The sequence below is a fragment of the Nothobranchius furzeri genome, chromosome 18 (genome assembly GCF_043380555.1).
Source record: "Nothobranchius furzeri strain GRZ-AD chromosome 18, NfurGRZ-RIMD1, whole genome shotgun sequence".
NCBI classification, from domain to species: domain Eukaryota; kingdom Metazoa; phylum Chordata; class Actinopteri; order Cyprinodontiformes; family Nothobranchiidae; genus Nothobranchius; species Nothobranchius furzeri.
Window position 1 is genome coordinate 11786528 of NC_091758.1, and position 108673 is coordinate 11895200.

General features: G+C 44.5%; 4 protein-coding genes and 2 long non-coding RNA genes across 19 annotated transcripts; 3 read left to right on the plus strand and 3 right to left on the minus strand.

Moving 5' to 3' along the window:
* The first annotated feature begins 7110 nt into the window (after positions 1-7110).
* Positions 7111-9049, plus strand: LOC107391589 (uncharacterized). The gene is made up of 2 exons (XR_011517289.1): positions 7111-7303; positions 8431-9049. It is a non-coding gene; the product is annotated as an uncharacterized lncRNA (long non-coding RNA).
* A 409-nt stretch (positions 9050-9458) lies between these two features.
* Positions 9459-24891, plus strand: bcl2l12 (BCL2 like 12). Of its 4 annotated transcripts, none has more exons than XM_015968945.3 (8): positions 9459-9562; positions 15239-15419; positions 17679-17862; positions 19148-19367; positions 19484-19588; positions 20162-20235; positions 20361-20624; positions 20697-24891. In XM_015968945.3, the coding sequence occupies exons 2-8, from the start codon at positions 15241-15243 to the stop codon at positions 20736-20738; spliced, it is 1068 nt and encodes a 355-aa protein (XP_015824431.3). In that variant the 5' UTR covers positions 9459-9562; positions 15239-15240; the 3' UTR covers positions 20739-24891. The 4 variants fall into 4 exon arrangements, with proteins under 4 accessions (XP_015824431.3, XP_015824432.3, XP_015824429.3 ...); XM_015968946.3 differs by having other exon boundaries at positions 9459-9545; XM_015968943.3 differs by lacking the exon at positions 9459-9562 and having other exon boundaries at positions 11502-15419.
* A 1329-nt stretch (positions 24892-26220) lies between these two features.
* LOC129163732 (uncharacterized) lies at positions 26221-29173 on the minus strand. Its single transcript, XM_054742117.2, has 2 exons — positions 27028-29173; positions 26221-26890 (listed from the first exon to the last, which is right to left on the minus strand). The coding sequence occupies exons 1-2, from the start codon at positions 27322-27324 to the stop codon at positions 26477-26479; spliced, it is 711 nt and encodes a 236-aa protein (XP_054598092.2). The 5' UTR covers positions 27325-29173; the 3' UTR covers positions 26221-26476.
* A 153-nt stretch (positions 29174-29326) lies between these two features.
* tspan4b (tetraspanin 4b) lies at positions 29327-63314 on the minus strand. 9 transcript variants are annotated; one of them, XM_070546959.1, is made up of 11 exons: positions 61143-61635; positions 60924-60991; positions 60697-60753; positions 56245-56461; positions 39256-39325; positions 38933-39124; positions 36712-36786; positions 34748-34843; positions 34424-34534; positions 29786-29869; positions 29327-29701 (listed from the first exon to the last, which is right to left on the minus strand). In XM_070546959.1, the coding sequence occupies exons 4-11, from the start codon at positions 56439-56441 to the stop codon at positions 29633-29635; spliced, it is 894 nt and encodes a 297-aa protein (XP_070403060.1). In that variant the 5' UTR covers positions 56442-56461; positions 60697-60753; positions 60924-60991; positions 61143-61635; the 3' UTR covers positions 29327-29632. The 9 variants fall into 9 exon arrangements, 6 of the variants coding, with proteins under 6 accessions (XP_070403060.1, XP_070403058.1, XP_070403059.1 ...); XM_070546957.1 differs by having other exon boundaries at positions 56245-56464; XM_070546958.1 differs by having other exon boundaries at positions 56245-56533.
* LOC139063906 (uncharacterized) lies at positions 50645-56086 on the minus strand. 3 transcript variants are annotated; one of them, XR_011517222.1, is made up of 3 exons: positions 52090-56086; positions 51766-51949; positions 50645-51429 (listed from the first exon to the last, which is right to left on the minus strand). It is a non-coding gene; the product is annotated as an uncharacterized lncRNA (long non-coding RNA). The 3 variants fall into 3 exon arrangements; XR_011517223.1 differs by having other exon boundaries at positions 51526-51949; XR_011517224.1 differs by having other exon boundaries at positions 50645-51386; positions 51490-51949.
* Positions 63315-77586: 14272 nt separating the features above from the next.
* On the plus strand, positions 77587-79810 carry hspb9 (heat shock protein, alpha-crystallin-related, 9). The gene is made up of 2 exons (XM_015942293.3): positions 77587-78250; positions 78362-79810. The coding sequence occupies exons 1-2, from the start codon at positions 78027-78029 to the stop codon at positions 78801-78803; spliced, it is 666 nt and encodes a 221-aa protein (XP_015797779.3). The 5' UTR covers positions 77587-78026; the 3' UTR covers positions 78804-79810.
* Positions 79811-108673: the final 28863 nt, after the last annotated feature.

Genomic DNA, 108673 nt, shown 5'->3' on the forward strand with positions numbered 1-108673 from the left:
TTGTTTCAATATTAAATGTGGGTGCAAAAGGACATTGATTCAATGTTTTAATGTAGTTAATGAAAATTAAATGTGGATTCTACATTGTTTCAATGCAAGCTTGCTATCTTGGAAGCCACTTAAAACTTCAAAATGACACCATTTTCAAAAATAGTCGCCATTTCTGGCATAAAAAACACATATTTTACCACAGAATTGGACTCCCTGGACCGATTTGGATAGTATATGAATCCTATGTTTCTGACCACAAGGAAGTCCAATTTATAGCTTTGTTCATTTTCAGACCAGAAAAGTAAAAACAATAAATAAAAAATACCTAAAACACAGAATAATTACAGCCAAACATATATAGCAGGTTAATGTCCACAGCACAGGTGTCACCAGTCCAACATCACAAGATGTTTAACAAATGTGCTATTACCAGTCTACTATAAGGCATTTGTCCCCACACAACAGTTGCATAGTCCAGTACAGGTCAGGCCAAAAACGGTAGCATTTGCGTCGTCCCTGGCATTCTGACTTTTTTCCACACGTGGACCGTTGCTGACGGCTCTCTGCAATAGGAGGAAGCTCAGTCCAGAAGATCGGCCTCAGATCACCTTTCTTGGTCCAGCCTCAGTTGGCAGGGCTCTGTGTTTCGAGCTGGTATACCACTGACTGACTCCATATGCAGCCTGCCTGGTAGGCAGCATGCTTCACATGCTGCAATAGAGCAGCTCGAGTAGGAGGAATGGCCTCATATGGTGTCTGCTTCTGAGCAAACATGTCTAGCCTGGCATCAGCAACACCATCAGCTGGACTGCACCTGTCATACAACATGACCACAAACTTCTCCAAGAATTCCTCTGGTCTTCTCCAAGAATTCCTCTGGTCTTCTCCAAGAATTCCTCTGGTCTTCTCCAGTGCAAGCTGTAGACCTCCCAGGTAATACATCACTGGGATAGAGTACAAGAAAGCTTCTGAGTAGTTTTAGAGTTCAAAATCCAGCTTCTACATTGTCACAAATGTCAAATTTGATACCAAGAATATTAATGCGGGACAAGTATCTACAATTTCATTGCAAATAATGAATTTTTGATAGCAGAAATGGTGGCCATCTTGAATTTGAAGTGGCTTACATAAATTTGTTGCTGCTTTCCAGAAAGATTTCTGTCAAATATTCAGTTATCTGCTGCTCTGCTGGGGGACTAATAAAGTCTGTTCATCTTTGATTCATCAAGAAGTCGGTTTTCCCCCAGCCTTCCCTTTATCTGCCGTGACCAGAGCTAAACGCTGGTCTTGGCCATTTGTGGAATGATTAGTTTCTGCTTAAAATGACCCGAATAGCTCATGAACTGACTGGATAAAGACGAGTTTAAAAGGTGCTGTTGTAATATTATCGCCTGACCAGCAAGCCCCACGCTTGCTCTCGGTATAGAGTTAAACAGAGGACGAGTCTGGCAGGCCAGGCTAGTAATATTACCTCCTGATGGCTGCACAGGTGAAGACACATTATATAAGATTAGTCATCTTTTCCATATTTCTCATTTTTACCCTTGTGTTTAGTACTTGTGTGGAGGAGTCAGGATGACATAAAGATAGGTTTATGTATCTAAACACTGAGCTTTTCTCCTCTCTGTTGGCCCTTAAATGCAGTCTCAACTCATTTACATACAAGCCTGCTTGGCTCAGCGGACAGCCAGGCGTCGGCCATATTTACATACACACAGAACAGTAAAGGTCCTGCCTGGCGCAGGAAGCCATGTGGAGATGTCAACAGTATTTACATACAGTCAAAAGACCTGAGTGTGTGTGTAGCCTCTTTGTGCCCCCCCCCCCCCCCCCCCACACACACACACGTAAAATTGTGACTTAGCCTATTTCAGCCTTCAGACCACTTTAAGCTGTAGACCATTAAGAGCTTTCTTCAAAGCGGCGTCTCTACACTTCATCAGAGCTTCTCACCAAACCAACGGAGAGGTTTGGGTCTTTTATTGGCTTTGTGATCAGAGGAGGCGGGTTTAGAAACATAAGGGACGAAAGGAGGGCCAATGATTTTTATTTTCATTGATATTTAGATATTATTGCAGTTTTACAATTGCTTTGAAATGTTTAAGGCTGCAGACCCTGACAGGATCCTGAGAACCTTCGCCAGCCAGCTGTCTCCTGTAAGTCTTCTGGACCACCGGAGCCCGAGTCAGCAGAAAATCCCAACAATGAGGAAGATGTCCTGCCAGGCAGAGGCGGATTTAGCAATTTGGGGGCCCAAGGTGAACACAGACATGGGGCCCCCTTACACAAAATTTTGGACAATCTTATCTTTAACAGGATTTGCGAAACTCTCCTCTCATCTGCCACGAGTTATTTTCACTTTTTATTAGTCCTCCTCTTTTTTCCTGTCTTTCTCTCCCCTTGAGTGCTTTCTTCTTCCTGTCAGTGCTCCTGTGCTTTTGCCTTTCTTTTTTTTCTATTTTCCATTTTGGTTTATGTTTCCCTCCCTTTAAACATTTTCCATTGTCTTTCATTTCTGCTTCATTTTAATGTTTACATAGAAAAACGACGTCACTTTCGGAAGTGAAGATAAAAGCTTTTTTGAAGCAAGCTGCTTCTTGCTCTTAATAGAGCCACTAGGATAACTCCATTTCATGCTTAATGTTTTGACTACCGCTTCGAGTTTGTTTCGAACGCTCGCACCTCTCTTCTTCTTTTTCTGCTTTCTCTTCTTCTTATTTGTGGTCTTATGACACTTGGCAAACAACAATTTGGTGCATTACTGCCACCAACTGGATTGGAGTGGAATGACAACCAATCACTTCCTGTTTCCCAGCATCTTAGTACATTGAGACATTAACAGAGGGGGGCCAGCAGTCAGGGCTAGGGGGTCCCCCAACATAAGGGGGCCCCAGGCGGCTGCCGACCTACGCCTAATGGTAAAACCGCCACTGTTGCCTGGTTCCAGTCCCCCAGAAGTCAATGCCATCAGACCCAACTGACTACGGACCAGTTGCCCTTTAATTCCACGTGATGAAGTCCTGGAGAGACTTGTCTTAGCCCTGTTGAGGCACAATTAGGAGTTGATGATCGATTCATCTATCTATCTATCTATCTATCTATCTATCTATCTATCTATCTATCTATCTATCTATCTATCTATCTATCTATCTATCTATCTATCTATCTATCTATCTATCTATCTATCTATCTATCTATCTATCTATCTATCTATCTATCTATCATCTATCTATCTATCTATCTATCTATCTATCTATCTATCTATCTATCTATCTATCTATCTATCTATCTATCTATCTATCTATCTATCTATCTATCTATCTATCTATCTATCTATCTATCATCTACCTACCTACCTACCTACCCATCCATCCATCCATCTATCATCTATCTATCTATCTATCTATCTATCTATCTATCTATCTATCTATCTATCTATCTATCTATCTATCTATCTATCTATCTATCTATCTATCATCTATCTATCTATCTATCTATCTATCTATCTATCTATCTATCTATCTATCTATCTATCATCTACCTACCTACCTACCTACCCATCCATCCATCCATCCATCCATCCATCCATCCATCCATCCATCTATCTATCTATCTATCTATCTATCTATCTATCTATCTATCTATCTATCTATCTATCTATCTATCTATCTATCTATCTATCTATCTATCTATCTATCTATCTATCTATCTATCTATCTATCTATCTATCTATCTATCTATCTATCTATCTATCTATCTATCTATCTATCTATCTATCTATCTATCTGTCTGTCTGTCTGTCTGTCTGTCTATCTATCTATCTATCTATCTATCTATCTATCTAAGTTTATAACTACAGAGATAACTCTGGATAACCTAGCCTTTTAGATGGAGGAATGTTGGAGGCAGGGCAAGGGAGAGTCGTCTTTACCGACTGTACACTCCACCTCCCTCTACTCATTCACTTGTCCAGATCTGGGGCTAACAGATTTTAACCACAGGCCCTATCAAATAAAAATGTTTTAAGCCTAGTCTTAAAGGTAGACAAGGTGTCTGCCTTACGGACTAACACTAGGAGCTGGTTCCACAAAAGAGGAGCCTGATAGCTAAAAGATCTGCCTCCCATCCTATTTTTAGATATTCTGGGAACCACCAGTAAACCTGCAGTCTGAGAGTGAAGTGCTCGGTTAGGAACGTATGGAACAATCAGTTCACTGATGTATGATGGAGCTTGATTATTAAGAGCTTTATATGTGAGAAGGAGGATCTTAAAATCTATTCTGAATTCAACAGGTAGCCAATGTAGGGAAGCTAAGACAGGAGAGATATGATCTCTCTTTTTAATTCTCATCAGAACTCTAGCTGCAGCATTTTGGACAAGCTGAAGACTTTTAACTACATTCTGTGGACTTTCTGAGAGTAATGAATTACAGTAATCCAGTCTTGATGTAATAAATGCATGAACTAGTTTTTCAGCATAATTCCTGGAAAGGATGCTTCTAATCTTAGCAATATTCCGAAGGTGGAAAAAGGAAATCCTACAAACCTGTTTAACCTGGGATTTGAATGTCATGGTCGAAGATAACACCAAGGTTCCTTACTTTGTTCTCAGAGACTAATGTAATGCCATTCAGGTCAGGTGATTGACTAAGCAGTTTCCTTTTCTGAATTTCTGGTCCAAAGATGAGAACTTCCGTCTTGTCTTGATTTAAAAGCAGAAAGTTTTGAGTCATCCAATTTTTTATGTCCAAGACAAGCCTGTAATCTACCCAACCAATTAGGTTCATCAGGGTTAATGGATAGATATAACTGAGCATCATCCGCTTAACAGTGGAAGTTTATCCCATGCTGTCTAATGATTTTACCAATTGGGAGCATATATATAGTAAAAAGAATTGGTCCAAGCGTTGAACCCTGTGGTACTCCACAAGTAACCCTGGAGTATGAAGAAGATTTGTGATGTACGTTTACAAAATGAAATCTATCAGACAGGTAGGATTTAAACCAGCCTAATGCTGTTCCTTTGATCCCTACAACATGTTCACTGTGTCAAAAGCAGCACTGAGATCTAACAAGACTAGAACAGACACAAGATTCTTATCTGAGGCCTTGAGAATATCATTTGTAACTCTCACTAACGCAGTTTCAGTGCTGTGATACTCTCTAAAACCAGACTGAAATTCCTCAAACAGAGCATTAGTGTTTAAATGCTCACATACTTGGATGGCCACTATTTTATCCAGGACTTTGGATAAAAATGGAATGTTAGATATTGGTCTATAATTCATTGGGTCATCTGGATCCAGAGAAGGCTTCTTAAGTAAAGGTTTGATTTTATTACTATTTGTCTGCCTGTCTGTCTGTCTGTCTGTCTGTCTGTCTGTCTGTCTGTCTGTCTGTCATCCTGGGGAATCATCATGTTTTATCAGAACATTCTAGATCAGCAGCTGCTGATGACAGACTGTTGATTTTGCAGATGTTTAAGGATTTAAAATGTACTAACTATATAAATAATAAAGGTGCATCCAGACTACAGCGAGGTAACAGGAACTCAGGGTTTTCTATGTGCAGCTCTTCGCTGAAGCGTTAGCGCCAGGTTGTTGGTGAGCACAGCAGCGTGCTCTGAGCCCAGTCCTGTTTCATCTGGAGATTGAACACAGGCATTTCCTGCTTGTGGATTTCCTGTTAACAGATTCTTACAGTCATTTAAAAAAAGCTCCAACCAGCTCATTCACACGAAGAAAGATTTCAGGCCCAGAAAACAGAAATTAACCACAAAGGTAGCAGAGAACAACAGGAAAGGGCGGGCTGTTCACTCTCTGCCCTTTTATGGCAACAAAAAGGAAAGATCTAACATCTGGTTCTCCAGGGACATAAACGAAGAAGTTTATCAGTTAGGAAGGAGACAAACAACCTGAATGATAAGCTTCATCAGGAAGAGCCCCATCTTCTTCTTCAGATAAACTCCTCATTAGCCATCGTGGTCCAGGGCATGACCACCATATAAGGGCACACACAGCGTGAGGGCTTGGAGGTAATGATGTGTTAAAAGTAAATGTTACATGATAATAAGTGGAATTAGACTCCTTCATAACCCCCCCCCCCCCCCCTGGAACATGAGAGCGCGTCTCCTCGTCAACACTTCCCTACCTTTGTTTCATCGCATCATTGTTTTGTTCTTTGACCTTTGACCTTACAGTTCATGTGTTTCATGACCTTTGCCACAGACAAAGAGAAGACAAGTTCTGATGTCCTAATGTGGGTGGTAAGGCTGTTGTGTCACAGCAAGAAGGTCACAGGTTTGAATCCCAACTGTGTGAGGTTTGCATGCTCTCCTAGCGTGGGGCTCTGATGTCTGCTGCAGCTTCTGGAGCCAGAAGCTATCAGGCTAGCTCTAGAGGTCAGCAGCACCGCGGCTTTGGTCGCTATGGAAACAAAGACTCAGGGGTGGTAGGGATTTGAACAAACCAGGAAAAGGAACTTTGGGTTAACCTTGTCTAAGCTGTTTAGTTTGGGGGGATCTTAATCCAATCAGTGTCCTCCTCACAGCACCTGATAGCGGCCCTGTCCTTCGAGTGGAAGAGCACCTAGAGGGGCGGAGCTTCACCTTGAGAGGCTGAAGGCTCTGGTTGTCATGGTCGATACAGCTCTCATGGTCCTGGGCATCACCTGTAGAATAGAAGACCAGAGTGGAGATCCTTTCAGAGAGTGACACTCAGGACCACCCATACCTGCATGTTCTTGCAAACTTGGGAGATAATTATTAACAAGCTTGTGAAGAACTTGGGGACCTGCTGTAGAGGTGAATCCATCAGGCTGGAGAAGAAAAACAGCTGAAGATGTGGATAGTGACCCTGGAGGACTCCACCACACCAGTTAGGTTTTATCTGAGCACATCCAGATGTCAGAAGTATTTGTTTTAATAGTTTTATTCAGATCAACTGGAGACTTGATTCTGGCCTATGAGTGAACTCATGAACTTCCCTTGGAGCCATCATATATCAGCATCTCTCCCCCCTCACTTGTGGTCTCTCAATGTTTGTTTTTGGCTTCCTGTCACAAAGGAAGTGCCTCACCCAGCCGCCTGACTCCCCATTGGTCCCACCTTTAATGAACGGCACTTTTTTGGGAGGGGGTGAGACAGATTTACAGAAGCACCAGAGGGTAGAAGAAGGAGCAGAGTCTGGATCTGCAGACATGAGGACATGCTGTGGCTAACAGCAGATCAGTGCAGAGAAGGCTCCACATCCAGACAAGCAGCAGAGAGGCAACATCTGACGGCCCGGCAGGAAATGGCTTTGTGTTGCACGAGGTAAGCAGACACATATCCCGTGTTGAGCTCCTCATTTGTCTGAAATGATTTTCCTATCTTTGCCGTCATGATGAAGCAGGGAATTACCTCCAGAGCTGGAATGTTTCTGACGAATGAAGTCTTGGTCTGGTCACTCCCAATCCTTGTACCAGTGTCTTCATGTCAGTGGCGCTGGACAGGTTTGGGGGGGGCTGTGCCATGAGCTGCAGGGGCCTTACATCTACTAGTTTCATCTGGTAGTGTGTGTGTGTGTGTGTGCAGGCACAAATGTGTGCATGGGTTTGTGTGTGTCAGTGTGTGTGCAGGCGTGTGTGTGTGTGTGTGTGAGTGCATGTGTGTGTCTGTGTGCATGTGTTTGTGTGTGTCTATGTGTGTGCAGGTGTGTGTGTGTGTGTGTGCAGGCGTGTGTGTCTGTGTGCATGTGTGTGTGCAGGTGTGTATGTACGTGAGTGTGAGAGTGCATGTGCGTGTGTGAGAGAGAGCGAGAGAGAGAGAGAGAGAGAGAGAGAGTGAGAGTGAGAGAGAGCATGTGTGTCTGTGTGTGTGTGTGTGTGTGTGTGTGTGTCTGTATGATGTGTATGTGTGTGAGTGTGTGTGTCTATGTGCATGTGCAGGCACAAATGTGTGCATGTGTTTGTGTGTGTCAATGCGTGTGCAGGTGTGTGTGTGTGTGTGCAGGTGTGTGTGTCTGTGTGCATGTGTGTGTGCAGGTGTGTATGTACGTGAGTGTGAGAGTGCATGTGTGTGTGTGAGAGAGAAAGAGAGAGAGAGAGAGAGAGCATGTGTGTCTGTGCAGGTGTGTGTGTGTGTCTGTATGTTAGTGTGAGAGTGTATGTGTGTGTGTGTGTGTGTGTGTGTGTGAGTGCATGTGCGTGTGCAAGTGTGCATGTACGTGAGTGTGAGAGTACATGTGTGTGTGTGTGTGTCTGTATGATGTGTATGTGTGTGAGTGTGTGTGCATGTGAGTGTGTGTGTTTTGATTTTATCCACGACTTTGTAAGGAACCTTTGAGTGATGCTTGCAGCAAACATCTGCATGAGGATGAGAGGAGCAAACCTTCCTTCATAACTGACCAGAGACTCAAACAAAACCAGTGAAGCTATGTTCCTGTGCCCGTCTCACCACAGGGCCAGGATCGTCTCACCACAGGGCCAGGATCGTCTCACCACAGGGCCAGGATCGTCTCACCACAGGGCCAGGATCGTCTCACCACAGGGCCAGGATCGTCTCACCACAGGGCCAGGATGGGTCAGAGCTGGCCGGGATGCTCCTGAAACTCCTTTAGCTAATGGTGGGATTCCAGAATGCGGTTAAAGCTAATTTTAGTCTTCTTGAAGCATTAAATTTAACTGAAAATGTCTATTTAACATCCCAAATGCCAGCAAGCATGGAAATTAATTATTTATGTTTGACCCTAAGATGAATCCATATTCCTACCCGAGTCAGCACCGTGCTCCAGCCGGGCCTTGGGCCTACAGCAACACCCCCACAGCCAGCAGCCTCACTATTAAACCCGGTGATCACTATTATCACCTTTGTGTGGGTTTATTGCTGCAAGATCTCATGTTTTATTTTGCTTTTATGTCCTCTACTTTATGTCGTGTTTTATTCAGATTGTGAAACATTCATTATCCTGAAGATTGCTGCTTAAATAAAGTTTACTTACTTGTTAATTCAGGTTGCAGCAGAACTCTTTGTACCCGAAATGGAAATAACTCAAAAATAAAAATCACGTTTGCCTTGGAAGGTGTGTTGTTTCATTCCAGATAGACCCATGTTAGCCTCGCCTCTGTCAGTGTGCCCCAGGGCAGCTGTGGCTACATCGTAGCTCATCACCATCAGTGTGTGAATGTGTGTGTGAATGGATGAATGATACACTGTAGTGTAAAGCGCTTTGGAGTCCTTACTCTGAGAGGCGCTATACAAGTGCAGGTCATTTATCATTTAGTGCACACATGAACGATCAGCTGTTGGTGTCTGCTTCTGTCTCCTTTCTCCGTGGACAGGTTTGGTGTGATGAATGCATGAATTAAACTTTATTCCCGAGAGGATAGAGATGGATGACTCTGAGATCACCCCCACCCCCCCGCGCGCTCTTCCTCCTCCCACCCCTCGCGCTCCGCCCCCCCCCCCCCCCCCCCCCCGCCACCACACATACACACACACACACACACGCGCGCGGTAGAACAAATCTCGGGTCCGAGTCCGACTCTCGACACCAAGCCGAAGCCTCCGTAACCAGGTAGGGAGACGTTCCAGGTGAGTTCACCTTCGCTTACCTGAGAGGAATCGTCTGATCGTCTCTGTGACGTCAGCCACTAACTTTAGTGAGTGTGGGAAAGTTTTATTTGCCGGTGTCCCGGGTCCAAGTTGGGTCCAGTTCCTCCTCCCAGATGTTCAGCTGCCCTGGTCTCTAACAGACTGCGCATGTTCCGCTTTTATCAGACGTTTGTAAAAAAACAGAAGCGCCACTTCTGTGAAGTTGGCTTCAGATTCCTCCTGAAGGCTTTCTGATCAGTCACAATCTTTCCACCACGGCTAGAGCCACAGTTTTATTATCTGGTTAATGAGCTGCGGCATATGACTGGCTAAATTAAAAGCGTCTCAGCTTAAATGTTAATAAAAATGGTGGAAATCAGGTCAACCCTAGCTTTGGTTTGCTGCTTTACAAAACGAAAGTAAAACTTCTTTAAAAGTTTCGCTCAGAGACAGCAGCTAGCTTGAGCTGTGCGTCTTCCTGGTAGCAGCAGACTCGGTTCGGTGGGAACCCAGAACCAGACCAGATCAACAGAAGAACCTCTTTGATCAAATCCCAATCAGAAGCTGGCTTCGAGCAGAATTTCTGTGGTTTAACAGGTGTTGTGCCATAAATCGACTCGCTGCCAAAAACTGATCAGCCACCGCGGGATCGCGCACGGTTAGGGCAATTGCATTTCTAGACGAAATTCCCCAGGATTTCGCCCTAAAACTCAGCATATCTAGCAATATGGACATTCAGAAAGCAGAGATAACCTCTTCCGGTACTTAAACAGATGTTTATCGTGGATGTTAGTTTTTCCAGTTCGGAAGTTGTTTTAAGTGTTGCTATTTTTCTTAAACGTTCACAATGAGGATATATTAATCCTTTTTGCAATATTTGCGATTGAAAGACGGATTGTGGTAAGAACTGGCTTTCTTTATGCTACAGCCTTGATACAAAAAATGAATAAACAATGTAAAATGGCACCCTGTATTGAATGTAAACGTCGTATAAATGTAAATAAACAATTCTCCAGTGATTTGATTTTTCCCCTTCCTTTCTTTCTTTAGTCCACTTGACATGGAGCCACAGTTAGTTTGGGGTACATTTTTACTTGAAAAATAGTATTTAAACTGATCAAGCTTTGGGTTTAATGACACTGTGTAGGTTACTATCTATACATTACGTTGCTCTATTTAAAAGTAACAAGATAAAAGCACATCAGCACATAAAATTAAGATTGTCACTTGCCAAATAGACTACACCCTCCTGTTTACCTATAAGAAACGCCTCAAAATATCTTTAAATTCTTTATTGATGATTTAATTGTAGACAACTAAAATGGCGTTTTACTTGCCAAAAAGTGATTGAATCGCTCAGATTTTCATGGAGGCTAAAATTGACCAAATAAGGGTTTTATGTATTATCTGTTGATGTTACTGTACTCATACTGTCTACTGTATCATCAAAAACACCCCAAAAATGGCAAAAAAAGAAGATAATTTCCCTTGCCAAAAATTGATTACAGTGTCCTGGTCACGTGTAAAGGGTTAAATTTACCTAAATATTACTTTATTTATTATCTCTTGATGTTATTAGTGCCATCACAGGATGCTGGGTCTCTTCCACATTCATAAACACCCCAAAAATGGCAAAAAAAAAAAAGATAATTTCCCTTGCCAAAAATTGATTACAGTGTCCTGGTCACGTGTAAAGGGTTAAATTTACCTAAATATTACTTTATTTACTATCTCTTGATGTTATTAGTGCCATCACAGGATGCTGGGTCTCTTCCACATTCATAAACACCTAAAAATGGCAAAAACTATCTAACTAAATAAATAAATAAAAATGACAGTTTCACTTTTTTGAGCTTATATATATATATATATATATATATATATATATATATATATATATATATATATATATATATATATATACACATGCTAATGGCTAGCCTCTCCGACGCTAACGCCAGCCTATCCATGCTAAAGGTCCGTCGAGGGATAGGAAATCCGGCTAGTGGCCAGCCTAGGCACGCTAAAGGCTAGCCTCTCCAATGCTAGCACCAGCCCGTCCAGGCTAACGTTAGCCCATCCATGCTAATAGACAGCAGAGGGAGTGTTTGAACCAGTCAATGACCAGCCGAGTATGTGTCTGTCGCGAACGAACCGGCTCTAAGAGCCGGCTCTTTGAAGTGAACGACGGGAGCCGGCTCGTCATTGGGAGCCGTCCCCTCCCCCCTCCCCTCTTGCTTTGGTGAAAGCTACAGGTGATTGGTCAACATGTGTAACTGTGTGTCCAGACTGTGCACTCACAGAGCAGTAGGGGCGGGGAAAAGGGAGGATCAGACTCAGACAGACACACAGCAGAGCACATGTGGGAGGAGGGAGACAAGAGGGAATGAGGAGGAGGGAAAAGGCGAGAGAGAGGGAGGAGAGTGCGACGAAGACAGTGAGAAAATGAGCGCCAGCCGTCGGAAAGTGGAGATTTCTTAAAGTGTTCCAATCAATTTTTGGCAAGGGAAATTATCTTCTTTTTTTGTCATTTTTGGGGTGTTTATGATGATACAGTAGACAGTATGAGTACAGTAACATCAACAGATAATACATAAATCCATAGAAATGATAAATATTTGATATATTGCTTTTTTTACATTACTGCATTATTTTGGTTATAAATGTATTCTACGCAACATAAAATCTGAGGAGCCACTTGGGAGCCGAAAGAGCCGGCTGTTTTTGGTGAGCTGAGCCAAAAGAACCGGCTCTCTAAAAAGAGCCGGAATTCCCATCACTACAACCGAGGGCTGCTAGTCCCTAGCGTATCTATTAGTAACGCCGGTAAAGGTGCTATTTCTCAGTAATCAGCGCCAGCCTCTCAGTTACCGGCGCCAGCTTATCATTAATCAGATTGGTAGTTTGCTTCGGAACTTATATAGCCTTCTGCTGCTGGGCAGTAGTCTTAATTTTGGCCCCCATGCCGTGCCATAATGAAGCACTTTGAGGGGCATTGATCGCCTAGAGATGCAGATATAATGTAAGCATCAAAAATATGATACAGCATACATCATGGACTGGGGATTATTTAGGTTTACTTTACAAATTTCTAAAGAAAAATACAACAACTGGCATGTGCAACATAAGGGCTTTCTGTTTAATAATTCAGAAAACATTCCTTCAAGTTAAAGGGCCAAACTCTGATAAATTTTAATGGAGACATGTTTCCTGACTTGTGAAACTTGGCAGACAGCAGAGCAAGAATTATACGTGCAGGCGGGGTGCTGTGCCATACGGTCCAGAATGCTGCACGCATAGAACTGCATCCTACAATGGCACAGCTTAATCAAATCATAAATCACGTAACCCCCCAGTACAGCGTTATTTATTGTGTTTACCTGCAAGGGTTTCGCCATGGTTTTCACTTGGATCATCCATCACTGGCTCCGGCGGATGTGGAACAACAGGCTGTTGTTTTGATCTGGCTCCCCGTCTAAACCGGTCAAATCAGGTGGTGGTTGTCGCTTTCTCCTCCGTATGACCCATGTGGAGGGACGGAGCCCAGTCCGGATCGCATTCCAGCATGCTGTAGGCCGGTTTGCCTGCATACGACACTAATAGCAGCCCGCAAAGCTAATGAAAACAAAGCACTCCAGCTAGTGATGTGACGTTCACGAACGAAACAAATCTTTTGAACGAGTTTTCAAAGTGAATGATGAGAGCCGAGCCCCTGCAGAGAGCGTTCATCTTAATAAACCTCCCCGGAAGTCGGTCCAACTCACCCGCTCAAACCCCACCCGCTGCTGTGACGGACGTAGGAGGAACCACAGATATGTGTATAAACACGCTAACCAACCCCGTGCACCCTCACAAACACCGCAGGAAGACGCTGCTCTTGCTTTTGGCTTCATTTCATTCTAAGGAGCCAGTCTTTTGTACGGATTTTTGAGGTAAACGGCCGACTAATGAACGGCTCCCATGAAAGAGCCATAAATCCCATCACTAATTCCAGCGAAACAAATGGGCCAGCAGCGGTCTTATTTGTGAGCTGTATCTACAAATTCGCTATGATAAATCACTTCACTGCAATGCATAAACTTACCTTTACGGAAAGGTCTATAGCAGACCAACATGTGACCTGGGGTGTCCTCAAATGTTAAGTTAGGTCTTCTGATAGCAGCAATCCATGCCATCCTTTGCCTCTTTGTAGCTTCAGACACATCGCTGGAACAACCTCTCTTCCACACAGGAATCCGAAATAAACGTGTGCCTTTGGCTACTAGCCTTCCCTGGTGGTCTTGCGACCTAGTATGGAAATCAACAACACAACAAGCTCTGACCATGTTAGGGGACAACTGTCCGGAAAAAAATAGAATGGAATGAGCGCGCTTAGAGTGGTTTGGGGGGGAGGGCTGTCCCTCATACCTACAATCCTTTGCGGTTTGAAGCCGGAAATGACGACACGTTTTCATTCTCAATTGGGGATTGGGACACTCTACGCACTCGCACCCCCTGGTCGGGATTGCACATTTGAAGGGCGCAAGGGTGGAAGTGCGAGTATTGAGGCTGGGCCCAAGTCAGTGGGGCAAAAATGCTATTTTCTAATTCTGCTTGTTACGTGCCATGGATTTCACATATGACGTCCGTGAATTTTAAAGAAGCGCTTATTTTTGCCCGGGGGAAACACTATTTTAGGTTTGGTGTGAAAATATGTCCAGGACTACAAATGTGCTTCACGAAAGTGATGTCATCAAACCAGAGCAAAAAAGAGGGAAATGGCTGTAAGTTAAGCAAACTTCCAATCCTTCTTTCAGGAGTAAAGATCCACCATGAATCTGGTCATGTGGTAAGTAGCAGCTACGCTAGCGGGGAGGAGATTATGTGGTGACATCATATATGCGATGTGCTGACCTAGGCTCCCTATAGATGTCAGTGGGTTTTTCCTACTATTTTCTGCTCTGTTCTTGTGTGTTTTTATTGGTGACTGTTCTGTTTGTGCTTTTATGTTTCGATGTTTTGTCTCTGAGCAGAACTTTGTTCTGAATCCATTCTGTTTTTAACTGTGCTAAATACATTTGGGTTTGCATCAAATTAACTAAATGCTCGTGAGTTAGTATTGATCAGTGGAACAACCTTCATCAGCAGCAGTCCCAGTTGGGTCACGAGCAGACATTCCCTTCTCACTCGTGGTTCACCCAACTACCCCCCATATGCCGCTACGCATCCCTGGGTAACAGGAAGTAAACCTACTCTAGTAACTGCTACAATATGTCTATGGTTTACGTCCACGCGTCTGCCATATTGCCTATGCCATAGATTCTACGGCACGATTGTCATGGAAACTATTATAACAGCATCTCTAAACTGAGTTATCTGAATCAAAAGGACTAAAGGACAAGTTTAATCATTGTCGATGAATCGTTTTTGTGTCTTTGAATTCATAACAATGATCAGTGAGACCAAAAACGTGTAAATAAGCATAGAACCTTAATGGTCCCTCAGGATGGACAACAGCAAATACTCACATGATGGTTGGATGGATGGATCCCTGGATTGTCACGCCTAAGGAATCATTTATCCTAGCTTATGAATGAATGAATGTCTTTAGATATCCAGTCTTTCTGTTTATGTGTATTAAGGAGCTTATTGGTGTGTGGTCTTCTACTTATTTGTTTCTGTCTGGTTTCATGTTAGCCATGTCGGAGTCTCCTGGACGAAGGTCCTCTGTCTCCTCTGTTTACTCCGTCTCTCTGGTGGAGATCAAGGCAGAGACTCATCTAGTCCTCAAGGCTTTCCTTGAACGGACTCTGTCCACCCCTCAGAAAGACAGGCCAGGTAGAGTGGGAGGAGCCTATAAAGATCACAGCAAATACAGGTAATGCTACTTACCTCCACAGGCTTCTTGTGAGCTAGTTGTTATGTTCTGTTCTCAAAAACAAGATTGTTCCTCTGAACCACAGACTTGCTGGTATGTAACTACTGTTCTCTGAAGGAGAGGTCCTACACATGCAGTATGGGATGTCCCACCCTGTGTGATCTGACTGAAGACACCTTTAATCAGGCCTTTAGGCCACCAGACTCCGCCTGCAGATAAATACAGCTGCTTGCATGTTCGATGATCGCTCTGCACCGAGCCCGGCTGAACAGCAGAGCAACAATGGTCTTGTACCTTGTTCCTCTCCTTCAGGGAACAGTAGATTCATGCATAATGTAACATTTCCATTCAGTCCATTCACTTGCTACAACACGTATGGGACAAGCCCCGCAGAGCAGCCATCAGGAACTGAGCCCTAAAGGCCACCCGTTAACGTGAGTCCTGAGATCCAGCACACAGGACAGAGTGAGCCACCGAAGGAGCCGTCACATCCAGACAACAGGCGTTGAGAAAAGTGTAGTGAAGACCAGCTGGCGGCAGCACGGATGCGGTAGCCTGGCAAGCCAGACTAAATAAATGTATTATTTAGTCTGGCCATGCTCCATTGACGGCTCTCGGTTGTGGGGCGGGTTCTACCGTTGTCTTTCAAATGATCTCCGCATTCCACTGGACAATGAATGTGACATACTCTTGTTTCACTCTTTTGCATCATCCCACCCACCAGGCATGTAGAGTGCCCTGATTGGCCCACAAAGCGGATAAAGCTCTGTGATTTGTTCACTAAGCAGATAGAGCACTATGATTGGCCCAACATTATGGACCAATCACAACTCTTTATGTGTTTGAAACCCCTCTAGAGAGCTGTGATTGGCTAGCCAGAATGCTGTTGGGGCTGCAGAGGTTCCAGTGGAGCATGCCTAGACCAAACTTTGCAAAGCAAGAATTTGGTCTAGCTCACTAGGCTACGGATGCGGCTCACTGGAGCTCCTCTGAGAAGAGCCCGCGATAAAGCAACACCTCTGGCAGAATGCGCTCTCACTCCCTGAGGTAACGGGAGGCCCCTGCTGCTGTAAGCAGGAGAAATGGCCTCCACCACCCAATCTCCTGTAAACAAGTAAAAGTCCTGATGAAGCACAGATGGAAGTAAAGACTCTGTAGGTGTGATCAGAGCCTCCTGACCTCTTTGGCTCAGGTCCATCACCATGTGGGATCAGTGAGTGTGTTTACATGCAGCCAGTAACCCTTTTAAAATCCGGATATTCACAATAACCCGGTTCCGCACGGCCATGTAAACACCGCCAAAAACCCGGATATGCTCATAACCGGGTTTTTAAAAACCCGGTTACTACACCTGGGGTAACCCTTTTCTAACCCGAATGTTTGGTCGTGTAAACGCACACCGGGATATTCCCATCAAAGCGTGTGTTCTGCGCATGCTCTGTTCGCAAGGAATCTTGGTCTTTTGAGTAGCGAGACGTCTTGTATGCGCCAGAACACCGGAAGTAAACAACAAGTTGGGAGCAACATGGCGAGTCGCGGCACAGCACCACACTTTTGGAGTGACGAGGAAACTAAAGCGCAAACAAACGCGGTCGCTATCTCTTCTGAACTGGGAAACATGTTGTTGTTTTCACGGATACCGGAACAAGAAGAACTGGAAATGACGCATATTGCGTCTTGACGTAGTCCACATGTCCTGACGCTACCCCAACGTCTGCATTTAAATCGGGTTATGCAAGTTAGAGGTAACTCTTTCTATTTATGCTTGTAAACGGGTTATTCTGATCAACTCAGAAACCCGAATACCGACCTTAACCCGATCATAACCCGGATATTGGCTGCATGTAAACGCAGTGAGTGAGACGACCCCTGTCTGATGTTGGCATCAGAAACTTGCATGTTTCTGTTCTGATCTCGGTGATCATCTGAGCAGCTTGGATCACGTCATCAGATGTTAGAGAGCAGTTGCCTTTTTCCACATCAGAATTTAAGTCATTCAGAAGTTGTCAGGCTGCAGAGGGAACTCGTCTCTTGATTGGGTTCAGAGACTGACTCATCATCAGAGAGGAACAGGTGCTGGGCGTGTCTCCGTGCATTCTGGGATCTGTAGTTTTAGTGGTTTTGGTGCTGGACACCCACGTGCTGCTGGGATGCAGACGGTTTTGTAGGCCATGTAACACAACCGCAAGCCCGTTCAGTTCTGAACCGAGAGGCGAACACCCCGTTTGTCTTGTTGTTCATCATGTTTTCTCTGTTAAGCTCCAGACCTCAGTCCAAATCTAAGGATGGATATGAGTCTGAGGGTGAAGATGAAGGGCAGAGGAAGACTAGTTTCAAAGAATTCATAAAGCAGCTGCCTTATCGGAACTCAATACTTCGCTCAAAAGATTCCAAAGGCTCCCTGGGCAGGAGCAGCAAGGCCAAACCGTCACACCAAACAGAGGTGAGTCTCCGTGAAGCTGTGGGGTAATCAGACTCAAATATAACCTGCTGGTTCCTCTAAGATCAGCAGGAACGAAGAACACAGACTGGAAAATATAGCACCTTCTAGTCCTAGAACCCCCCAATAGGGCTGCTCGATTATGGCAAAAATAATAATCACGATTATTGTGACTGAAATTGAGATCACGATTATTTAGGACGATTTTTCAATTTATGTTGATTTTTTTTTGTTTTTATTCAGTCATAAAATTGCTCAGGGCACAATCAGGACAAAAATCAGAAACAAGATGATCACTAAAAGAACTCCTGATTCCCAGTATAAAAAGAACAATATACTTATAGCTCATAGTTTATGACCCAAGGGCTATAGACCTTGGTTTAACTCATTTAAGTCTAACCAGTACAGACCCAAATACCAACATCTTGCAAATACTGACAGCAAGAATTATACAGTGGCATTTATAACAAATAAATGCAAATAAATTAATGTTCACAAAATGTTGCATAACATTTATTGAGTCGTGTCAAGGTGCTGTAGGAGAGTGCACTAGCACCGTGTCCTCAGAGAGATTAGTTATTATTTATCAGTGTGAGGAACTTATTTCTACCTTATTTATAAACTATTTATTTACAAGTCCATCAGTTAATGTAATAATTGTCCCAACCACAGCTGCACCCCCCACCCCCCAACCCGGTCTCACAGCAATCGGGGCAAGCTGCACGTGTGTTTAGCACGCCGCATACGCACATTTAGCCGTTTTTAGTGGCTCAGGAGTCCGCAGGTGCGGTGTGTGTGTCACTCACTCTGGTTACTCCAACAGGGAGCCGGCTCCGAGAGCCGTCTTTAGCGACTGACACATCACTACATCATTCCCTTTCCTAATGTCCTGAAGAACGGTCCGGAGCGCAGGCGGAGTGTTTAGCTAACCTGCAGGAAATGTCAACGACAGTTATCCAGAAAGTAGCTAAGGGTTACCAGAGATGTTTCTGAGGTGTTCGCTAGGTACTTTTAAGATTTAAAAAGTCAAGAAGGGGGTCTGAAAAGCTGTTGGAAATAGCGTCAAAGTCGCTAAGTTGGCAACACTGTGGGAGGAGCGCTTCATTTGCAACTCAGGGCAGCGCAAGCGGGAGGAGCAAATAATCGGCTTGTTTTGTTTTTTATAATCGTTCAAAACTCAGATCGTAATCGTGATTAAAATTCGATTAATTGAGCAGCCCTACCCCCCAAGGTGCTTCACAACACATAAATGTGTCTGATTGACTAAACTGTTACTTTAACCAATCAGCAGGATAGCTTATCTCCCTCCTCCTCCGATGAAGATGATGGCGAGAAGAGGAGGAAGCAGAAACAAGTAAAGATCAGGAATAAGCTCGCCAAGTTCTTCAAAAAGAGGCTAAAAGAGAAGAAAGACAGAGAGAAGGAGGACAGCGGAGCATCTCCCCAGAGGCCGTCTGTCCTGCCTTCAGAGGCAGGACGGGATTCTGCTCAGGACCTTGTTTCTCCAAGTACGGTCCTCCACCACATCAGAAAGTCACACAAAAACCATCAAACTACAAACTTCTGCAGGTGTCTGAGTGTTCCTGTAGAGCTCCTGAGATTCCTGTGTTTGGTGTTCAAGCAGGTCACACAGGTGGCTTCTACGAGGAGTTGGCCGGGAAGCTGGAAAAGATAGCCAGGAAATCCTCCAGGATCGTGTCCCCGAGTGTTACACTAGAGTCATCATCAGGTAACACACACACACACACACACGCACGCACGCGCGCACGCACACACACACACACACGCACGCACGCGCGCGCACGCACGCACGCACGCACGCACGCACACACACACACACACACACACACACACACAGATTCTGCTTCTAGATGAGACCAAGTTCATGATATTCAGACATTTTTTGTTTTTCATAATCTTAGATTAATAATCTTAGATTAATAAAGTTTTTTACCAGTCACATCCTAAATTAGACTGCAGGGTCAGAGGTCACGGGTTTGCCCTGTTGTTTTGGGTTTGAGCTGCTTGTAGCCTGCTCTAAAAGAAGAGGACAGAATCATTCCCCAGAATATTTCTTTAGTGGCGTTCCTGACACCTGTTTGTTCAGAACCATCGATAATTATGTCAGCTGGATAATTAGTAATAAAATAGTAATAAGGATCAAACAGTGAGTCGTGCGTGAGGTAAAAGATCTACGGAATTATTGAAACAGGAAACTGACGTATTCGTCTAACTGATTTTATTGATGATGTCATCATGTAGCTGACAGCATCATGAATGTGATGTCATCTCTGTGTGTCAGACTGTAGTAAAGAAGCAGTGGTCCAGAAGCTGGTTGTGCTGCTCTCTTCAGAAGGAGACGCTATGAATGAGAAGGTAAGATGGGTCAAGAAGGTTCTGGGACCTCCCCCTGAGCATGGCTGACCTGCTGTACACAGCTAAAGCACCGTCTGTGATAGGATGAGGTTTACCTGACGTGTAACGCTGACACCTTCCAACAGATCCAGTCCGACCCGTTCCTGCGCTCCAGCCTGGTTCGTCTTTCATACCCGTCATTTGCCAAGCTTCTAGACGTTGTTGGTAGCAGTGTGGGATCAGAGGCTCCACCTGTGCCGCCACCAGGTAGTCCAACTCTACGTCGCATGGCTGTGTCTATGGAGGTGTCACGGCGAATAGTCACAGCAACGGGAACCCAGCGCATGGAGGGCTTCGCTGAGCGCTACATGCAGAGCTTCGTCCCATGGGTCAAAAGTCACGGAGGCTGGGTGAGTGACATGAATGATGATTTCAAACAAAAGCAGTCAAACTGTGAAACATGTTTTGCCTCTTGTCTTTAGGAGAATGTGGCAGATTTGGAGGATTCTGTGGAGTACGACTGACGTTCAAACAAACTGAACTGACTCAGGTTAGCTAACGAGTGATGGACCGACCCTGCCTCGCGTTCCTCCGTGAACAAGCTGAGCCACCTGGACTCGTGTGGATAGTGACACAATAAACTCTGTTAGGGTCCACGTTGACCTGTGAACCTGCGCCGGGTTCTGGTTTCACAGGATCAAGTAGAAACACTTTAGTCAACACAACTACAAGCTTTTACTTTGAAAACATACAGGTGACACTGGAAAAACTAGAATCTGGTGCATTAATGTCAATGATCCAACCTAAAAGGTGAAACTAATCTGAGACAGACTCATTCCAGGCAGATCCAGATGTTTCTGCCCTTATTAGTTCTAACTGAGATGATCATGGTTTACAGATGATAAGAACCCACATTCAACATCTCAATCCGAATGTTGGTTCAGTTCTCTAGTTCAAAAAGGGTCACTCCACTGAAACTGCTCTGTTAGCAGTGACAGAATCCTTAAAAGAAGCTAGAGCGACTGCCAAATCCTCCGTGCTTATCCTGCTCGACTTATCGGCTGCATTTGACAGTCAACCATGGCTTCCTTTTGTCCACACTCCAGCATGGGCATCACAGAGAAAGCACACGCCTGGTTTGAATTGTACCTCACAGGACGATCATACAGTGTATCTTGGCTTGGACAATCCTCTACCGTGCACCATCTTGCCACAGGAGTCCCCCAGGGCTCTGTACTAGGACCTCTTCTCTTTGCCATATACACCACCTCACTGGGTGAGATCATTCGATCACATGGCTTCTCCTACCACTGCTATGCAGACAACACCCAGCTCTATCTGTCATTTCCACCGGCCGACCACACTGTCTCTGCACGAATATCAAACTGTCTCTCTGACACATCAAAATGGATGAAATCCCACCATCTCCAACTCAACCTCTCTAAAACTGAACTACTTGTCATCCCAGCAAAACCATCCATACAGCACAATATCTCAATCCAAAATGACTTCCTATCGCTGGCTCCTTCAAAGGCAGTTCGAAGTCTGGGTGTTGTGATTGATGAACACCTGAGCTTTAAAGATCCTGTTGCCTCTGTTGCTCGTTCCTGCCGCTTTGCGCAGTTTAACATACGAAAGATCAGACCATACCTAACACAAAATGCCACCCAGCTCCTGGTGCAATCTACTGTCATCTCCCACCTCGATTACTGCAATGCCCATCTAACTGGTCTTCCAGCCTGTACTGTGAGACCTCTTCAAATGGTCCAGAACGCAGCGGCGCGTCTGGTCTTCAATCAGCCAAAAAGAGCACACGTCACCCCTCTGTTCATTGAGCTCCACTGGCTACCACTAGCAGCACACATCAAATTCAAATTGCTAACACTAGCATACAAAGTCCGAGATGGTACGGCTTCCATCTACCTGAATCCTCTTGCAAAGGCTTACGTCTCGGTCCGGCCGCTCTGGTCATCACAGGATCGTCGGCTAGCAGTGCCTACACCACGCTCAGGACAATCCAGACTCTTCTCATGCATCGTTCCACAAATGTGGAATGACCTACCAAGCACTACCAGAACAGGAGCTTCCTTTTCAATTTTCAAGAAACTCCTGAAGACCCTGCTCTTCAGAGAGCATCTTCTAAACTAGCACCCTCCCTGCACCCGTCCCCCCTCTCTACTGTCCACTCCTTGTTCCCTCCTCTCCATGATTGATGTCAAGTTGTTGTTGTTATTGTTGTTGTTAGCCTCAAGGGCAACATGCCGATTATCAATTGTAAGTCGCTTTGGACAAAAGCGTCTGCTAAATACATAAACATAAACATACATAAACATACTCTAGACTCAAAGTGTCACACTCTGATCAGCTGATGAATCCAGAGCACCTGCAGAGGGTTCCTGAGCCTTTAGATGGTCTCTCGGTCTGAGCTGGATTACTGACGAATATGGACCTGATTCTAGTTTTCACTGTTCCACCCATAAACCAGCTGCTTAGGGTTTTACCTGTGGTAAGGTTAGGAGACCATTTTCCTTATTTATTTAGAAAACTAAAACCTGGAAGCTGCTACTGTCTACTACCCCCCCCAACTCCGACTACTGGTATTGCAGGTGCTACCTACTACCACGTCTGCTTTGGTTTCCCTGCCAACTGGGCCGTAAACAAACCTGTCTGACACTAGTGGCTCTGGTCTGAGTTGGTTTCTAACAAGTTCGACTGATCCTCCATCTGAAAACTGACGGGGTTAACTGCTGACTTGCTCTTGACTAACGTTTAATGCACCAGTCTGTTCAAATGTATTTGCAGTTAATATTTAAGCTAATGGGAAAGATACATAACTACAGTGGTTAGGGTTAGGTCTAGTTCAGTGTTTGTCAGGTTTAGTACTTTCGAGAGATCAGGCAGTAATAAAGTACTACTATAGTTACTCCAAATAGCCAAAATAGCAGGAGTCGTCCCCTTTATTGTCTCAGAAGTTACCAACATAAATGTAACTTCACATGACTGACTGTTCTGGTGCACGGGTACTATTGTATATTTGATCATTTGGTTTTTGTTTTATCATCTGTAAAATAACTGAAGTTGAACAATCTCTAAATGTTGTTTTATTTTGACACATTTACTGTCACGGCCACCAGGATCAGCCTGGCGTGACGGGAACAGCACGAATGTGATGTTTGCTCTCAAACTCTACGCCGTTTACGGAACTCTGTCGCACCAAGTTGGGAAAACGTCTGGAATCAGGAAGTATTTACATCTTACTGTGTCGATTACAGGCAGAAGTCAACAATGTTTCATCTATTTATTTCTTGCAGATGAAACAGGTGATGTCTAAGAACATGTAGTACTGTGTATTGTAGACTTGTACTGTAGTAGTATTTATTGTAGTACTCAGGCTGAAACAGGCTTTTATATTAAACTCCTTCGTGTCGATGCAGCCACGTGAGAGTTTGATCGAGCTGCAAACACTCCTGATGACTTGACCTACTGCTTTGGTTTTCTTGGCTCACATCGACCCTTTCCAAGCTCCCTCTGCTGTCTAAACTCCTGGAAAAAGATGGCTGTAAACACTGAAAATGCTCCTGGATGAGCATGACATTCCCAAGGTTTTCCAGTCTGTGTTTTAAGAATCTTCACAGCAGGGAGTCTGCATTGCTGAGGGTCGAAATGTCGTCTGACTCTGGACACACTTGGTGCTCTTGGACGTGTCCACAACCGCGGATCATGAAATCCTCGTGTCACCGGTATACGGTCGTTATTCGGACAGTGGCTTTGGAACGTTTTGTCCTAATCAGCTAATCAGGGTTTTTTGTGTCAGAGTTGGTGACTTGGTGTGTCTTTGTGCCACTGTATTGTTTCTTTTCGTTTTTGATGTGCGTTTAACTGTGCAGCACTTTGGTACATCTTGTTTTTTTATCAACAGTTTATAAAAAAAAAAACTGGATTTGATAGCTGTGGATTTATGATCCTAAATCCAACCTTTTATAAATTCTTATTTCTATCTGGGAGTGAAAAATCTGTGGTTAACCTGTTTAACCCTAACACCCCCCCAATCGGGAGCCTCTACACTTTCATGTCCCAAACATCTACAAGTGTCCACATTCTCCAAACACGACTAAAACCACAACCAAACAGCCCAGATGGCAAACAAGGCCGTTTTAAATTGAAATAAATTAAGATGCAATGATGATTGAACTTTATTTTAGAAGACCTTCTCTGGTGTCTGCTGGAAAAAACCCTTGAACAAATGTAGTTGAGGCCCCCTGGAATAAATAAAACAATGGACTAAATTTCCTAAATGGAATTTGAACTCACAGCCTCCATCCTGTCAGCACTTTCACACAGGGCAGCTCTTCTAGAATAAAGTTCAAGTTTTATTTTATCTTAATGTATCAAAAACCAAAATTTTCTTTGTTTACAATCTAAACTGGTTTGATTGTAGCTGTAGCTGTGCTCGGGGAACGCAGACAATCACTGACACTTGGGACATGAAACTCCAAAGGCCTCTGATTGGGAGCCCAAAGAAAAAAGGCCTAGGGCCTAAAGGGACATCACGTTGAAGCATTATGTTATACAGTATGATGAAACCTTATTGTTGGTGTCTATTGGTTGTTGTCGGTGGTGTCAAACGCTACGTTTATGGAAACATATTTTCATGAAAAATAAAAATGTTCCAGTTCAAGTCATTCTCATTTCTACATCATCCTGCAAACAACCCAAAATAAAACATCCGCTCTGCAGTTTAGTCAGACAGACACTGATCCTGGGTCAGTTCTTCAGCCTGCTGCACTCCCAGAATCACGCTGCCTTTCTCTGAAATCGACAGGCTGTGGCAAGCCATTTTAACATTTATTAGGCAGGCTGGATACGCATTACAGATATCTATAACTCTATTGTTCCTAGTAGGAGTTGAATATGGAACCATTTAAAAGCTATATTAAAAAAAATCTTCCACTGGGTGTTTAGAGGTGTGCAGAATGAAGCTACAGTATTTCCTTCAAACGCAAAATTTTAATAAAAAAATAATCCAATAATTATTTTTGACGGGCACGTCACTGGGTTTATGTTTATACCTACCAGCCACTAGAGGGAACCATTGCGGGTTGCCAGGCAGCGAGGATGGCACCGTGGAAAATGGCGGACTCTGTAGTTCAAGCAGCTGCTTCTGAGCCCAGAAGACATTGTCATCCTCAGAAGAGGAGCGATTATAAAAGGATGTCCGGATTTACATTTGTAGTTATTTAGGATATCCTTTATTTATGTTTTAATTAGTTAAAAACACTATTTTAAGATATCCAAAATATTTTCAGGATAACTGGTGACATTTCAGTGGGCGGCCATTTAAACTCAATTTCATTGAGTTTATTTGTTTAGCACCAAGTTGTGTCAAGAGTAGCGTACCCAAAGGTCAAGTTTTTTCATCAGAATGAACAGAAATTTACTTTTTAATTTGCAGACACAAACACTACAAACAAGAAAAGCAAGGATATATGACGTGCTACCGAACAAGGAAGCCATAATATCTTTGCTCAAGGTCTCATGCAGAAGACGAGACTTTCTGCACTTTCACTCTGAATAAAGTTCATCTTCCTTGAATCATAAATGACTTTTCAACTTTATAGGTGGTTATAATCAAATGTGTTGAATGAACAAGACTTGTTAATCCTAAAGTGTGTGAATAATCTGTGCATTTAATCAATGAAGTGTTACAGTTTTTCTCAATTGTTTACACACATTTCCTGAAAGCATGCCTCATATTCTCAGAACTCTACACACAAATCCAAAAATACATACACAATGGGCAAAACCCCTCAATTAACCTGCAAAATGAAACTTCACATTCAAAACAATGTTACTTCTCAAAATGTGATTTTGTTGTCAAATGACACACACACACCATCACATGAACAGACACTTATAAGAACCAGCAGAACACCTATGTGCTCAATGTGAAACACTATGATGAATGGAAACACTTCTTCTCCATTCATCATAATGACTAAAGCCTTTTTGGGTCAGTGTTACACCTACTACAGACAGTATATACATGCACGTGTTATTTCAGAACATTGTTTTTACACTCTGAACACACAAACACATGGTAGAAATGATTTTATTTTTCCCACAAAACATTGTACACAATGTTTATCCCATTCCCAACCAACACAAAGTTGTACACATAAACTACATCCAACAGAAGAATTTACTGTATACAGTTACAGTAAAAAAGAAAACTATGCTGCATCAGGGGCGGCGTTAGGCCCGGCTACTTGGGCTGAAGCCCCGGATGTTTCGTGGAAAGCCCCAGATCTAAATCGCGGAAGTAACATGCAGTACCAAAGTCCAACAGAGAGGGAGCAGCTGGCAGTAGTTTGTATACAGGCTCTTCTGGACCATCGACCTGGTCTGGTGGAATGAGTGTGTTGTGTAGGGTGTCTAGGAATGTGATCAGATGGGCGGAGTTGTAAGGGCCAAGGGTAGCATGGTGATGGATGATGCCATGGTAGCCAAGCGCTGCACACATTGTGATGTTCCCTCCGCGCTGGCCAGGGACTTCAACAATGGCGCACTGGCCAATGATATTCCTTCCCCTCTTTCGTCTTTTTGTGAGGTTGAACCCAACCTCATCAATGAAGATGAGCTGGTGCTCCACTGCAGCTGCCTCTAGCTCAAGGACTCTCTGAAACACACATGACAATATCAGAATAAACATGGAGTGGTCACTATTGTGAAGCACAATCATTATGAGTACAATATTGAAATATGTATAATTTACTGTACACAGTGTTGAGTGTATGCATCAGTTACAGGACTCACTTGCACATAGTTATATCGCAATTCTTTGACTCTTTCTGAGTTGCGTTCAAACGGCACCCTGTAGACCTGCTTCATCCTGAGGTGATATCTGCACATGGTCCAGTGAAACGTGTCGTTGTTTTCTACCATTTTTCTTTGTATTTGCCGTAATGTTATGACATTGTTTTCTTGCACCATGTTGAGGATTTCAGTTTCCTGTTCAGGAGACTGAAGACGTTCCCGACCTCCTCGTGTCGGTAATCTTTCAGTTCTGCCAAACAAATAGTAAAATACTGTGAATACAAAGTAGGTATACATTTCCTAAATCCTGGAAACATACTTTACAGTATTTTTACTGTCCAACAAAACCATTCACAGGCAAAACTACTACTATACTAACTGAATACCGATTGTATTGATATGCAGTACTGCCATTTTCTAGTGAGAGAAGATTTCTTACCTATTCTCATCCGGAAGGCCCGGATGATGGATGCTACAGTGTACCTGCTCTAATTTGGCTGTACTCTCTGCCCAGCCTCCCTCATTGTAAGACCATGGTTGACCACATGATCAACCAAAGTGGCTCGGATCTCATCAGAGATGACGGTCCTTGGTCTTCCTCGTCCTCGTCCTCCCCGTCCTCCGCCTCTTACTCTCACTCCTCTGGCTCTGCCTCTGTTGCCAATGTTGGCATCCATTGCTCCTACACAGAAGAGCTCACCTGTTGCCCTTTTATGCTAAAGCTCTGATTGCTGATTGTAAAACTGTGCGATGGGTGTTTGCCCTTGTGATGAGTCAGTGTGCATATTTGAATACCAGTGTGTTCCTTGTGAAAACAAGATATTTTCTGCCTGAAAATTGTGCCAAAAGCAGTGAATTGTGTGTAGTGTTTTGAAAAAAAAAACGTGTTTTAGATTTGCAATTTGAGTGCAACGCAGGAATTGTGCTTGTAGTTTAGCAGAATTGGTTAAGGGGGTTGGTCAATTGGTTACATGTTGTGGTCACTGCGTTTCAAGTACCAGAAAATGTGTGTAAACAACTGAGAAAAACTGTAATGTTTAACATTTTAGCTTCACATAAGTGTTAAAACGATTTCCACTTCACACTGAGATAAACCTCAGTATCTGAGTGAAGGCATCACTTCTGAGGTGTTTTGGTAATGCCTTTTAAAATGTGTCAAATTCTAACTTGTCCACATCTGTAGACAAGAAGTAATATAAACAGGAATTACTTCCTGATTTAGTCAGTTTCCAGCTGCCTCCTGGTTCGGCCAAACCTGTGAGCAAGCATTTGAGGCCATCCTGTCTTTCGACCCCAAGGTCAAAGCCTCTCTGCAACGCTGCGAGTGATTCAGACACGACGGCTCTTTTAAGAGCCACTCCACACCTCAGACAGACTTCTAACCTGCAGGTCTGGGCTGCATCTCATGGCCATTGAAAGCTAAATAAAAACGGAGCTACGACTCTTTGGGTTCTTGTGGTCTCGACGTCCGGTGACCTCCCCACTCGGGCCGCCTTTCCTTAGGACTGCCGGTAGCAACAGTCACACAAGGGTATCATAGACTCTGCACACTGGCATTGGATGGTTTTATAAATAAAGTTTAGCGTACAGCCAAATAGATTTTACCACCCAGACTCCACAACTCTCTCAGATACTTAAGAAAGGTTTTGCTGAAACATCTAGCCTCCATTCCATCATTTCAACCATTTTCAATCACTTCATCCATTACATTCATACCTTATTTCAAATAGAAATAAACTAATTTTTATTAACGATATTCTTGACTCTGTCTGAATTAATATGAAGTGTGTGTGTTTCCTGAATAGTCAAAGAAACTAAAGGAATATTAAATCAAATATTCAAAGACCAATCAGATTGATATTTCATATTCATATGGAACATCACATCTTATTGATCATTTAATTAAAAAGTAGCCAATCCTTAATGCTACGGAAGGCGTTTTGGTTTCTCCAGAGTTGTGAGTCACTTTGGGAAAAAACTATGCTAAATAAACAAAAACACACTAAAACAATAAAACACAAAGCCAACCTTAGAGAGGGAAAGTGGCTACATCCTGTAATATGAGTTATGACTAGATATATTTTATTTGCATTAAAATGCAACTCCACTGCACCTTAATCATCTGAAAACAAAGCTAGTGATGAATCCAGATGTTCCAAAGCAGCTCTGAGATGCTCCCGTGTGTGAGGACTGTAGTGATGACATCATCTGTAACCGAAACATTTTAGGCAAGCTTTTCCTATTTGTACTATAAGAATGATAAAATAATCACACAAATAAAAACAAAAACAGAAAAATGTATGTCTAAACGTTTTACTCTCGTTTATTCTTCATGGGCTGTTGTACAATATTAACAAAACAAAAATTCTCCAGGAAAAAGTCATCCAAAAGCATGTGTATTTACTGTGTGGGTGAGGCATTTAGTGGTCATAGGCACATGGTAACATTTTTGCAAATAACTAACATAACATGTTTGTAACTTTGTCACTTGAGAGGATTTCAAAGCAAACGATTTCAAATCTAAACTCAGCATCAGCAGCAGCTTTGCTTTCTCTTCACAGGCTAGAGAGAGCCATCATTGTCCACATGAGCAGGAAACCCTCAGTCAGTCGAAGCTTTTCTCAGCATGAAGGATCTGACAGTACATCTGCATGGAAAACACCAGGGCCAGGATCTGCCGGGAGAGCACGTGGGTTAGCGCTACAAGTGCTTATTCTGAAGGTTGAAATAGTTGGTGTGTATTGTATCAAGCCTATACCTGTACGACACCAATGCACACTCCAAACACCAGGACAGAGGGAATGTTATCAAGCAGCCACTGCCTGGCCTTCCTGTAACATGGCTGCAGACAGACACGTGGAAGGGAATGCATAGCTTATTATGGGTTGACAATTAAAATACTTGGGGTGGGGGTGGGGGTGGGGGGGCATGTAGGACAGCATGAAATTCCAATGCAACTAAATGAAGTAAAGAAATTGGTGAAAATGTTTACCCTGCCTTTCAAAATCACAGTTACATATAGTATATATGTAATTATTGTTATTATTTTATATTTCATGTCTATTTGAATTAAACTTCTTTTTTTATTATTATTTTTTCCTGTGTGTCCGGTCTGGCTGTGAAGCAAGCAGAATTGATGTCTGAATACTGGTAACAAGCCTAACAGATTTACTCTCAGGTGGAGCATCAAAGCGTCTGCTTTAATGTCACGCCTGATACTTAAAACTTTATTGTTATTGTTTTTGAATGCTTTGTAATTCCGACCAGACACGGAGTCAGAGGTGAAAGAGAAAGGAAAAGACAAAAGGTGGGGAGAGAGAGAGAGAGAGGGGGGGGTCCCCCACAAAATAAACAATGATGAACAAGAGTCTGCTTCTAGACCTGCAGAAGGAGAGAAGAAAAAAAACCCAAAAAACAAAAACAACAAACAAACAAAAAAATGGGAAACAACAACAATACCACAAGATCAAGCTATCACTGCGTCAACTTGATGAAGAAATATATAATCAACATTGTTTAACTGAACAATCACACGATAATAAATCACAGTGCATTTAGTGCCAACCACAGCCTTAAGACATGTGTTGAACGTGCCCAAGGCCATACTTATGAGAGCGCCATGTGAGCACCTGTGTGTGTACACGCGCTTGTTTATGTAAGGTTTCTCTATAGGAGCGTCCAATAGAGTGTGAGGGGCCACAGATCTGCCCCTAAAGATGTGCAGGAGACGGAGGGAGCTCCAAGTCCCAGAGATCCAGGAGCTGTCCCAGAGCACAGGAAACCCAGGGAGACCGCAACCAGAAAAGCCCCTGCCCCCCTCGAGAGGCACAGAGGATCGCCCCGGGGGGCCACAACCAGCAGCCGGCAGAGTCCCGGGAGATGTTGGCGGCAAGCCCACAGGCCCACACGCAGCCTCCCACCCCCTAGCCGGCCGAGCCCGAGACCCAGCGACCCGGGACCCAGGGGCGACCAGCCGCGTCGGGGACCCAGCAGAGCCCAGGGACCCAGACCCCACCAGGCAGCCACCAGGACTGGTCAGGCAGATGTCAAAAGTCTTAAACTCCCTGACCTGGGAGCCACGACCCAGGGAGACCAAGGCACCACACTCCACACCAGGTGTGGCAGGGGGAGGGGAGACAAAGATCTATATGATCAAAAGAAGTCCCAGGAGAAGGGAGGAGTCAAAGCCCCCACCTGACATATACAGTCATACACAACTACAGTCACACACTCCCTCCCTCATGCTCACACATACACATACAACCAAAGACTTACAAAAAATGCATGCCGGACACCCACTCATGCTCCCCATACACACCCTATTCACTCTGGTCCCGGTACTGCTGCACAAGGGGTACAACCATTACCGGTTCCCAGAGTTCGATCCTTTCTGCTGGGGCGTTGATGAGCAGGCTCCCCCACCCAACGCTGAGCACAGCAACCCACCACCCCAGACCCCAACCAGACGGCCGGATCTCCCTCCTAGCCTCCAGCCCCAGGAAGCCAAGCAACAACAGAGGTGTGCTAAGACCCCTAGTCTCCCTCCGCCTGCTCCAATATGGTGTTAGTGAGTGTTGATGAGGTGTATTCCATGGCTGTGGTGAGCGGGCACTGCGGGCATTGTCTGGCATATGCCAGCTGATGCCACCACACCACCCCACTTGCATCCACAGCCCTCAGTGTCTAAGTGCAGTTAAAAATTGGAAGTGGGCACCGGCACTCGGGATGAGGCTGAAAAATCCCCCTGCCAAATGCCGTTGAATGTGCTCACTCCCAAGGCCCTAAGTGAGTGTTTGCATGGAATGTTGTTGGTGGAAGTGTATAAGGTGCAAATAAAATTGGGGGGCAGGTTGCCACAGAAATGTGGAAATGAGGTCCATACCCGCACTCCCTGACTTGTCCACCCCCCAAGGTCCTGTGTGCATGTTTGTGTGATGATGTGAGGGAGCAAGAGGAGAGAAATGTGTGGGGATGGGGAGGAATGGCTGGTTGGGCTTAGCCCTCCAGGGAGCCAGCTCCCCCACTGGCCCCAATAGGCTACTCTGTTGTCAAATTGCCACCCAGGGCATGGAGAACCCAACCCATCCTGCCAGGGCCCAAAGCAGCAGCATCACAGAGCCTCACAGAGTCCGAGGGCACCAACCCAGCCCCACCCCAGCAGAATATCTGCGCCCATCCCTGCATTTGCACAACTTCCAAATTATAAAAGATATAGCACATCCAGGTAAGGTTGGGTCCTCCCCCTCCTGGACTTCCCCCTCCCCTGTGATGGAACAGCAGAGGAGCCAAGGTCTACCCGAGGGCCCCGAACCCGTGAATTAGCGCCCAGGTTACACACACAGTCACAAAACACACACATCAATAAAAAATATAAACAATACATGAATAAAAATAAAATAAAATAGCCACGCCACACTCAATTCTTATTGAGTAACGTTACTGCCTCAGGAATAAAGCTCATTTTATACCTCTTGGTCCTGCACTTTGGCACAATAAATCTCCATCCAGATGGCAGGAGAGTAAACTGGGCATGCAGTGGGTGGCCCATGTCCCTAACAATAGCTTTGGCAATTCTCTCTACCTGCCCACTATACAGCTGTGCCACACTTTTCACTGGTTTTCTTAGCAGACGACCCGACCACTTTACAATCCTGTTCAATGTTTCCTTTTGTTTAAGATTTGTCTGACCAAACCATGAGGCTAAGGAAAAGGATAAAACACTTTCAATAAAAGAACAATAAAACATGGACATTATAGTCCTGTCCACATGGAATGAGGCCAGTTTTCTAAGGCAGTACAAACGCTGCTGGCTTTTCTTACCCACAGCATCACAGTTTTCCTCTAAATTCAACTCCCTTTCAATAATTGTCCCCAAATATTTATATGATTTCACTTGCTCAATAGTTTGACCTTTGATTATGGAAAGATCATGATGTTGTTGTGGCTTCCTTCTAAAATCAATGATCAAATATTTTGTTTTAATTACATTAAGTTGTAATCAACATCCCATCAACATCAACGTCCCATTGAATAGAATAACCATGCTCTTCCAAATGTTCTTTTTAATTTAGAAATAAAATGGTATTTATTCTAAAATGACAATAAATCTCTAAATAGTTAAGAGATAAATACATCAGTGACTTAATTCTCTGAAAAAAGTCAGATTTTATCTTAGAAGGCTTCTGTTCATCCTCTCAGCATCACTGTAATGTGCTTTAATAGGGTTTAGCTTGACCCAAGCACCTCGTCTGTGTTATAGCATGAACCTGGCTAATTACTGGGAAACCTGCATTTGACCAACATGGATTATATGACTCAGATTGTCTGCACCGTTTCACATCAGACTCCTCACCGTGACATGGAGAAATGACTCAGAGAAACATCACAAAGACTCTATCAGAGCAGAAACAAGTCATTTTCAACAGCATGTTCTCCACCGCGCTTGCTCAACTCATCCGCTTTGGTGGTTCGAGAGCGAGCTCCACACCTGACGCCAGCCACGGCTTTCTCCACGCAGTTTATGCAAGATTTAAACAGGAAATGTGGGACGGAGCCTGGTCATGCTGGGGGCGTTTGAAAGCTGAGGTAGCTCAGCCGTTGCTGTGATCTGTTCTTCGGCTCCAACGGCCAGAAGCTCTGACTTAAACCCAATTGAGCATCTCGGGAGAGACCTAGAGATGGCTCCACCAACGTTCACCATCCAACCTGACAGAACTGGAGAGGATCCCCACATCCAGGTGTAAGAAACTTGTTACACCTTTACCGAGAAGACCCACGGCTGCATTAGCTCTAAAGGTGCTTCTACTCAATACTGACAAAGGGTCAGAATACTTAAGACCATGTGATAGTTTAGTTTTTGTTTAATAAATTTGCAGAAATTAAAAAAATTCTGCATTTTTCTGTTAATATGGAGTTCTGTCTGTACAATAATGAGGAAAAAAGAATAGAACTGATTTGAACAAATGGCTGCAACATAAGCGTAGATTTGACGGGGGTCAGAATACTGCATACAGCCCTCAGCTACGGTATATCTCTGGTGGTGAGACGTCCCCTTCCATAACTGTGTTTAAGACCCACCTCTTACTGCGTTTAAACTTTGGTGCTTCAGTCTTGAAGTTTAGTGTTCAGCCTGATCACAACTGAGGCTGTTTTTTACATGCTTTTATTTGTTGTGTGTGTTAAACTAGATTTAAGTGTTCTTAAGTCCTTTTGAGCAGCACTTTGGTCAGCTGCAACTGTTTTTTGTAAAGAGCCTTATAAATAAACTGTTGCTGTCTCGTGTTTCACGTTTAGGACCCCTCAGACTAAACAACGCTGAACAGTCCCGTGTGCTGAGTCAAAGTGTCATAGTTCTGTGTCCTTGTTGCTACTGAGGACCACTACAGCATTTACCAACCTCACTCCATTCGTCACACTTCTCTTCTCCACCAGGGCAGCAGGATGACGGCAGCGTTCCATTCAGCACATCATACCAGTCTGTTTTGTTGGTCACTCCACAGCATTTGAACTACACCAGTGGGAGAAGGACAGGATTAAAACTGGTCTACTTCACATCATCGGATGTGGCTGTTCACTGTTTGGTCTCCAACAGAGAGACAACAAACTGACGACCTCTGAAACAACATTTTTACTAAATGTAACTTTCATGTATTCACTGTAAGTGTGCTGAAGTGTGCTTTGTCACAACTCGGTCTGAGTGTGGTGTCTGATGCATGCTCACCATTCTCTGAACGTTGTCCCAGGATTTTTTCATTCCAGGTTCTGAATTATAGACTTTCATGCCTTCCTTTAATTCAGCCTGTGCTTTTGCATCAACCTGCAAACACAGAAACACACACACAGTTACTCACTGAAACAATTACGCTCTGATTTGAAACACAACCACTCAGCTCTGCATGGGCTGGTGACACAGTGAGATCCTAGAAAGGCCGTGGTGCGTCTGTCTGTAAGTACCCAATGCATACTGGCTACATTGTACAGTGGAAATGGTAATTCTGCTCCTTTTAGCTCTTGGGCCAGCTTCACCGGGGAATCCCACGGCACTCCCTGGCCAGCTGAGAGACGTAGATCCTCCAGCGTGTCCTGGGTCTTCCTTTAGTTCTTCTCTGGGTTGGATGTGTCCAGAAAACCTCACCAGGGAGGCATCCTAACAGATGCCCGAGCCACCTCAACTGGCGCCTCTTGATGTGGAGGAGCAGCGAGTCTACTCCGAGCCCCTCCCAGACGACCGAGCCTCTCCCCCATCTCTAAAGCCTAATTTATACTTCTACATCCGCATCGATACGAAGACACGCAACGCCATTATCTTTCGAGGGCTCCCCAGCAGGCTCGCAAGAATGGACTCAGTGGAGCTACAGGATACTACGGAACAGCGCTACGCCCTCTGTTGTCCTGGTGGGGAATTGTTTTGCAACACTCCCAGAAGATGGAGAAGTCAGAGAGCAAAACGTCTCTGTCCATGCGTGTCTCTCCCCCATGGAGCTGACGGAGAAGCATAAACTAGGCTTAAGGGAGAGCCCACCCACCCTGTGGAGGAAACTCATTTCACCTGCTGGCGTCTGTGATGCTGTTCTCTCGGGTCAAGATCAAGTTGGCACCTGCTACTTCTGCTTGCCGTCTACCTCTCTTGCTATCTTTAATGTTTATGCTACTTCTGAGTTGTTTCCAGTCCCATTGTTTCCCAAGACCAACTCACACTCCTGGATCTCAGTCAGAACCTCAGATATCTTCAGTACCACATCCGTGACTTTAGAAGGCCCTTTGGCCTGCTGTTTGTTGTAGTAACGGCATTCCTGCTCAGCTCGTTGCATTGAGCGGAACTTTGAAGGAAGTGTTGATGACGAGGCAAGCAAGGGAGATGCTGTGTGAGGCTCACAGCTTCATCAATGCGACTGTCTTGGAAACCTTTCCCTCTCCTGCTTCTGGATCCTCTATCCTACGACCACCAGATGCATTTCATCCAGGTCATCTGCCGGATGACTCCCATTCCTGCCTGGCTCGCGGTCGCTGGCAACAACAGAACAGCGGGGTAACCTGGACCAACCTCAGCTCCCAAGGAGACTGGTGCTGCTGTTTGTTGTTTTAGTTTTTTATATTGTTAATTTGAGTGTCATGAAAAGCACCTAGAAATCAAAAGAATTATATTATATTATATTGTATTTATAATATAATATAATATAATGTAATTTTATGTAATATAATATACTAAAATATAATATAATATAATATAATATAATATAATATAATATAATGTAATGTAATGTGATATAATATAATATAATAAAATAAAGTGAAGTAAAATATAATATAATATAATATTATTATATAATATTACATAAAATTACATTACATTACATTACATTATATTACATTACATCATATTACATAAAATTACATAACATTATATTATATTATATTATATTATATTATTATATTATATTACATTATATTATATTACATTAAATTACATTATATTATATTATATTATATTATATTATATTACATTACATTATATTATATAATATCTTTGTTTCTGCTGTGTTGTTTTTCAATCTGCAGGTAGAGACTGTGGGTAGTTTCAAGATATCATGGCTTTACTTTATCATAAATTACATTCTGAAACTGGAAATTACTAAACAGAACTTGATCCCTTGTAAATGGATCTAGTGGACTAAGTGAGTTCACCTTTTCATGGAAGAAGTGAATGACCAAGACAAGAGTGACTTCTGTTAGGACCAGGAGCAACAAGATCACAAAGAACTGTGGAAGACAGAAGGACAACAGGTAACAGGATTTAGTTTAAGATGCTGACAAAGTAAAAACCTCAAGACCACATCAGTCAGTGTGTATCCATGTGTATTTAAGTCAAACTATGGCAATAATTGAGCAAATGGGTTGACCAGCCACATCTGCTGGAAAACAGACTTTTTGAATGAAGTACATTCCACTCAGCGGCGGTGGTAGGCGGCAACATGTGCCCTTTCCTCTTGGCATTCTTCTGGTTAGCCTATATGGAGTCTCCGCCCTTTCCGGTCGGCTCATGGGTCCCCGGAAGAATAAAAACATGAAAGCAAGTCAAAGGGGCTAAAAGAGCTATTTTCTAACCCGCTTAGCCTTACGCCCTGGGTCACACATAAGTTTTACTGCAATTTATATGAAAAGTAATGATGGGTGTTTCGACCACGCCAGTCACACAGTTTGAGATTTATCAGCTTGTAAAAGTTCATAATTAGCATGACTACATATTAGACCTCGGCATGTCACATATGTGACATCACCACATAATCTCCTTCCCCCTAGCGTAGCTGTGGCTTACCACATGACCAGATTTATGGTGGTTCTTTCCTCCTGCGGGAAGTTTGCTGAACGTACAGCCATTTTCCCCCAGTTCTCTCTGTGTCTGGTTCTATGACGTCACTTTTGTGATGTGCATTTGTAGTCCTGGACTTATTTTCACACAAAACCTAAAATAGCGTTTCCCCCAATCGAAAATAAGCGCGTTCTTGGTATCAAAATGTGTCTTTAAAATTCACGGACATCACAAGTGAAATCCATGGTACGTAACAAGCGAAATTAGAAAATAGCTTTTTTAGCCCCGTTGACTTGCGTTTATTTTTTTGTTCTTCCGGGGACCCGTGAGCCGGAAGTAGATGGGCGTGACTTAGGCTCTTTATAGAGACCTTGACACGTCATGACGTCACACGCCCTAGTCCTCAACCCCCAGCTTCTGGCTGGAGGGCAAGAAGACGGCCCTCCCCCGTTGACCTCCTTTGTTTAGATCCAGAACACCACCGGGGTGACGGTGGCACAGGAGTTAAATTCTTGCCCCGTAATCAGTTAGTTGCTGTCATTGTGTCCTTGGGAAAGACACTTTCCCCCTTGCCTGCTGGTGGTGGTCGGAGGCACCGGTGGCGCCTGTGCTCGGCAGCCTCGCCTCTGTCAGTGCGCCCCAGGGCAGCTGTGGCTACATCGTAGCTCATCACCACCAGGGTGTGAATGTGTGTGTGAATGGACGAATGACTGATTGTGTTATAAAACGCCTTGGGGGGGTTCCAGGACTCTAGAAGGCGCTATATACAGGCCCTTTACCGTTTATCTATCAGTTGATCATTGAGTTACACGGTTAACACACGTAGCTCTGTAGGTTGCACACATAGACCAAAGAAGGACAGTTAGTTTGACAGGTTTCCAGATGAAAGTACGCCAAAGACAAGGTGAACACGCATGAAGAGTGTTTGAGTGGATGACCCACCGTGGGAGCCTAAGTCTCCTGACAGAATAAAAAGGTCAGACATCTTCCCCACATGTCCAGACAGTTGATTCACCTGTTCAGCAGCTCCTCAGGCTCTACAGAAGCCTGTTAATCACCTGCTGATCACATTTAGGTTTGTCGAAGCAGGGAAACAACTAAAACATGCTGGAAATCATCCCTTGGGTAAGGGAGTTGTTTATCTGTGGCATATTGAAACATAAATAGTAAACAATGGTGAAGTGGGAGTGAAGCAGATGGGGGATATGCACAAATCCTGAAGGAATGGAAAACAACGAGGCTGCAGCGCAGCTTATCTGGTACGTGTGATGATGTTTTCAGAAGACCACTTCTGCGGTGTCATCGTTTCAGTAAGGAGGAGCGCTCGGTCCGCTCATAGCTCGGCTAAACGGGGAGGTTTTTTAACATGAGCATAAATGTAGTTTTCTGAGTCCTTTCTCTGGGTACGTGAGCTCAGTTAGGAGTGGTCCAGTGAGGCTTGACTTCAGTCAGACTGAGGCAGTAATTGGCTTTTCTGACCTTGCACGTAAAAGTGCTAACAGTTGAAAATCTGTTTTCAGACAGTAAGAGGGTCATTCACTCGTGTATAAAATATTGTGAATTTCATGACAAAATGTTGCAACGTTTTTCTCTTACAGTGAACAAAAGACAGCGCTGCTCCTTGAGTGCTCCAATACAACCCAGGAATCCTGTTATCATAGTTATCCCTCCAGCGACCAGGAGGAGGTTGGCAGCAGAGAGGGACGGGAATGACAGAGGAAGAGAGGAAAATTCTGCCTGTGTGAAGGACAGCCACACTCCAACACCAAACAAGCCACAACCTCCAAGCTTCAAAGGAAACGGAAAGATAATTCAACTTTAAGGGACTGACTTAACATACTTAGAGAAATTGATGTTAAAACATTGGTTGAGGCAAAAAAAAAAACTGACAAACTTGTAGAAGTTGTAGTAATACTGACCCAGAAGATGAGATTGAAGACAAACATCAAGTATTTGACGCAGCATAAACACCTGCGAGACACTGACATCCTGCAGAGAGAGGGAGAACAGAAGGAAAGATGAGCAAAAGAAACCTGAAACATTTAAACGTTCGTCACCCAGCCGGTCGGTCCAACTCAGGGATAAAAGAGTCAGCTGTCCATTTCCCCCCAAGCCGGTTTCTACATGTGTGTGTGTGTGTGTGTGTGTGTGTGTGTGTGTGTGTGTGTGTGTGTGTAAAACTTGTCCAATACACAATTGCACTGGGATTTTTCTCCAAGTGGCCCACACCACCAGCGTACACAGGAAGCTGCGATGCTGACAGGAAGGAAGCTCCCTCCCATGCTCAGTGGACCTAATTTTACAGCTGAAGGCATTTCCCATGTCTACTGACTCACAAGTAACTTACAAAGTGCACATATCGTTTTCCTAAACAAAACAAAGTGCTGAACCATTTTATTGAGTAGGGTGATGGACTGCAGCCTGCCCAAGGTGTACCCCCCCCCCCCCCCCCCCCCCACTGACTGCTGTGGGTAGACTCCGGCTCCCCATCCCACAGGGCAATGTGGCAACAGAAAATCGATGGACAGAGTAGGGAGGTGAATCTGTACTAGAGCTGATGAATGTGGTTTGTCTTTAGTGAAGTGGTCTGTCCCAAACGCAGTTGTAAAGCTGCAAACAAGCTAGCCTTTAAACACAAACAGAAATTCCACCTTCCCATTGGCCATCATAACAAGGCCACCCCCCAAACAGCATGATATGAGAAAGCGCATTACCAGAGTAAACGAGAGAGGACTAAACACCAGTCGCCATGTTCTAGGCATGGGAGGCACCAGGCCGTGACTTCAAATGGTGATTTTCTTTTTGGGACTCTGATAGTTTGTCCTGAAGGTGAAGTGGTAGCAGCCGGCTGTTTCTCCTTCTCTGATGTTTCTGAGCAGAGAACCTCTCACACCAGTGGTGTTCTGCTGCTGAATACGTGAGTGTGTGATGAGTGGAGGACCCAGGGCAGTGCGGCGGGGCGGTCAATCAGACTGTACCGTGTTATTGGTGAAGGTTTTCAGACAAAAGTGAGAGAACCACTTTATTCATTTTTATCTTTATTTTAATCTCCACAATATATTTTTTATCTATGTTAGCACACTGCTAGGAAGCATGAAAAATGTTTGACGAGAGCTCGTTTTGGATTTAAGTAACCCAGCAGCTGTGATTGTATGGCAATTATCATATTTAAACATTGGTTTGGATGCACTCCCCAATAACAGCATCCAAATCACGGGAAGGTTAATATGTGGCCACACCAAATGACTTGAGACAGCCTCCACCATGTTGGAGCCTATGTGGGATGACTCCACCCCAGTCATCCAGCAGGTCCACTGGGTCAGCTGTTAACCCTCCAGTGGCACCCGTAACCCATCTTTAGACAGGTTGTAGCTGAGGTTTGAGAATGTGAAACAGCAAAGTGGTAAACGGTCCAAAGCTGTGTATAAAGGTATCACACACTTTTATCTCACTTTTAGATAAATTAGGGTATCTGGGAAAGTTAGGGGTTTAGTGTCTTACCCACGGGTACCTTGGCACGCTGCAGGAGCTGCTGATACAACCCCAACCTTCTGATTTGGAGGTTAGCTCCCCACACCTCCACTAAAGCTAATGGTAAAAAGGTTTTAATAGTAAGTTGTCACTAAATTCCCTGATGTCTCTGCCTAAAACCACTAAACTGGTGTGAAAGTAAAGAGACATTTCCTCCATTTTTATCTGCGTCATTTAAATTATTTACCTGAAAATGAAGTCCTCAAAACTCTCCTCTTTGAATCCAGACTCCTTCAATGTCCTGGTAGGGGTTTCTCTTGTAAAGGTTCCAGTCTGGGTCCTTGGACCAGCTTTCCTTGATTTAGTTTTTCCTCTTCAGTTAACTTGTCTTTTTCCAGATTTGTATGTTAAAGAGGATTTCCATATTTGAAAATCTACTCTTCCTGTAGGTTTCTTTCTTTGTTCACCCTCCTCTCTTTCCGTTGCATTCTTTGTCTCCTCAATGTTTTCCAGATGTGTGTGTTGCTGCTTGACCCACTGTTCCCCGCCCCTTCCCTTTCTTTTTACATAACTTGTCCCTCCTCCAGGTCACGGACTAGAGCCAGTCTGTCTGACATATCTCTTTGTTCCAGAAATGTTGGATCAGTTGTTTGTTCACCCTAACCCTTTCACAGAAGTGTTTGACAAAATTGGTTATGCATGCACCCCAACCCTAACTTGAACTAGTCATGAAGGGGACATTTTGTAAGTAAGTACATTTTATTTGTACAGCACTCATCACACACAGAAAAATCACGAAGTGCTTCACATAGATCAAAACAAAACAAATCATAAAGTCATAAAATCATAATGATCTTAAAACAGAAATAAAATCAGATAAACAAAATCATAAAATTATGAAATAGCATAACACAAATGAAAGAAGATTACAAATTTAGTAAACAGTAAGAAAATAAAAGGTTTAGGTAAAAGCAAATTTAAATAAAAGGTAGTGATGGAATTTATGGCTCTTTCATGGGAGCCATTCATTAGTTGGTCGTTTACCTCAAGGAGCTGCTCAAAAGACTGGCTCCTTTGAACGAAGTGAAGCCAAGAGAGGATGGGGGGGGGGGGGGGGGGGGTATTAAGAGCAACGTGTTTTTTTTTCTTTTTTACTGTGTCCTACGGAACCATGTCATCAGAGGGGCTCCGTAGTAACTTGTCTGGCTGTGAAGCAAACAGAATTGATGTCTGAATGCTGGTAACAAGCCTTACAGATTTACTCTCTCTCAGGTGGAGCATCAAAGCGTCTGCTTTTAATGTCATGCCTGATACTTAAAACTTTATTGTTATTGTTTTTGAATGCTTTGTAATTCCGACCAGACACGGAGTCAGAGGTGAAAGAGAAAGGAAAAGACAAAAGGTGGGAAGAGAGGGGGGAAAGGGGGGGGGGGGGTCCCACAAAAATAAACAATAATGAACAAGAGTCTGCTTCTAGACCGGCAGAAAGAGCAAGAGCAGAAAAAAATGGGACACACAACAATACATCAGGAGCAAGCTATCACTACGTCAACCTGATGATGAAATATAATGAAATATAAAATCAACATTGTTTAACTGAACAATCACACGATAATAAATCACAGTGCATTTAGTGGCAACGACAGCCTTAAGACAAGTGTTGAACGTGCCCAAGCCCATACTTTTGAGAGCACCATGTGAGCACCTGTGTGTGTACACGCGCTTGTTTATGTAAGGTTTCTCTATAGGAGCGCCCGATAGAGAGTGTGAAGGACCACAGATCCGCCCCCCAAAGATGCGTTGGAGACGGGGGGAGCTCCAAGTCCCAGAGATCCAGGCGCTGCCCCAGAACACAGGAACCCCAAGGAGACTGCAACCAACACCCCCCCAGCAAGCTCACAGGCCCGCCCGCCGCCTCCCACCCCTTAGCCGGCCGAGCCCGGGACCCAGCGACCCGGGACCCAGACCCCACCAGGCAGCCACCGGGATTGATCAAGCAGACGCCAAAAATCTTAAACCCCCTGACCCGGGAGCCACGAACACACAGGCAGACCATGGCACCACACCCCACATCAGGTGTGGCAGGGGGAGGGGAAACGAAAATCATCAAAATAAGTCCCAGGAGAGGGGAGGAGTCAAAGGCCCCACCTGACATATACAGTCATACACAAACACAGTCACACACTCCCTCCCTCATGCTCACACATGCACATACAACCAAAGACTTACAAAAATGCATGCCGGACACCCACTCATGCTCCCCATACACACCCTATTCACTCTGGTCCCAGTAATGCTGCACATTGGGTACACCCATCACCGGTTACCAGAGTTTGATCCTTTCTGCTGGGGCGCTGATAAGCCGGCTCCCCCGCCCAACGCTGAGCACAGCAACCCACCACCCCAGACCCCAACCAGATGGCCAGATCTCCCTCCTAGCCTCCAGCCCCAGGAAGCCAAGCAACAACAGAGGTGTGATAAGACCCCTAGTCTCCCTCCGCCTGCTCCATTATAGTGTTGTGTGTTGATGAGGTGTATTCCATGGCTGTGGTGAGCGGGCAGTGCGGGCATTGTCTTGCCTATGCCAGCGGATGCCACCGCACCACCCCACTTGCACCCACAGCCCTCGGTGTCTAAGTGCAGTTGAAAATTGGAAGTGGGCACCGGCACTCGGGAGGAGGCTGAGAAATCCCCCTGCCAAGTGCCGTTGAATGTGCTCACTCCCAAGGCCCTAAGTGTGTGTTTGCGTGGAATGTCGTCGGTGGAAGTGTATAAGGTGCAAATAAAATTGGGGGGCAGGTTGCCACAGGAATGCGGAAATGGGGTCCATACCCACACCCCCTGACTTGTCCACCCCCCAAGGTCCTATGTGTATGTTTGTGTAATGGTGTGTGGGAGCAGGGGGAAAGAAATATGCGGGGATGGGGAGGAATGGCTGGATGGGCTTAGCCCTCCAGGGAGCCAGCTCCCCCACTGGCCCCAATAGGCACCTCTGTTGTCAAATTGCCACCCAGGGCATGGAGACCCCAGCCCATCCTGCCAGGGCCCAAAGCAGCAGCATTACAGAGCCTCATGGAGCCCAAGGGCACCAACCCAGCCCCACCCCAGCAGAATATCTATGCCCATCCCTGCATTTGCACAACTTCCAGAATATATGACATAGGACATCCAGGTAAGGTTGGGTCCTCCCCCTCCTGGACCTCCCCCTCCCCTGTGATGGAACAGCAGAGGAGTCACGGTCTACCCGAGGCCCCTGAACCTGGGCCAGGCACTGCTGCATGTTCCTGCCTTCTTCCCATCAGCATACATGCCAGGACCCGACCCCCAAGGCCCCGCCCAGAACCCCACACGGGGCCGGCCACCCCCACACCCCAAGCCCCCACCCAGACCCGCCCAGGGGCAATGCAGCTGCCAGGCATTGACCCATGGCCGCCGCCAAGACCTCCAAGGGGCCCCACTCACAACCGCCAGTAGTCCACCCCCTGAGGCAACCCAATCACCTCCAGAGGGGGGCAATGGCCCCCCAGTCCCAGACACCCCCAGTGAACCCACCTCCAGGGAACAGCCGGATACTCCAAACTCAGACCCTCCACCACCCCCCACCAACATCATCCCGCAGGACAACATCAACGGTCCCCCATCATCGCTATGTGATGGAACCGATCAAAGGAGCCCAGAGAGATTGATTTGAAGTGGAAGCAGAGGCTAAATCAAGTGTAATATGATCTAACAAAAGATTTCTATACTGGTTAATGCAGAGAGTTTTTTCTATTTTTCCAATTCAAGAGGATAGTTTTCTTAGCGATGCATATGGCAGTCAGAACCACGTGAACCAAAGATGTTTCAATCGGGACATCGTCCAGGTTTCCCAGTAAACAAAGAGAGGGGGAAGTTGGGATATGACATTTCAGACATTTTGACAGATCCTCACATACTCTACCCCCAAATTCCCGGACAGGTGGACAGGACCACAGTGCGTGAATGTAATTGTCAGGAATGTTGTTTGTGTCATAAAAGATGGGTAAATCCAGTCCTCCTCTGTCTTTGGTCTTCTGAAGCGTTTTTAAGCTAATTCGTGGAGGTTTTTCCTGCCAAAGGAATTTGGTAATTGCGGAGTCCAGAGATTTAAACCAGTCGGCTGGTGGTTTGTTTGGGATCATCGAGAAAAAGTAATTTATTCTGGGTAAGACCATCATTTTAATTGTAGCAACCCTCCCCATGAGTGATATCGGTAAGGATTTCCATCTTGCAAGATCATCTTCCACTATTTTTCTCCTTATATCTCCTGCCCCTGGGTGAACTTTTTCGTAAACACAATGTGTCATTCCATCTCTATGCTGATGATTGCCGGGTCATTTTTCCAATTAAGCGTGGTGGTTTATGCACCATTCAACCTCTGTTGGACTGCCTTGAGGACATCAAGCAATGGCTGGCTCAGAACTTCTTGTGTTTCAACGAACACAAGACTGAAGTTATTCTGTTTACGCCACCAAAGACCCCAGGAGGTGCCCAAGGGCTTGATTTTGCCACTCTGGCACCGCATCAGAAGGCGGTGGTCTCTAACTTAGGGGTAAAACTGGACACAGATCTCAGATTTGATGCTCAGGTGAACAGTATTGTGAGATCTTGCTTTTTTCATCTACGCCGCATTGCGAAAATTAAGCCTTTTCTGTCCCATAATCATTTGGAAACTGTAATCCATGCCTTTGTTACCTGCAGGCTGGATTATTGTAATTCGCTATATGCGGGGCTTAGACAAGCTCCAGTAGCACACCTCCAGGCGGTTCAGAACTCTGCAGCCCGGTTGTTAACATCTACCAGGAGGTCTGAACATATAACACCAGTCCTACGTGCCTTGCATTGGCTCCCTGTTTTTTATCGCATCAGGTTTAAGGTCATCCTGTGAGTGTTTAAGGCGTTAAACACAGGGGCTCCTAAATATCTTTCCGATATCATCCACCAGCATGTCCCGGTGCGTTCCCTTAGGTCAGCTGACCAGAGATTACTAACTGTGCCTAGGTACAGCCTGAAGTCTCGTGGTAGTCAAGCTTTTTCAGTACTTGGACCAAGTCTCTGGAATGAGCTGCCAGCTGATGTAAAACAGGCCACGTCATTAGAAACTTTTAAAGGAAGACTAAAAACACATCTGTTCTCACTGGCTTTTGGATGTTGAAGTTGGTGGAAGTAGGCCGGATATGGACTGTGAACTGGCACTCAGGTTTTTGTACTGTATTTTAAAATGGATTTCTTATTGTATTTTTATAGGATTTATTACGGTATTTTACAGGGATTTCTTAGTGTATTTTAATGGATTTATTAATGTATTTTAATGGTCATATCTCTGTCCTATTGTGTTGCATTTTATTGATGTACAGCGCTTTGTTTGTCCATTCTGGCCATGTGAAAGCGCTCTATAAATAAAGTTGATTTGATTTGATTTGATCTTCCACTTTCTTTAAAAGTGGGATGTAGTTTAGTTTGGTTAGATCTGCCAGCTTGGGAGAGACATTAATTCCCAGGTGTGTGATATTCCCTGACTCCAATTGTGTATTAAGCAAATTGACAAATGAGAAATTAATTGGTAGAACTGTGGATTTTAACCAGTTTATAGAGTAATCTGAAACTCTTGAAAAAGAGTTTATCAGTTCTATTGAATGGGAGAGAGGATTGAGAATTCTGGAGAAAGAGTAAAACATCATCTGCAGAAAGACTGATCTTATGTTCTATTTTCTTACACTCTATCCCTTTAATATCTGTTGTTTGCCTAATTGCTGCCGCTAGTGGTTCGATAAAAATAGCAAACAGCGAGGGGGAGAGTGGGCATCCCTGCCTGGTCCCCCTCTGAAGACAGAAGCTAGCTGACATTTGGTCGTTCGTCCTGACACGTGCTGTTGGTGAACTGTATAATGTTTCTAGCCAGTTTATGAAGAAGTTCCCAAAACCAAATTTATGTAAAGTTGCAAATAAGAACTTCCAGTCAACTCTATCAAAAGCCTTTTCTGCATATAGAGATAATATACTAGTTTCTATGTTTCTACTGCAAGAGAAATCTATCAAATTAAGTAAACTACGTGAGTTTGTGGATTACTGTCTACCCTTAATGAAACCAGTTTGGTCAGGATGTATTATGAAGGGGGTTACCTTCTCTAATCTTTTTGCCAGGGCTTTGCAAATTATTTTGAGATCAACATTAATAAGGGAAATTGGGCGATAGCTGGTAGGAAATGCAGGGTCTTTGCCTGGTTTTAACAAGAGACTAATATTGGCTGAGTTCATGTTTGGCTGTAATCTGCCACTCTCTTCGATTTCCCTCACCATTCTAAAAAATATTGGAGCCAGAATGATCCAGAATTCTTTGTAGAACTCTGTTGGAAACCCTTCTGGACCTGGAGCTTTCCTATTAGTCATGGATTTAACGGCTTCCTGGAGCTCAGCTGATGTTAATGGCGAGTCCAGGACTGTAGCTTGGCTGTCTGATAATTTAGGAAGTGTTATCCTGTCAAGGAAGTCATTGATCTCATTATCTGATGGGTTTATCTGTAGTGAGTAAAAAGTTTGGTAAAAGTCTTTGAAGGTGTTGTTTATTCTTTTAGGGTCATTAACTGTATTCCCGGTTGAGTCTTTAACAGCAGATATGGTAATTTTCTCTTTATTTATTTTTAATTGGCTAGCTAAGAATTTACCTGATTTATTACTATGTTCAAAGTTTTCTATTCGTAGTCTTTGTGCTAAAAATTGTGTCTTGAAAGAAGATTACAAATTTGAGTAAAAAATAAGAAAATAAAAGGTTTAGGTAAAGGCAAATTTAAATAAAAGGTAATGATGGGATTTCTGGCTCTTTCATGGGAGCCGTTCATTAGTTGGTCGTTTACCTCAATGAGCTGTTCAAAAGACTGGCTCCTTTGAACGAAGTGAATCAGAATCAGAATCACATTCAGAAAAACTATATTTATCCCCGAGGGGCAATTAAAAAAAAAAAAAACAGCAGAAGTGAAGCCAAGAGAGCGGGGTGGTGGTGGTGGTCGTGGGGGTGGGGGTGGGGGTGGGGGGGGTTATTAAGAGCAACGTGTTCCATGAGGGTGCACAGGGTTGGTTAGCGTTCCTCTAAAGTCCATCACAGCGGTGGGTGAGGTTTGAGCGGGTGCTCTTTACTGAATTCTGGGCAGGTTTGTTACCGAAAGACAAGATGAACGGCTCTCTATAGGAACTCGGCTCTCATCGTTCACTTTGAAAACCCGTTTAAAAGATTTGATTTGTTCATGAACGTCACATCACTAATAAAAGGGTCTTCAGCTGATCATTTCAGAGTCGAAGTGCAACAGTGTGGAAGGAGCGATCACCTCGACTTTTGTATCTGGTCTTTGGAACTTCTGGAAGGTTCTGGTGGGTAGACCTCAGGGCTCGGGTTGGAGCATAAGGCTTCAACAGTTCAGTAATATAGGGAGGAGCTTGACCATGTAGAGCCCTGAAAGTTATAGCCAGGATTCTAAAATGACTCTAAAGTTAACAGGTAACCAGTGCAGAGACACTAGAATAGGAGTGATGTGAGTTCTTGTGTTTGCTCCAGTTAGGAGCCTCACTGTAGAGTTCTGGACCAACTGAAGGTGGTCAAGGGAGCATGTGAAGAGTGTGTTACAGTAATCTAGACAGGAGGAGATAAAGGCATGGAGAACCATTTCAAGTTCATGTTTTGACACCAACCTTCACAGTTTGGAGATATTTCTTAAATGATAAAAACAGTTTCGGACCAATGTCGATAAGTGGCCTTCAAGAGACATTGATTGGTCAAAAACAACAACCAATTTCCTTAAGTTTGTCTTGACGGCAGAGGATAAATGACCAAGTTTTAGACTAATCAGGGGAACCATGCTCTCAGGGGCAATGATCAGACATTCAGTCTTTTCAGAGTTTAACTGAAGGAAGTTATCTTCTAGCCAGCTGTGATAGCTGATAGACACTCTAGTCATTCAGACAGTTTGTAAAACTGTAATGATTCCACCTTGTTCTGCCATGCCTGTCATGTTTGTTTTTCCTATCTGCCAGTCCTCCCCTTGGTAATCCGCTTCAATTCAATTCAATTCAATTCAAGTTTATTTATATAACGCCAAATCACGACAAGAGTCGTCTCAAGGCACTTCACATAATAAACATTCCAATTCACAGTTCATTAAGCCAATCAGAAATAATGTTTCCTATATAAGCTTCACCCGTTTCACATGAGCCCTGCCTGATTGCCTCCTTGCTTCACCTGTGCACTCCTCCTTTTCAGCAAAGCTCAGGCTCTGTCTCCCTGCAAGATTACCGACAGCCTTGTGCCAGTAGAGACTTCAGCGATATTTTCAACCAAGCCTTTTGACCACGGATTCTGTCTGTCTTGCCCCTCACGGATTCTTTCGCCCATCTGTCTGGACCCCGACCTTGGCTCTGAACTTTGATTACCGATCCCTGTTCAACCCCTGATAAGTATTGCTGACTTCTGCCTGTTTGTGTATGACCTTGCCTTTACCTCACTCTGACATTGGATTTTTGGATACGTTAACTTCTGTGGGCTGCACTAATTGTCTGTGTCGTTTTGAGGAGAGGAGTTGAGTCCACAAGTTCTCTGCAACCCACAAGAGGCTTCGTGGTCTCAGCAAGAGTTCTTTGGGTATGGGGGCAGCAGTAGCTCAGGAGGTAGACCGGGTAGTCCAGTAATCGGAAGGTTGCATATTCATCCCAGCTCTGACCAGAGAATGCTGCTGTTTCTTCCTTGGGCAAGATACCTAACTTACCTTGCCTGCTGGTGGTGGTTGGAGGGACCGGTGTAAAGTTTGATGGTTTGTAAAAGAGATGGTTTGGGCGACCATGTCATCTGCTGGTGATGGTCCATTGTGTTTTCTGAGGTTCAAGGTCAACGCAGCCATCTAACAGGAAGTTTTAGCGCACTTCATGCTTCCTGCTCCTGAACATTTTTATGGAGATGCAGATTTCATTTTCCAACAGGACTTGGCTCCTGCAGACAGTGCCAAAGCTACCAGTACCTGGTTTAAGGACCACGGTGTCCCTGGTCTCCTGACCTTAAAGAGCGGGTCAATTGAGCCTCGGAGTCCTTCTCCACCCACGTATCAATTTTGAAAAATGCAACATTAGTAGGCGTTGCCTGGAGGACCGAGAGGGCGGAGCCGCAGCAGTGACGAAGACGACGGCTAACTAGAAGATGCTAGCTCCCTTCACTCTATGCAGTTATTAGAAGTGGAGGATGTTTCTCCCCCTCCTTACCCAGACACTCGAGAAGAAAGGGACCAAGTCTATTTAGAGGAGACAAGCGGACCTGAGCCTTATTGTTGTGAGCTTGTGAGTTGCCTGTAACTCCCAGAACCGACCCAACAGAACCACCTCTGAACGTAAGTAGCCGTTAGCCATAGCATTGGATTAGCTGCAGGGTTTGTCTCCACGGCCCCCAGAGCTAGTATTCAGCATGTTTTAGAGGTTTATCTGCTTAAGCATACCTGGTTTTAATCAGCAACAAATAGCTTAGCTGCTTAACAGTTAATCTAACCTGTTAAAGCAGGAAAATCCACTGAAACATGCTGGATAGCAGCTCTCCGGTAGCTCTGGGCTCAAGTTACAGTCTGCTGCATAAAGTTATGAAAATGCCCCATGAGAAAATTATTCTGTAATGTGTTCAGCTCACTAAAACTGCCCTGGTTTATTTATTTACTGATAACAGCTGCTCTCTTGGTTCTAGGTCCTCTGGTGTCTGCAGCTGGTCTCTGATGTCTGCAGGTGGTCTCCTCTGCTGGTGTCATCAGGATCAGGAGCTTCCAGAAGAATGTGCCTTTCAATGACTCTTTCCCCCTTATTTGTTATATTAATTAAATAAATCTCAATTTATATATTTCCTGTTTTTGTTCATGTCCATAAATACTTAAACATGCTTGAAATTAAAACGAGCTTTTAACAGTGAGGTGCTAGTTTAATTCATCACAATAGAGCAAGTTAAACATGCATTGTGATAATTCAATTAACCCTCTGATGCATGAATTATGAGATCTTCAACCATGATTTTTTAAACAATTTTTTTCATTCATCTTTAGGTGTGAATGAAACAAATTTCAACAAATATTTTTTTGTAACATTTTGGTCATTTACAAATAATTTATTACATGTCCATCTCAGAGGACAGCGTGCATTCTGAACATGAAATATGTTGGCTTGGCTTACTGAAGTCCAAATGGAGGGGCTCGCATGCAATAAAGTCTTCAACAGCTGTGCTTAATAGCAAAAATAAAGAAATAACAATTTTGAGTACCTGTCCACTGTAGTGACCATTATGCATCAAAGGGTTAATGTAATTTATAAATATCAATTAAAATATCAAAACTGGAATCTATGAGATATTTGGCAGCACAAAAAAACTTGTCAAAAACAATATTTATTATAATAATTGTAGGCAGACAGGAGACAGAGCTGATGGAGGTTCTCAGTCATCAAAGGATGGCTGAAGGCTTTCCAGGAACAGGAGATGTGGTGTTGTCTCTTCTCTCTCTATTCTGCCAGATGAGCTGATAGGTTACAGGTGTGTGAGGACATCCTCATGCTGTCATAACCAGATGACAGGAGTTATCAGGTGATCAGCCAGGCTAATGAGATGCAGAAAGAAAACAAATTCAGGACAGTGTACAATATGTGGTGTTGCTCACCTTATGTGCTCTTATAGAGTATTAACGTGTGCCTGCCTCATGGTGTAGAGTCCATATTTTGCTGAGTGTCCTGCAATAATGCAGGTTATTAGTTAATTTACTTTTGATAGCAAAAACAAAATATTTAATGTAAAAGTTGTTTTCCAGGTGAATCAGCTCACACGTCACCACCAAGTGTCACGGGGGCAGAATCAGTAGCCTCCGTCATGATGTAATCACATACTTATTTAATTGTTAATATCTTAAAAATTCTGAAATGTTTTAATTTTTTTTTACCTTGAACAGTTCACTGAGCTTGCACCGTCACTGAGGTGGAAGCTGGAATCAACAGCAGACACCTCACACCTTGGTCTTTTCAGGGGGTGTGGCCGCTGCTCTGGGACCTTCTGGAAGATGAATTTTCATCATGGTCCCCGTGGGTCACCAGACACACTGCGGCTGTGAACTCCATTCTGGCTGGCTATGTAAAAACAAAGAAGCAGCACATTTATAAATGTTTAAAAGAGCATAAAATCACGTGTAACAATAATCTGTAAAATAAATTAAAACTAGAAGGTAATAATAAAATGTTTACATAGAAGATTATTAAAAATAATTCACCTTTGCTACAGGGAAGGTTTCACGTCAGCCTGGACAAGTGCATTCTTGCAGCTAAATCAGTCTGACAGCCAGTGTCTTGGGTAGATTTAGCCTGAAAAAAATATATAAGCACATTGTTGTTGGGAGTTTATAAAGTCAGATAATATACAAAAGAAACTGTCCTATATAGGCGCTTTATAACATTCCTAGTGTGTGATCATTATAACGTAAAAGTCAGTCACATATGATGTGGAGAGCCTGAAATGTGACCTCCTGAACAGAATTCCTCACAGAACCTGTTCACAAGCTGGATTTCATGCTGTAATGCTGTCTGTCAAGTGCTGCGTCAGTTAGAGCCACTGTTGCAGAATTGCCGACTGACTAGCTAAAGGAAGTGAACCACGTCTCTCAGACTTTGCATTTAGGTAGGGAATTGTCTTTAGAAGATGTTAAAACGTTTATTTAGCTTACTCACCTCAGACTGGAGCCCGCCGTGGTGGGGGAGCAGAGTCGGTGGGCTGCATCTAAATCGCGGAAGAGCCACGGTGGGCAGCCTCCCTCTTCAAACGGAGGCGTGCAGAATCGCGGGTAAAATGCCCACAGAGTCACCGCAAGCATACTACACTACACCTACTCACCAATACTAAGACGATATGGAGCACTAAACCCGAAATACTTTCCCAATTACACTAACAGCCAAACACTAACTAAACTATAATATCCAACAGCCAAATCTAACACTAAATAAGTATTTATAACACTAAAAGATATGCTAAGACTAGGATATGCTAATGCTATATGCTAATGCTGAACTACCGCTGACCTCCTACACTCGCTTGCAAATCCAATTCCCACTCGCCACAGGGCGTGGCCGAGACGCTCGTTGCTTTTATAACTTTGGCACGGAGCTGCTACGTAGTACTCTACTGGTTTACGTAGTACTTTACTCTTTAGCCATTGGCTAAAATTTATTCAAAATGACTAAAATTCTATGTTTTCAGCTGAAGGTGGCGCATTACTGTGGTTTTTAGACAGAATTTTTAATTTTTAAAGAAAATGCACCAAAATGCTAAAATAAAGAATGCACACATTTAAAACATTATTAGACACTCATTTATACAGTTCATCAGCAAAAAAAAAGTTAATTTAGACGTTACTTGCTCTTTAACCCCATAAAAAGAACTATGTGGTATTGTGAAGATGAAGATGGAATACACCAGACCCAACAATTCAGAAGAGCTGAAGGCCACTATCAGAGCAACATGGGCTGTATAACATCTGAGCAGGGTTACAGACTCCATGCCACACTGCATTGTTGCAGTAATCCAGGCCAAAGGAGCCCCAACTATTGAGTGCTGTTTATGCTCGTACTGTTCAGCTGGCCAACATTTCTAAAATCCCTCCTTTTGCATTGGTCTTAAATGATATTCTAATATTCTGAGATGCAGAATTTTGGATTTTCATTAGTTGTCACTTATAATCAGCAAAATAGAGGAAATAAACACCTGACATACATCAGTCTATGTGTAATGATGAACGAATCTAATATACAAGTTTCTCTTTTTGAATTAATTGCTGAAAGAAATCAACTCTGTCCTGATATTAAATAAGTATATACTTCTCCCTACTCCTTTTCAAACAACTGCATGGAATGTTTTATGAAATGTAGGTGAATGTATATGTTTGAAATAAAATATTTTAATTTTATGAGCATCACCTGCAGCACGTCTGTGATAAAATATGTATCTTTTAAAATCACAAATGCATTAATATACATTTAAAAACTACAATTCACTTTAAAACACAATAAATATGTTTATTATACATGAAGTTTAGTTTAACTGAGTTCAGAGGTCACTACTGCATCACCCTGGTAGCACTCAGCTTCACAAATGCTGGTGCCCCTTGCAGTGAAGGTTGCTCTGGGAAATGTAGTTTGCCAGCAACAGCAGTACTGACACATCTAGCAGCAGGAAGAAGAAAAAAGAAGAAAATATGTGTAACCAGGTGAAAAATGGGTACCATTATATGCATAGTAAATCCTGTTTATTTCAGTTTTCTGGTTGCAATACTTGTTTTGGTCATAGAGTGGTGCTAGTCCCATGTTTAAAGGTAGAGAATTCCAGGAAGTGAAAAAAGCCTCACTAGTGTGGCATGGTTTTGCCCATCGACATATATACTGGACATTTCATTTCCATAGGCTCCAATAACACATTTTTGAGGCTAAATGGGAGGTGGCCACCACCACCATTTTGACCGCGTCACAGGTTCCGTCAAGCCCAGACAATTCCACAACAGGGAAGAGAGGTGGAGCTGAGGGTGGGGCTGTAAGGCTGAGATCAACTGACGACACCCGGTTGAACTAGCTACAAGCTAACCTGAAGCTAACCCAAAGCTAACGTGGAGATGGGAGCTAAGCTAACGAAGGTAGCCACCTAGCCACAACCGGAGTTAACTGTGCACAACACCAGAGCTTCTGAGTCAGAGATACGCCGGGCTGACCGCTGGGTAAAACCGGGTGGAACACAGAGGTCTGCCGAAAGCTGCTGAAAGCCGGCAGCCGCACAGCAGACAGAAGCCGTGATCAGACAGAGATGCGCCGAGCTGCGGGGAGGGGAGAAGAGCTCCACAAGCCGATAGTCGGAACCCAGCTCCACCAAAATGTTATATTTCAACCCATTTTCTAAAGTGCAGCATTATGTTAAATGCACTGGGTTTTACCCTATTACATTTAAATTTCATGGTTAAACAGCAGGCACGTGCAGACGGGGTGGGGGGGTGGGGAGGGTGCTTGAGACCCTGCCCCTTTTGTCCCATGTGCCCAAAGTGCCCTTTTTGAGATTTAATGATTTATTTATATTTATTTATTTTTTTTATTTTTTTAAAGAATTTTCTGTTCGTGCCCCCTCAACAATAACAAAAATAATAATTAATAAAATTTCTGTTTAATAAAGTTATATAGCTGGCGTGAGTCACGTGACCGTCTCTTCCTCACTCCAGAGCGCACAACAGGTGTTTGAAGGCTGTCATTAAACCAGGGAGTAGGGTTCACTGCAGGAACTGATCTGGTTCTGACAGGACAGATGTTGTCGAGAATGGAGAGGCAGTGCTCGTTAAACTGAGAAGTTAAGGAATATGGGTCGTTATCAGAAGAACAAGACAGATCAAAAGCAGCAGAAAAATTGCTAGCTGTGCTCTCATTAAGAAAACGAGAACTAACCACACGGCGAGCAGGAGGTGGGGACGCAGAAACTGACAAGTTAAAGAAAATGCAATGGTGATCTGTAATATAAACATCCTCAGGACAAACACTGTCAGCATTTAGACTCAGGGTAAAAACAATGTCTAGAGTGTGCCCCCTGGTGTGTGTGTGGGGCCAGAAATATGCTGGGTAATGCTGAAGGAGTCCATAAGGCTGGAGAAATTCATGGCAAAGTGATCGGAGGGATCATCAACGTGGATGTTAAAGTCACCAACAATCACCAGTCTAGACAGCTTCACAGTGGAGGATAGAAAGTCACTAAACTCCTGAAGGAAAGAACTGTTTGGACCAGGTGGACGATAAACCACAGCACAGTAGAACGGGTCCTTATGCCCGACTTTAATCACCTGCCGTTCAAAGGAAGCAGAGTGACCAGAGGTTGTAGAGCTATATGGAAGATGGTCTCTGAAAACAACAGCTAGGCCTCCACCATGACCAGAACCCCGGGGCTGGCTAAGAAAAGAATAACCACTCGGGCAGAGTTCAACCAGACCAGAATAATCAGATGTGTGCTGCCAAACTTCAGTCAGAAACAGAAAATCCAGGTTTTTAGACAGAATTAGATCATTGAGCAGGAAGGACTTATTGTTAACAGAGCGGGTGTTTAATAGAGCCATGCTGAGTGAGGAGGAGGAATCAGAAACTACAGAAACAGCTGGAGTTAGTGGACGTAAATTAGCAGGGTTAGATCCACGGTGTTTATAAAAACCACTTATGGAGGGAACAGGAGGAGAAACCACTGAGGAATGAGGATAAACCGACCTTAAAAAACTTGGACGGATGAACCGCGCCACAACGCGGCCTGGCAGGAATGCGGAAGTGGCGCTCAGGTCACCAAACAAAGGACAAGAAGCTAGAAGATCACGCTGATGTTTACTAGATAAACCACACTTTAAGAGAAGTCGTATTCTCACCTGGATTCCTGCTTGTTTACCTCTTTTCCTCCGACGTTTTCCCGGGACCGGACAAACATCGCTGGAGGCGCCCTGTTTGGAATCGTCGTTTGGCTCCGGGCCAGTACGCCACTCAGATAAACAAACAGGGAGGTACGTCCTCGGTGCATCTTGGGCGATCGTGAACGAACGGAAGGACAACAGAGTCTGGCGATCATAGGAGATGGTAGCAGGGACACTACTGAAGAGGAATGCAGACAGGAGCAAGGTGGAAGAGAGGAGGCTTGTTACAACCAGGTGTCTAGGCGGCCTGAGGTAACATGGAGGACGCGTGACACAAAGGAAAATTAACAAAAGTTTTATTTACTTTCTTTTTTTTTGTCTTACTCCAGAAAAGAAACCACCATGGATAAAGAAAAAACTTTTTACCAAAACAGGTTCAAACACTAAAATGTAACATAACTCTAAAGAGAGCACAAAATCTAAGGTAACAGGTTACACCTAAGGCTTATTCCTTCTTCAATATCAAATATCTAAGTGGGAGACACCAGACCAGAGGAAAGGCAGCTCTGCACTATTGTCCCCATTGGTGAGGAGCTCCAGCAGGTCCTTTAAGCAATTTGCGGCTGATGAAAACCCAGCTCAGCTGGTGCAGGGAGGAGCAAGGGTGAGCAAACAGGCCATAGTCTGCAGGCAGGCTCCTCGGATGCAGCATAAAAATGCACAGAAAAATGAAATCACAACACAAAAAAGGCTCCAGCCGTAACAAGGCTAGTGGAGAAAAGTTTGAAAAAGTGGCCGGTGACTGTGTCTAAGCCAAGCATAGGCGCCATCTTGTTACCGAACACATCAACAATAATTAAATGAAATATTTGGTAAGAAGGACATAAAGCAGTAAGTTAAATACTGGCTATATCTGTAGGTCTTGTGTGATTCTCGTATTCTGTTAATTGTATAACACATCACATCATGTTCAGCTATCTGCTTACTGCAGTGCATGTGTTGCAGGATGCTATCCCCTAAACCTGTTAGTCATTAGCTGGCTGATCATCAGCAGGGGGCGCTGTGCTTATGTAGAAGCTAAATTCCGCTGAGTCACCGTTTCCTAATTCAGGACCCCCTGCTCTGTTTGTTCTCCATGTTGCCAGAGAAACACGTGTTCTCTGCTGCCATCACTTCAATGAGTGAGTGATAAACCGGCATCTGCAGCACTGCATGTCCTCCAAGGAGGCAACACAAATATGTAAATCAGGTATGCTGAAGCAGAGAGATGGAAAACATGCAGACCTGTGTTCCTGAGGCCTAGAATTGGTCAATTTCCTTTTGCTGAAGCTGCAGCTTTGAGGTTACCTAAGCTGGTCATCCTTGGACCTACAACACATGATGGGCGTGTCTTCTTTGTCTCATGGGAAACGGGGAGTTTTCTCCCGATCCCAGGTCTACATGATAAGAAAATTTAAGAAACAAATCATTGCTAATCTGCTCATTTGCTTTCATGTTCTGCCTCCTGCTGCTAAGGAGACCGCTGTTGCAGATGAGACCAACTCTAAAAAATTGGGAAATATTATATTTTTATTTTAGTTTTATTGATTATTTTCAGCTAAATGTGTTGGGTCTCTAAATGTCTTTGAATTTGGTCACTTCCAAGCAAGCAGCATTTAGTTCTGGTGTTCTGGTCCCAATCGTCTCTGCTCACCTCACCTGGAGCTTCAGCGGGCTAAATCAAAAATGGTTGTGATGTTTTAAATGGTTTCACCATGAAGTCAAGTCAAGTCAACTTTATTTATAAAGCACTTTATAACAGCATAAAAGCTGACCAAAGTGCTTAACAAGCCAAAAAGAACTTTAGGTTACTATCGTAACCCCGGTTCTCTGAGTAACATGAGTGAGATGTCTCACTATGGGATACGCCCCTCCGCGGATTCCTCAGAAGCACTTATCTCAATACGCCAATCCTGATTGGCCAGTGACCGTGACGTACGCGTCCCCCTGCTACTATAAGTAGCAAGCGTCCCCACGCACGCACTATTCAAGATAAACACCTCTTCTCGCTTCGCCCAGCAAGAAGGGTTGTCTGGTGAGACATCTCACTCATGTTACTCAGAGAACCGGGGTTACGATAGTAACCTAAAGTTCTCTTTCTTAACATTCGTTTCGATGTCTCACTATGGGATATGGAGACTCCCGTATTGCCAGGCAGCTTATCCAGCGATCACCAACCTACAGTGATACGTCTTGGCCCGCCAAAGACCCCACACTAGAATCGTGTGAGTCATTGCAGGGACCGAAACATCAAGCTTATAGAAGCGTGCAAATGCAAGTGGAGAAGCCCAACTTGCTGCAGCACAAATCTCCTGGATTGACAGCCCCCGAAAAAAGGCCCAAGAAGCAGACAGGCCCCTAGTAGAATGGGCCCTGAGCCCAACAGGAGCCTGAATGCCCTGACAGGAGTAAGCCATAGAAATAGCCTCCACAATCCAGTGGGAGAGCCGCTGCTTTGTGACGGGTTTCCCCTTACAAGGCCCACCCCGTGACACAAAAAGCTGGTCCCCCCTGCGAAGGTTCTCCGTCCGATTCACATACTCCTTGAGCGCGCGAATCGGACACAGCTTGTGCCACCGCTCCTCCTCAGGAGAGGAGAAGGGTGGCGGGTAGAAAGCTGTGAGGATAATAGGAGAAAAGGAGCCCACCACCTTAGGCACAAAGGCAGGGTTGGGCTTCAAGGACACCTTCATGTCACCTGGTGCAAACTGGGTGCAGGATGGGTGCACAGAGAGAGCCTGTAAGTCACTAACTCGCTTTGCAGATACCAAAGCCAGGAGTAGCACCACCTTAAGAGACAGGATCTTAAGGTCCAGGCCGTCCATAGGTTCAAATGGAGGCCCGGAGAGGGCCGACAGCACCAAGGACAGATCCCATGAGGGCACCAGGGGTCGGGACACAGGGAGAAGCCTGCGCGCGCCCCTCATGAAGCTACACACCAGGGGGTGTTGACCTGCCAGTTTCTTCCCAAAACCCAAGTGTCGGGCGGAAATGGCTGCTAGGTACACTTTAATGGTGGAGAAAGCCTTCTTCCCATCCAACAAGTCTTGCAGGAAAGACAGAATGACGTTCACCGGGCATTGGAAGGGTGAGACCTCCCTGCCCTGACACCAGGCTTCAAACACCCTCCATTTACAGTCATATAGGGACCTAGTGGAGGGGGCCCTAGCATTCTGAATGGTTCGAATGACTGCCTGGGGCAGCTCTGCTGACACTAGCCCACACCCCTCAGGGGCCAGGCCCACAGGGCCAGCCGTTCTGGATGAGGGTGGAAGATCGAGCCTCCCGCTTGGGACACCAGGTCCCTGCGAAGCGGCAGTTTCCAAGGTTGGCCCTCCAGGAGCTGGAAAATGTCTGCCACCCAATGCATGGCTGGCCAGTATGGGGCCACCAGAATGAGAGTGTGGCGCTGGGTTCGTACCCTCAGCAAGGTGGGTGGTATCAGGGCCACTGGGGGAAAAGCGTAAAGCAGTCCCCGTGGCCAGTCGTGCGCCAGCGCGTCCACGCCGAGTGGAGCGTCTCGGTCGCGCAGGGAGAAGAACAGTGGACACTGAGCATACTCCTTGGAGGCAAAAAGATCCACTACGGCTCTGCCGAACCGGATCCAAATCTGTTCCAACACTGCTGGATGCAGGCTCCAATCCCCGTACAGGGGTGTCCCTCTGGACAACAGATCCGCCCCCCGATTCAGAACACCCGGGACATGGGTGGCTCTGATTGAGAGGAGATGCCTGCTGCACCATTGGATCAGTCTGCGTGCCAGCGTGTGTAACCGCACGGAGCGCAGCCCCCCCTGGCGGTTTATATAAGCCACAGTCGTGGTGTTGTCTGTTCTCACCAGGACATGATGGCCGGAGTGGGACACATTTTCAGCCCTGGAGTTTCAGACCCCAGACCGGCCCACTTAATGAATTATTATTAAAATCATGTTAGAACTTTATATGTATAGTCTACAAAAGCACACTACTCGGTAAAGCCTTGTAATTCAGTGCAAGAAAGAGTTGCTTTACAATGTAGGTTTATTTGAACATCAGTGCACATCTCCAACATTGTTCTTTACAACACATTCTCTAACAATATAACAATCTACCTTCTGTTCAAACAGCTGTTCTGAGATTTTCAAACCTTTAAAATGAAATGACTCAGCACTCCCTTTCACACTTTTTCCAGTTTCCCTAGACTCGCCTGCACACAATTAAAATAATCATCTGTAAAGCTTTAGCACATTTGATATGGAAAACACATTTTTTGTAACCAATTAAAATATTTTCTATGGCAAAATATGCAGGCTTATTTCATTTTACTTTCATTCTAATAACTATCTGTTGTGGGCTTTGTGCATTTACTAATAAAAATACATCAGGTCACTACTATTATTTGGACATTAAAATTATTATAATGAAACTGATGTTTGCACATGAGTTGGCTCACCTTCTATCCCAACAGGAGCAATACCCTCACTGCTGGCTCCTGGCTCTTCTTCTGACACTACATTGTGTGAAAATTGTCACAATTCAGCATTCATTTTCCTTTTTACACGCTTTCTGATCAATGCTGAATCATCTAGCATTTTAGAACACTTTCATATAGAGCCAGGATAGTTTTCATCATATAAATTTTAATAATATTCAGTTCACTGACTCAATAAGTAATCCTACCTGTACATGTCCACTCTGGAATGGTGGGTTTCTGCCTGGTGCTTATTAGGCCTACTGGATCTTGTGGGCTACAAGACAGTTTGGTGGCATCAGTCACATCATACTGTTGACTATATTACATAACGTTATGTCATGACGCCATATAATTCATTATTGATGCTTAATTAACTTGAATGGTGATTTGCAGCCGGTAAAGTTTAACATCTTGACTTGCCTTACCCGTTTTATCTTCATTTGAAGTTAAAGACTGCGAGCTTGTTTGAGAAAAAAAGGTGCTCATTTTTGCACATTTAGCTGCATCTGTTTCCAGCGCTTTCCTCTTTTTAATTCTTGCCTTCTCCGCGCCACCCTTGCTCTTTCTACTTTCCATCTTTCCGTCAACTGCGAGGTCACGTGGTGCGCACAGGCGCATATTGGGCAAAAAGAAAAAAAACGAGCTGCAGCCTGCAGGTAGAGACAGCCGGGAGGAGCGTATGAGATCAGCCCGGCGGCCTCAGTGCCATGACTGAACACCGGCACCAAAAAATAAAAATAAAATGATAAAAAACAAAAACGAGAGCACCGGCCCATGCGGCCCAAACATCGCGCGGCCCACCGGGAATTCTCCAGACCCTCCCGATTAGCCACTCCGGGCCTGCCAGGACATGATGGCCGGAGAGAAAAGGCAGGAAGCGCCTCAGGGCTAGAAAGACCGCGAGGAGTTCCAGATAATTTATGTGTGTCCCCCAGAGCTCTCTGCTCCACACACCCCTGACAGAGCGACCCTCCAGGAGCCCCCCCCCCAACCTGACAGGCTCGCATCTGTCGTGACCACTTTCCTCACCAGAACCAACCCCAAAGGCACCCCCTGTGCCAAGAGGGAGGGGTGACGCCAACAGCGGAGCGCCGCGACGCACGCTGCAGAGACCGTCACCCTGCGCGCTCTGTGGCGCACTGGAGAGAGACCCAGAGAAGCCACCCAGCGTTGAAAATCTCTCATGTGTAGACGGCCGAGTGGTACCACTGAAATAGCCGACGCCATGAGACCCAAAAGCCTGAGGCATAACGCAAACCGCACCGAACTGTGTAGGCGGAAGCGCGCCAGGCAGAGCGAGAGCGCGTTCACGCGCGGTGTCGAGAGACGGGCCGTGAACGCCCCTGAGTCCAGATTCAGACCTAGAAAGGTTATTTTCTGGGAGGGGAGTAAAGCGCTTTTCTGCCAGTTTATTCTGAAACCCAGACCACACAAGTGAGGGATCACAACCAGCGTGTTTGACGCTGCCTCCTCTCTGGACCGTGCCAGCAGGAGCCAGTCGTCTAAATACGTGGCCAGCCGAATGCCCCTCCCTCTCAGAGGGGCGATCGCTGCCTCCGTACACCTGACAAACACCCTCGGGCTCAGCGAGAGGCCGAATGGGAGCACGGTGTATTCATAACACACTCCCTGAAAGGCAAACCTCAGAAATTTCCTGTGTGGAGGGTACACGGGAACATAAAAGTATGCGTCCCTCAGGTCGATTGAGGTGAACCAGTCGTTCTGGTGAATCAGACGCAAAAGGGATGAGAGCGTGAGCATTTTGAATCTGTACTTTCTGAGGCATCGGTTCAGGGCCCTCAGATCCAGGATCGGGCGAATCCCGGTCCCTCCCCGTTTCGGGACCAGGAAGTACCTGGAGTAGAAACCGCTCTGAGACCGATCGGGAGGCACAATGCATATCGCTCCCTTCTCCAGCAGGGAGGAGATTTCTCCCTGAAGGATGTGAGCTGACGTCCCCTGGGCGTGGGAGAACACTACGCCGGAGAATCGAGGAGGAACAGAAGCGAATTGGAGCCTGTAACCTCTCGAAATAGTTCTCAGCACCCAATGTGAAGCAGAAACCGCTGTCCATTCCTCCATGTGAGTGGAGAGCGGTGACACAGCCGTGACACACGGAGCAGCAGCTCCCTCCAGAGGTTGTGGGGCAGCGGTGCTCGTGGCAACCACTGCGCATGCGTGGGGGCTTTGTGCTTTGACGGCCCAGGCGTACGGGGACGACCCGTGACTGGCGGATGAGTCCGCCAGGGGCCGCCCACGCCTGGAAATGTTCATGGGCAACATTTTTATTGATTTTTGCTGCGCCCTTGACATTTTGTCTGGATGCGGCAGCGAACTTTTTAATGCTCCTTGAGCGTGACATGTTTGTGAAAAACAATGTGAGTGCTTGTGACGTGTGTTTTGAGCCGGCACAGCCGGCTGCACGTCCTGGCCCCACCCTGAACCGCTCGGGGACTCTGCCGGAGGGGTTCCGTGAGGGGGGGAGAAGGCACCATGGCAACATCGAACAGGAGGAGCTGGCGAACAGGGAACTGCCAGCTGCAGCGTCTGGAGGGAAAGAACTCCGTCAGGCTGCCCTCTTCTTCTTCCTCACCTGCTGACCGCCGGGTCGGGTGGGTTGTCCCGGCGGCGGAGCGGCTTGGTTGCCGGATCGCTGAGGCTAAACTGGTCGAGGCGCTGAGCCCGAAGGAGCTGGTTGGACAGCTTGAGGCTTCGGGCGCTTTGGGATCCAGAACTGAGGCTGGGCTCGGACAGCCGCCTGAGGAAGGTTCGGCCGAGCCGGCAGCGCCGGTGAGGGCTTACGGGGAAGGCAGAGATGAAGGGCTTCATCCTCTTTCTTTTTGGCCTCACACCGTTGCTGCATTGATGCCAGGGCAGAGCCAAAAATGCCTTCAGGCACGATTGGCATGTCCAAAATGTCCTCCTTCTCTCTATCAGAGAGGTTGGAGAGGTTCAGCCATCGTGCACGTTCTTGAAGCACCATCATGCCCATAGCTTTAGCCGTAGCCTGGACCGCGCAGCGCTGCACACGCAGGCAGATGTCGGTCAGTACGGTGATTTCCTCCCACACCTCCGGGTCCGGAGTATTCATGTCCTCACAGAGCTCGGCTTGGTACGCCGAGAGCATGGAGGAGACATTCAAAGCTCGGGCGGAGATGGCGGCAGCCTTGTACGCCCTCTCGTTCAGCACCGACTGGAAGCGGTCCGCCTTCGCGGGGAGAGCGGGAGGCCTGGAGGAAGTTGCCGAGAGCCGTGGGTGCAGGTGGGCTGCAACCAGCGGTTCCATCGGCAGCATGCGAAGCATGCCAGCCTTCTCCATCCCCTCGAAGTCCAGCGATAGGAGGCTCCTTGGACAGGAGACCTGGAGCTGAAAGGGTGTTTGTCCCAGGAGGACCTCACTTCTTGGAGAAGCTCCGGGAAGGCGGGAAGGAGGGGCTTTGCCGCTCTTGTGGCCTGAGGCAGCTTCTTTCCCTCGTAGCGGGATCTGACAGCCTCAGTGACCATGGTGGGCCAAGGGATGTTGAGCCTGGTCACAGCGCGTCGGCAGACTGACTGCATGTCCAGGTGGGCGGCCGGGGAAGCCGCTCCATCCCTGGGAGAGGACGGAAAGCTAGGCATGGAGGCCTGAGCGATGGGGAGAAAAACGTCGTCATCCTCGTCCTCCTCTGAAATGAGGAGTTCCGAGGTGCCCCCGTCGTCTCCGTAGTCCAACTCCAACACGTCCTCGACGGGGTAGCTCGGACCGGCCGGTTCGAGCTGTGAGCCCCAGCTGAGTTCGGCACACGGTTCCGGCTCCGGGAGGACATGTTCGCTGGCGTCCCCAGGCGGTGGCCCAGGGGCCGGCAGGCAAGGGTCCTTCCCCGACAGGCTAGCTTGGCGCGCTAGCCGCCGGCGAAGGCTCTTCAGGGTGAAGCAAGCACAGCTCTCACATGACCCGGGGACTTCCAATGCCAGCTGGGCGTGTTCCAGCCCGAGGCAGCTCGAGCAGACCTTGTGCGGGTCTGTGCTTGAGATTTTGTTCCCACAGGTACAGAGGCGAGCTCCTGCGCCGTCGACTCCTCTGGTGGGAGGAGCGGCTTCCATGTAGGCTAACTGGTGTGTTAGCAGAGAACGAACAGGTGCACTGGAGTGTGAAGCTGCTCGTTATGCCCCGAGCCTATGGTGAAGGTCAGGACAGAAGGACAGTAAGTTAACGTTCGGCGACGGAGAGAATATTAGAAGGCTCCGTCTGTGAACAGTTGAGCTAACTTACCTCAGAGATAAGCGACCACCGAAGCGAGAAGAGGTGATTGAATAGTGCGTACGTTGGGACGCTTGCTACTTATAGTAGCAGGGGGACGCGTACGTCACGGTCACTGGCCAATCAGGATTGGCGTATTGAGATAAGTGCTTCTGAGGAATCCGCGGAGGGGCGTATCCCATAGTGAGACATCGAAACGAATGTTAAGAAAGAGAACAGAAGTTCCCTAAAAATTCTAAAAACAAGATAAAAAGTTCATCACAAAGTAAAAACATGATAAAACAAACATATCAAACTGACATAAAAGCTACTAAAAACAGATGCATTCTCAAACTGAATTAAAAGCAACTGAGAACAGATGAGTCTTTAAGAGTGATTTAAAACCCGACAGTGATGAAACCATCCTAATCTGAATCGGGAGTGCATTCCACAACCTTGGAGCTGCTACTGAGAAAGCTCTATCACCCCTGAGCTTTCTCTTTGTTCTCGGCACCTCCAGGAGAAACTGGTCGGCTGACCTCAGTGACCGAGACGGGGAGAAAGTTACTAAAAGCTCACACAGATACTGCGGAGCAAGGCCATGTACAGGATGAAGGGTTAAACTGTAATAAAGAAGAAGAAAATAAATTCCTGCTGAGACGGGGGATCGAACCGAAGTCAGAACACGGCAAGACAGAGTGGGAGGCAGATGCTTTATCCATGGTGTTCCGGTATCCGCCCTGAATCAGCTGCAGGTCGTCCAGAACGCTGCTGCCAGGTTCTTGACGAGTACACACCGACGTAGCCACATTACCCCTGTCCTGGCAACATCTTCACTGGCTCCCTGTCATTTTCAGAGTGCAGTTTAAGTTACTGACCTTTGTATTTAAAGCTCTCAATGACCTGGCACCTCCCTATCTCTCTGGCCTGCTCACTCCACATGTGCCCACGCGCACGTTGAGGTCGGCTGACCTTTTGCTGCTGTGCACGCCGCGGATGCGATTCAAATCGCGGGGTGAACGAGCATTTGTCCATGCTGCCCCAAAGCTATGGAGCTCATTGCCCATTGGAGTTTGGCAGGCTCCATCTCTGGTGGTTTTTAAATATTTTAAAGACCCACTTTTACTCTTTAGGTTTTAGACAGTGACTCGTTTTAGTGTTTAATTGTATCATTGTTTTAATGTGTTCTTAGTATTTATCATGTTTATCTGCTTTTAATTGGGATTTTTATCCTCTGTTTTAGTTATTTCGAATGGTTGTGTTTTGTTTTAGCCGGTGCAGCACTTTGGGCAGCTCCCATGCTGCGTTTTAAATGTGCTATATAAATAAACTATGCTATGCTATGAACCAACCAAAAATACTCAAGCGCATACTTGACCAAGACACAATAAGCAAAACTGTGACGTAGATCTGTCAGGCCTTTGTGATCCTAGAGTTTCACCGTCTGTTTTCTATCAGAAGCTACTGCAGGAGACAGGTGTAGGAGACTATTTTCATGTTCAGCCATTTGTACACACACACACACACACACACACACACACACACACACACACACACACACACACACACACACACACACACACACACACACACACACACACACACACACACACACACACACTGCAGCATGTTAGAATCATGTGAATGACTAATTTAACTACATTGAACTGCTTTAGTAATAATTTAATCTCTTATTCTGGAGTAAAATAAAGAAACAAGCTAAATCATCACATATCTGTGGCATCAAGGAGCATCTTCTGAGTTCAAACACAGGGATGGAGCACAATGTTTACACCTGAACAGTATCAGGATGAACTCACAGAGGCCTGCAGGTCTTCTGTTTTATGAGCAAAGTGCTGATAATCCGCCTGTTATGAGCGCTAAACGTTATTTTGCCGCTGCCGTGCGGAGCGGTAGGGAAACACGTTTCAAATACGGAACCGAGTCTGGTTACCGAACCGAGCAGAATTCTGATGACGTCACACCGGTGCGCTAAGGTGCGGGTTCCAACCCACAGAAGAGGAGGGAGAGAGGAGGTAAACAGCGAGTTGATCACAGGGACTGAACTGATGTTTTTGAGAAAACTGCGGTAAAAATGTCTGTTTGTCCTCATTACCTAAGGTATACCCCCCCTCCCCGTTTAGACACGGCACTCATGCAATATTTTTAATTCATTAAGCTACAACTTCTTTCAGTTACGGATATGATGAAATAGCGAATTACAATTCTTAAAAAAACATACTCTAGTAAAAGTAAATGTACGGATTTTCAAAACAACTTAAAAAGTATTAATAAACAAAAAAGCTACTCAATTCGTTTCCACCTCTGCTCACTTGTAAACGAAATGCTTAATCTCAAGTGGTTTGATCCTCCTTAAAAATAAGTCAATAACTAAAGAAATAAATACAAACAAATTAAATTATGCGCATATTTAATGGATAATAATGCAAATTTTGAATGGCACACACGTTTTTTGCAAATCTTTCCGCCATCGTAAAACGGATTGCTTAGAAAACCAAAGAGTACATCTCCCACTGCCGAGCCGCTCGTTTTGATGTATAACTTGGGAGGGTGCACGCGTTAACGTCCACGGAAGAAGAATAAAGGAGATCAGGAGCACAACATAAAGGGCCCTGCCAGCGTCTGCGTGCTCTATATGACGTCATCAAAGGCTCGTCAGTCAGTAGTAGACTCCACAGCTCACTGTTAACACACGTGTGACAGAGCTCTCGTGAGAATCATCGCGTTTCTGACTTTCTCTCTCAAACACAAGAATATTTTACACAAAGAGCCAGAAATGCCTGGAAACAACGTCTCTAGTAAAACAAAACCGTCTTGGTATGAGATGTGCCTCGAAGATCCAGAAGTGGATTACAATCTGAAAAAAACTTTTGATTCTGACGGAGACGGCCAAGAAAGCTCCGAACATGATTTGAAACCACTAGAAAAAACTCCTGGATCTGGAAAAGTCCAGCAGGAATCAGCTGCTTGTGAAAAACATGAAAACGTGGAAAAACTTTTAAGGCAGGTGAGTGAACTCAAAAACCATCTGAGCCGTGCAAACGAGTCTCTGAGGAACGAGAAGAAAAACAGACTTAAGGCCGAGTCTGATTGTGCTTTTTACAGGAGAGAAATTAATGAACTGGAACAAGGACTGGATTATTACCAGAGCAAAAGAGAGACCCATGAAGAAAACGTGAGAACTTTAAATATTCAACTTAAGGAAAAAGATGATTTATGCGAAGATCTCCAGAAGCGTTTAAAACAGGAATCTCAGATCAGAGCCCACCAAAGACAGAAGATTCAGGAGAAAGACATAAGTAACGAGAACTTAAAGAAAGAAATCAGTAAACTGGAAGAGAGACTGGGTTTCCATCAAAGTGAGGCAGAAACCCCAGAAACCCAGCACAAAAGAATTATGGCTTTAGAAATTCAGCTGCAGATAAAGGAAGGCGTCTGTGCAGATCTCCAAAAGCGTTTAGAGGACCAGGCCGACCTCAGGCGCCAGCTAGAAGACGAACAGAAGAACAGTTTCTACAAAGATTTAAACAATCAGCACTTCAGGAAGCAAATTGGAGAATTAGAGAAAGAAAACACAGATCTTAAAGCCAAGATGGAGAATTTTTACTCCATGAAGAAGCAGTTGGATGAGGTGTCTGCACAGCTGGAGGAGAAATCTTCTCTCTGTGTAAAACTGGAAGAATGTTTTAACAAAGAAAAGCAGCTGAGAGTCCAGTTAGAGAAAAAACAGCAGAAAAAAGACATCAGTAAGGACAATTTACTGATAGAAATTAATGAATTAGAGCAGGGACTGGATTATTATCAGGATGTCGCAGAAACCAGACTGAACAGACTGCAGACTTTAGAGAATGAGCTGCAGAAAAAGGAAAGTCTCTGTGAAGATCTGCAGGAACGTTTAAACCAGCAGCGCCTGCAGTTAGAGCAAGAACTACAGAACAGTCACAACAAAGACTCAGTTCATCAGAGTTTAGAAAAAGAAATTGGAGATCTGCAGAAGAAGAACGGAGATCTCATGAGCAAGTTGCAGACTATGGAGGACACAGAGACCAGACTCTATGGGGCAATCAAAAACCTTCAGCTGGAGAAACTCAGAATTAATGAGCAGCATGAAGAAGAGTTTGAAGCCCTGAGACTGCAGCTGCAAGACCGTCTCTGCTCTGAGCTCCAGGCTGCTTCTGAAGGGAGTTCACCAGACCCACACACACCTGTGGAGAGTCTGGAGACAGATCCTACTCAGAATTGTCAGACGGACACAGACACTTGTCCTCCGACTGAAATCTGTCACGAGTCAGAACTGGTTGGGTCTGTAAGTCTCCATGATGACGACTGTCCACCTAAAGAGGACCGTCCACAGACAGTCAGACACCAGAAGAGTGTTTCTATGTGGAGACGCTTTAAAAAGTTTATGACTCCGGCGTGTCGACGGAAACACAAAACCACGTCATAAACAGATCACGTGACTGGTTGAACCCCCCCAACACACACAGCCAGAGGAAAAAAACGGGGCTGCATGTTGGAGACGATGTAGAAAGTTTAGCTTCACAGCGAGGTCACCGGTTCAAATCCTTTCCATGTGAAGTTAGCATTTTCTCCCTCATGTATGCGTGGGTTTTCTCCGGGTGCTCCGGTTCCCCCCACACGTCTCTGGCTGTGAGTGAGTGAGTGAGTGAGTGAGTGAGTGAGTGAGTGAGTGAGTGAATGCGTGAGTGAGTGAGTTAGGGCTGGGCGATATCACCCAAAGTCATAATAACGGTATAAAGAGGATGTCACCTAGATAACGATACATGGACGATAGCTACAGGCACACGCAGAAACAAAAGGTGTCACATGTATTACGCTGAGTCAATGGCCGTGTTCGAGTTGAGCCGCGCCTCGCCTGGAAAAGAGACGAGAGCAGACGGACGCAGCAGGGGGAGTGGCTGAAAGCCGGCGTTTAAGTCGGACAGATTTGCCTACATGTGTAGCTCGCGGGTGACGATGGGTGAAGATATCGCGTTAGAGTTCATAGTTTAATTTTTTATTTTAATTCTGGTGCCTGTTAGCAACCGAAACACATCCTCACATGCTTGTGGATATCATATGTTGTAGACATGTGCACATGAAGGCATGACTGTTGTAAAAAGTAAAGGTTATCAGCTGTAGTTTTAGTGTGCTCACAGGAAACGTGGCAAAAGAAGACAAAACACGTTTCTCACATGGCCTGCAAAGAGCTCCGTGAGTTGACGCCACTTCTCCCGGCATGCAACAGTTCAAATCAACTGGCACCATCTTGGCAGGCAGTTGCCCGCAGTTAGGCTATTGTTATTTTCAGAAAACCCAAACTAGAAACCCCAGGATGCCATAACAGACGCGGACAAGATGAGGGAAGAGCCGAATTCCCCGAGATCCTGAACACAGCAAACATTGGATCATTGCAATAAAACGCGCTAGTGACCGGGCTAAAATGAAACTGTGGGATCCCGGGAGCAAAAGTTTTTCAGTACGCAGCGACCACTTCATATCAGGTAGTTAAACCTGGATCAAGATGGGAACCAATCAGATCTTAGATCAGGTGAGAGCCAGGCGTTTCCCATCACGCCCTAGGTTTTTCAGCCGGTGGAGAACAACTGCAGAATTTTGCTCCAAAATCTGCTGCCGCCTTGATCTCACGATGCCTACGTAGGCATGGTGTAAGAGCAAGTCGGACACAAATCTAACCGGCATGCACTGCGCGCCGATCACCGGTGATCTAATCTGCGCGGAACTGGCTTATCTCAACCACGGCCATTTTTACGTGACTCAAGGCGGTACAGCTTCTTAAAGGGACATGAACGTTGCCAACCATCACACATATTTTCTTTTTTTAATGATACAATTTATTGACATGGCAAAATGATCTCGATAAGAGTCAGACATTTCGATAACACATTTTTTATGTATTGCCCAGCCCTAGAGTGAGTGAGTGAGTGAGTGAGTGAATGAGTGAGTGAGCGAGCGAGTGAGTGAGTGAGTGAGTGAGTGAGTGAGTCCCATCCGCTGAATCACCACCTTAACGCGGTGGCTGGGTTTGTGCATCTCTATGAAGGCTGAAGGCTGTTGTGTCGGGGTCTCGGCTCCAGGTGACTCTACCCTGGCAGAGCTTTCTCAGCTGAGAGGTCAGACTAAGAGTGATTCAAAGACTTATTTTATAGAAAGCCATGAAAAGGGCGTGGCTGGTCTGTGGGTCTTCGGAGGCAGCAGACAGGTACCAAATAGCCAAGCGGGGTGCAGCAGTGGCAGTTGCCGAGGCAAAATCTCGGGCGTGGGAGGAGTTTGGTGAGGCCATGGAGAAAGACTATCGATCGGCTCCAAAGAGGTTCTGGCAAACTGTCCGGCGCCTCAGGAGAGGAAGGCAGCAACTCGCTCACACTGTTTACAGTGGGGATGGGGAGCTGCTGACATCAACTGGCGCTATAGTCGGACGTTGGAAGGAATACTTTGAGGAGCTCCTCAATCCCACCTACATGCATTCCGAGGATGAACCAGAGCCAGGAGACCTGGGGATGGACTGTCCAATCTCTGGGGCAGAAGTTGCTGAGGTAGTCAAACAACTACACAGCGGCGGAGCCCCGGGGGCGGATGAGGTTCGACCTGGGTATCTCAAGGCTATGGATGTTGTAGGGCTGCCGTGGTTGACACGTCTCTGCAACATTGCGTGGTCATCGGGGGCAGTTCCTAGGGAGTGGCAGACCGGGGTGGTGGTCCCCATCTTTAAGAAGGGTGACCTGAGGGTGTGCTCCAACTATAGGGGGATCACACTCCTCAGCCTCCCTGGAAAGGTCTACTCCAAGGTACTGGAGAGGAGGGTCCGATCGATAGTTGAATCTCAGATTGAGGAGGAGCAATGTGGTTTTCGTCCTGGCCGTGGAACTGTGGACCAGCTCTATACCCTTGCAAGGGTGATGGAGGGGGCATGGGAGTTTGCCCAACCAACCCACATGTGCTTTGTGGATTTGGAGAAGGCTTATGACCGTGTCCCCAGGGGCACCCTGTGGGGGACGCTCCAGGAGTATGGGGTGGGTGGCTTTCTGTTAAGGGCCATTCATTCAGGAGCGTGAGTTTGGTCCGCATAGCCGGTAGTAAGTCAGACCTGTTCCCGGTGAGGGTTGGACTCCGCCAGGGCTGCCCTTTGTCACCGGTTCTGTTCATTACCTTTATGGACAGAATTTCCAGGCGCAGCCGTGGTGTGGAGTGTGTCAAGTTTGGTGGCAGGAGAATCTCGTCTCTGCTTTTGCGGATGGTGTGGTCCTCCTAGCTTCATCCAGCTCTGACCTTCAGCTCTTGCTGGGTTGGTTTGCGAGTGAGAAGCGGCTGGGATGAGGATCAGCACCTCCAAATCTGAGAACATGGTTCTCGACCGAAAAAGGGTTGCTTGCCAAATCCGGGTCGGGAGAGCGGTCCTACCTCAAGTGGAGGAGTTTAAGTTTCTCGGGGTCTTATTCACGAGTGAGGGTAGGAGGGATCAGAAGATCGACAGGCGGATTGGTTCAGCGTCTGCAGTGATGCGGACACTGAGCCGATCTGTCGTGGTGAAGAGGGAGCTGAGCCAGAAAGCCAGTCTCTCGATTTACCGGTCGATCTACGTCCCAATCCTCACCTATGGTCATGAGCTTTGGGTAATGACCGAAAGAACGAGATCGCGGATACAAGCGGGCGAAATGAGTTTCCTCCATAGGGTGGCCGGGCTCAGCCCTAGAGATAGGGTGAGGAGCTCGGACATTCGGGAGGGACTCGGAGTAGAACCGCTGCTCCTCCGGATCGAAAGGAGTCAGTTGAGGTGGATTGGGCATCTGGTCAGGATGCCTCCAGGACGCCTCCCCGTGGAGGTGTTTCGGGCATGTCCTGCCGGCAGGAGGCCTGCGGGTCGACCCAGGACACGTTGGAGAGGTTACATCTCTAATCTGGTCCGAGAACGCCTTGGGGTCCTGCCGGAGGAGTTGGTGGAGGTGGCCGGGGAGAGGACGGTCTGGAGCTCCCTAGTTGGGATGCTTCCCCCACGACCTGGACCCGGATAAGCGGAGGAAGACAACGACGACATGAATGATGCTTTTGTCACACACCACACCCACTTAGGTGTTGACCATGGCATGCACTGTTTTCCTGGGGCTGTTTAGTGATTGTGCAGCAGAGAAATCAATAATTATCAAAAATCATTGAATCATTTCTCATGGGTGCGTGCTAGGGCTGCACAATTAATCGTGATCTCAATTCAAAATGACAACGATTTTAAGCAGCTGGCTAGATAAAAAAGGACTGTGTTCTCCGTTCTGGTCCTGCCATGGTCAACAACAATCATGTTGTCATTTTAAATGTTATATTTTGTTAAAAACTGTGGTTTACATTTTAAGAAACATGCCTATTACCTACCTCTCTCTTCATCAGCGTTTAACTTATTCAAAAGTTGTGTACTTAACCCTCTCAGGCTCAAAATAAGTTTTGATAAAAGGATGAACAACTAAGTGCTTCAGGGGTACTTCTGAGTTAAAAATGCTCATGAAATACGTACGTGGAGTAACCAGGTAGGTAGGTTTTAACACCTGCCTCCAGAGGGTTAAGAGACGACGAGAGACATTTATTGTTTTCATGTTCAGCAACAGCTGTTATAAAGCTGATGTGCACGTAATCAGTGCAATAAACACTTATTCTGGAAAAAAAAATCATGAGAGAATTGGGATCTCACTTCTAAGCAAAATCCTGATTCTCATTTTAACCAGAACTGTGCAGCCCTAGTGTGCGCATGTCTCAATCTGCCTAGCCAGCTAAAACTCTGACGTACGTGCAGCCAATTACTCTTCTCCACCAGAGAAAATGATCTCTTGATTAGAAGTGTGCATCCCCACAAATGTTACATATGATCTTGCGTTTGGGCCTCTATAGCTGCATTCTTGTGCTGGCGGGCAGGCCCCCTTTCACTGTTCTGGAAGGAGATGGACTCTGGTTCACTTTTTTGCAATCAAAGACTTTCCATATTTCCGCTCTCAAGATGATGCCCTGCACGACTCGGTGCTTTGTTAAATTGCTGCTATTCCTGATTTTGGCTGCACAAATCTTCTTGCTGGTGGTGCATTTAGCCGCAGAATTTTTTAGTATTTCATCTGCGAACTGCAGAGAAGTGTTGTTGAAAGGAGACGCGTCTCCTCCACTCATAACGTGACTTGGGTTCAGTCATGTGAGCCTCGGTCGCACATTGGGACATTTTAATACTTTTATTCTGATATCGGTACCTACCAAATGTTTTCACTCAGTCTCAAAGAGGCCCAGAGTTCTGGCACCCAAACCTGGGCGTCAGCAGGGGCGGACTAGCCATCTGTGGATTTTGGAGAATCACAGAAAGGCCGGTACTCCAAGACATCCGACGAGCCGGCCAGCTACTCTTCACGCACACTGTCATCACTGCGCCCCCCCCCCCCCACACACACACTAATATGTTACACACTCCAGTACTGTAGGTGGCAGCAGTGTACCTCTAGGTTGGATGCCAGCTGCACTGGCTGTGGCCGCCAGGTAAAGAGAAGAAGTGACAGAGGAGACAAAGACGTTGGAAAGAAAGAAACGATGCAAAACACAGCTGAAAGTAAAAAAGGAAAGAAAACGGTGGGGCTGAGAAGGCAAGAGAACAGTCCCAGTCCATATTAGATCTCACATTCGGCCAAGAGACAAGTCCGCGGGCGGCAACACCCCCCACCCCCACCGCTCTCCCAATGGGGAGGGCCGACTGAGGGCCGACGATTCGTAAAAATTCCAGGGTCGAATTTTGGTCCCAGTCCACCCCTGTATATATATGTAAATATTCCATTTAATGCAGCATTATTGTTGCAAAGTTTCCACTCGCTGATTACTTTGGGCCAGGCCTAGTCAAAGCCCTGGACTTTTTTTTAGACCCAGTCCGTCCCTGGGCGTCAGTCACCCTTTCTCGTGGTCTGCTGAGCTTTTCTGCATTTCTCCTCCGCTGGAGGTCTGTGTGGTCTGTGTTATGTTTACCGTGTTGTATTGCTGCTGTAGTGCAGAAGCTGAAAACGTCAGGTGGTAAGAGTATTTTTACCCGAGGCTGCGCTGCGTTCTCAATTATTGGTTCCATCACTTTATTTATGCTATTATGTCCAAATTCCTAAATTCAATGCTCTTAAGACTCTTTAAGACCCTGCGGAAACCCTTGGGCGACATTAAAGTGACAATGTGTAGTTTTTACCATTAATTTCTGGAAACATCCATCAAAATGTTGTTGAAAAAGAATGAAATGATGCCCAGTTGTTGAAAAATACTGGACGGCTTTGTAACATCTAACCATAAAAATCTGGTCTTAAGTACATGGGAGCTGGTGTAAGTCTCTGGGCGGCACCAAATTAGACATCATGGTTCCTTTTACAGGAGCCCATGAGGACAAAATGCATTTACTGGGTGTGTCCGAATCCACAGGAAGGATGCTTATGAGTACGGGTCCTCGCCGGTCTAGCAAGACCGGGTCCTTGAAGACCGCTAAAAGCGGAAGTCAGCGGCTCTGAATTCGGACAGTCTAGCCTTCAACTCTACGGTGGCCCGTAGGTCCCGTCACAGCCGTGGCGGAAGCTACACGCAAAGGAAAAATGCTAAAGCTAGTGAAAATGGAGCAGGAATATTAAGGAGCTACAGCAGCTTCACGTCCATCAGCAGCGTTTGTTCACAAACGTTTTCAGGTAAAGTAACTTTGTTTATTCTAGAAGCTTTCAGGACTTACATGTTAACTTTAGATGGTTTCATGTATGTTTTAAGCTACAGAATGAACTTGTTAAACATACACAACACAGTACTACAGAGTATTATCATGTAGGTAATTAATATAAACCACATGCATTATAAATGTTGAATGCAGTCGGATGTTTTCTAATGTAAATTGGACCTTAGAACTTATTTTGTATCAAATGAGGGTAAAACGTTTTCAAAAAACTGGCTTTTTAATAAAATAGCATTGAAGTGTTTTCAATGTAAGTTTGTTTATTCAACTTAAGCCTAATAATGATTAGATCTGTCTTAAAAATGTAAATTCTCTGTAGTTTTCCCTGCTGCTTTTCTTTAAACTGAACAGAACCAGTGTACTGCAGGTTATATGTTTTATTTTTCATTTAAAAAACAAACAAACAATTTTTTAAATCTATTACAGGTCAGCATGCACTGTGCTGCACATCTGCATCGGTGCTGGTGAAGTTGTGGGTCTGGAGGATGAGTGTGAGGAAGATGTGTGCGGAGGAGGTCAGTGGTGCTCTGTCCTGCAGGAGGTACCAGCAGACCACCACTACTGTTAACAGGCAAGTCATTCACAGAGATGTAACAGCCGTCGTCTGAGCCAGCCCAGCAGGCCCTGTAGATGGACGATGGAGTGGACAGTGAGAGGAAGCGTCCCAAAGCTCTCTGCAGACCGTCCTGTATGATGTTCCTCTGACCAGAAACGTCCAGCCACGGGTCTGCTCCAGCCCTCCATCCAGGTCTGGATCCTCCTGCAGCAGATCCAGCTGCACTGTTAAAGACTTCCTGCTCACTCAGTTTAAATAAATGATCCAGGAAGAGTCACCCAGGTTAATCCTGTTTTAACCGTACATAACTGGTCCATACTGGTTTTGATCTGTAAATAAGTTTAAAGTATTATAAATAATCTTGTCTCCTTACCATCTTTTCATTTTCTGTTCATGTAACATGTTCAAAAACATCTGTAATGATAAAACTGGTGATAAAATCAATGACCAGAAAGAGTTATCAGTTAGTATTTGTTTTAATAAACGTGTTCAAATATCAAACAGCTAAATAACATTAACATGATGACAGTAGAAGGCCTCTCTCCCAGGATGACCAACAGGTAAAGCCTCTCCTGACCCTGGACACCTGCAGTCCTACAGAGAAAATCAGACCACAGGTGACAAAAAGGCAATAAGCACATTTTTACATTTATCCACACGAGAAGATAAAAATTATATTCTTCACACAAACTTTTTACTTCATTAAAACGTGTCAGCTGTAAATCCCTGAATGTAAAACTACTTTTCACAGCAGAACTTCTGTGGTTGTGTGTAAACAGCTTCACTCTTCACCTCTAAGCTTAATAAAAACGCTTCTTTGCTTTGTCGTCCTTAAAACAAATGAGAAGTTTAATTAGCCACACACACACACACACACACACACACACACACACACACACACACACACACACACACACACACACACACACACACACACACACACACACACACACACACACACACTGATTAAGGGGTCTTACTTCTATAAAAGTGTTTATTCTCTGCTTTGCCAAACTGAAGTGAAGACTGTGATTTGACCCTAAACTGTCAGAAGTAAATCAGCCCCATTCAAACCAGTTTAGACAAGAAGAGTATAAACAGAGATGACGCAGACTCCTTGTAATGCCAGCAGCTTCAGACAAACCTGTGTCCACAGAGAGAGGAGCATCAGCGCTCTGAGCTCATCCTCCACACATCAAACTGTAATCGGAGACACGACAAGCGCCGTTTGCTCTGCTGCTCTATTTCTGAGCTCCTGCTGAAGACGGCTCTGGTTTCGGTTTAGATCTGAGTTTATCCGTCACAGAGCTGGAGTTTAGGGGACACATAGGTGTGAGTCCACAGGGTCATCCATTCATTCATTTGCTTTAAACAGGTCCTATATTCAAACCAACAACAAGTTCAAACAGTGATCTGCTGCATAACTCTTGGCAGTCCTCTGATGTCATCAAAGCGATCGTTTCTACATCGGTTGTTACTCGGTGGACTTTGTCGGTTTAGTGTAACGGTCAGCGCTGATCTTTGGGTGTTAACACAAACTCCATAAGTCAAGGGCCAGTGTCTTGATGATCAGAACAGGGCACGCCTGACCTCGCTGGCATATGCTGACAGGCTCAGTGAGCTCATGGGGTTTAAATAACAGGCAGGGAGTCACAGCGGAGGTATTTAAGGCGCTGCCGCTCAGGGTCTCAAAGGAGGATTCAGTCTGAGGAAGCGGAGGAGGCTAAAGATTCCCAGTCAGAGGAAAGGAAGACAAACCGTAGGAGCTGTTTGGCAGTGCGGTCATGGCGTCCCGGTTTGCAGCTCTGAGCAACCTGTTTGACGTGGACTCTCTCCTCAGCCAGGAGCAACTGCTGTGGCCGCTGCACCATGAAGCTCTTTCCTCTGTACAGAAGAACTTCTTCAACCAAAGAGCCAAGATGGCTGAAAGTCTCTGCAGAGAACTCTTCCATGGCCCCCAGCTGCTCTCATTTAACCCGTTTTCTGTCATGCACTCTACATTAGCCAGGTACGTTCCAAATCTCAGCTCTGACCCACAGTATACGTGAAAATATGTTCGATCTTTTCTGACCTCAGAGCATCAGGATCTGATTCTGACCCATTTCTGTGATTCTTCCAGGCAGAGTGATGACAGAGAGCTGGACTCGGACAGCACAGAGCAGCATGAGGACACCAGCGACAAAAAGGTGGATCTCCTGGTCACTTTAGACGCTCGCGGTTATGCTCCCAATGACATCACTGTCAAACTGGATGGGCGGAGCCTGGCGATAACGGCCATTAAGCAAACCGGAGAGGAGGAAATCCAGTCCTGCTCCTCCTCCTCCTCTTCTGCTTCTTGCTCCTCTTCAGCTTCAGCTCAGATGAGCTTTGTGCAGAATATAAACCTGCCTGCTCACCTGGATCTGTGCAGGCTCTCCTGTTGCCTGATGGACGATGGGCAGCTCCGAATCCATGCCCCGGTGAACAAGCAACCAATCAACAAGGAGCATACGGTTCCCACTCGTTACAGGACATCATTGGAATTTCCCATCACCAAAGATGACGAGGCGCTAAAAGACTAATGCCCCCCGTCAACACACACACACACACACACACACACACACACACACACACACACACACACACACACACACACACACACACACACACACACACATACACGCACGCACACACACACGCACGCACGCACACACACACGCACACACACACACGCACACACACGCGCGCACACACACACACACGCACGCACACACAAGTAAAGTTTACAATTATTGTGTTAAGATTTTATTTTTGTTTAATTATGTAATGTTTCTAAAGTGTGTAGATTACTGGAAAAAGTAATTTTACATCAATTTCATTAATGAGCGAGTAAACGTAGCATTTTGAGATTACTTCTGTAATGTAAAGCGCATTATAAATAAAATGAATTATTGTTATTATTATTATTAGCTCTGCTTCCATTTGCTGATGTTTTATTCAGGATCAGATATAAATGAAATGACTGGAGTGATGACTAATGAGCTGATAAGAGTTAACCCTCTGGAGGCAGGCGTTGCAGATGTGCAATGTTAAAACCTACCTACCTGGTTACTCTACATACGTATTTCATGAGCATTTTTTAACCCAGAAGCACCCCTGAAGGACTCAGTTGTTTGTCCTTTTGTAAAAACTTACTTTGAGCCTGAGAGGGTTAAACTGGTTTGAAAATAACAGATTGTCTCTGAATCTTGCATCAATAAAAACGGATGGGATGGAGATCAAAAGGCTAAAATTATTAGGAGTCGCGTTTGATGGAAGTCGTTTATAGGTTATATTAAAGGTAAAATTTCCATTTTCCTTCTGAGAATTACATAAAGTAAAACGTTACGTCAAATATCCAGATCCCAAAGGTGATCAAATGAACCTGAAAGGTTGAATATGAATGTAATGTTGCTGATTTGATCAAATACGATATTTTCTTCTATCTGCTTCTTTTTATTCAGTTTGTTTTTTGTTGCTTTGGTTGTTCTGTTGTTTTTTAATTGATTTCGTTTTGAAGGAATACAATAAAAAAGGACTGAACAATAAATTGTGAAAGAGCTTTTGTGACCACATGATGGCGCCAGTGTTCGGTTCACAAGGGCTGCTGAGGCTGGCCTGACAGGAGCCTTAACATTACCTTTGACTCCCTGTAGGTGACTGAATTAGTAGCGTTAAAGGTCTAAGTGGTGTTTGCTTTCCTCAGACAAACTGTATTTGCCGGCGTGTTGGAGCAGCGGACGAGTGAAAAAGTCCTGCCCTGAGGAAAGAATTAATGGTATTAGGAAGAAAAGGAGAGCAGGTGGCAGAGAGAAAACAGTTACACTTTTTAAAGGATTAATTCAACAGAATTCCCTACATAAATACATTTTAATCATCTTTAATGCCATTCAATCACTTTTCATTTTTAAAAGCTTTTCTGGTGTCCCATCGGAGGAGAAAGAGAGTGAGGCTGCAGCCGTGAAAACGTTATGCCGTGGTCAACCAGCAAAACATGCTGAATAAAACAAGCCATCACATATGATCAGAAGTGGGTAACAGGCTAGCTGACTACTAATTTTCACAGGTTGTTAGTTACTAATAGCCCCGACTGACCCTTTACACCTACGTCACCTGATCAAGTGGGCCCACCAGCTCAGTGGCCCAGTGGTATGAGTGTCTGCCTTGAGACTGAAGAAGAAGAAGAAGAAAGTATCATTTCTATAACGCCACTCAAGATAAAAATCACGAGGCGCTTCACAAAAACAAAAAATGTAAAAAAATAAAAAAGAATTTAGAAAATGGTCAAAAATATATTTAAAATGAGCAAAAAATAGACAATTGTGATTAAAAATGTTAAGAAAGAGAGAGAGTGAATAGGAAAGAGGGAAATCAGTGGATCCTGAGGAAGGTGGAATAGGTGGGGAGAGCAGAACAAGGAGAGGGTGATGAAGAAGGTCATACAAAAGCCACTTTGAACAAGTGAGTCTTCAGCTGTTTTTTAAAGGAGACCACTGAGTCCACTGATCTCAGGCTCAGGGGGAGAGAGGTCCAGAGTCTGGGGGCCACAGCAGCAGATGATCTGTCTCCTTTGGTCTTTAGCCTGGTGCTGCACAACCAGTAGGCTTTGGTCACTGGACCTCAGGAACCTGCTGGTGCTGTAGGGACTGAGAAGATCACCAATGTAAGATGGTGCTTGTCCATGTAAGGCCCTATAGACCAGAACCAGGATCTTGAAATGAACCCTGAAGTTGACTGGCAGCCAGTGAAGCTGGAGGAGAAGCGGGGTGATGTGGGTGTGTTTGGAGGACTTGGTCAGAAGCCGAGCACAGGCCTTCTGAACCACCTGACTGGGAACCTTCGTCTTCGTCTTTCTCCGCTTATCCGGGTCCGGGTCGCGGGGGCAGCATCCCAACTAGGGAGCTGACTGGCAACCATGGGTTCAAATCTACGGTCGGGTCACACTGAAGACTTCCAAAATGGGACCCAATGCCTCTCTGCTTGACACTCAGCATTAAAGGGTTGGATTGGGGTTAAACCACTAAACGGGTCCCGAGTGCAGCTGCGTGTGCAGCTCACCGCTCTGCCAGGCGATAGGTTGAATGCAAAGATCAAATTTCACCAGTGTGTGATGACTCAGGGGACTTGAAATTTAACTCTCAGCATGGTGGACGTCAACAGTGAATCATGGCAGTATTGAACAGAGGGCAACAGTCATGACTGCAGTTGTTTAGCCTGACTGGTTCTAGCCCCGCTCACTTAGCTCACAGAGAGTCGCATTCATAAAGGGTAGAGTGAACTACCTGATGCTGTAGTCACTGATTTCATCAACTTACTGACTTCATCAGAGTTCACCCTGCTGGATTTACAGAATTATGTGATAACAATGTTTACCTTTACACTGGAGCTGAATAAAAAAAGCTAAACCACTATAAAAAGTCAGTGTCTCTATCAATTTTTATTCCCTGGCTGGGTCACCGGACTCAGCTGCTACTCTCACACTGGAGGGACAGATTTCGCAAAACGGCAAAGCTCGTCATGCTAAAACAACATCATTTTCACACATGCAATGTATCCTAATGCCACCAATTCTTTCCTCAGTGATTTAGTATCTAGAATTTCACTACAGTGGGCAGAAAAATATGCCAAATGTGAAATATAGGATTATCTAAGTAATCTACAGAAACACATCTCCTCCATCATATTAGGTCCATCATATTTCGTTTGATTGACACATGCTGTCCATCGCCTTCTTCTGCCTCTTTTCACTTCTCTGAACCATTAATAGGTGGTCCAGGATGCCTTCTTCTTCTAATAAAAATGTGTAATGATAGTATTTATTACCAACAAGCTTGGGTGTTCACCTCAACAGCAAACTGAACTGGTCCAACAACACAGATGCTGTATAAGAAGGGCCAAAGCTGCCTCCACCTCCTGAGGAGGCTGAGGTCCTTCAGAGTTAATCCCAGCTGCTAAAATCCTTTTATCACTCTGTTGTTGGCTCTGTTATCCACTCTGCTGTGGTCTGTTGGGGTGCAGGCAGCTCTGACCGAGACAGGAAGAGACTGAACACGCTAGTCAACAAAGCTAGCTCGGTTCTGAGCTGCCCACTGGACACAGCTGAGGAGACGTGTGAAAGGAGGATGCTGGAGAAGATGACCTCCATCTTAAAACATCCCCGTCCTGTCATGCTCTGAGGAAGTTGTTTAACCCAGTACATGCAAAATCAACACGACAAGGAAAGTGGAAAGAAAAAAATTATATTCATTATGCAAACGGGAACTAAAGGTGCACTGGGAAGTCCGGTGGGAGCAGAGTGAGCCTGGAGGGAGTCTGAGGAGGGGAGAGACAGGTGAGTTCTGGGAGGTGACAAAGCTTGGGGGGTTTTGGATGTTCGGGACTTACTGGGAACGTGACCTTGGTGAGCGTGGGAGAGGCGGCGAGCCGAGGCTCTGAGCCCAACAGGAGAGGTGGGAGACCGGAGAGAGGGAGTCGGTCGGTCGGTGGAGGAGGTAGGGACGTAGTCCAGAGAGATCCAGAGAGTTATGGCGACTTTGAAGCGGTGTTGACGGTGCCTGAGGTGATGAGATGAAGCAGTCAGAATTATGGCCAGTGTTGGGAAAGTTACTTTAAAAAGTAATTAGTTATAGTTACTAATTACTTTGTCAAAAAAGTCACTCAGTTACTAACTGAGTTACGACATTATAAAAGTAACTAATTACCAAGAAAAATAACTACTTAGTTACTTTTTTCATTAAAGAATGCAAGAAAAATGTGTTAATTGAACTTACTTCATTTACTATAAATGACTACAGTAGTGAAATATAAATGACTAATGACTGGAACATAATAAAATGTATGTCAAAATGTTTTTTATAAACCTGAATAATTTAAATAAATAAGCACTTAACAGGAGGAACTACTAACAGGAACATTACACTTATCTAGACTATTAAAAGGTCACTGTGTGATATTTAACAAGACCCCAATCAGCTAAAATTTAAAATTGCAAATAGAAACATCTCTAAAGGTTCCCAAGCCTTTAAATGGTCTCTCAGTCTAGTTAAATTACAGAAATGAATGTGATTTTGGTCAGTATTTAAATTTTTCCAGCTTCACATAATTGTTTTTATTAGTAGCATTTCTGTTGCTGCTAATCTAGTAATGGTTACATAAATAAATAAAATCCTTTAAAATGACACTAGAAGAGACACAAGCCTGATGGAGGACTTACATTTACTAACTTGGGTCAGACCCAACCACAGAAGAGCTGAAGCTGGCTGGTAAACACACACAGGTAGTTCTAATAACACCTGAGCACCATGACGTCTGAGATTGATGCATCAGTGTTACAGCGGGGCTAAAGACATGACCAGAAACAGGTTACAGATGGATGATCTAGGAAGGCAGAAGATCAGGACGTCTGAGCGGTGAACAGGTGAGCGGACCTTCGGGACGTCCCGCTGTCACGCTAAGAAGGGCACGGCTGCAGACCCACTGCTGCAGCAGCGAATCTGCGGGTCTGCAGCCGTAGATATTCATCACGTCTTCCTCGTTCTTCACGGGCCGTGATGCGCTTGGATGAAAACATCTGCCTCTTTAGCTCCTGATCAGCTGATGACAGCTTCAACACACCGCACAGCTTCACGCACGCATTTCCTTTTCATTAACAGAAACGATCGTTTTGTTAAAAGAAGACAGTAATTAATTAGTTTGCTCGTTACTGAATGAAATTTTTTTTTTTTTAGTAACGCGGTTATTTTAAAGGGCGTTATTCCCATCACTGCTCTGTTGGGTCTACAGCAGGCAGCAACTGAGACGCTGAGGGTCTCCGCCCACCCGGCCAATCATCATCGTGTTTGTAAGTGCGTTACCGACACCTCTCTCTCCCTGGCTGCAGCTGACGTGTGGCGGTCAGAAAGCCTCACACTGTTGCTCAACGTTCGACAAGCACATAGTAATGCACAACCCTCCGTCCCCAGTAACGGTAACGGCGTTGCAATAGTGGGAAAAGTAATTAATTAGATTATTCCATTACCCAAAAAAGTATGCCGTTAGTAACGCCGTTATTTTAAACGGCGTTATTCCCATCACTGATTATGGCGAGATATCCAACAAACAATCATAGACAAACAAGAGTATCCTAGAGACGAGAGCGAGTGGCTGGAACTACCCAAACAGTAGAAATCATCCAGCGAAGTGTGGTGTCCTCATCCTTCTTTTAAACCTGACCCGATGATGGCTAATTGGATCCAGCTGGTGTTTCTCCATCTCTCCCACCTGAAAGAAGGCTCAAAGATTGTTTATGGACAGAGGGCTGTAAAGGGTTAATCTACATCTATTTAACGAACCATAAGACATGAGATTTCATAATAAATATGAAATCAATCTTATGAATCTTTGGGTACTTTTAACCAAAAGACTGGAACTTTTTATTGCAGGGATTATGTAACAACTTCGTATTCACTCAGAGACAACAGAAGAGAGAGTCAAGTTTTAAAAGTTTAAAGATTTATTACTAAACAAATAAAACTAGACTAACTTTAAACACGAAATGCATGGTGTAACTAAGGTGAAGTGAGACTGATAATGGTGTAGTGTCACCTCGGCTCATGACACTCCTACCCACTGAATTCCACTACATGAGACCATGGACAGCTCCTTCAGAGGCAGACTGAGACATCCCATTCATCCCCTCTGCAGTAAGAGTGTGTAACTCCTCAGTTTAACTGGTACTGGCACGATCCTGGTACACAATAACACCAGTGCAATGTCCTGTATGTGTTCAAAACCTGTGCACTACCAGATGTACGTAGTATGTCTGTGTCCCTTACAGTATGCTGCATAATGTTGGAACCCAAGTTTTTTCTATTTTTATTCGTGGTTTTTAGTGGTTGAAGGTTACAATACTAGATTACCTCCTACCACATGTACCATTGATGTTATTTATCTTCAAATTATTCCCTTAAGTGTTGATGCTGCTTTAACAAGTGAATGTCTCCACTGTGGGATCAATAAATTCTATTCTATTCTATTCTATTCTGTTCTATTCTATTCTATTCTATTCTATTCTATTCTATTCTATTCCATGACATGCTGTGTACATGAGAAGTTGTTGGATGCTCTATCATTCGGCTGTGTTCTGGTAGATTTTCTGTGTGCCTGTTTTTAAGTCCAGGCTCAAGACCCATCTTTTTAGGTTAGCTTTTATCTAAATATTTACAACAGTTTTATTTCTCGTTTTACATGATTATATTTTATTACTTGCTTTGCATGTTTTGTATGATTTTATTTAATACTTATTTTCTAACTTTTGTTCCTTATATTTGAGCTTTTATTATATTTTTACTCATTTTAATCCAGTGTTTCCTCTCTACGGGCCCTCTGCCCCGGGAGCGGTGGTCCACTGTAGCTTCCTGGGCGCTCTATAGTTAGTGTTTAAGTGGAGGTGGGGGTCTATGCTCCCCCTCCACTGAGTGCCCTGATTTAGTGTGGAAGACCTGATGCTGCCAGGGCAGACGGCTCCTCTGATGGCGTTTCCTTGCCTTACCTTACTTGGCTCATCTAGACTCAGCCAAATACAATTTTTACTTGTGTGTGTGTGTGTGTGTGCGTGTGTGTGTGTGTGCTTGCATATGTCTGTTAATGTTTTTAACCTGTAATGGGAATCTGGGGTCATTTTGTAAAGCACTTTGAGTAGCACTTTGTTTGAAAAGTGCTTTATAAATAAATCTGATTGATTGACTGATGTGTTTCTCATGGCTGACCTACTGTTGTGAAGCTCTGCTGGAGATCCAGCTGGCTGCTAAGCTGGTGACATCAGCTCAAACCAAGACAAGACAGGATTTCCGAGGTCCTCGCTGCAACCTTGTGGTTTTGTGGTGTCTGCTGGATCCACCGAAACCTGTTTTCGCCTCAGTGTTTGGCTTAGATTAGGGGATCTCCCGCTGCGCTCCCTTTGGTGGTCACGGATCTGCAGGAGAGGAGTGGTGAGGACAAATGTGTGTGAGTTATCTTGTCTCCCATTTGGAGCAGCTTCCTCAGATTGCTACCTGGAGGGTTTGGTCACCCATCAGGTTTGGACTGGTGAATCCTAGATCTGTCATTAAGAAAACGTTTATTCTGAGGGAATTCTTCACCTCTAGCAATCTGAGATTTTTATGCATCACAGAAATTTGGGTCCCAGTTGGAGATCCCAGAGCCCTTTACCCTTGTTATTGTCACCAGGGCTTCTGGGAGAGGTGAGGACTCTTGACTATTTTTAAATCTTGTTTTAGCTGCTCACGTCTCTACCCTGGGATACAGCCCACAACCTTTGATCTCTGCTTGTGGGATTTTGTGTTGGTGGCATTAATTGATCGCCCCCCGGAGTCCATAGTTCTTTTTAAAATGAATTTGCTGAGTTCTTTGGGGAGTTATTGTCACACTATGATCACTGTTTATTAGTAGGAGATTTTAACATTCATGTTTGTTGTCCTGCAAGACCACTGGTTAAGGACTTTTCAAATGTACTGGACTTTTCTAATCTGCACCAACATGTTGGTGGGCACACACTGGACTTGGTGCTGTCTTTGCCCGATGCATCGCTGATGCTTCCAGTGTGCAGTAGGCTTTAGATCATCCCAGGATGACATTCAACGTGAGATATGCTCAACTAGAGGAGGCAGAGTCTTCTCTGTTCTGGCCCCTAAGCCACAGATCCAGTCCCTGAGGGACGCTATCCCACGTTTTTGGTGTTTTCCCTGTTTCAACATGTCTTATTTCTATCAGCAGCTGATTGACATGCTTTTGGAGAGCTTTATGAATCAACTGTGTCAGAACAGAGAAACAACAAAAAGATGCAGGATACCAGAGTTTGACACCCCCGCCCTAAGCTGTGGAATTAATTTATTGAAAATATAAAAAAGAGATTTTTTTTTCTGAGTAACGCTAATTTTTTTTCTCCTTTTTTCACTTCAAGAAATGCAATTTTTATCTTTCTAAATTGAATAGAAAATTGGGTCCTTAGAAGGTAGGTATTTTATAAGAGTCCTAAGAAGATAACAAATACAAGAATGTGTGTGTGTGTGTGTGTTCAAATTTGGAGGAAAAACAATGAAGATGACGATGGATCTCCAGACATAGCCTCACAGAAACATCATAGCGAGAAGTGACCACACATTTTTCTAGATGACAACTGTACAGTCATAATAATGATGAATCCGTTTGGCTGGCGGCTCGGTTCTGTGACAGAAAGTGTCCAATGGGGGTGCAGGTGGTGGTGGTGGTGGGGGGGCACTGTGTCGGATGACTTATTTTCTTTCTCCTTTATGCGCTGTCTGTCTCAGCGCATGGAGCGCCTTACAGAAAAGATTACATGGGGACCCCTAATGGATCGCCCTACGCGTATGGGATTGGCAACGCTGATTACATTAATGTGACGGGACCTGTAAACATTAGTGGGGAGAAATCTGTCAATACCAAATACTGGTGGGGACACATCCCCAGTGTCCCTGGTTAAAATGACTCATATAGGATGAGAGCCAAGCACAAGAGTGGAAAAGAGGAGGTAATAAAGCAGGAATTAGGACAGCAGGAAATACAGCAAGATTTTGATTCATTGTAACCACACTGACAGTTCAAATTCAGAGAGAGGAATATGCAAAATGAAATATCATGTTGACCAGGCTTTACTAGTAGACTGAATACAGCAGGCCACAAACTCCAGATTACAGCTTCAATGCATACTGTCAAGACGTAGAGACAAGTTTCAAACCTATTGAAGCAAATCTGCAAACAAACTAGGTTTTGAATGTAAACACTGTCATGAACACTCTCTCCTCCCCTTAGGGATCTTCCCTGAGATGCATCAACTCACGGTGTTGGGAGTAATGAGTTACAAAGGTAATTAATTACTGTAATGCATTGCTTTTGCTGTAACACAGTAATGCAAGGCATTACAAAAAATAGGTAATATTTTACTCAATACAAATTTCAGTAACAATGCATTTTTAACCCATAATCAAGAGTTGGGTTTTCTTCAGGGTTTGAATTACAGGGGAGCCTAAAAGAAGGTCCAGTTTCCACCTATATTACATCATTTTTATGGATGAAAATGGTTCATGCACTCCTGGCAGCTGCTTCCTGCACACGTTGCGCACTCAGTAACAACCTCAAAGTCACGCCGCCAAAAGAAAACAATTAACACGCAATCGTTCATCCATCCATCCTTCTATCTATTTTCTTCTGCTCATCCAGAGTCAGGTCGTGGGGGCAGCAGCCTAAGCCGAGAGGCCCAGACTTCCTTTTCTCCAGCCACTTGGGCCAGCTCTTCTGGGAATCTCAAGATGTACCCTGGCCAGCCGAGAGACATAGTCCCTCCAGTGTTCCCTGGGTCTTCCTTTAGGTCTCCTCATGGTTGGACATGCCAAACCTCACCAGGGAGGTGTCCAGGGAACATCCTGACCAGATGCCTGAGCCACCTCAAATGGCTCCTCTCCATGTGGAGGAGCAACGGGTCTACACCGAGCCCCTCCCAGATTACCGAGCTTCTCATCCTATCTCTAAGGGAAAGCCAAGCCACTCTGCGGAGAAAACCCATTTTGGCCACTTGTATCCGCGATCTCATTCTTTCAGTCACTACCCAAAGCTCATGACCATAGGTGAGGGTAGGAACGTAGATCGACCGGTAAATCGAGAGCTTTGTCTTCTGACTCAGCTCTCTCTTCACCACGACAGACCGGTACAGCGCCCGCATCACTGCACATGCAGCACCAATCTGTCTGTCAATTTCACGCTCCAGTTTTCCCTCACTCGTGAACAAGACCCCGAGATACTTAAACTCCTCCACTTGGGGCAGGACCTCATCCCTGACCCGGAGAAGGAATTCTACCTTTTTCCAATTCAAGGAAAAGGAAGAAGGAGGTTGATTTATCTCACCTCACATTTTCGTAAATCAATACTTTATAAGCATCTAATATTTTTATATTACCTTCAAAACTCAGTCTCACATCCAGGGCTGTATCAAGGCATTGGCGGACAGGCTTAGGCTCAATTTATACACTACTGTTTCTCTTCCTGTAGTCATACAGAACACAGATGAATGAACCTGCAGCTAATCTAACCTCAGATAGAACATTCACCAGATGGGTAAACATCCATTACCTTAACCCTCTTGAGCCCTACCTCTACGTATGTGGACATCGGCTCCTTGGACATCGATTAAATACAATTTAATTCTCTTCAACTTTATTTTGACTTTTAGTTTAAATTTAAAAAATCTTTCTGTTAAAGACAGTAGACTAGTCTGTAATATGTTTTTACTTTTAAATGAATTCAAATACAAGTTCAGGTAGTTTGTGATGCGGAGATGACTGCAGTCAAATGCTGTTGGTGTGTTAATAAATCTTCCAGTTTTTAACCACAACCGTAGCTCAGTCATACACCACTTTCCACTGGATGTGTGAGGAGATTATTCAGCGTCATGACCTACTTTTAGATTACCAAATCTACTAAGTTATTTTAGTGAGAGTAACTTAAAGTAATACTAAAGTAATGTAATGCCTTACATTTTAAAATAAGTGATATTGTAATATAACAAATTACTTTAAAATGAAAGTAACTTGCCCAAAACTGTCACCACCACTTAGAGAACAAAGGCTTCCCAAATGAACAAATATTTATTTTACAGATTGAATTTTTTATTATTAATTAACATAAAAGCACAAATCAAAAAGTTTGATGGAGCAATTAAGGTGTAACAGAGGTCGGCGAGCCTGAAATAGAAGTGGACATCATACACACACATTCTTGTATTTGTACCCATGTTAGGACTTTGTATTGACTTCCATTCATTTTGGTAAGTCCACTATGCCTACCCTAACCCTAACTCTAACCCTAACCAGTGTATTCCTAAAGTTATCTGTAACAAAAACTCAATTCACATCTTATCTGTAAATGTACTCCTAGAGAGTACTTTGTATTAGGACCGGGTTTTGGTCCTAACAAGGTTAGTAAATATCCCAAATCTGGTCTTCACAAGGGTACAAATACCCCCCCCACCCACCACCCCACACCCACACCCACACACACACACACACACACACACACACACACTGGCCGTACTTTATATGTAGCCCACAGCTGGATCTTGCCCACGGTCCAACGCACACAAAGTGACAAATTGATCCTGTGGACTTAATTTTAAGATATGATCTCACCTCATTCTCCTTAGGTAGCAACAAGTCTTCCCTCCAGCCTTTACATCAGAGGGTCTCCCAGCTACCAGCTGCCAACATCTGACTGATGACTTAAATTAAGATGAGTTGAGTTTCTGACCTAAAGGAAAATGATGACATCAGCGGCTCTGGTCTGGTGGTTCATTTAAAAATCCTTGTGAGTAGTGAAAGAGAGAAGCTTTGATCATGTCCACGAAACAGAAATCAACATGACAACTGTCCTGTTGCCTCGTCATGAATTGCTAGCATAAAAATCAAATGACAAATGAAATAAAAACCAGTTTTTTACAGTAATTGTTCAGTTATCCATTTTTGTCTTCTCGTCCAGTTTTTGTGGGTGGCCGCCCCAGTAGAGAGGTCAATTCATCCTCACTGCATCGACCTCCACCAGTGAAATTCAAAAGCAGTCCCTGGCCTACATGGAGATAGTATCCCTCTGCTAATAGGGCACACTTGAATCACTTCCTGTTAGAGGCATCCAGGTGGCATCCTGGCCAGAAGCACAAGCCACCTCACCTGGCTTTCCTCAAACTGGAGGAGTTGCAGCCAGTGGCGGTTTTACCATTGGGCATAGGTCAGCGGTCGCCTGGGGCCCCCTTTTGTTTGGGAGCCCCCTAGCCCTGACTGCTGGCACCCCTCTGTTAATGCCACAATGGACTATTCCTTTAAGACGCAGATGCACAAACAGCAAGTGATTGGTAGTCATTCCACTCCAATCCAGTTGGTGGCAGTAATGCACCAAATTGTTGTTTGCCAAGTGCCACAAGACCACAAATGATAATAATAATAATAATAATAATAATAAAAATAAGAATAAGCATAATAATAAGAGAGGCGGGAGCGTTCGTAACAAACTCGAAGCAGTAGTCAAAACATGAAGCATGAAATGGAGTTATCCTAGTGGCTCCAATAAGACAAAGAAGCATCTTGCTTTAAAAAAGTTTTTATCTTCACTTCCGAAAGTGACGTCGTTTTTCTATGTAAACATCAACAGGAAGCAGAAAGGAAAGACAATGGAAAATGTTTAAAGGGAGTAAAACATAGACCAAAATGGAAAATAGAAAACAAAAGAAAGGCAAAAGCACAGGAGCACTGACAAGAAGAAGGAAGCACTCAAAGGGAGAGAAAGACAGGAAAAAAGAGGAGGACTAACAAAAAGTGAAAATAACTCGTGTCAGAAGAGGGGAGAGTTTCGCAAATCCAGTTAAAGGTAAGATTGTCGAAAATTTAGTTTAAGGGGGCCCCATGTCTTTGTTTGCTTTGGCTCCCCAGATTTCTAAATCCGCCACTGGTTGCATCTATACTTAATAATCTCCGACATGAAAATTTACTGAACAACAAGTGAATTAGGAGATATGTAAACCACAAAGAGTCAGTATGCATGTTGCAGGTTGAAATCAGATCTTTGTACAGCTATCTGTTGGCTAACCTATAAATGAGACAACATGCATACGTTTAAAGAAAAACCTATTCTGTGAAATTGTAAATTGCTGCAAAGGCAGAAAACATTTATATTGTTTCCAATAAATATAAATAATTTAGGAGTCTGGTGGCATTCACGTTTCAGGAGTAGAATCTTCTTCTTCACTGCGGCCTTCACACAAAGACCAGGCACACCAGGAAGAGTCTGATTCACCAGTTCTTCTAGTGATGGCTAACTTGGTAAAATGTGATATCTTATTACCCAATTCTTTGACTTTGAATTGAGGATCGTGCTGGTGGTGCTGAAACAATAGAGCTACTGAGCGGAACAACAGAGTGGGTCCATAGTCACCGACCACAGGAAATGATGATGGCTGCCGATGTGCGGAAGCTTCAAAATGCTGTTGTCACATTGGCCGGACCCCACGAGCAAGAAGACGGCCCTTGTGCGTGGGATTCTGAGGCCAGTTCCTCCTAAGCCAGGCGTACACTGTACCACTTTTTCACTTTTTGTGCAGATTTTCCCCTCGCACAAGAATCTACAAGATCGAGGCGAGTTTTACTCTGAGCGTCGTGTAATATACAGGGGGTTAGGGGAGGCGATTAACACCACGTGACCAGCTACCGATCAGCAATTGTGAGCTCGCACGAATTTCTGGCGTGTTTGAAATTTTGCCCATCCCTTGTGAATGCATCAAACTGTTGACGAAGCGCTGCGAGCAGCTGCTTCCCAAAAATAACATGCATCAACACGGTTCGCCAACATTTTCCCTATTAACACACGCTGCTCGTTTTTATTTCTACACTTTTTTATGCACACATGACAAGAAAGCATGTTTGTTAAACTGACCGCTAAACATTGATCTCTTTTTCGTCCTCCTATAACAATCCCGAAGGACAACAGACATCAATGACAACACAAAAAAAAGTCAGACGTGTTGAGTTACAACTGCTACGTTTAGCTCCGACGTGTTGCTACCAGTCGTACAGTGTGAGCAGTCAGGCTGCAGCAGAGAGCCGTGGGACAGTGTGAGCACACGGCTCGTGAGATTTGCTCTGTGGGGAAGCAGTTTGAGCTGAAGCTGAAAACTATGGGTGAAAAAGTTGTCCAGTGTCCGCCCAGCTTAAGTTGGGCTGGCAGTGTGAGCTCAAGGTGGTGGTCAGGTGGTACAGGTGGCTGATTTCCGTTTTACCTGGGAAACACCGTTGTGTGTCAGTTGATCATGTGAAAGGCAGAATTAGTAGAAAGAGCAGAATAAGGAGAAGGTGGTGATGAAGGTCACCTACAAGCCTGAACAGGTGAGTCTTCAGCTGCTTCTTAAAGAGCAAGTCACCCCCAAATAAATTAATTTTTTTCTGATAAACTATATAAATGCGTGTCTAATCGTGCTGCAGACACGTGTAGTCAATAGTTTTGCACTTTAGTGCATTTTAGTTAAAATTTAAAATTTCTACCTGAAACTGTCAGTGTTGTACCGTTGTCAGGTAAAAACTCTTCACTGCATTTGAATTTAAATCTGACATCGCCATTGGCTAAGAGGTATGCTATGATGTAAACTGGTAGATTATGATGTCACAATGTCGTGAGTGTGTGTATTTGTAGTGGCTCCACCCTCTCCGTCTGCTAGGCAACAGCATTTGTTGCATTTTTCAAACAGGAAGTGGGAGTGAAGTACGCTTCTTGTAAGGGGTGACTTGCTCTTTAAAGAAGACCACTGAGTCCACTGATCTCAGGCTCAGGGAGAGAGAGTTCCAGAGTCTGGGGGCCACAGCCAGGGCTGGACTGGGACAAAAATTCAGCCCGGGCATTTTGACTGGAGACCGGCCCATCACCTGTTTTTTTTTTGGAAAAGACATTAAGCCTTATGCTGTTTCTGACACACACCAACTTACACTTTCTTATTGGTAGTATTTATGTATCAATCTAATAAACGTAAACCTACACCATCCTTCCTATCCTGGTATTCTAAAAAGTAGGGTTGGGGGTAACTGATTATTTTTTAAATGATTATTCTGACGATTATTTTATCGAATAGTCGACTATTCTAATGACTATTTAGATGATTAATCTAGCGATTACTTTTCTATTGCACAATTAATAAAAACCAAAAAATTCTCAAATAAATTCCTCCAAAAAATTGATAAGTTGTTACTGTAAGAGAATAAACACTACAGGCCTTCCATTTTGTATAACACTGCTTTTATTGTGTTGCGGTTGGTTATGTTCTGGTGACGTGTAGAACTTGGGAGTGCAGGCTGCTGCCTGAGAGGTGGTTGGAGACGGAGTGTCTCCATGCTGCTTTGTTTTGTTCACTTATGTGCATGAGGCAAGTGGTGTTACGACCCTTCCTGGGGAGTCACGTGTTTCTCCTATTTTAACTGTAAATCCTTCTAGCTGTTATATTTATAACAAGAAACAGATATTCGGACAGAGTATTTTCACGTTTATTCGAATATGATTGTGGAACACACCCAGCATCATAATAAATGAAGTAATATTTATGCCAATTTAAGCCTTTATGGGTGACCAGGACTCTGTGTTTATGAATGTGGAAGACACCCAGCATCCTGTGATGGCACTAATAACATCAAGAGATAATAAATAAGGTAATATTTAGGTCAATTTAACCCTTTACACGTGACCAGGACACTGTAATCAATTTTTGGCAAGGGAAATGATCATTTGTTGCCATTTTTGAGGTGTTTATGAATGTGAAAGACACCGGCATCCTGTGATGGCACTAATAACATCAAGAGATAATAAATAAAGTAATATTTAGGTAAATGTAACCCTTTACAGGATACCAGGACACTGTAATCAATTTTTGGCAAGGGAAATTATCTTCTTTTTTGTTGCCATTTTTGGGGTGTTTTTGATGGCACAGTAGGCAGTATGAGTACAGTAACGTCAACAGATAATACATAAAACCCTTATTTGGTCAATTTTAGCCTGCATGAAAATCTTAGCGATTCAATCACTTTTTGGCAAGTAAAATGTCATTTTAGTTGTCTACAATTAAATCATCAATAAAGAATTTAAAGATATTTTGAGGCATTTCTTATAGGTAAACGGGAGGGTGTAGTCTATTTGGCAAGTGACAATCTTAATTTTATGTGCTGAAGTGCTTTTATCTTGTTACTTTTAAATAGAGCAACGTAGCAACCTACACAGTGTCATTGTAAAGCCAAAGCTTGATCATTTTAAATACTTTTTTTCAAGTAAAAATGTACCCAAACTAGTTAACTGTGGCTCCATGTCAAGTGGACTAAAGAAAGGAAGGGGAAAAAATTAAATCGCTGGAGAATTGTTTATTTCCATTTATACAACGTTTACATTCAATACAGGGTGCCATTTTACATTGTTTATTTATTTTTTTAGTATCAAGGCTGTAACATAAAGAAAGCCAGTTCTTACCACAAAGTTTGTGGCACAAACCATCTTTCAATCGCAAATATTGCAAAAAGGATTAATATATCCTCATTGTGAACGTTTAAGACAAATAGCAACACTTAAAACAACTTCCGAACTGGAAAAACTAATGTGGCAAGGTTCAGAAAGGAGTGCCCGGGCGGAATTCGACCCCCAGACTCCCGGGTGAGAGTCATAAGCTCTAACCAGTCAGCCAAAGGGACATCTCCCTGGCCAAATAGCCAGGGCGTACAATCTATCGGGACATTGTGGATGCTCACACTGCCACATCTTCCTCCCTCTTTCCACAAGCACGTCCTCGTGCTCCCGCGCAGGCTGCCACAAACACTGCCACACTAATATCCGCGATAAACATCTGTTTAAGTCCCGGAAGAGGTTATCTTTGCTTTCTGAATGTCCATATTGCTAGATATGCTGAGTTTTAGGGCGAAATCCTGGGGAATTTTGTCTAGAAATGCAATTGCCTAACCGTGCGCGATCCCGCGGTGGCTAATCATTTTTTGGCAGCGAGTCAATTTATGGCACAACACCGGCTCGGGTTTCTCCTCCTCCTCCCTCTTTTCTTCTCCAACCTGTCGCTGGGTTGAGGCTCCATCACTTCCTAAATTGATTTTACTTGAACCTTCACTACCAAACAACTGTGAGATTTTAACACATGTGCCAGCATCAGCCTGAAGGGCCAGTTTCTTTTTTAGTCGAATTTTCTCCGCTCCTCCTTTCCGTTTTTTGTTCTCCATTTTGTTAAGCTCGTCTGTCTGTTTACTGAGATTCACAAACAACTGGCGGGTGCATCAGACCTCTGGCTATTGGTCCAGCCCAGAGTGTATTATTACCAATTGGCCAATCCACCAACTTTTACGAGGCGTCGCGTGGGGCGGCGCGGGCAAGTTGTCCGCAACAACTAGAGGCCAGGAAAAAAAAAAAAAAAAAAAAAAAACAGACACCGGCCCATAAAAGATGAAAGGGTCGGCCCAGCGGGCAGTTGCCCGCTATGCCCTATGGTCAGTCCAGCACTGGCCACAGCAGCAGATGATCTGTCACCTTTGGTCTTTAGCGTTTTGCTGCACAACCAGTAGGCTTTGGACCTCGGGGACCTGCGGGGGGGTAGGGACTGAGAAGGGTAGGTGAGGAGCTCCGTTGTTCACGAGGGATTCGGGCACCTGACTCTCCTCCTGAGCATTTCCCTTTAGGGGAAATCAAATATGATGAATACAGAGTTCTAGTTACAGGTGTTTAACAGAGATGTGGACTTGAGTCACATGACTTAGACTCGAGTCAGACTTGAGTCACTCATTTGATGACTTAAGACTTGACTTGAAAAAATCTTCAAACACGTGGACTTGAATTGGACCTGTACACCAGTGACTTGGACTTTGACTTGACTTGAACCTGTTTACTTCAAAATACTTGACCCCCCATATTTAGCCTCGTCTTAAACATGTTATTTCAAAACTGTCCACTTTTGTCATTAACGCGTCCAGTAAACGGAGGCACCTCTCTCTCTCTCTCTCTCTCTCTCTCTCTCTCTCTCTCTCTCTCTCTCTCTCTCTCTCTGTCACTCTCTCTCTGTCACTCTCTCTCTCTCTCTCTCTCTCTGTGTGTGTGAGAAATTCAAATGAACAATCTAACTTTTAAATTAAGTAATTCATTTACCATTTAATTATCATGTCACACAACATGTTGGATTTTGTTAAAACGCACAATAAATGTGTTTTTAGTTCGGTGAACACCTTCCTCAGTAGTAAGAAATGCACTGGCAGCGAATGCGATCCCATCCAAGATGGTGTCTCGCTGCGACGCCAGTTCAAAAAGGCAGCTGAGGTGTTTATGTTTATGTTGTGTGTGTAAATACTCACATAGTTAAGACGGCTTGCCAGGCTAGGGTTTAATCGGATTCAAGCATCTGGATTAAATGACGTCACAACAAAAACCTATTTCATAAAAAATGACATCTTAATAATGCTAATGGTAATATTTGATCATGTAATGTTCCCACGGTTGCTCTAGAAGGTGCAACACACAGGCCCACTAAAGAAAGAAAGTTCTTATTAGCTATAAGGTTTAGTAAAAATGTCTCATGTAGAAGTTCAGAATGCACTTGTTTCATCAAGTGAAGAAATAATCATGAATTTATAAAAGAACATGGACTATGGTTTACGTTGTACACATAATTGCAACGTTGTTTTAAAGAACATTCATGTGCTAAATGATGGAAATACACACGTCGACACCTCGGTCCATCAGAGTGACGTGGCGTTCTTGCTGCCGCTGTGTGTTATCAGCAACGCCAGGGTGTCGTGTTATCGTGACGGAGCGGAGATGCAGATAAACGAATCTCAGACTTGAACAAACACAAAAAGGTTGCTGAACATCCAGACAGGAGATGGTCTTAAAAGCATGTGTGTGTGTGTGTGTGTGTGTGTGTGTGTGTGTGTGTGTGTGTGTGTGTGTGTGTGTGTGTGTGTGTGTTAATGCTAAGCGATGTGCTGCGATAGTGACAGTGTGGGTTTTTATCAGTGCTGTTTAAATGTTTCCTGCCACTCTTCCTCCCACCTCTGAATGCTTCTAACCTTTACAGTACTGCTGTCGATGCCATCAGGCGTGAATAAATGTTGTTTCCTACACCAAACGTCGTCTCCTTCAGCATTCTAGACCCCACACGTACTTAATAAACATCAAATTTAGGCTTTGAAATGAGACAAACACACACACACACACACACACACACACACACACACACACACACACACACACACACGAATAACATTAGAAAGTGAGTTTACAAAAAGAAACTACACAAGAAGAGACACAAATATACTTATTACAGATGCACTGGTTGTTGACACCAAGTAAGACTGGTACCAGTAACAGTTTACCAGCAGTGGATGAATGCCTCACCCTTGATATTGTTCAGTTTTACATTGTGGATGTTTTAAAACAAAGAAATATGACTAGTATCAATTTCTGATCATAGTAGAAGAGCCAACCACACCGCCTCCTGACTAAAACATTGGTGATATTGCGGTCCTGCATTGGGGAGTGTGTGGCTGCAGGAGGGAGAGAGCCGCTGCATCTGATAAGCTGTGGGTGACGGGCGGAGAGGCAGACACTGGCTGCAGGTGCAGCGCAGCACCAAAAAGAACAAATAAGGCGTGTGAAACAGCAGAATCTGGTGTGGTGAGTTAGTGTTTGACCCTGCAGTAATGGCTGTTCCAACAAAGGTCACTGTGGTTATCATCTTACCCTCTATTAACACCCATAATCATCCGTCAGTAATTAATCATCAGGGCCAGAGAGGGAATGTTACATCAGTGTTTCAAAGGTTTTTTGCACCATAAATTGGAATTAAAAACAGTTGTCAACATTTAGAAACGTGTAATCCAGTTTGTGCCTTAACATCTGTGGTCCGTATTTCTTCCTTTGGCCAGCCTATTACTCCTGCAGAATATCTGATCACTGGCAGAGCGTAGCTGTTTGTTGCCCCGAGCTTGCTCTTGCCGTTGATCTGACTTCTTAGGACTTACTCGTTGTAGGTGTTTGGCTGTGGTTCCTTTCCTTGTGGCTTCACTCAGATTTCCGTGTGCTTGTGGGATACCAAGGCGCTTATAACTGTCCACAATGTCTGCTATTGTTCCTTTTGAGAGTGAGATGGTATGTGGAGTTAGGCACCAGCCCCGTTAGACCCTGTTTAAGGACAGCAATTTACAAAATGCGTTTGTAGGTTGATCGAGGAAAACCTCAGGTGATGTTACAACCTGATATCTCAATGCTCTGGTGATATGCAAAAGTCTGCAGCAAACAACAAGCAGAACGTTTCTGGATCAGGCAGTTAAAGGCAGAAGACCCTGGTTCTGTGACACAGGGTACCCCTCGAACTCAGAAAGATTGTAGAGCCAAACCGGGTCAGCCCTCTAAATGTCCAAACCCTTTGGACATTTAGAAAAGATTCCTTTCTTTTTTACAGCTCAGTATTGGTTCAACTCCTGCTATTTTTCTCCATCTTTTGAACAAACCATTGTTGTTGTTGAGCAACACGTGTATGTGTGGATAGTTTGCAGAAGCAGAAACTGAGAGTGACTTGTTGTGGACACTGGGTTGACATCATCAGGGCAATTACAGCAGGCTAATTATAGAACATTTTGATGAGTAAATACACTCAGTGAGTGCTGACCTTTGAGGCATTAGTGACATTTGCTTTCTACTCACCAATTCCAGTTTTAGTAAAAGTGCTCAAGAAACAGCTAACAGACTGTTAATTGCTTCTGTATATTTGGGTAGATAGGACTGACAGTAGGCACGTCCAGTATTTGTTCGGTTTGGCTGGTTTTTGGATGTGAAAATGGCTGACGTGAGCGTTTCTGATGCGTTGTGGCGCGGTGAGGTGAGGTTGAGTTAAGGTTTTCTGGCTGGGTGGCAGCAGTAAATATGTGTGGTGTTGAACTTCACTAGCACTGGCTCACGGGTTTGTTGCAGTGACTGTTAGCAGTTCGGTGTGGTGTGAGTCTCCATTATGGTCATTTGTTTTGTGGCGACAACAGTCACTTTGGTGTGGGTCATCAGTTGCTACTTATGGGCCATTCCCATCTGTACCGGGTCGGCCCGGGCCGGGTAGCCCCAGTCGGCCCCAGCCTGGCCCGGTTGATTCCACACATCCTTGCCTTAAGCCCATGTGGGCTGATTCTACCCACCAATCAGAGGCTTGCTCTAATGGAAGGTGTGAATTTGCTGTCAGCAGTGGGTGTGTTGGCCCTGGTCGGCCTGAAGCAGACCCCCTCCAGAAGAGGGCTGAGAATGAGACTTTGTTGGCCCGGAAAAATACCAGGCCACCCAGATATGTAAGCAACCTACGCTATCTGGCCCGGGCCGACCCGGTACAGATGGGAATGGCCCATTAGAGTTTGTGTTGTAGGAACTTTGGTTTGGTAACCATTTTAGTTTGTGACTGTTGTGCTCCATGTTGTGTAGGTCACATTGCTAATGCTTGTGTAGCTCATTTTGTGTGTCCGTTTTGTTATCAGACATGCCTGAACTACCTGAGAGCACATAGTTCTGCTAACAGCAGCTCTGTTGTTCTTATTTTTATGGTAGGTCTAGTTTATTTCTGTTAGGATTAGTTTTCCTCCTCACTCAGGGTAGAGGGAGGTCACCAGACCCTATGTGGGTGGGTCTAGGTGGTCTTTTGGCTTGCTCATCACTTTTTTTTTATTTGACAGTTATAGTGTTGCTGTAGTGTGTGTGTGTGTGTGTGTGTGTGTGTGTGTGTGTGTGTGTGTGTGTGTGTGTGTGTGTGTGTGTGTGTGTGTGTGTGATGGTTGCCTGTTTCTTTCTACCCCTCCCTTTCAGTTTTGATGGTGACTGCCGCCCACCTGGGGGGCTTTGTCTTGGTCCTGGTGAGATCCCAGAGGAACTCTTTTGAGGGGGGAGGTGTTACGCCCCTCTGTGTTCTATTGGCCTGGCTGTGTGTAATCCTTGATTCCAGTGAATGGCTGCCAAAGGTGAAGCCCCCCCCCCCCCCCCCCCCATCAAACAATTAATGCCATTTGAATGTCCTGTACAAAAAAAGAGCCTTCATAACAACCCTTTGATTTGTAACATACAACCCTCGACTGCTCGGACAGGTTGTGTTTTCATGAGACTTCAGGACAAGGTCAGTGTTTGTTTTGGTTCATTGGTGCTCAGTTTCTATAGCTTTAGAGTCTTCAGTATTCCTGTTCCTGTGACTCTGAAAATCATAATTTGGTGAATCCAACTCGACTTTTACGAAGGCACGCAAATACACCGTCATCTGTAATAGCTCTTTCAGCAGTCCCTTATCACGGGTTGTTCTGGAGGAAGGAACCACAGTGCTCCGGCTTTTCTAATTGCACCGACACACTCCATCCTTCCCACACACTCACGATGAGAGTGCTCCTGTATTTGCTCATGCAACGTTTACCTGACACATGTTTTTATTGCTCCCGTTGCATGGGAGAGGAAGAGATAAATGCTTGAATGAGTAGATTGTTGAAAAACAGGTGCAAGTGATGTCACTCATTGAGAACTCAGGAATTATCACAAAACTGCATGCTGTGTGAGGCCCATACAGCTACTAAAGGTTAAACACTGGAGGCATCCATTACATAATGTATATTCAATACATCCCTGTTATTGGGTTTAACAGAAAATCATGGATGACTGGGAGTTCTACATACAGTATACAGATACTACTAACAATAATATGTACTACCTTCTGCTACTATTACTTGTAACAACAACAACAATAATAATAATTATTAAGGAGCTACTTTGACACATTTGCACCAGAATGAATTACTGCAGAAAGCAAGAAGATCATTGTTCACTGGTTCTCATTACATCCCAGTAGCCATGCTTTTGTGCTTTCTGTGAGTCTCCTAGACTCACAAATGTTTATTTGCAATGTAAAGAAGTCAATAGAAGGTAAACTGGATTAAATAAATTGCTTAAGAGCTATTTATTTCTATTCTCATTACTTTGTGACCAATAGTTGTAATACTCTATTATTATAGAATATCACCTTGCTTGGTCTTAGGATGATTAATTAGAAGGTTCTAGGATGCTTTTAATTATTAAGGGATCGTCACACTTTGCTTTGATTCAAGAACCAGTCAGTGTTTGCAAACAAATAAGAACTTATTTAACAAACAATTTTAAGCCTTGACAAATGGTTTAACTATTATTTACTGTGAGTGGATGCGGACTAAGAGATGGGTGTCTGGAACTAGGTGTGAATTTAGTATTTCAGAGTCAAAATCTCCGCATCTCAGAGAGAGGTGAGTTCTGGATAATAAAAGAATTTGGTTTGCATCTGAGCTGTAAGCTGTTCTCATCAAACTGCATACAGACGCTATCTCACTGTGTTCTACGTACCCAAGTGGAGACGCCCTTGAGGATCTGAGATGTCAGGGGGTTGGAGACCCTGGGTACAGAAGTCCATAGACTAACTCCTAGTACGACCAGGTCGGTCCAGGATCGCTCCAGGTAACACAGGTGGACTGGATGAAACCAAGCGTCTCAAAACCACTCTGACGGAGTGTTGCAAAATCAGCTTTGTTCTGCAGGAAACATCTCATTGTCCTCAGCTTTGCAGGTGCAAAGGTTTAAGGTATTGACAGCGTGTCAAACTCCTTCCTTTGAGTTAGAAATCTGCTAAGAGGTAGCCGGCCTCCGCTTGCTCTCCGAACTCTTGTTCTGTCGGATGTTCGGACTGAACAGAGGAGAAGCAGAGCGGCTGGTTTATATAGCCCGCTGTTTATCTATTACCAAAGTTATCAAGAATTTTCAGAACACACACTCTGTGATGCAGAGCTGCTGAGTCTACGAAACAAGGTTAGTTTATGTGTAACGCTTCTTAATTTAGCCGTCCTTCTTGTCTGGTGTGAGTGATCAATCCAGTAAACACACTTAGCATCATTGAACAGATTCATGAAACATTTCAGCATTTATAATAATACCTGGCAATATTTAGTGATGATTAATTATAAAATCTTAGTTACAAGATCTTCTTTTCTTCAATGATTATTTTGAATTATAAAATGACTACTTTAGTTATGAAATCTTCTTTTCTTCAATGATTATTTTGAATTATAAAATGACTACTTTAGTTATGAAATCTTCTTTTCTTCTGGGAATACAACTTTATCTAACAGAGCTCTGTGCAGAACCTTGGTGAAAAGAATGCTTCTGTCATCTTTCATTATCTGATGAAGCTTCAGTTCAGCTGATGAAGTCATCTGATTAAAGAGCCTGCGTGCAGACATTCCATCTCCTGTCAGGGTAAAATACAGCAGAACGTGTGTAGCCTGGGTTATTTGCTCTGGCCATGCATATGACCAGTGGGATCTCAAAATCAGTCCATTTGGTGACGTTACAGCAATTTCTTCTGGTGAAATTTGAGTTTCTGCAATTTTCAAAAGATAGGTTAATGTTAACTGTAGCACCTTGTAAGGGTTGTATGAACTAGTCGACTTCACTGCTCTGTAGAGACTTTTTATGCCTGTCATCGACTAGTCGCTGTCACGTGATAATGAGCGAGACAGCAGGAGACAAGCTCCTGCGCGTCGGGAGGCGGAGGCGAAGGTGCTGTGCCAGAGCGTCGGTACTGACACCCACGGTAAAATGGACATTTAACCAAATTGTGACATTTACCCTCTTGCAATTTAACCTTCCTCTCACCCCATCCTAACCTTAACCAGCTTGCGCATGCAAAGCTCTGATTGTTGACGTGCTCCAGACATCTGCGTCCTGAGCACGGCCACAGTAACATTATCAAATCAGGTGTCGCCACCTCAAAAACAAATTTAACACGCAATCGTTCATGTCGCCACATTTCCTTTAATGTTTTCTGTCTTTTATTTGTGCCTGATGCGTTTCGCTGCTGTGGAGCAGGGCGCATCACCTGTTTTGTCCTCGGTGACGCACCTCATCGGTGCGGTCGGTAGATCTTTTAGAACTGCAGTTCAAAGGTAACTCATGAGGTGAACATATATGAACCCAGGTAGCAGTTTTTCTTTAGGACTGAGAGGAGATGCAGGAAGATAATAAACAGGCAGGACAGAAAAATAGTCAAATAAAAACAAGTTAGTTTTTGTACCTGCTGGTTGCAACAAACAGACACCATTGAAGGTCATCAGAAGTGAGGAACAGAAAATGAAATAATTATTTTAATGTTTAGAGCAGCAGGAACTCTGAGAGGCTGCAGGAGCATCAGTGAGTTTACGGCCGCTGCGCAGGGGGAGGGGGGAGAGGGCTGAAGCAGAAACTACCGTTGTTAAAAGAAATGTGTTTAACTTTGAAAACATGGGCGCAATTTTAATTGTCAAAAACTCCAGCAAAACAACCGACCCCCCCCCACCCCCCCACCCCCCGCTTCAGGTGTATGACACCAGCAATGACTAGTCAAAGTCGACTCAATTTTCATTACTTGACTGTCGACTTAAAAAAAATTAAGTCATGCAGCCCCTAGCACCTTGTGTTATTATGTTCCAGGAGGCCACCCACTTTAAAAACAGCTGACATTTTAAAATGAAGAGTATTTAACTCCCTTAAAGTTAATTCATCCTCATTTATTTGGAAATTCCTCTCAAGGAGACCAAACTGCAGCAAGATAATGACATGAAGATAAACAGATTTAGCCTTTAGACTTGCTTCTATCTTCTTTCTTTGGTTTTTGTTCCTTTTGTCACATTTGATGACACAAATTATTTTCATTCCAATGAAAGAAAGGAAAGATGGTCAAGTAGGACATCCAATTTAAAGTTTACTTTTTGCAGAAACAACTGGATGAATTAGCAGCGTTTGTTCTAGAAAAAGTAGTTTGACTGAGACTAAAATCGAGGTGCTGGAGGATGAGGTAGCGTAGGGGTAGGGAACCCTGGTCCTAGACAGGCAGCACGTTTTAGAGGTTCCTCTGCTTCAACACACCTGATTTTATTCTACAGAGCCTGATGAGCTGCTGAACAGGTGTTGAAGCAGGGAAAGGGCTAAAACATGCTGGATAGTGACTCTCCAGGACTAGGGTTCCCTACCCCTGACTAGAGGCTCAGAAAAACGTTTAATTGCCTTAGAGTGACACTGCGTTGCTGCAGTGGTGAGCTGCGAGTGGTGGAGCTGTGGAGAGTTCACATTGGACATAAAAAACACGACAACATAAAAACAAGTAGTCAGATCTGAAGATGGAGGCAAGGAACGGCAACAAACATCGATGCCATCTAAAAAAGCTGCATGGTGCTCAACAGCCACTGAGTATTTCAGATCTAAGGGAACATTTAGAGTAAATATTGTTCATCACATCAGACAAATTATTGCAGGAAACATTAATACATCAGAAAGTCAATGAAAACGTGTGTTCAGCTGTGTGTGTGTGTGTGTGTGTGTGTGTGTGTGTGTGTGTGTGTGTGTGTGTGTGTGTGTGTGTGTGTGTGAAATGTTCTCATTAGATTTTTCTGTATGAATCACAAAGTTTGAGTAGAACTTGCGTTGTTTTCAGACCCTGTTTTGGTGTGTAGGCTTTCTGAATGATGGCTCAACCAGTAACTGGTTAAGTTTTAGTGAGCCCTGATTTTCTCCCAACACCACACACACACACACACACACACACACACACACACACACACACACAACGTGTTGGTCCTGAATGCAGCTCTGTGGTCTAAACAAACCTTAGTCAGAGACACATGGGAATAGGTATCTCACCGTGCTAGAGTGAGTTTCAAAGGCATGACATTTTCACTTTGGTCAAATCCATAAAGGGAAACTGGTGGGTAAATAACAACCTCATCAGCATGAGTCAATAACACCCGGATCTAGCAGAACAAACCAGTTCCAACACCGCAAACATTTCATTCACTCCTTCAGAAACAGGAGGTAACCCTAATCAGCCTGTCGTTAGTCCATTCCAACCGCTGCTGGTGGAAAAAAACCAGAACTTAAAGTCTTTAACATATGGACCAAAATGTGACGTAAGTGTGACATAAACAAGACAAAAGACAAGTCAGGATGTTGTTATACAGAGATGCAAATATCGCCAAGAAGCAAAATGACTCCAGAGACAGTAGCTAAAGGGACAATCCAACCGTAGTCTGCAGGATCATGATCACCTGTCACACTAATACGATCGCTATTATCAGTCAATTTGTTGTTAAAAGCTGCTAAACTGGTGAGGAAGTGAGGCTAGCTAATAAAAATCATGCAAACTGGGGTGGGACTTGATAAAAAAAACGTATCTGATTAATGAATCTTAATAATCTCATTTTAATCATTCAGGTAAATGTGCCCTCAAAGCAATTATTTAAATTAAAAATAATGAGGCAAAGAATCAAACCTTAGACATGGTTATATTACTGTAAACTAAAGCTTTTTAATTTCTAAAACAAATACATTTTAGTTATTCAAATGTCACTGTGTGTGTGTGAAAGAAGACCCAAGTAGACTAAAATGTATAACTGCTAATAGAAAACACCTGCATAGGGTTCCTGCGTCTTTATATTGTCTCTCAGTCTAGTTGAAATAAATGGACTTTGCACCAGATTCTAATGTTTCCATTTTCACTTGTTTGTATAATTGGGTGATTTTATTAGCATTTCTACTCATAATGTAGTAAAAGCATAAATAAAAATCCTTAAAAATGACAGTAGAACAGGCACAAATAAGATCTAGGACTTAAATTTACTACCTTTTAACACCGGAGCACGCAGGACATATTCTCAGAATGATCAAGAACTAAATGGTTCCAGTTGGATGACTGGAGGATGATGGGAAGATAAAAGATCATGAGAGGAATTAATGATCTGACGCCTGAGCGGTGAACAGGTGAGCGGACCTTCCTTACATGGAAAGTCCCCCTGTCACGTTTATACGGGGATGCTGCAGATCTGCAGATTCACGCCTGCAGCAGCGAATCTGGTGTGATCTCCAGCCTGATCACAATTTTCTCGTTCCTCGCTGCCCCTGATGCTCTTAAACATCCTCCTCTTTAGCTCCCGATCAGCTGATGACCGCTTCAACACACCTCGCTGCTTAATGATAGAAACACATGCGACGTTCAGACAGTCACTCGTCTCAGAAACGGTTAATAAACCGACAGAACAGTTTAGAAAATTATCTGAGATTTTAGAGTGCTTCTGTTACTTTAAGACACATTCTGATGAGAATTAAAAAGAGAGATCATATCTCTCCTGTCTTAGCTTCCCTACATTGGCTACCTGTTAAATTCAGAATAGATTTTAAGATCCTTCTTCTCACATATAAAGCTCTTAATAATCAAGCTCCATCATACATCAGTGATCTGATTGTTCCATACGTTCCTAACCGAGCACTTCGCTCTCAGGCTGCAGGTCTACTGGTGAATCCCAGAATATCTAAAATTAGGATGGGAGGCAGATCTTTTAGTTATCAGGCTCCTCTTTTGTGGAACCAACTCCCAGCTTTAGTCTGTGAGGCAGACACCTTGTCTACTTTTAAGACTAGGCTTAAAACATTTTTATTTGATAGGGCCTATCAAATGTGTGCGTGTGTGTGTGTGTGTGTGTGTGTGTGTGTGTGTGTGTGTGTGTGTGTGTGTGTGTGTGTGTGTGTGTGTGTGTGTGTGTGTGTGTGTGTGTGTGTGTGTGTGTGTGTGTGTGTGTGTGTGCAGAGGTCACCAGCCTTGTGCCCACGGGCACCATGGTGCTTCAGGAACCATTTAAGGGGCCCACAGGCCCTTCCTCCAAATAGCAAAAAAAATCTGTTCCTGACTTTTTAAATCACAAATGCATTAGTATAGATTAAAAAACAAATTCTTTAAAAAATATTAAAATATGTTGATTATACCTGAACTTTGGTTTACCTCTGATCTATTCTAGTTCAAAGGTCACTATTGTATCAACTTGGCAGCCCTTCTTGAGCTCAGTATCCATGAAGTAGCTCTCAGATTCACAATGGTTGGTGACCCCTGCTCAGAAGGTTTCTTCCCGTTAAAAGGGAGTTTTCCTCTCCACTGTCGCCGCATGCTTGCTTAGTATGAGGATTGCTGTAAAGACTCTGCTGGGTTCCTTATATAGAAAACGTTTAACTGAACTGTATTGGACTGTTTTCTTTGTGGGGTGCTTTGAGATGACTTGTGGTGATTTGGCGCCACATAAATAAACTGAATGGAATTGAATCAGTCTATCACCCATTCACACACACGCTCACACCCTGGTGATAATGAGCTACAATGTAGCCACAGCTGCCCCGGGATGCACTGACAGAAGGAAGATTGGCGCCACCGGTCCCTCCGACCACCACCAGCAGGCAAGGTAGGTTAAGTGTCTTGCCCAAGGACACAACAGCAGCATTCTCTGGCGGGAGCTGGGATGGAACCGGAGACCTTCCGATTACTGGACAACCTGCTCTACCTCCTGAGCTACAGCTGCCCTATGACAATGACAATAGAGGTTCTATCATACATTCATTGATTACTGTGTACAAAATTAGTTAAAGTAAATTTTAAAGGAGCACCATGTAAGAATTCTACTGTGAAATAATCACAAAACAGTCTAATGTCTCAGTCAAGGATCAGGATGTTGTTCCGTCTGCCTGTGTGTGTGTGTGTGTGTGTGTGTGTGTGTGTGTGTGTGTGTGTGTGTGTGTGTGTGTGTGTGTGTGTGTGTGTGTGTGTGTGTGTGTGTGTGTGTGTGTGTGTGTGTGTGTGTGTTACCTTGAACCTTCATGAGGTCTTGATTGGGGTCAGGTGAAGGTATTTCAGAAGCAGTTAAAATCTACATGGATGCTCCAACCTTCATTTGTAACTATTTGAGAGTCGTGGCCCAAAATGTCCTCTGCTGACTTTGTCAGAGACACGATCCTAAACGCGTGGCTGCATCATTAG

Coding starts and splice junctions, on each gene's coding strand:
- bcl2l12 (XM_015968943.3), top strand. CDS start 15,139: ATGAATGTCTTTAGATATCCAGTCTTTCTGTTTATGTGTATTAAGGAG. Junction 19,589..20,161: donor TACACTAGAGTCATCATCAG/GTAACACACACA, acceptor TCTGTGTGTCAG/ACTGTAGTAAAGAAGCAGTG. Junction 20,236..20,360: donor GAGACGCTATGAATGAGAAG/GTAAGATGGGTC, acceptor ACCTTCCAACAG/ATCCAGTCCGACCCGTTCCT.
- LOC129163732 (XM_054742117.2), bottom strand. CDS start 27,324: ATGTATACCTACTTTGTATTCACAGTATTTTACTATTTGTTTGGCAGA. Junction 26,891..27,027: donor TGCGATATAACTATGTGCAA/GTGAGTCCTGTA, acceptor TGTGTGTTTCAG/AGAGTCCTTGAGCTAGAGGC.
- tspan4b (XM_070546956.1), bottom strand. CDS start 60,008: ATGGTGCAGCAGGCATCTCCTCTCAATCAGAGCCACCCATGTCCCGGG.
- hspb9 (XM_015942293.3), top strand. CDS start 78,027: ATGGCGTCCCGGTTTGCAGCTCTGAGCAACCTGTTTGACGTGGACTCT. Junction 78,251..78,361: donor ATGCACTCTACATTAGCCAG/GTACGTTCCAAA, acceptor TGATTCTTCCAG/GCAGAGTGATGACAGAGAGC.